At 36.2% G+C, this 144,179-nt stretch overlaps 6 protein-coding genes, 4 long non-coding RNA genes and 1 pseudogene across 12 annotated transcripts; 6 read left to right on the top strand and 5 right to left on the bottom strand.

Moving 5' to 3' along the window:
• Positions 1–59,566: 59,566 nt before the first annotated feature.
• On the top strand, positions 59,567–70,375 carry LOC121766995 (protein FAR1-RELATED SEQUENCE 5-like). The gene is made up of 4 exons (XM_042163215.1): positions 59,567–59,584; positions 59,667–59,901; positions 68,002–68,764; positions 68,920–70,375. Exons 1-4 carry the CDS (start codon positions 59,567–59,569, stop codon positions 70,373–70,375), a joined length of 2,472 nt encoding a protein of 823 aa, XP_042019149.1.
• An 11,684-nt stretch (positions 70,376–82,059) lies between these two features.
• Positions 82,060–87,515, bottom strand: LOC121766994 (protein FAR1-RELATED SEQUENCE 5-like). Its single transcript, XM_042163214.1, has 4 exons — positions 87,432–87,515; positions 84,264–84,397; positions 83,671–84,138; positions 82,060–83,515 (listed from the first exon to the last, which is right to left on the bottom strand). The coding sequence occupies exons 1-4, from the start codon at positions 87,513–87,515 to the stop codon at positions 82,060–82,062; spliced, it is 2,142 nt and encodes a 713-aa protein (XP_042019148.1).
• A 442-nt stretch (positions 87,516–87,957) lies between these two features.
• Positions 87,958–88,675, top strand: LOC121767875 (norbelladine synthase-like). Its single transcript, XM_042164207.1, has 2 exons — positions 87,958–88,203; positions 88,277–88,675. The coding sequence occupies exons 1-2, from the start codon at positions 88,020–88,022 to the stop codon at positions 88,573–88,575; spliced, it is 483 nt and encodes a 160-aa protein (XP_042020141.1). The 5' UTR covers positions 87,958–88,019; the 3' UTR covers positions 88,576–88,675.
• A 6,715-nt stretch (positions 88,676–95,390) lies between these two features.
• On the top strand, positions 95,391–117,012 carry LOC121768982 ((+)-pulegone reductase-like). Its single transcript, XM_042165620.1, has 5 exons — positions 95,391–95,746; positions 96,147–96,324; positions 96,612–96,778; positions 116,053–116,135; positions 116,480–117,012. Exons 1-5 carry the CDS (start codon positions 95,522–95,524, stop codon positions 116,859–116,861), a joined length of 1,035 nt encoding a protein of 344 aa, XP_042021554.1. The 5' UTR covers positions 95,391–95,521; the 3' UTR covers positions 116,862–117,012.
• Positions 97,006–97,872, top strand: LOC121768984. The gene is made up of 2 exons (XR_006043458.1): positions 97,006–97,242; positions 97,340–97,872. It is a non-coding gene; the product is annotated as an uncharacterized LOC121768984 (long non-coding RNA).
• On the bottom strand, positions 101,514–104,494 carry LOC121768985. Its single transcript, XR_006043459.1, has 4 exons — positions 104,472–104,494; positions 103,486–103,659; positions 102,260–102,327; positions 101,514–101,941 (listed from the first exon to the last, which is right to left on the bottom strand). It is a non-coding gene; the product is annotated as an uncharacterized LOC121768985 (long non-coding RNA).
• Positions 117,013–119,033: 2,021 nt separating the features above from the next.
• LOC121768983 lies at positions 119,034–120,384 on the bottom strand (annotated as a pseudogene).
• Positions 120,385–125,750: 5,366 nt separating this feature from the next.
• LOC121767971 lies at positions 125,751–127,814 on the bottom strand. The gene is made up of 3 exons (XR_006043252.1): positions 127,660–127,814; positions 126,505–126,578; positions 125,751–125,985 (listed from the first exon to the last, which is right to left on the bottom strand). It is a non-coding gene; the product is annotated as an uncharacterized LOC121767971 (long non-coding RNA).
• A 5,514-nt stretch (positions 127,815–133,328) lies between these two features.
• On the top strand, positions 133,329–133,971 carry LOC121767697 (norbelladine synthase-like). The gene is made up of 2 exons (XM_042164023.1): positions 133,329–133,725; positions 133,818–133,971. Exons 1-2 carry the CDS (start codon positions 133,542–133,544, stop codon positions 133,949–133,951), a joined length of 318 nt encoding a protein of 105 aa, XP_042019957.1. The 5' UTR covers positions 133,329–133,541; the 3' UTR covers positions 133,952–133,971.
• Positions 133,972–134,053: 82 nt separating this feature from the next.
• Positions 134,054–135,831, bottom strand: LOC121767698. 3 transcript variants are annotated; one of them, XR_006043179.1, is made up of 3 exons: positions 135,677–135,831; positions 135,269–135,332; positions 134,054–134,806 (listed from the first exon to the last, which is right to left on the bottom strand). It is a non-coding gene; the product is annotated as an uncharacterized LOC121767698 (long non-coding RNA). The 3 variants fall into 3 exon arrangements; XR_006043178.1 differs by having other exon boundaries at positions 135,716–135,831; XR_006043180.1 differs by lacking the exon at positions 135,269–135,332.
• Positions 135,832–139,104: 3,273 nt separating this feature from the next.
• On the top strand, positions 139,105–139,854 carry LOC121767676 (norbelladine synthase-like). Its single transcript, XM_042164004.1, has 2 exons — positions 139,105–139,351; positions 139,432–139,854. Exons 1-2 carry the CDS (start codon positions 139,168–139,170, stop codon positions 139,728–139,730), a joined length of 483 nt encoding a protein of 160 aa, XP_042019938.1. The 5' UTR covers positions 139,105–139,167; the 3' UTR covers positions 139,731–139,854.
• Positions 139,855–144,179: the final 4,325 nt, after the last annotated feature.

The raw sequence follows: 144,179 nt of genomic DNA, 5'->3' as shown, positions 1-144,179 counted from the left end.
TAGGGCTCTCTTTTATCCTATTTTTCTTTTATTTGAAACTTATGATAGGTTATGAGGTAAAAATTTTCTGACATCGTTGGTTGTCAAATAGGTGTGTGTTACGTGTTGAGTTTATCTATCAATCCTTGTCAGTAGACGTCGGAAACATTAGTTTTTCCATTGAACTAAATTGAGTTGAACCTATGTATGATTTTGGGTATGAACTGACTATCTTAGTGCATTAATCCATGAATCTTAATTGGTCAAATTGTTGTTGAAAATGAATAATATATCTTATTTAGTGACAAAAATAAATTTATTAGAATTTATAATGGCCATTTGATATATTTTGGAAAATTGATTGGAATATTGAAGTGAAAGATTTTTTTTTGAGTAAGGAATTGAATATGGTAATGACTAATAACTAAGTGTGATTATGTGAGTGGATTAACCATAGAAATGAGACTAGAATTGATGATTGAAGCATATTCTAACGATTGCAAATAATTGAGATTAAAGAAATTTAGTTGATAAGGTTAATGAGTTTTATTTATAAGATTTGGTAAAAGAAATATGATTTAGAATGACTATGGATGTTAAACTAAATTTGAGGATTTACTAAGTAAGATTAGTAATTACAGAGTATAAAGTAACTAGTGGAAATAGTAACTTAGAATTTGATTAAGGGAATAAAAGACATGAAACACACATGGAATGGATAGATAAAATGAGTAGTCTATGGAATGCATTTAATTGATCTTGAAATTTATCTGTGATTATTAATATTTTTAAATTAGTATTAAGTTGACGAACATAAAACTGTGAATAGTAATAGAATATTTGGTGATTTTTTTTATTGGAGGATTTAAATAGGAGTAATTACTGCAATCTATATATATATATACCTATATATAATGGGGTGTGCTAGGGTCCTTACAGCATCTTAGTGTAAAACACAACACAAATCACAACCCTTGGATCATTAGATTGGATGATTGTGATTAGTTACATTATCATACTAAAAATCTACATTATTAGCCGAGGTACATTAGACTAGAAATTTACATTATTAGACTAAAACTGTACATTTTTAAACAAAATGCTACATTATTAGCCGAGGTACATTATTAGGCTAAAAATCTACATTATTAGATGACACGTGGCATTAATCTAACCGTTAGATCACAAAACCAATGGATTGCATGTGTTTTGTGTTTCACTTATACTTAGCTTTTGGATATGAATACATCCCTATAATATATATATATATATATATATATATATATATATATATATATAGGGATATATGTGAATGTAAATACAAAATATGGGGTGTTACAACAATTGATCTATGTCAGTAGGTGAAATAATTCTGCGACATGTTCTACCATCACACTAATAAAAATGTCCAAACATCTATGTCAATAATAATTCCGTTGGTGGATAACTTCGACCTGAGCTCGATTAGGATGGTTCTGTCAGGGGCGGTGCTGCTTGGGAACGAGCTGGAAGTCGCAGACGGTTTTGGACAGGTGAAAAGTAAAAAATAACTTATATTCCTTACTTCACTTTTCATGTCCTTAGGAACATCACGTGGAGAAGGCGCAAGCAATCGTCGATTCTTTGGAGAATCAGATCGGTAATTCTAAACCGTAGGAATTCATGTTTTAGGTTTTAATTCCTTTTACATGAATTATGTGCGTTCTTGAATGCAATTCTGTGTTCACCATGTAGTTAATTAATCTCATAATCGGTCAAATAGATCCGTAGATCTGATTTATTTGTGAATGCATGACTTCCGCTGTGCAAGGGGCTCCGAACCCCAGCAATTGGTATCAGAGCCAATTTTTTGCTCTGATTATGTGGATTAATTTCATATTATATGAATTGCTTGAACACATGTGTTTCTTTGTTCGGTTCGTATTTTATTGGTTATATAATTGTTCGAATACGAATAACAAAGAACAGTATAAGCGACGAAGGGCTGACGAATTTTTTTATCAATTTGATCGATGGAATCCAATTCCAATCTATAATGATTACATGGTGTTAATTGAATTGTTCATGTTTTTTGACGTGATTTACATATTGTAATCATTACTTTTCAAATTGTGATTACGTGAATATGTTTGTTTTCAATTAACTATGTTTGTCAAATCGGTGCATTAACTGTACGTGAATTGGAAATTGGAGTTTTCCACGTCGTTGCTGTTACATGAATTGCGGGATATACCCAACGAATTCGATTCGAAATCGTGGTTGTCTACTCGGGATATGCGGGGATAACCGCAAGAGATCAGGCAGGTGTAGGACAAAGTCAGCGTTGAAATAGACTGCCCAGGTGGTCCGATCAGCGGCTCATAGACAGCAATGGGTGGAGACGAGCAGCAGCGGCTGCGGGCTCAGTGGGAGTGCAGCGATGCTGAATTAGGGTAATTTTCCCTATCCGCGACGCTCGCACGGGTGGAACCCGCACGACATCGCATCGGCTCGTCTCGTGACTTCGCGTTCCAAACTTTGATTAGGGTTTCCAAATCCTTGGATTCATTTTTGAAAATAATTCAAGATATAATTTAGAATAAGTTTTGAATATATCAATTTAATTGGATGGTCTAAAATTTAATTTTTTAATTAAATTATGGATTAGTTAGATATTTATCCTTATTTTATGGATTTGGATATATTTAATTATATCTAGATAAAACCTAGATAAATTTGAATAATATTAATTTATTTTCTTTTGTCTTATGGATTTATATAAATTAATTTTATGAAAATGAATCCTAGATATACTATATAAATAATTAATTAAATTTGAATTTTATCCTTATTTTATGGATTTAGATATATTTAATTATATCAAGAGAAATCCTAAATAAATTTGGATGAATAATTAAATTTATTTCTGTCATATGGATTTAGATAGATTTTATTCTATCTTGTTGAATCCTTGATTGACTAAGATAAATATTAATTAACTTTATCCATATCTTGTAGATATTGATAGATCTATATCTATCTAGAATATATCTTAGTAGATTTGGATAATTAAAATCCATGTTTATCTTTATCTTGTGGATATTTATAGAATTAATTCTATTTAGAAAATATCCTAGTAGATTTAGATAATTAAATGTATCTCTATCTTATAGATATTGATAGATTTATATCTATCTAGAATATATCTTAGAAGATTTAGATAATTGTTAATCCAGTATTGTAATTATCTTTTGGATTTAAGATAGATTTAGTTCTATCTAGTTAAATCCTAGTCGAATTAATTAATATTAATTCTAGTTTATCCTAATTTATGGATATAAATAGATTTATTTCTATTTAGAAAATATCCTAGATAAATTTGGATAAAGATAATACAAGATAATCCTAATCTAATTGGATTTTGATAAAGTTAATTTTATCTAGAATAAATCCTAATAGATATGATGTATTCTAGTTTCTTATTCTAAATAATTTAAGATTTTCTTAAATCTTAGAGTGATTGGATTTTATCTTATGGATTTGGATAGATTTGTTTCTATCCTGAAATATCCTAGTACGATTTTGATAATGATAATCCAAGATCAGTCTTATCTTGAATTTAAGGATTTGATTTTATTCTTATAAAATCTAGAATAATCCCAAAAAGGATTTAGATAGATTCAACCCTATCTAGATAAATCCTAAATTAATTTGGATAACCATTATCCAAATAAATCGTATCAAATCCGAAATTCCTATTTTAGATAAGATAAGGAATTAATTAATTAATTAAATCTCCCTAGATTTATTAAAAAATTTCAATAATTATCCAGTAAGATTAATTATCATATTATTAAATGGATTTATCTGTTTATTTGGTGATTATCTGTTTTAAGTGGATTGTCTGTCTCATCTACTTATGTGATAATTATGCAAAAACCATGTTTAAAATGACTAAGCGATAATTACAACAGTGCGTTGTATATGGTCTCCATAAATTGGTCTATATATATGAAGCAGTTTCTAATATTATCGCGACCCACCTTAGTAGAAGCAAAAATCCTACGAAATAGCAAGTTCATAAGATTAGACTTCTTTATAGTAGGTTGCTTAAACTAGAAGCTTGTTTCTAATATTATCGCGACCCACCCTAGTGGGAGCCATAATCCTACGAATGGGATGAAATTACTATCCCAAGTCAATTCATCATAAAAGAACCGCAAATTCCTAGGAACATTGAAAAAACAGAACCATCCCAAATTATTGAGGAACCTGATGGTACTATAATTATCAAATTTGACAAGATAAATTCTTTCTCAAATCTCAGAAATAATAGGAGTTTTAATTATGAAAGTAGTAGAGCCTCCTGCTCTGACATACCAAGTACCTCACAAAGGAATTGGACTTTCAAAACCCCTATACCACAATCAAACCCTGTTGTTGAAGAAAATGTAGGTGACCCATACTCACCAACTAGAAGTACTATGGTTATTACTCTCGATAAAGAATTTAAACCTGATTGGGATTATTTAAATGAAGAATTAAACAATCCTGTTTACAAAGAAAAAGAAAAATGGTTTAATAAATTAGATTCAGAAATTAAAACCAAAATCAAAGATGAATGGATGAAAGAAATGGGAAGAATAAAATCAAATTTTCTTTTCTATGACTTTGTTTCAATATTTCTCTCTTCAGAAGGATGGTTTGACTGTTTCAAGAAACCAACCATTGAAGTTAATACTAGCCTTATCAAAAATGGTATTCTTCAAAAAATAATGAAAATTTTTCAGCTGTTCACCCTCCTCTTCAATCTTTAATAATTCAAACCTATAAAGGAGAAATTATTGCTGATCCTTTTAAACATACTAATAAAACTGATGAAAAAACCCCTGTGGAAAAAGGAGACTTACGTGGTCTTATTCAGCAAAATAATTATTCAAATCAAATCCTTTTTACTATTGCAAATCAGTTAGATACTATTTTTGCAAAAGATACTCCACCTATAAAACAAAGTATTTTGTATGATACTTCTAAACCCTTTTTCAAAAGTAATGAGACTATAGAAAGTAAAAACTTTACCTTTAATACAAAAACTGATAAACTACTTTAAAAAATTGTTAAAAATTTAGGTGAATCAAGTAATTCAAAAACTAATGTTATTCATGAAAATCATACTTCCAGCACTGAACAATCGAGTGATTCTTCCTCTGAAAAAGAAGATAATTTCGTTGAAAAAGTTGAAGAAGTCTTTAAGGAATCAGAGTCTTCCCCTTTAAAGATAAACAAAATTTTCAAAGGGAAAAGATTTAATAGTAATAAACCTTATTATAATAGACCTTCACCAGCAGATATGTTGTTTGAAGAAAGAGGACAATTTCATAAATCCAGTTATGATGGAACCTCAATTACAGAATGGAATATTGATGGAAAACCGGAGTATGAAATTCTTAATACTCTTCAAGAAATGGGAATGGCAAAAATGGCATATAGATATGCTGGAATTTCTGAAAAAAAAAGCTTGTGTCCTTCTTGTTAATGGCTTTACGGGCCAACTTAAAAATTGGTGGGATAATGCTTTGAGTCTAGAAAGCAAAGAAGAAATACTTAATCATATCATTAATATTGAGGATCAGGATGGAGAAATACAAGAAGCGAGCGATGCTTGTGATTTTCTTGTTGTCACCATTTCAATGTATTTTGTGGGAAACCCTAGAGAAGAATACAATAGTACTTCTATGGATGTTTTCATAACTCATGTTCTTAAAAGAAATGATTGTAATCAAGCTTTCTGGAAAGAAAGATTCATTGCAGGATTACCCAAACTTTTTGGTGAAAGAATAATTCAAAAACTCAAAGATGATATTAATTCTGAAAATATCCCCTTTGAAAATATAACTTTCGGGCAGTTATTTGCTTTTGTCAAAAAAGAAGGGCTAGCCCTCTGTATGGAAACAAAAATACAAAATAAATATAGAAAAGACAAACAAAAAGCGAAAAATGAATTAGGATGTTTTTCTGAAATGTTTGGAATTGAAAAAATTGAAGCCCCTTCTTCAAAAATCAAAAGGAAGTCCAGAAAATTCAAAAATGATTCACAGAGGCAGAATAATCATAAGCCTTACCGAAATAGAGATAATTTTAGAAAAACAAAACCCATAAGAAAATTTAAACCAAATAATGATAGGAATGAAACAAAATGTGGTTATTGCAAGAAAACAGGTCATACTGAAGATCAATGTTGGAAGAAAAAGAAAAGAAACATTAGATCCATTTCTAAGCAAATTAATAACCTCTTAAGAGAAAAAAATAATTCATCTAATTCAGAAAGTGAGTCAGAGATTGAAGAAATTCAAAATACCTCGGAAAGTAGTAATTATCATAGTAGTGTTGAAAATGAAAAAGATATTTGTAAAACTTGTATCCATGTCATTTCTAAAGAAAAGAAAGAGGCTATTCTTGATCTAGTCCAACAAATTCCGGAAAGTGAAGTTAGAGATGAATATCTTAATAAGTTAAAAGATTTAATCCTTGATGAACCTTCTACTTCTAAAAAGGTTAATATCAAAGAACAATTCAGTCTTAATAAACGTTGGGATAAATATCCCTATCAAAGTATATCAAAACAAATAACTACTAGAGATCTACAGAGTGAAATTAATAATCTCAAGAAACAAATTAATAAAGAATTTTTTGAATTAAAAGAAAATAATTTTGAATTAGAAACAAGGCTTTCTATCATGGAACATAATACAGAAGTTAATAATTGGGAAAATCCTGACCAAAATTCTGAACCAGGAAATAATTCGGTAGGGGTTATCCAAGAAATTAATTATCAAAAATGGCATATTAACATAACACTTGTTGTTAACAACTTCAAAACCAATATGATGGCTCTAGTTGACTTAGGAGCTGACCATAATATTATTAGAGAAGGTGTTGTGCCTACCAAATATTGTGATAAAACCAAAGAAAAGCTTTTTACAGCCAATAATAACCCTTTAAGAATCAGATTCAAACTCTCCAAGGCACATATTTGTAATAACGGATATTGTTTCAGAAATATCCTCACAATTGTTGAAGATATTACTTATAACATGATTTTAGGAACACCTTTCCTAACTCAAATTTATCCCTTCTCTGTTAGTGATAATGGCATTATCACTAAGATTCAAGAAAAAGAAATTTTATTCAAATTTATTTCCCCTATTAAGAAGCAAGAAATTCTTAATCTTCAAAGAAATTCGATTTTTAGACAAATTAATAATATTACCCAAAAACAAAAACAAATGGGATTCCTGAAAGAAGAATTACCTTTCCAAAGAATTGAAGATCAACTCAAAACTCCTAAATATATTTCTAAAATTAAAGAGGTAGAAAATAATTTTGTCAAAAAAGTCTGCAATGATGTTCCTAATGCCTTTTGGGGAGGAAAACATCATGTTATTGAATTACCCTATGAAGAGGATTTTTGTGAAAATAAAATCCCTACGAAATGAAGACCCATTCAAATGAACCAAGAACTTCTAGAAGTCTGTAAAAAAGAAATTAAAGACTTATTAGAAAAAAAACTAATAAGACCTTCAAATTCTCCCTGGAGCTGCTCAGCTTTTTATGTTATGTGTAACATCCCAAATTTTTGTGACCTTTATTTAATATTCGAAGTTTGGAAATTTCATTTATGAAATTTAATTTGTTGCTACGTGATTGAGTTTGAGTATGTGGAATAAATCATCATGGGGAAATTGGAATGAAGTGCTAGTTATATTTTAATGTGGGGAATCAATTTAAATAAAATCAGGCATCTTGTTCTAGCAAAAAAAAAAGTGGCAATTGTCGGCCCCTCCAATTATTGGGAATTTTATTCTTTCTTGGATTCAATTACTTGTTTTGGGATATTCATCCAAATTAAATCCAATTAAATCTTGCCACATTTTATTCCCTCACCCCAATTGAATTATTTCCTTGTGGCTAATTAAGCCAATTTTCGGCCCCCTATTTGTAGAGGAGAATATATTTGCTTCCTATTTTGTGAAATTCCTTTTATTCTATATCAAATTAATACCTAAGCCAAATTAATTGGGGATGTGAATATTTTCCTTCTATTGTGTCTCCATCCCACACGTTTTGGCTTAATTTATTTGTGGAAAACTTATTTAATTATTGCCTATTTTATGAGAGTCTTTTCCTATAAAGAAATTACCAAATTTAAATCCTATTCTATTTAATTGAGGATTTAAATAATTTCCTTGTGCACACCATCAAGATTTTCGCCCCTCCCTCATTATTTCCTACTTGGAGATTTAATTTATTTTGTTCCCTTATTTATGGAATATTCATTGTTTTATTTCCTAAATTGTGAATCTATTTCTCTCCAAGTAAATACCAAATAAATTCCTTATTAAATTTCTAGCCATAATTTTCGAAATACTTGCCTTCCTTTTAATTGTGGGATTTTATTTATTGGCCTGTATTTTATTCCTCCACAATTAATTAATTAATTAATTTATGGGATTATACCTAGGACTATATAATCACCTAAACTAAACCCTAGCCCCCATCTCCCTCATAAATTTCGTGCATCTCCTCTCCCTCTCCATATTCTCTCGAAAAATCCTCTATTCATCCTTGTTCTTGCATCCATTGAAGTTTATTTTCAAGAGTCTCTGACGAATCGCCTCCATTCTTGTTTCTACCGTTTGTTTTCGTGATTTGAGAAGGTATAATTAAGTTTTCTCCTCATCTCTTTCATTGAAACTTTATTCTTGAATCCTACATGCATATAGAGGGTGTAGGATTGATAGATCGCAAAATTTATCGGTGGGAAAGTGTGATAGCATAAGAACTTTGATGGTTATGTGTTTTTGATTGAATTCATGTGAAGTTGGATTGGAATATTTGGTGAATGATGTGAGTCTATGTGCAAACATGTTTATGAGAAACTTATGTTCTCGCCAAGAATGTTTCGTTTTCTGTTTGACCGACCAAATGACCTCTGATTGATGTGATTCTTAAACTATATGAAAATTTGAAGTGTCTTCTGAGTCGTGTAAAAGTTTCAGCCTTTTTGGGCATTGGATAAATTTATGGTGAATTTTTCAAATGAACTGCGTAGTGCTGTAAAAAATTTTATGTTCCGAACAGAGAATTTAGTATTTGATATGGCAGACTAAATGACGTGATTTCAGTGTGAAAATTTGTATGGATGAACTTGAATGTGTCTTCTGTGTTGTGACCAAAATTTAGCTTCATATGAGGTCGGGTGAATTTATAGTGATTTTTACAAAACGGTCGCACAGTTCTGCCAGTTTTCTGCCTTGTTAAAATGACTCTTATTTTCAAGTTTAAAAGTATTATATGATGCATGTATGTCCAAGGAACGTGTTTAATGATGTGATCACGTGTGATAAGTTGAAATATATTATGGTGTGTCTTTCCATCTTTGTGACGTATGTTGGGGTTGGGTAATTGAGAAAAACGATGAGAGAGAAATGATAGGACATGCATAGTAATGTGTTTTTGGTGAAAGGCTGACTTGTATTGTCATTTACAAGGATGATTGTGTATTCGTGAACTCGGCGAACGAGAGTTGCCATAAGTTGGGTTGTGAATTGTTAAGCGAACGAGGTGGGCTTTCTTTTCAAACCTCTTTATTTTCCGAAAATACTATGTGGTGTTATAAGGGTGGTTTAACTGTTATGTCATGCCAAAATGTTTTAGTTTATGAGATTGTTGCCTGATGCCTAGTTCGTCTGAGCTTGCTCCGTTAGGCTATATGGTTGTGATGTGAAACGAATTCGGGTCTGAGTAGGGCTGCAAACCCTATCAGGCTGTGTACACTGGTGGGATCGTGAGCCGTCCTTGCTAGTCGGCCGGTCTCGTGGGTGAATAGTGTGGCCACACTTTCGTCGCACTGTGATTGATGATTGTGATTGATGGATTGATGTGAAAGTGGGGAGATAAATTGTCTGGCCAGACTTGAATTATTTTTGTGTTCTCGTGATATTTTCTTACTACTTAAAACTCGAGATCACTGGTATGGATGACATAACTATTATAAAATGTTTTCGGCATGAGCCCATTGAGTACAACAAGTACTCAGCTCTGCATATTATTTTTCTTATGTGCAGGTTGAGCGGGATGTTGCGGTGGATGTTGAGCTGGCCTAAGAACTAGGATACGTTGTGTCTTCATACATAGACGTTATCCTTGACTCTCTTTTTAAACCTTATTTTTCGCTGCTATATTTTGAACTATGTCTCAAGACTATAATCTTTTTCGAATCGTGTTTGAACATGTATGGTTGTGTATGGTTTTAACCAAGTAACTACGTTGTCTTTTGAAAATGATGTTTTCCGTGAATTAAATTAAATGTTTTACTTTAGAAGTTAATTGGTTTTCTTTAAGTTTATTTTCTCCGCTGCTTCTTTTAAAAATAATTTTCATAAGTCATTTCTAATCAATAGTTAAATTATAATCTTAAACTTCTTTAAACTAAATTGTTTTTTTTTAGTTAATTAAGTTTTCATTTAAAATGTTATCCATGCATGCCGGTCACGATCGCCGCGTTTGTGGTACCCCTAGTATGGGCGGTCGTGACAGAGTGGTCAGAGCTTTGTTCTTTCGCTCTGGTCCGAGAGTCTTCTTTCACCTTAAGTCTACATTAGTGAACCCTTATTGACTAGAAGTGTCACGAAGGCTCAACATCCACGCATCACGCTCAACCAAGGAAAGTGAGGTATGTTTTAAGTTGTTGATGAAATATGAGAACGATGTATAAGATTGATGATATGATATGGATAGTTGGGGCAAAAGAATGCATGAGCAAGTAATTACGTGATGATGTGATTTTCATGATTGAAATTCGTGAATAAATGATGTGATGACATAAAGAAGTTGAACGTGAGCATGATTGGCATGATGATCTAAACACGTGTATTATGTGAAAACAATATCGTGATAGTATGAATATGTGGAATATGAGCATGAATTGACAATATGATTTAAGCACGTGTTGTATGTACGAACATGATATTGGTATGGTATGAGTATGTGAGACATGAGCAAGATTGACATGATGACCTAAGTATATGTTATGTGTGTGTAAGTGATATGATGAAAGCATGTGAGCATAGGATGATGGAGTGTTTTACACGAAAGATGAAGATTGATGAGTTGTTTTGTGAATGTTGTAATTTTTTTTAAAAAAAAAAACGAGTCATTTAAAAATGTTTGTTTCAAACACATATGTGAAGTGCATGAGTGTTTTGTTCGGAATAAAAATGTGTTATGAGTTTTGAAAAATTTGCATGGTTTGATATGTAGAAAAAAAAGGAAAAAGGATTTTGTGGTTGATGTTTTGCAATATTAATGACTAGTTGTTCTAGTGGAGTTTGATTGAAGAAAAATGTTTGTGTTGTGGAAAGTTGCTGGAAATTTTTGTGAAAGAAAAAAATATATCTTTGAACATTTAATGAAAACATGTTAGTTCTTTCTTTTGGGAAAATTAATTGATCAATAGAAAATGTTGTGTTTATGTATTGTTCAAAATAAAATAATAAAAAATTACCTTTTCGATTGGAAAATTTAGCCATGGAAGTGTGATGTTATATATGTTATGAGGTGTGAAGTATGATACGTTATTCTATGGAGTGTTTTATGCGAGTGATGAAAGTTGATGCGAAAGTACGTTTTAGTCTGAGTCAAAACTTTTACCTTAAAATTGAGATGTGGAAAAAAAAAATTTTGGAATGTGTGAAAGTGTAAAGAAATATTGTTTCAAAAGTTTTGAATAGAATTGTGAAGTTCGAAAGTGTTTTGCTATGGGATGTGAAAATGTTGTGTGTTTATCTTGGGGTATGAATGACGTAAATTGTGGTAGATGATGATCAATGAGATGTTGAATTGTGTTGTGAACTTAGAGTACCTAGAATATAAGCCTAGTTGACCGTGCAAATCGTAGTTCTAACTTGAAAACCTAACTATTGCTTCTCTGAGCAATGAAACGTACGAGAATATGAAAGTTAAGGCAAACCCTTAAGTCAAGGTGTGAGACAAGAAGAGCTGAAGCTAAGTGATATTTCCATGCAACGACGAGCGGTCATACTCGTGATTTAAATTAGTATAGTGTAATCTTGCGTAAGTGACAACACGATGGAGATGATCTTCATACCCTGCTAAGGAGCACGAGGATGATAACAATGTCCTACGAGGATAGGCATTATGACATGCAAAGAATTTTATGAAGATGTGGTTTCCGACTATCATTATTAGTGGCGATGACATGAAGAATCCCAGCGTGGAATCCACGGTTCTTAGAGCGATGTTACCAGTCTTGGCTTGCGAAAGATGAACGAGGGAGTGCGACTTTAATAGCTAGAACAAACTATTTTAATCAACAGCTCTTACTTGGATTCTAAGAAGTTATTTTTCAGGACCTTTCAAATAACCGTGGACCCTTGTCTACTTGACAGCTTGTTTCGTTCACCCCTTGCAAGTGATGCATATTATTTCTTTTCCTCCATTGAGTCTTAACTCACTTTCAGTTCTTGGAAAGTGGTGTTGCCTTCATAACTTTGGACACTTGGATTGATTGTAGTCTTCTATGACTTATTATTTATACGCACAATATTTTGACTTTGTGTGCCTTTGCTATTGAACTTCATTCCTAAAGCTGCTTGCAGTTATGTCATTCAATATAATCACGTTTCGCAGACATTTTTTTTCCTATGGGATATTCTTCCTTGAACTTTTGTTCAGCTTTTCATTTTGTAACCATGTCTTTGTCAAGTTCTTTCTTACAGAGTGAAATTCTTTTTGGTTCAGTTCCACTATATGTATCCTTTTCATAATAGAACCTTCCTTTCTACAAAACGAAGTTAAGACCTACATTTTATACCTTGCCTTAACAAACTTAATCCACTTGATTTTTTTTCAAAAAGCCCCTTTGACTTTGGTTGCCTTCACAAACTTATGAACCCATTGATGTTATTCTATCAATCCATATTATGATTTTCGTTGAACCATGATCAGTACCGCCTTGTGACAAATGCCTACATTTCTCAATCCTTTAAGTCATTATCCATTGATGTGTGGACTTTTCAAATTTGGTCGGACAACTGAATTATCTTTTGGTAGTCAACTATGAGAATTGACATTTATTTGATTTCATCCCATATTCATGACCTATCTTATATTCTTTCATGCTCCGTGGGGATGATCATAACCAATTGTTACAATTCGAAATCGGTTCATATCCAAGTTAAGATTGTTTGATTAAAGTTTGCATTCTTGATACATATTCTGAGTTCTTGATGCAACATTGCAAGGAGAGGAAAATTTCTTTTTGAGCCCTGGCGACAAGCCGACTATCTTGTAGGAGATTTCTTTGAACCGACGAACCTACATAATCTCCGCATTGCAAGCAACCACGATGATAAGAAAAGGGCGTCCGGTGTATCTTGTGTACCTGGACGGAGAGGAGAATGAGGATTTGAGAGTGGAAGATGTGGCGTCGTACGAGATTTTCCCGATGTGTTTCCCGAAGCTTTGCTTGGACCGCCACCCGACAGACAATTAGAATTCACCATTGTTTTGGAACCAAGGTTTGCACCAGTATCGAAGGCGCCATACCGAATGGCCCCTAAAGAGTTGGCAGAATTTAAGATTCAGTTGCAAGAACTGTTAGACTTGGGTTTCATTCGACCTAGTGTGACACCGTGGGGAGCGTCAGTGTTGTTCGTTAAGAAAAATGATGGAACGATGAGGATGTGCATCGACTATCGTGAGCTCAACAAGATGACATTGAAGAATAAGTACCCACTGTCGAGGATTGATGATTTGTTTGACCAACTTCGAGGAGCGGACGTATTTTTCGAAAATGGACTTGAGGTCGGGATATCATCAACTAAAGGTCCGACGAGAGGATGTGCCTAAGACTACTTTTCGCACTCGTTATGGCCATTATGAATTCGTCGGAATGCCATTTGGGATGACTAACGCCCCAGCCGTCTTCATGGACTTGGTGAACCGAGTTTTCCACGAGTATCTCGACAAGTTTGTGTTAGTTTTCATCGATGATTTTTTAGTATACTCGAAGAACTAGGAGGAACATGGACGGCATCTGCAAACTGTGTTGGAAACGTTACGAAAGGAGAAACTTTATGCCAAGTTTAGTAAGTGTGAGTTTTGGTTGACTCGAGTGAACTTTCTTGGTCATATTGTGACAGCAAATGGGATTCAAGTAGACCCAGCAAAGGTTGAGGCCGTGCAGAATTGGAAATCACCGAAAACACCGAGTGAAATCCACAGTTTCTTGGGATTGGTGGGATATTATCGACGTTTCATCGAGGGATTCTCTAAGATTGCGAGACCGATGACGCAACTGCTAAAGAAAGGAATCAAAGTGGTTTGGACGCCAGAGTGCGAGGCGAGTTTCCAACTGTTGAAAGAGAAATTGACTACAACACCAGTCCTAGCGGTACCAGAGCCCGACAAGGACTTCGCCATCTATACGGATGCGTCGAAGGTGGGACTAGGATGCGTGTTAATGCAAGATGGGAAAGTAATAGCATATGCTTCCCGACAGTTGAGACCGAATGAATTGAATTTTCCGATTCATGATTTGGAGTGAGCAGCAATGGTGCATGCACTGAAAATTTGGAGACATCATCTCTATGGAGTGAGATGCGAAAGATATACGGATCACAAGAGACTCAAGTATTTCTTCGAACAAAAGGAGCCAAACATGCGACAGTGACATTGGTTAGAGATCGTGAAAGATTATGACTGTGGTATTCACTATCATCCGGGCAAGGCTAACGTAGTAGCCGATGCTTTGAGTAGGAAGAACCAACCGCAATTGGCTTATTTCCTAACGCAAGAGGAAGCATTGATTCGCGAATTCGACAGAAAGAGTTTGGAGATAGTGAAAGCGCCCGAGATAGTAGGAGGAAGAATAGCGACGCTAGTGATTGATCCAAATTTGAGAACCAAGCTCATAGAAGCCCAACGACATGATGAAAAGTTGGAAGAATTACGTGTGAAGGTGAGAGCCGAGAAGCTTGACCATTACCGTGAGGAGGCGGATAATGCTTCGACGTACGATGGACGATTGTGTGTGCCGAGCGATGAGGCGCTAAAATATGAGATTTTGAGTGAAGCGCACGACACGCCTTACAGTGCTCACCCCGGAAGCATGAAGATGTATCGAGACTTGAAGCATCGATTTTGGTGGAATGGAATGAAAGGGGACATAGCGTCGTATGTGGAACGATGTCTAGCATGCCAACAAGTGAAGTCCTTACACCAACGGCCATATGGGAAGTTACAACCGCTTGAAATTCCCGAATGGAAGTGGGAGCATCTAGCTATGGATTTCGTGACGGGTTTGCCAAAGTCACAGAAGGGCAACACTGCGATTTGGGTGATCATCGATCGACTTACTAAAATCGCACACTTCTTACCGATTAAGGTTACTTATGGCGCGGACAAGTTAGCTAAGCTCTACGGGAACGAGATTGTGCGATTGCATGGAGTGCCAAAGACCATTGAGTCCGACCGCGATACGAAGTTCACATCAAAGTTTTGGATGAGTTTGCAATGAGAATTGGGCACACAACTGAACTTAAGCACTGCTTATCACCCGCAATCGGATGGGCAGTCAGAGAGGACGATTCAAATGCTTGAGGATATGCTACCGTTGTCTTAGATCGAAGGGAAAGTTGGGAAACCATTCTACCGTTGGTTGAAATCGCCTACAACAATAGCTACCAAGCGACGATCGATATGGCTCCGTATGAAGCCTTGTATGGCAGGAAGTGTCAATCCCCACTCTTTTGGGATGAAGTTGGCAAGAGAAAGATGTTAGGACCCGACACTATAAGGGAAATGACCGAAATTGTGCACCAAATTCGCTCAAGGATCAAGGAAGCTCAAGATAGACAGAAGTCGTATGCTGACGTGCGTCGAACGGAAATCAAATTCGACGTTGGTGACAAAGTGTTCTTAAAAGAATTCCCGACGAAAGGAGTTGTGAGATTTGGAGTGAAGGGAAAGTTGAAACCGCGTTTTGTAGGGCCGTACGAGATTGTAGATGAAGTAGGTCCTGTAGCGTACCGTTTGGTGTTACCTCCCAGTTTTGGGAATGTGCACAACGTGTTCCATGTGTCGCAGTTGCGCATGTACGTGTTCGACCCCAAGCATGTGATTCATCAAGAGGAAGTGATCCTAACCCCCGACATGAACTACGAGGAAAGGCCCGAGGCAATCCTAGATCGGAAGGTGCAAGAGTTTCGAAACAAGTCGATAGCATCCGTGAAAGTATTGTGGAAACACCATGGTCCCGAGGAAGCCACATGGGAGTTAGAAGATAGAATGAAATAAAAATACCCCGAGTTCTTTATGTGAGACGGTCAAAATTTCGGGGTGAAATTTCTGTTAAGAGGGGAAGGATATTACATCCCAAAATTTTGTGACCTTTATTTAATATTCGTCGTTTGGAAATTTCTTTTATGAAATTTAACTTGTTGCTACGTGATTGAGTTTGAGTATGTGGAATAAATCATCATGGGGAAATTGGAATGAAGTGCTAGTTATATTTTAATGTGGGGAATCAATTTAAATAAAATCAGGCATCTTGTTCTAGCCAAAAAAAGTGGCAATTGTCGGCCCCTCCAATTATTGGGAATTTTATTCTTTCTTGGATTTAATTACTTGTTTTGGGATATTCATCCAAATTAAATCCAATTGAATCTTGCCACATTTTATTCCCTCACCCCAATTGAATTAAGAGTTGAATTATTTCCTTGTGGCTAATTAAGCCAATTTTCGGCCCCCTATTTGTAGAGGAGAATATGTTTGCTTCCTATTTTGTGAAATTCCTTTTATTCTATATTAAATTAATACCTAAGCCAAATTAATTGGGGATGTGAATATTTTCCTTCTATTGTGTCTCCATCCCACATGTTTTGGCTTAATTTCCTTCTATATTAAATTAATACCTAAGCCAAATTTAATTGTTGTCTATTTTATGAGAGTCATTTCCTATAAAGAAATTACCAAATTTAAATCCTATTCTATTTAATTGAGGATTTAAATAATTTCCTTGTACACACCATCAAGATTTTCGCCCCTCCCTCATTATTTCCTACTTGGAGATTTAATTTATTTTGTTCCCTTGTTTATGGAATATTCATTGTTTTATTTCCTAAATTGTGAATCTATTTCTCTCCAAGTAAATACCAAATAAATTCCTTATTAAATTCTAGCCATAATTTTCGAAATACTTGACTTCCTTTTAATTGTGGGATTTTATTTATTGGCCTCTATTTTATTCCTCCACAATTAATTAATTAATTAATTAATGGAATTATACCTAGGACTACATAATCACCTAAACTAAACCCTAGCCCCCATCTCCCTCATAAATTTCGTGCATCTCCTCTCCCTCTCCATATTCTCTCGAAAAATCCTCTATTCATCCTTGTTCTTGCATCCATTGAAGTTTATTTTCAAGAGTCTCCGACGAATCGCCTCCATTTTTGTTTCTACCGTTTGTTTTCGTGATTCGAGAAGGTATAATTAAGTTTTCTCCTCATCTCTTTCATTGAAACTTTATTCTTGAATCCTACATGCATATAGAGGGTGTAGGATTGATAGATCGCAAAATTTATCGGTGGGAAAGTGTGATAGCACAAGAACTTTGATGGTTATTTGTTTTTGATTGAATTCATGTGAAGTTGGATTGGAATATTTGGTGAATGATGTGAGTCTATGTGCAAACATGTTTATGAGAAACTTGTGTTCTCGCCAAGAATGTTTCGTTTTCTGTTTGACCAACCAAATGACCTCTGATTGATGTGATTCTTAAACTATATGAAAATTTGAAGTGTCTTCTGAGTCGTGTAAAAGTTTCAGCCTTTTTAGGCATTGGATACATTTATGGTGAATTTTTCAAATGAACTGCGCAGTGCTGTCAGAAATTTTATATTCCGACCAGAGAGTTTAGTATTTGATATGGCTGACTAAATGACGTGATTTAAGTGTGAAAATTTGTATAGATGAACTTGAATGTGTCTTCTGTGTTGTGACCAAAATTTAGCTTCATATGAGGTCGGGTGAATTTATAGTGATTTTTACAAACGGTCGCACAGTTCTGCCAGTTTTCTGCCTTGTTAAAATGACTCTTATTTTCAAGTTTAAAAGTATTATATGATGCATGTATGTCCAAGGAACGTGTTTAATGATGTGATCACGTGTGATAAGTTGAAATATATTACGGTGTGTCTTTCCATCTTTGTGACGTATGTTGGGGTTGGGTAATTGAGAAAAACGATGAGAGAGAAACGATAGGACATGCATAGTAATGTGTTTTTGGTGGAAGGCTGACTTGTATTGTCATTTACAAGGGTGATTGTGTATTCGTGAACTCGGGGAACGAGAGTTGCCATAAGTTGGGTTGTGAATTGTTAAGCGAACGAGGTGGGCTTTCTTTTCAAACCTCTTTATTTTCCGAAAATACTATGTGGTGTTATAAGGGTGGTTTAACTGTTATGTCATGCCAAAATGTTTTAGTTTATGAGATTGTTGCCTGAAGCCTAGTTCGTCTGAGCTTACTCCGTTAGGCTATATGGTTGTGATGTGAAACGAATTCGGGTCTGAGTAGGGCCGCAAACCCTATCAGGCTGTGTACACTGGTGGGATCATGAGCCGTCCTTGCTAGTCGGCCGATCTCGTGGGCGAATAGTGTGGCCACACTTTCGTCACTGGTATGGATGACATAACTATTATAAAATGTTTTCGGCATGAGCCCATTGAGTACAACAAGTACTCAGCCCTGCATATTATTTTTCTTATGTGCAGGTTGAGCGGGATGTTGCGGTGGATGTTGAGCTGGCCTAAGAACTAGGATACATTGTGTCTTCATACATAGACGTTATCCTTGACTCTCTTTTTAAACCTTATTTTCCGCTGCTATATTTTGAACTATGTCTCAAGACTATAATCTTTTTCGAATCGTGTTTGAACATGTATGGTTGTGTTAGGTTTTAACCAAGTAACTACGTTGTCTTTTGAAAATGATGTTTTCCGTGAATTAAATTAAATGTTTTACTTTAGAAGTTAATTGGTTTTCTTTAAGTTTATTTTCTCCGCTGCTTCTTTTAAAAATAGTTTTCATAAGTCATTTCTAATCAATAGTTAAATTATAATCTTAAACTTCTTTAAACTAAATTGTTTTTTTTTAGTTAATTAAGTTTTCATTTAAAATGTTATCCATGCATGCCGGTCACGATCGCCGCGTTCGTGGTACCCCTAGTATGGGCAGTCGTGACATTATGAAACCAGCTGAACTTGAAAGATCTTGACCAGCATGAGAAGCATTTGGAAATTTTCTTGAAAACCATTGAGAAAAATGGATTAGTTATCTCTACTCCAAAAATGAAACTCTTCCAAACTAATATTAGGTTCTTAGGTCATGAGATTGACAAGGGAACTTTTAGACCCATCAGTAGGTCTATATCCTTAGGTCTATATCCTTCACAGACAAATTTCCTGATGAAATTAAAGAAAAAAATCAATTACAAAGATTTTTAGGATGCTTGAATTACATCTTAGATTTCTTTCCTAACCTTAGAGAAACCTGTAAGCCTCTCTATCAAAGACTTAGGATAAATCCTTCAAACTGGACAGAAGATCATACTAATATTGTCAAAACAATAAAACAACAGGTCAAAACCCTACCTTGCCTAGGTATTCCAAATTCAAAAGCTTTCATGATTATTGAAACTGATGCCTCTAACATAGGCTATGGAGTTATATTAAAACAAAAATTGGATTCAAAGGAACAATTAATAAGATACCATTCTGGTATTTGGAATAATGCACAAATGAATTATTCCGTTATTAAAAAGGAAATCTTATCCATTGTCTTATGCATTCAAAAGTTCCAAGATGACCTTTATAATAAAAAATTTTAAATTAGGATTGATTGCAAATCTGCAAAAGAAGTTCTTACCAAAGATGTGCAAAACATCGTTTCAAAACAGATATTTGCCAGATGGCAAGCTATCTTATCCGTCTTTGATTTTGAAATTGAGTTTATTAAAGGTGAAAACAATTCTCTACCAGATTTTCTAACTAGAGAATTTTTACAAGGTCGTAATGACGGACTCTAGGACCTCCAAGAAACAAAGTGTCAAAGACTATGAAGTCTTCCCTTCAAATGTGAAATCAAAAGCCCTGGTTTCATCCTCAGCTCCTATCACTCCTCAAAAATCCCAAAAACACAATCAAAGACACCTTTCCAATCAAATTTCCCTTAATAGATTCTCTCCACTTCAAAATATCCCAGAAATTCCTTATAACACTGTTCTCACTTCAAACATTCCAAAACCCACTAATATTCAAATCCCAAACACCCCTGATGAATGTAAGTATTTTCCCAAGGACTTGCATGAAGATTGCGGGACAACCCCCTTTTCGGATTTTCCAGCAAAACCCTCTCAAATCGATTTCATAAGAAACCGTTTTCCTGATCCTTCCCAACTCTGGGAATCTGATGATTATTCAAAAGATCAAAAGTATTATGAGTTTATTCTTATTGACTCTGACTCAGTGGAAATAACTCATAATTACAATAGATCTAAGGAGATTGAATTTTCAAAATGTATCATCAAAAGAGTCCATACTACATCCACTTTTGGAGGACTCAATGAATTCAAAACTTTTAACCACCCAGCTCAGGGGTACAATTATATCGATTATAAGAATGCTTCGTTCAGAGCTTTCTTATTCAGATATTATAACCACTCATGGTTTATTTCCTTCCACCACAGTTGTGAAAAACAATTCCCAGTCTGGTTTCCAGATTGGTGGAGAAAATTGGGATCAACAATTCAAATCCTTCCTTCGGAAGTTCAAAAAGGTTTCCATGCCTTTGCAGAATACTCTACCATAAAAAACTTTCAAAAATTCATTATGTTCCATGCGGAATTAAAAGTCCCTTGGATCCTTGCTTGGGATTTCAATTTTGAAAAACTGTATTCAGATCCTACCCCTTACTCTTTGACTAGGGTCTACAAAGTCAAATGGTGGGCTAAGTTCCAAAATCATATCGGAGCTGAACCTGCAGTCAAACAATTCTTTACCACTGGTGAAAAAGTGGTTTTTCAAAGAGAAAAGAAAGAAAAGAACAAGGCAGAAAATTTAAAGAAAGCTAGCAATTCAGGACCAAGATCTGATAGCTTTTTCGACAATCTCCCAGAACATTTCAAAAAAGATTTCTTTGAGCTCATGGCTCAAAAATCTGTTTCTTCAAAATCAAGGTCTGAGAAATCTGTTTCTTCTGATCCTATTGGGGGTCAAGACCCCTTCGACTTTTGATGTCAGGATTCTTTAGGAAAAAGGTGACGAAAGAATATGTCAAGAACCTTACTGAAGAAATCAAAAGAGTCACAGATGAAGCTGACTATTATCTTAATGAGGCAAAAGAAATTCTTAATATTCCGGGAGAGATAGATTATCATTATCTCAGCTGGGTCATTAATAGACTTCACAGTCGAAATCAAAGCCTCAAAAATTTGAAGAGAACTCTCAATATCATTCTCATAATTACTGCAGCTTGAAGATGAAGCCTCTTTGTATGTTAGAATATGCTAAAGAAGCTAGATGGTTACAAGAAGCAGTCAGAAGGGAAAAAGAAAGCCTCCAGATCATGTATGAACTCAGAGGCCAGAGAAGTCGTCACTCTGATTATTATTATGATGATGAGGAATATAGGCACTGCCAATATATCAAAAGATGTGAGAGAAAACTCAGAATTCTCAGCATCGTTCTTGCAGCATGATGTAGCTTTTCAAAAGAATTTTTCAAAGGTCAAGAATGACGGCCACTTTTCTGCTTCCAATAATGTAATAGTGAATAGTGAATACTGACTTTTTGTAATAGTATTTGTACTATGTAAATTACGTCACTGCTTACGTTTATGTAAATTACTGTACACCTTTTGCCAGGGTTGTTGGCTACAAATAAAGGGTTTCAGATTGAGATGAAGACACCGAGTTCTGATCTCAGACTCATTGCTCTTCTCCCTCATTCCCTCTGAAACCTTTCAAAGTTTTAATCCAAAGTGAGTTTTCAAATTAATTTCTTTCTTCAGTTACTTTAATACTGCTCTCTTTCATTATGTTTATTCAAACTGTTTCTGTGCATATTCTTCATATGTTCTTTCTTCATATGTCCTTTAATAACGGAATAATCCATCATAATAATTCACTCATAAATACTATGATTCTAACCAATACGTTATTACACAACACGGCTTTGGCCAATACGTGTTCTAACAACAAGGTTTCAATCATATCAAAATACAACCTGGGTCAAGATGGTATCAGAGCCATTTTGTTGGCGGTAATGGATGTTATAAGATTGATGAATTTGACTGTCTTAATATTCAAAACTGAGATGATGAGATTATCCTTAGGATTAAACTTAATCAAAGGAACGTTGGAATTCAGGTTTGGTAAGCTTGTACGACAGTTCAACTTCTTAAACAATGAATGATAAAGTATTTATGGTACTTAAACATAAGGCCAAGAAAATACTTAGTAATTGTTCAAACTGATTTTGTCAAACTCAAGTGACTATCGAGATTTTAAACAGCTTACTTGTTAAATAGCTTGAAAGTCAGGTAAGTCTGGTTGATGCACAAAATGTTAGAATCTTTTCGTCGGTCAAGGGATTCAGAATACTTATAGAGGTGCGACATAGAGAGACTAGCAAGTCTTAGTGGTTTATACCATAGAAGACGAGCAATGTGTTAAGATCAGTAGTGGGAGTTAAATCCTAGTTGACTACTCCAAGCATTCTTCTAAAGAATGGGATAGTCATATAAGAAGATATCGAAGTCTCTTCAAGACAAGTTCGATAAGTGAACAGTTTTACTCAATAACACCTTATCATTAATGGGATATACGTTAGAAAACAACGAGTTATACCTTAAAGAAACTACCATAACATCAGTACCTTCTACAACACACGAGTTGTGGACTGGAGGCAAGTCTAGTCCAGCACATCTCAAGGTGTGGAGTTATTCCAACACATGTTTTGGAAAAGGTATCCAAGTAATTGGAGTTGTGTACTGAGGTATGTTTTAAGGTTGTCCCAAATGATAGAAAAGGTACATGTTCTATAATCTTCACGGCAAGATATGTGTTTGTTTACACGAATACTAGATTCTTTGATGAAGATTATGAGGAGAACTACAAGCCTAACAAACATGATAATTCTCAAGATAATGAGAATATCTATTTTCCATCTTAACCAAGAAGTCTTACCATTAGAAACTTATGCACTAAGAAAATCAACGTTGTACCTAAGATTGTAAGAGTCGTGTCGTAGTGGGAGCGTTCTTTGCAAACATAATAAGTTCATGGGTCTAAAAGAGTTTTAAGACTCAGTCTTAGATCAACTTGAACATAATCCCTTGTAACTACAAGGACACAATGACTTATTCAAATAATCATTCTTGATAAGATGATAGATTATGAATAACAATCTTAAATAGACCAGAATGTTTGCAAGACTTGCGATACTACCCATAGACTATTTCAAGTCAGTGGGAGCTAGTGGACCTGCAAGTGTAAGCATGGATCTCAAAAGGCTAGAATAATGGCAAAGGGTTTATACCCAGAGAGAATTATATTCCCGTCTGTCATTTTTTCCTAAGTCGATCTGTATATTGTCTATTGTAACCTACATAAATTAGGATGTATGTACTATGATTGTCAAGATAGTTTTCTTTAAGTAGATGTCTTGAGGAGATCATCTGCATGGAACATCTTAATGGTTATGTAATATAGGGCAAGAAAGTTGAAAGTTGCACTATATTTGGTATTTTTGGTACTCTACGACGATGACATCTATAAAATTGATAAACAACTAAGAGGGTTATCTAGCGTAGGAAACTGGTCGTCTACCCAGTTTAAGGATGATGGATTTAAGATAATCTAGTTACATTCTAAGCATTTATGTCATCAGATTGCTAGAAAAAGAATGTTATGTTTCTTAAAGAATCCTACATCTACACAATACTTAGACACTTTAGCATTGAAAATTCCAAGAAAAGGTTTTACTTTTCTAGATGGAATTATCTTGTCTCTAGTAAGTGTTTTACGACACTGATGAGATCAAGAGGAATGAGACAAGTTCCGTAATTGGAAGTCCTAATTATGCTATGATGTGTATTAAGTTAGATATTAGCTTTGCCTTTGGCATAGAAGCTTGATATCATATTAACCATGGCCAAGGACATTGGATTGGTAAAGAATATACTATAGTACTTGAAAAAGACTAAACGGTATGCTCTAGTTTATCAGACATCCATGTTATGTCCTTTAGGTTACATCGACTCGATTTTATAATTGATCGGTGATCGAGTCATCCTCTGACTATGTGTTCACTTTAGGAGATGAATACTGAGACATGAAGGAGTGTTGATCAAATCATAGACTCCATCATGAAAATTACAAGTGTGGTTTCATCGGAAACTACTAAGGTAGTTGTTCATCTCAGTAACTTCCTAATAGCTTGACCGTGATTCTGAGTATGTGAATGAGTATTATATTTTGTTATAATTACTCTAGTCATATGTCTAACTCGAGGGAAACACGATCTGATAAAGCTAAGCAATCACATAGAATGAAGTATGAAATTAATTAAGAGCTTCACTCCATCTTATTATCTCGTTCTCTTTTTACCGTCGTATCCTTTATTTTAGCTCAAATTTGCAACATTTCTCACAAAACAAACCGTCAAACAAAACCCAAATAGATAAACTAAGTGTAATTATTGGACATGTAAATGCCACATTGATACTCAAAATTGACCAAATAAAGGCCTAACATAATGCAAAAACCGAGCGTATTAAAAGTATGACTCCCATTATTAATATTTTTCAATTCACTTTCCTATTAACCTTTTTAAAATTCGTGGCGGATAAGTGTGACTTTTATAGCTAACGTAGGGAGCAGGATTTTTCTCTTGTGGCGCTTTTTCAAGATTTCATAGTTATAGTTGATAAATATGTAGATTCATATTGATTGTTGTTATTAAAAGCATGGAAAAAGAGAAAATGAAATACAGAGATATATAGTAGGAGGATAGAAATTTATTTTAGCAACATGAAAGTAAAACACGCAGTCCCAAGTTAATAGTAGATCAATTGTCATTGTTGCGGCTATAGTTGACCAATTGTCATTGTTGCGGAGCAAATACTTAGCACAAAGTAGCATGAGGCCAGTGAATGGTTTAATGGAAGCGATTTCAACATTAGCTGCAGCTTCTTCTTTGAGCTCGTACTCGATAGTAGATCGAGTTATACACTGCTTCTCGTTTCCCTCCACCTCTATCACATTGAATCTCATACGATACACCGTGAACCCTAGATCCAGAAATCCACCTTCCACAACCTCTGCCTCCTTCACACGCTTCTCGTTATCCACCACCATGATTCTCCTTGAACGACTTCATTCCCCCTCCCCTCCCATCCCCGCTCAATTAATCAATTAAATTAATTAGGATAATTACATAAATATAGCGGAAGTTGATTGAACTGAATGTGGATGGTACCTGGACGGAAAACGACCTCGAGAATGGTTCCGGCGCCGCCGTCCCCTTGGACGACGTCGACCTGGCTGATAAAGTCGGAGTTGGCTTCCTCCGCCACTTTGGGGAGCTGTAGAGTGCCGTAGAGCTTCCACGCTTCAGTTGCCGGTACATCAACCGTCATCTCAGCGGACATTGTCCCGTACATCTTCGATTTCCGGTTGTGGCGGATGTGATGTCTATGCACTACAAAGAGGAGTTGAGATTGAGAGGGTTATTATTTATAAAATAGGGCGTGGTTGAATTGGTAATAGGGGCATTCATTGTGCATTTAACGGCGGCCCCTCTATAGTGTTTGATTTGTTGTTAAATTTTCTATGTGACTCGTTTAATGGGCAAGGGCCCCGTTGAATTAAGGCTGAAAAATGAGTGTTTTATTAACATGAAAAATTCAGGTGATAATAATATGTGGCAACACTATTTCAATCTTAAATTACATAGAATTTACAAATATAGCCCTCGGCCGTAGAAATATAAAAATCATCTTTATTATCTTTTAAAACATCACTTGAAAAGACTAGTTCAAGACATAATTGATATATTTTCATAGGTGAAATAATTATGCGACAAATTCAACCATCACACTAATAAAAATATGAAACATCTATGTCACTAATAATCTGGTGGATAATTTCGACCTGAGCTCGAATAGGATGGTTATGCCGAGGGTGGCTCCGCTGGGGAAGGAGCTGGAAGCGGCTATGCTGAGCCGCGTGTCGCATGCGGTTTTGGACAGGTGAAAAGTGAAAAATAACTGATATACCTAACTTCATTTTTCATGTCCTTCAAATGATCATTTAATACCAGAAACACTAAATTCAATTCAATTACTCCCTATATTTGTGTTGAGATTATAAGAATTGTACTACTAATTGATTTACTTTGTTTTACTCTAAATTCAGTGTTAGGAAAATTAGTCGGGTAGGTGGAGGAATGCGAAGTTAGGTCGGATTAATTTGTCATTACTCCTCATTGATGTGATGTATATATATCTAATCGATTCGAATCTTTATCATGGTACCACTTGCATCTAATACTTTGACAATTTTGAATTATAATATAACTAAATTAACTTACGAAAAAATATAGTATGGACAAACAGGCTAGGAAATTTATGTTTATTAGTCAGCCCATGAATTTATTATTTATGTCCAATATCATGAATTCCTTGTGGTCTACCTAACCCACCTAGAATAATGGACAAACGGGCTAGGAAATTTATGTTTATTAGTCGGCCCATGAATTTATTATTTTTTTCCAATATCTTTGAATTTCGCGTGGTCTATCTAACCCACCTAGAATAAAAAAGGATATAAATTATGATAATATTATTATTATTATCATACATGGCTAAGTACATAACTTCTTGTACAAATTTTTAACATGCATGTTACGTGGTAGCAACTGCAGATATTGGCAGACTAAGATGGGAGCATCACTATAAAAAAAAGGGTTAAATAAAATGAAATCAAATTAAGTATGCCATTCTATTGTTCAATAAATAAATGTTGAATTTGTTGAAAATTCGGTGCAATATCTCTCTCTACGAACTGTGCATTTAGTTATATATGCACTACATCAATAGGGAGTAATGACAAGTTAATCCGACTTAACTTCACATTCCTCCACCTACCCAACTAATTTTCCTAACACTGAATTTAGAGTAAAATAAAGTAAATCAATTAGTAGTATAATTCTTATAATCTCTACACAAATATAGAGACTAATTAAATTGAATTTAGTGTTTCCGGTATTAAATGATCATTTAAAGGACATGAAAAATGAAGTGAGGAATATAAGTTATTTTTCACTTTTCACCTGTCCAAAACCGTCTGCGACTTCCAGCTTCTTCCCCAGCGGCACCGCCCCAGACAGAACCATCCTAATCGAGCTCAGGTCGAAGTTATCCACCAACGGAATTATTTTTGACATAGATGTTTCATATTTTTATTAGTGTGATGGTAGAACGTGTCGCAGAATTATTTCACCTACTGACATAGATCAATTGTTGTAACACCCCATATTTTGTATTTACATTCACATACATACATATATTTATTATAGGGATGGGGTCCTCTTCTATTGCTTATAGCATCATAATCCAAAATCAAGACCAAATCTCCACCCTTAGATTTTAAAATGAGTGGATGAGATTAAATCTTACGATTCTCAATAAACAGTAGACAAAATATCAACACAGATTTATTGAGATTTTACATGTATTATATTGATATTTTACATGCAATATATTGATATTTTATATGCATTATATTGAGATTTTTTTATGTATTTGTTGATAAAAAATATGCTTATCAACATATACGAAAACTAAAACAAAAATCATCAAATTTCATCATCCGAACGTCGTCGGAACATATGCAAGTGAGATCTTGCAACGCCCCACTCTCTGAACCCTAATTTTCGAACCATAAAATTTTTGCATTAAATGCTTTTAATGCCGTGAAGTATGTGGATTAAATGATGAGTGAATTAATTGCATGAATTCTTTGTGACCTAATTGCAATTTGGAGTTGAGATTTGGTTTGAATAGTCAAATCCACTGAGTATATGACGTGGCAGTTGAATAGTCACTACTATTGAAGAAATGACGTGGCCGTTGTATGGTCAATATCGTTGAATATGTGACGTGACCGTGTGAATTATGATGCGGGGTGAAATATATTGTGGTGAATTATTTCCTAAGGGCGAGTGAGATTAAATTTGTTCATTAATAAATATCATACATATTTTTCTTGGAATTTTCGACCACTATAATTTATGGGAAAGGAAATCTATTTACTTGGATTTAATTATTTGCTTGGGATATTCATCCAAATTAAATCCAAAGTCCGATTATTCTCCATTTCCTCCATGAAACTTTTGACCCCTATGCTTATACTATGGATATTTCGAAAATCTCCTATTTATGGGAGAAGGAATTATTTTATTATATTATTTGATCCCTTATTTATTCCCTTGCAAGAATAAATATAAATATCCTAGCAAATCTTACCATATCTAAGGAGATCTTGTCATATCCTATTTAAATTAGGATTTGAATTTAATTCCTTGTGGGAGAGGAATAAAAATCGCCTACTTCCCTATTTTAATAGTGGAAATTTTTATTTTTATTCTGCTACGTGATATTTTATTCTACTTTGTGATATTCCAAGTAAATTCCAAGTTAATTCATATGTTGATTAAACAACGTAGAATTCGAAATCCCTTATTTCTCTACCAGAATTAACGCCACTTTCTCTCTCCCATATCTTCCCAAATCTTTATTTAATTAATTATGGGAATATATTCTTGCACTCTATAAATAATAGAGAAAACCTCACCCTAACCCCCACTAAATACACGCCTACTTCTCTCCCTTACTCCACTGTCCACTCTCCCTCTCACTCTCAATTTTTCTTCTACTTTTCTCCAAGAATTCTTCATTCTTTGCAAAGAATTGAAGTTGAAACTCAAGAATTGTTGAAGAATCAAGGCTAATACATTGTTCTACCGTTCATTTCTATCAAGAAAAGGTATTTTTGATCTATCTTTTTTCGTCTAACCGATTAATTGGTGTTCTTGAACCCTCATGCATATAGATCGAGCGAAAAGGGGAAACAATTGGTGAATTAGAAGTGTTGTGCGTGTGTGTGTGCCGCGCGTGTGTGCGTGTGTGTGCGTGTGATATGTGTTGTGTGAAGAACACTCATGCGTGACCATGTTTTGATGATAGATCTGGTGTTGTAGTATGAATAAATTGATATGAAGAGCATGTCTTGATTGTGATTACTAATATAAAACAAATCAATGGGAAAAGGGAAACGTATGGGGACATGCATGATTTTGAGTCGTTAATCGAGACTGATTTGTGATACATACTCCCTCCGTCCCGCACTACTCGCACTTATTTCCTTTTTGGCCGTCCCAAGTTACTTGCACTCTTTCCATTTTTAGTAAAAATTTCACCTACAGCCGTCATTTTTTACTTTCCTATACACTCATTCCTTAATCTCCGAGCCGAAAAGGAAATGAGCGAGTAGCCCGGGACGGAGGGAGTATTATTTAAATGTGATAACTCGCGCTCAAAGCGTGATAGCAAAGGTAAGAAAGTACTTGAGATCTAAGCAGTCGAGGTGGGCTTTCTTTTAAAATAAGGACAACGCCCTAAATCTTTATCGTTGAGAATGAAATTTGTGTTTATCATGCCGTGATTTGTTTTGTCGTGCCTATCCGTTGTGGCCTTGCCACTATTATTAAATCGAATTCGGATCCTCGTAGGGCAGCAAACCCTACTTGGATTAGTGTACACCAATGTTAGACCGTGTGTCAGCGTACGGGTTGGCCGGTCTAGTGACCTGGTTTGCGGCCGCATTCCTTGTCATGTAGAATGAGCTCCACAGTGGCTGCATACTAATTTGCTCTTGTCTTCTTCCTTTCGGTAGCTAGGATTTCTCGTTGGTTGGTGGTGTTGTGATGTGGGTGCTCGATTTCTGTCGAATACGGTGAGGCCTACTCCGATTCCAGATTCCTTGGTTTCTGGGTTGAGTAACTTCTCGTTGACAGACTCTCGTCTGACTAGTCCGTATGCCTTCCTTGCTGTCGGAATTGGATCCATATTTAGGATCTCTCTCTTGATTTTGTCGTATTTGTGGTCATCTAATGCCCATACGAACTGGTACAATCTGTGCCTCTATGTGTTTTGGTTGTATTTTTGCTGGACGGAGTGTCCATCGGGTTTGGATCCCTGGTGTCGATTGAAATCCAGAGATCTTTAAGTTTTTGGCATAGACTCTCCAGTGATAAGTCTTCTTGTTTGATGTTGTATGCTTGTCTGTGCAGGTCTGAAACTAGAATTGGTCGGCGCCGCTTCCATACGTTGTGGTCATACTATCCCACAAGTCGTAGGCCGTTTCGTATTGGGAGACCTCATTGACGAGGCTGGCGTCGATGTTGTTTATGATCCAGTTGAAGCAGCAATCATCATGCTGTTGCCATCGGTTGTAGTTTGGTTCTGTTGGTGGGGGAGGATCTGTAACTCCAGTTATGTCAGATGCCAGACATTTCCCACAGATCCCCCTTCTCATCAGTTTCGCCCATAAGGGATAGTTATCCCCGTTGAGTTTTTCTGCCAGGCGCACCTCGCCTAGTGATTCAACAGATGAAGGCTGCTGGTTTGGGTTTTTCTGAGACATACTCAGTCTCATGAATTCAGCGAATTGTTCGGTTGAAAGGGTTAAGGGTTACGGGTTGGTTACTCAGTCTCTGGATCGTTAAAAAATATCAACTGATGACAAAATAGTAGTAATAGAAAATGTCAACACAATATCAACACAGCATCAACCGTTGAGACTATGTTGACATTTTCTGTTGCTACTATTTTTTCATCTATTGACATTTTCTAACGGTCCAGATCACCATTTAGGGTTTTTACAATATTTAAAGTTTGTATTTGATTACATTTCTAAGCTTATAGCCCCATCGTTTGAGACATTAATTAATGATATAGAGAGAGATTGAAAGGGTCATGTCGTCTTATAAATAAGTTTATAGCCCTCGTGTGACACATTAATTAATTAGAGAGAGTGAGATTGAAACGGCCATGTCGTCGTATTCGCTGTCATGCGTGTCGCCTGTTGTGGCCAAAGCCCATGAGAAAATACACAACTCATGTTCTTACTTTCATTATAGAGTATTATTTTCTCAGCCCATAAAAATGAGTTAAGTTGGATTGTCCCACACATGTACTTCAGTGCAATAGTTATATTTGTGGCGATCCTATTACATGAATAGCCTCAGGGACACCTGTTACAATTTTCACAAGTCCTTGCTAATTAATGGTAAGAAAAGGGGTTTGAATATGGGGGTTGTTCTTATTTTATTGGAGGAGGCTCAAAATCTCGTGCTAAAGAGCGTGGAGCTCCGAGTCCTCTTCAAGGCATAATACTGTTTAATTCGATGCAAAGCGAACAACCTTACCAAAGCTTCACATGCCGCGAATCCTCTTGAAAGAGAGGGGAGCCTTCGAACGCGGACGCCGCGAGCAAACATATTAATGATGAAGAAGTTTGTTCCTAATTGTTCCAAGGCAACTAGAAAAGAGATTCTTTAACCAGAAAGAATTCGGTACAGATGTAGGATACCTATCCAGAAGTTTTCGAATTTCGTGTAATAAGCTTTTCATGTTTAGCAACCCCAGTTAAAAAATAATCGCAAAAATCCCAACCCAACCACTTTGTTTCTTTTTGTCCAAGTCACTTCTTTTTTGAGAAGCTACAAATTAATCTAGTTACTAATCTATTTCGAAGGTGACTTACTTTTTTTGTCCCAATTAAGATTACTCTTACTAAAAATAGAAACATTTTTATCTTTACTTTATTTACTATTGTACTCCCTCCGTCCCTCTATAGCTGAGTCGTATTCCTTTTTGGGTTGTCAAATTGTAGCTGAGTCGTTTCCTTTTTTGGCAAAAAAGCGACAACTTTTCTTCTCTCTTACTTTACTCTCTCTTACTCTATTCTCTCTTCATCTCTCTACCCCTTTCCTTTTCTACTTTATTATTCATTTACTTACCTCACCTAACACAACTTTTCTTAAATCCCGAGCCGAAAATAAATGTCTCTACTACAGAGGAACGGAGGGAATATTTTACTCTCTCCCCAATTAATAAACAAAATAAAGCTGCATAAACCTGTACTGCTCAATAAAGAGGTCATATTTCTTGAAACGGAGGAAATATAAACTAATTCAGTTTTTGCAAAACCCCAACGACGATGGTCGAAGGTAAGAATCATAAACATAAAAGCGCAATAATTCTCTTGTTTCTCCTTCATTTTTGGTCGAAGGTAAGAATCATAAACATAAAAGCGCAATATAATTAAGTGAAATTTGTTGCATGCATGACTATACTATATGCTACCATACATGCAGGCAACAACTTAAGTAGTGAAGAGTTAATAAGCCATGCTAGATCAATAATTGGTGCATGCGACATCTTAAGTAAAATGCTGAGGTGGCGGTGTGACGTGGTGGGAGTGACGTGGAAAGGGTGTGAACACGTGATAAGTAGAGGTGACGTGGAGAAGAAGTGGAAAAGACGCGCGAGATGCATGACGAGCAAAGTATAAAAGAGAGAAGTCACAGCCATTTCATGTGTTGTTGAATGATGAGTGTTGTTGTGCTTAGATCGTGGATCTAGAGCGTTTATCTTACTTTCTTACGCATTATTGTTGTAATCGTTCCGACTGAACTTCGATCAATACATTTCTCTTATTCGATCATTATTGTGTTGCTTATTGCATGTGAATTCGCTGAAGTATTGGTGGACTTGTGTGTTACGAGCTAAGATAGGGAAATCACGTGGTAAAGTCGTAACAAAATTCCCAAAAACATTCAAAATAATTGTGTTTAACTCAAGTAGTGAATAACAATAAATGTAGTTTTCTTAGTTGTTGTTTTACAATTTTGTACACGATAAAAGTAGGCTGTGGGCTCAGAAATTCCTAATAAATACGAGGCCAGGGTGTTTCGTTTATGAAAGTGGTACTAACAACAAATTTTCAAATAGCCGTCTTCTGTTCCTAGAAGAAAAAGGAGCGAAAAGGGTAGAATAGCAATTGCGGACAGCACCGATGCATTCTTTGCTTCCTCATCTGCCATGTACACATGCTGAAGGCTCGCACGATACTGCCCATCCTGTTGCATTACATACTAATCAAATCAAATCCATCACCAGAGACACACAGAGAGAGAGGGAGAGAGAGATTTACTTCATCGGCCGGGCTTTGTAAAGAAGAAAGGCCAATTTTATTTCTACATATTGAGATTATGTTTTGCCCCCACACAGAGAAACCAGAAACCCCGTCGTTGTATCCTCTGAATACTCTCTGTTCCGCGCTCCAATTCCTATCAACATACATTAGCTATACCCCTAAGCAAACAACATCTTACTGTAAGCAACACAATTACTTAAGCTCAAGGATTACCTTCTCAAATCCCATATTCGAGAACTAGAAACAAGCTGATAATCTGCAGTTGCAGCCAACTGCAACAATTCAAAATCTCATGTCAAAACACTATTATCTTTTAAGCATTTGGATACTCATACCTGTCCATACCTCTGTCACATATCCATCATGAGCCTGCCAAGAAGAAATAATCTTTCCACTTCTGAAGTCAAACAACCTACATTGCCCAGTGCTGGACGCAGCCGCAATCCACGACGGAAATGCCATACTTTCCTCGGGAGACATTCTATTAGAGTTAGACGAGCAAATGGATGATATAAGGGGAGGGAAACCAGAATCAACAGATTCACTCCTCCATAGATGAAGTTTCTGACCTTGATTGACATCAATGAATCTGTGCCCAAAATAGTCAATTAGATAAGAATGTGGTGGATACAACGTGAATTTGTGGTCAAATTATTCAAGTACCTTAGAGATCCATTTCCAGTACCCACAATAAGTCTATCACTGAACCCCAGAAAGTCCATAGTAGTGTAAGAATTCCCGTGAAAAGCACTACTTAGCATTCCACTTGGTAATGGATTAAAATGAAGCATGTTATCTTCATATCTTTCTGCCAATTGTGTCGAGGATGCCAAAGACCGTTCAGAGAACATGGAAATCAGTCTTCCAGTCTGTCCATTCCATATATGTACTATTCCATCACAAGAAGCTACACGTCCAAAGGATGCCAAATCAAAAATGTCATTTACAACCTGTCAAAGGAATCAGGCAGTAACAGAGGCATAAGAATTTCCAGCTAGCAAGTGTCTTTTTAGGATTCACATGGGTCACCAAAGCTAAAGGAGTTTATTAGATGAAGCAACTCTGTAACAGACCATGCAAATGTCAACCATCATTCCAACCATTATGCATTAAATAATGTGTAGAATCTTAAGCAAAATTCACAACAAAGAACATACCCTACCAAGAATAGTTAATATTAACTCTACAGGTAAACGACAATGCAATCCAAAATAGACATATGACAATTTTACACATAATTTGACAACAGAACCATCTGGAAAAAGGAAGCAGGATAAACAGAAAATGCACACACCATATCTCATCCAGGCAGAGAAAATTGGAACTAGATGGAATCTGGGAGCATGTAGTTCAATTGTCTTTTATAAACCGGTTACTGTGGAAAGGATGCAAATTTTCAATAGTTCAGGGTTTAGGGATTGGTTGTGTTTACTTCAAAATAATTTACACTACAGATTTCAGGTTATTTATTTTAAAGGCTTGAATAAGGAAAAGAAAGTAGAAAGGGAAACTTGTGAATACACAGATTGAAGAAGTTAATGCTGCATTCATGTTGCATAATGGTTGACCTCTTAGTTGTTGTCTAGATATCAAGTTATAACACAAAAAAGTAACTGTTAAAATTCCTAATATCTTGTCCCTTATCGACTTGGTAACGATCCTAGCTCCTGTATATAAGTATGGATAACCCTCTCCCTTATAAGGCCTTTTAAGGGGTGAGTGGCTCATTTCTAATAGAATATCGCAAAATAGATATGATAACAACGAAGAAGAGGTTGAACGAAATATAAACAAATAATATAATAAAAGATATATACTCCTCGAAAAGGCCAAAAAAAATAGCTGAACCAAACCTTATTTCTGAATAATGCAAAACTAGGGAACAAAGCCTTATAAGACTATAAAAGATTGCAATTGAATAAATCTCTAAAAGATAAATACTAGGCTCCTGGTCAAACAGAGACGCGAAAACAAAAAAAATGTCTAAGTTATAAACTTAGCATAAAAATTAATGGCATCTAAATAACTCATAAATTAGTAAGATTCATATCAGTATCATTACTCCTGCTGTCGAAACAGCGTTGCCTCAAGGCTGCAGTGAAAACTGACTGAAGAGGCTCATGCTTGGTAGCATGAATCAATGTTTATATCCATTGAAACTTCAAAAGAGCAAGGAACAAAAACTGCACAATGAGCCAAAGCCCCTTGGGCGTGGGCAGTTGGATGGAAGACAATGGATAGAATGGAGGTAGCGACAATGTCTATGGTTGGGGTAGTGGTTGTGGCACAGTGAGGCACAATTGCACCAAAACTAACCACGATTGCGGCAGGCTGTGGCGACAAGATCTAAGGTGTTGTCCCAAATTGTGGTGGTGATGGTTGAGGAGGGTTGGACTGCAGGGGTGCTAGCGCAATGTCAGGAGATGGAACCACAAGTAATGGAATTTCCCGCGCTGAGGTGGTAGTGGTGGTGGTGGCGGAGGGCATGACTGCAAAAGAGTGGCTAGTTCACTTTTTGCATTGTAAGTTGAAATCTCTATGGGAAAAGACATGGGCAGGGGCTACTTTCGCAAGCAATGGTGGGGCGGATGGTTAGACCATGTGGCAAGGTGCCACTGCATGCGCTTGCATATAGTGAGCACCATCTGGATGTCTCCCCGCACGTCTGCGTACAGATCCTCAATCGTCTTCTCTGATCCGTCAATGTTCTACCTCATGCAAGGTACATACTACATACTCCCTCCCGCAAGGTATGTTCACCACACCATTTGACACAGAGTGATAGGTGGGCTTACCATAAGCATTCACTAATATCTCATCATACGAAGCATGTTGTATAAGTGACACAATAACAAGGAAGAAGACATGGAACGAAAAAAATAAGATCAATATAGTAAAGGTTAAATACTCCTCCTGTGACTAAGAGACCATCCTCCGAAAAAGCCACAGTAAAAATAGTTGAACCAAACTTTAATTCTGAGCAAAGCCCTATTGTAGAGACTCTATAAAGGAGTTCAACTTCAATAAAACTATAAAGATATATACTAGTCTCCTAATCAAACAAAGACTCCTAATCCAAATAAAGCTCTAAGAGATAAACTTATCTTTAACAAACTAATGACATCTGAAAAACTAATAAACTATTAAGATGCATATCGGTATCACTGACACAAACCTCATCATGACCATTATAGCTTGACATGCAGTCCACCCTTGACAAATCCCACTTCTGAATATTTCCCTTGAATCCTGGCCCAACTCCTGCTGTGAAAACAGTATACTCATTCTGACAAACAACAAAAGATCTCAGAGCTCCATGATGTGCACGAACAGATTGTACGATAGATGCTCTGATTTTCCATGGAAGTTCAACCTTCAGACCTCCAGCACGAGTTGCAAAATCAAGCCCATTCCAATTAGATGCAGGACTAGGAAACCAATACCAAGGTTCCTGCACTCCTAAACTTGAAGTTGTTCCAATCCTCTCAGCCGGACTCTGGTACAACTCATACATACTTTTACTCGGTGTGATGGTTTTGGTACTCTTTTTACCATGTGATTGTGGTCTTGACCATCCAACCCCATTGAGTAAGAGTTTAGCAGATGTATTTTCTGATGCTGAGCCCTTCTGAGAGAGTCTTCTACCACTTGGGATATCTGGAACACTTCGATAGGAATCCCCTGCACATTCCCACTGAAATACAAAGGTCTAAGTGCAAATAACAGAAGTTGATTTAGTAGCATTAGTTATTCAAAATCTGGCACTGTTTGTTGAAGAATTACCATACTGGTTTAGTGGTTAGTTGCTCTACTTTGAACAAATAGATTACTATAAGTTAAAATTCCCTCTTCAGCTTGGGCACACAGTATTTTCGGGCAATGGCTAAAAATTTAGATTATATTATAGTATACGAACAAAAGTAGTAAGAAAAAAATATCATACCCTCCAATTATGATGTCGTAAAAGGAACTGCCTAATGAGCAACCATGTAGCACAGCACTGGCGGAGTCTCTCTATTCCTAGTAGAGAAGCAAATTGAGGATTTAAAAGTAACCTGCCGAGAGTCACTTTCTTATACTTGTATCTAAGCTTACGCATCGGCATCTTTAATCAACAATTTATTAGAAGGAGACAGAGACTCACACCAAGTCCATTCGATTTTCAATGCAATCTTCCTCACCCACTTTCACTTTAGACCCTGACATGTTCCCAGTCAAATTAACAGAATATGTGTTCTTCTGAGAAAAAGCAAACTCGTCGAATAACTCCTTTAGTTTTGGCAGAACATACAATGCAGTTGAATCTGGGCCAATCTGCTGGAAGACTCTGATAAGACACTTGGTAGCATTCTGCCAAACAAAGTAATCAGTAGGCACATTGTTTGAAAATGCTAAACTTTCAATACCTACCACTAATACAGAGAGCAATGCCACAGGTCATAAACTGGATCTGCTGGACTGATATCATGTTATGATTATGAAAAATTTGCTGAATAACTCAAATACTCCCTCCATCCCATAAAAATAGACACTCTTTCCATTTTGGTCCGTCCTATCCACTTCTATTTTTGGTAACTTCTCTCTCTCTTATGAGGTGGATCCCATTCTTCACTAACATACTCCAATAACTTTTCCTTTCTATCTCTCTCATACTTTACCAATTATGCATTAAAATCCGTGCCATTCCAAATGTCTCTATTTTAATGGGACGGAGGGAGTACAAGATTCAGTGATAATAATAAGATTGAGACAATAATAAGATTCTTAATTTAAGACAATGACAATAATAAGATTAAGACCTTCCAAACTAATTCATGCAAAAGAAGGAAATCAAGTACTCCTTCTGTCCACAATTACTTGTCTCATATTTCCTTTTTGGTCAGTCCACAAATACACGTCTCATTTATCTTTAACTAAATTTGGTAAATGGACTCCACATTCAACTCATATTTAATTATAAAACTAATATATAAAAGTATGACCCACATTCCAGTAATTTTATCCAATCACTTTTCTTTACATTTCTTAAAACCCGAGCTAGCGGAGATAGCATTACTTATGTAATTGTTACTATTAGTTTGTTAGAGATAAGCTTATATCCTAGAGTTAAATAGCAGTATTTAGCTTTTAGTTTTATTGAAGTTGGAGTCTTTTATCTAGGTGTTATAGATAAGGCTTTGCTATGTACTTTTGCGGTGTTCAGAAATGAAGTTTAGTTCAACTACTTATGTTGTGGCCTTTTTAGAGGATGGCGTCTTAGTCATAGGGGGAGTATTTATCTATTATTTTATTTATATTTGTTTATTTTCTACTCTCTTCGTCCCACTACAAGTGATGGATTTCTTTTAGACACGGGAATTAAAAAAATTGATATGTATTGAGTTAAAGTGGAGAGAGTAAAGTATAAGAGAGGAAAAAGTAACATTAACCCCCTGGTCCAGGAATATCTTGAGACTGAATTAATGCCGGAACAGATGGACAATTCAGAGTTAAGTCACTCTATTGACAGAGAGGTAGCAGGTTGGTGTGAAGCCATGCACACTCTTGAGTTAACAGATGAGGAACTGGCCGAAGTGATTGTAAAGTTTTGTAAGAGTCTGGATTATCCCAGGCCAAGGGAATCAGCCCAAGTAGCTAGTGTGGAAAATGCTCTGAGGTCCGAAGGATTGATGATAGAAGCGATAGAAAAGAATCCCTAGCCCCAGGAAACAAGTACACCCAAGAAAGAATTGAAGACCCTCCCACCGGGCCTCAAGTATGCATATCTGGAGGAGAACGAGACGTTCCCAGTAATTTTGAACAGCAACTTGACCTAAGAGCAGGAAGGAAGATTATTGGAAGTGATCCGTCCTGATCTTTGCATACATCACATTAGGCTGGAGGAAGGTGCGAAAGCCCGCAGGGATTTACAGAGGAAGTTATATCCGAATATAAGAGAAGTGGTCTTGAAAGAGGTGTTGAAATAACTGTCCCTGGGAATCATCGATTCGATCCCAGATAGCGAGTGGGTGAACCCAGTCCACATGGTGTCGAAGAAATCAGGAATACAAGTGGTGAAGAATGAAAAGAATGAGCTTGTGCCTACAAGGCTTGTAACAGGTTGGAGGATGTGTATTGACTACAGGAAGTTGAATAAGGCTACCCAAAAAGATCACTTCCCGTTACCCTTCATTGACCAGATGCTTGAGAGGCTAGCAGGTAAGCAATTCTTCTGTTTTTTGGACGATTACAACGGATACTTCCAAATTTACGTGGACCCGGAAGATCAAGAGAGGACTACATTTACGTACCCCTTTGGGACGTACGCATATAGGAGGATGCCGTTTATACTGTGCAATGCGCCAGACACTTTTCAACGATGCATGATGAGCATCTTTTCAGACCTGCTGGTAGACATGCACAAACCGAACCGGCCCGGCTGTTAACCGCCGGTTCGGGCCCGCTGGTTCATGAACCGGAACCGGCGGTTTGAACCGGCAGGCGGTTTCACGGTTCAGGCGGGCCGGTTCAGGGTAGGGGATACCTTGAACCGTGAACCGGCAGTTCAAAACCGGCTGTTCAACCGGTATTTAAAAAAAATTATTTATAAAAATTGATTTTTTATATTTAAAAACAATTTTTACAAATAAATGAATACAAGAAATTCATAATAGCCCACATATATCAGATGGGCTTGCGAATTTATGAAACCATTCTTGGTTGTTTCTCTTTTATAGAGACATCCTTGAATGTTTTATGTTTCACTTTCGATGTGGGACAAAAACATTCTTGGTTGTTTCTCTTTTATAGAGACATCCTTGAATGTTTTATGTTTCACTTTCGATGTGGGACAAAAACATTCTTGGTAGTTTCTCTTTTATAGAGACATCCTTGAATGTTTTATGTTTCACTTTTGATGTGGGACAAAAACATACCTGGTTGTTTCTCTTTTATAGAGACATCCTTGAATGTTTTATGTTTCACTTTCGATGTCGGACAAAATATGTTGAAATATTTTCTTTTATAACTACATGTTTAGAGCATTCATTCATCTTTTTCCAATGTGGGATACAAAACTTTCTTTTGTCTTCTACTTTTTTTTCATATTTTGTATGATATATATAAACAAAATTATTATTCAAATATACTCTTGATTGATAAAAATAAAGAATTATTGAGAAATATAATTTGTATATAGAAAATATTTATTTGTATAATAATTATTGTTAGGTTTATACAATTTGTATAAGAATAATTCTTTTAATGTGTATAATATTATTTATTAGTTAACATATACATAAATTTATAAAAATAAGCAAATCATTAATGACAAAGAACTAATGAATAATAGTTTATGTAATAATATTTGTTGGTAAATTATAATAATAGAAGATAGAGTATTAATATAGGACGAAGAATGATGAATACATTTTATTTACAAAAATTAATAAACACTACTTAAAGTTAAACCTATTGATTTTTAAAATATCAATACTTAATATATTTTATTTAAAAAAAATTAATAAACACTACTTAAAGTTAAACCTTTTGATTTTTAAAATATCAATACTTAATATTGGACTTGAGCATTTAAATTGGAAGAGAGTGTATTGGATTATTCTTTTTTATAGTTACACATTCTTGGATGTGTAACTCTTTCTTTCAATGAGGGATAAAAGTAATTATTTATAAATATATGATAGATCGTCCATCATTTTTCGTCTATATTAATACTCTATCTTCTATTATTATTAATTAAAAACAAATATTATTACATAAACTATTATTCATTAGTTATTTATCATTAATGATTTGCTTATGTTTATAAATTTATGTATATGTTAACTAATAAATAATATTATACACATTAAAAGAATAATTCTTATACAAATTGTATAAACCTAACAATAATTATATACAAATAAATATTTTCTATATACAAATTATATTTCTCAATAATTCTTTATTTTTATCAATCAAGAATATATTTGAATAATGATTTTGTTTATATATATCATACAAAACATGAAAAAAAGTAGAAGACAAAAGAAAGTTTTGTATCCCACATTGGAAAAAGATGAATCAATGCTCTAAACATGTAGCTATAAAAGAAAATACTTCAACATATTTTGTTCCACATCGAAAGTGAAACATAAAACATTCAAGGATGTCTCTATAAAAGAGAAACAACCAATTATGTTTTTGTCCCACATCGAAAGTGAAACATAAACCATTCAAGGATATCTTTATAAAAGAGAAATAACCAAGAATGTTTTTATCCCACATCGAAAGTGAAACATAAAACATTCAAGGATGTCTCTATAAAAGAGAAACAACCAAGAATGTTTCTGTCCCACATCGAAAGTGAAACATAAAACATTCAAGGATGTCTCTATAAAAATCCAAGCCCCTTGGCCTAGCGGTAAAGGGTGCTGGATACCGCGTCCATCCTGGAGGTCTCGAGTTCGAACCCTGGGTGGTGTAATTTGTCTTTCCTCCTTGTTATAGGAGTTGATTTGTAATTTCCTCCTTCATATATATGATATAAATATATGAAATTAATTTTTTAAAAAAAAAAAAAAGAATGTCTCTATAAAAGAGAAACAACCAAGAATGTTTCTGTCCCACATCAAAAGTGAAACATAAAACATTCAAGGATATCTCTATAAAAGAGAAACTACCAAGAATGTTTTTGTCCCACATCGAAAGTGAAATATAAAACATTCAAGGATGTCTCTATAAAAGAGAAACAACCAAGAATGGTTTCATAAATTCGCAAGCCCATCAAATATATATGGGCTTTTATGAATTTCTTGTATTCATTAATTTGTAAAAATTGTTTTTGAATATATAAAACAATTTTTATAAATATATTTTTTTAAAATATCGGTTGAACCGCCGGTTCAGGCAAAAAACCAGCGGTTTTGAACCGCCTCGTGAACCGGCGGTTTTTTGAACCGGAACCGGAACCACCGGGGACCCTTGGCGGGCCGGTTTCGGTTCATGCATATGATGAACCGTGAACCGCCGGTTCATGAACCGGAACCGGCGGTTCCGAACCGTTGTGCATGCCTACCTGCTGGAAGTGTGCATCGAGGTGTTCATGGACGATTTTACCGTATATGGGAATTCCTTCGACTCTTGCCTGGCCAACCTAGATCTAGTGTTGAGAAGGTGCCAAGATAAGAATCTGGTCCTCAATTTTGAAAAGTGCCACTTCATGGTGCCAGAGGGGATTGTCCTGGGTCACGTAGTCTCAGAAAGTGGAATTCATGTGGATAAAGCAAAGGTGGACAATATTTCAAAGCTTCCCCACCCGACGAATCAGAAAGAAGTGAGGGGATTCCTAGGTCATGCAGGTTTCTACAGACGGTTTATCAGAGATTTCGCAAAAATCGCACAGCCACTTACCCGCCTCCTGCAAAATGAGGTGGACTTCGGCTTCGACGAAGCTTGCCAAAAGGCTTTCCAAGTCTTAAAGGATAAGCTCGTGTCTGCCCCATCATCAGAGCGCCTGACTGGAGTCATCCTTTCAAAGTTATATATGATGCAAGTGACTTTGCGGTCGGAGCGATACTGGGTCAGAGGATTGATGGAAAGCGCTATGTGATCTTCTACGCCTCCAAGACACTCAACCAGGCCCAGAAGAACTACGATACAACGGAGAAGGAAATGTTAGCTGTCGTGTACTCGTTTGAAAAAATTCCGGCCATACTTACTAGGGTCGAAGGTGATAGTTTTTACCGACCACGCAGCTATCAAGTACCTATTGCCAAAGAAGGAGTCCAAGCCCATGTTGATCCGATGGGTACTACTCTTACAGGAATTTGACTGGGAGGTAAGAGACAAGAAGGGAACAGAGAAAAAGGTGGTTGATCATCTGAGCCGGATTTTTCAAGGAGATACAGAGGAAGCTATACCAGATGCATTCCCCGAGGAGCATCTCTACTATACAGGAGAATCCTCCAGACCCATTGAATGGGAAAGAGTGATGGCTGTAACTGGCCCAGGAGACTCGGATAGAGGGGAGTCCCACCTAAATACAGAGCCTTGGTTCGCCGACCTGACAAATTACTTAGTCACGGGAGAGGTACCCAGTTCGCAGGACGTTTCCCGGGCCCAGAACATGAAAATCAAGAGCGAGGTCAAATACTATTTTTGGGACGATCCCTACTTATGGAAGATGGGTTCAGATCAAGTGATAAGGAGATGTCTCCCGAGTGGGAACAGAGAGATGTACTTAACCACTGTCACGCATTGGCATGTGGAGGCCACTTTGGGCCAAGGAAGACGACAAGGAAGATTTTAGACAGTGGATTTTACTGGCCCACGCTGAACAAGGATTCCTTCGAATTATGTCAAAGTTGTGAGAGATGCTAGCAAACTGGGGCAATTTCGAAAAGGGATGAGATGCCCCAGGTCCAGTGATTGTCTGCGAGATCTTCGACGTCTGGGGAATGGACTTCATGGGTCTATTCCCATCTTCTTACACAAATTCATACATCTTGGTGGCCGTAGATTATGTCTCAAAATGGATAGAAGCCAAGGCGACCACATCTTGTGAATCAAAGGAAGTGGCAAAGTTTCTAAAGGCTAACACTTTCAACAGGTATGGCGTGCCCCGAGCTATCATATCAGACCAGGGAACGCACTTTTGTAACCGGACTATCGAAGCTTTGATGAGGAAGTATGGAGTTCACCATAGGCTGTCTACTCCTTACCATCCCCAGTCAAATGGCCAAGCAGAAATCTCCAACCGAGAGATAAAAGGCATACTGGAAAAAACAGTTAACGCGTCAAGGAAAGATTGGAGTAAACGGTTGGATGATGCGCTCTGGGCCTACAGGACTGCATTCAAAACGCCGATTGGGATGTCGCCTTACAGGCTGGTGTTCGGAAAAATGTGCCATTTGCCCGTCGGAGTAGAGCATAGAGCATATTGGGCAGTCAAGGAGATAAACATGAAACCCCAGGCCTGTGAAGAAGAGAGGAAGTTGCAATTACAAGAGCTGGAGGAATTGAGACTTGAGTCATATGATGCTGCAATGTGGTATAAGGAGAAAACGAAGCCGTGGCATGACAAAAATCTTCGCGTCAAGGAATTGCAGGTGGGTCAGAAGGTGCTCCTTTTCCAGTCCAGGCTCAAGCTGATGTCGGGCAAACTAAAATCCAAATGGATTGGACCTTACACAATCGTCGGCCTTCGAGCAAATGGAGCTGTTGAGATACAGGGAAGCGCTTCTAACTCTATTCATTTCCTTGTTAATGGTCATAGAGTGAAAGTCTTTAGGGATAGTTCGGAATTGTGTGTAGTGGAAGAAGTTCCACTACGCGCATCCCCCACTATTGCCTAAGCAGTGAAGTGATTTGAGTGTTCTTAGTGAATTCCTGGGTCAGGTAAATGGGAGTGTAATTTTAATCTATGCACTGAACCAAGGAATCCTAAGAATACTCAGACATGAGTTGTAAATAAGTTGAATACGTTTTCAAAAGTAAAAAAAAAACAAAGGGAAAAATTCTAATCACCAAAAATATTTTTGAAACACGAAGTGCCTCAGGAAAATCACTTTTTCATATCCAAATTTCTCCTGACCTGGGAACTTGGTGTTTTACCTTTTAAATCTCCTAAGTGTGGTGTTGTGAGATAATATTTTACACATTGAAAAGTAATCATATTACTCCCTCCGTTTCAGTATAGTTGAGGCGAAACTTTTCGGCATGGAGTTTTAGAAAGTAATGTTGGATGTGTTAAATAAATAGATAAAAAAGTAAGAGAGAGGAAAAGGTAGAGAGAATAATGTATAAAGTGAATAAAGTAGAGAGAATAAAGTAAGAGAGAGTAAAGTAAGAAAGAGAAAAAAGTTACCATATAAGGAAATGACTCAACTATGAAGAAACTTCCCGAAATGATAAAATGACTCAACTATAGTGAAACGGAGGGAATACTATTCTATTCATGTAAAAGAAAAAATAGAAAAAATATTATCCCTTGATAGTAATAGTTTGAGAAATTATTAGTGAGACTTTTTTCTTATTTTATAAAGATATATATATATATATATATATATATGGTCTTGCTAGGTTGAGATTTTTTAGCTTAATTGAAAATTGAGATGCATTTTCAGCCACTCATTCACAATTTTCGCGCGATGTCAATTATGCAGACATTATGTCAACTAGGGGGCATAATTGTCATTTTCGCGCGATGTCAACTACGCAGACATTATATCAACTACGATGTCAACAACAAACGTTATTTATGTCAACTATGATGTCAACAACAAATGTTATTTAAGTCAACTGTTATGTCAACATCAACATTTTACAAATAATTAATGTCAACAACAAATATTTTCATGTCAACGACCTATATTATTTATGTCAACAATAACAACAACGTTTTACATATAATATATGTAGATACATGTAGTTGACATTATATGGGGTCTTGTTAGGTTGAGATTTTTTAGCTTATTTGAAAATTGAGATGCATTTTCAGTCACTCATTCACAAATTTCGCGCGATTTCAACTATGCAGACATTATGTCAACTAGGGGGCATAATTGTCATTTTTACGCGATGTCAACTACGCAGGCATTATGTCAACTACGATGTCAACATCAAACGTTATTTATGTCAACTATGATGTCAACAACAAACGTTATTTATGTCAACTGTTATGTCAACAACAACATTTTACCAATAATTAATGTCAACAACAAATATTTTCATGTCAACGACCTATATTATTTATGTCAACAACAACAACACATAATGGGTGGCGATAATATTAGAAACTAGCTTCATAAATTGACAAACCAATCGATGGAGACCATATACAACGCACTTGTTGTAATTATCGCTTAGATATTTTATACTCCCTCCGTCCCTGAAAATTTATCACCTATTTCCTTTTTCGTCCGTCCCTAAAAATTTGTCACCTTTCACTTTTACCATTTTTGGTAGTGGACCCTACATTCCACTAACTCATTCACACTCACATTTTATTATAAAACTAATATATAAAAGTAGGACTCACATGCCACCAACTTTTTCAACTCACTTTCTATTATATTTCTTAAAACCCGTGCCGGGTCAAATGGTGATGAATTTTGGGGGACGGAGGGAGTATGATTTTTGCATTATTATCACATAAGTAGATAAAACAGATAATCCACTTAAAAAGATAAACACCAAATAAACAGATAATTCCATTTATTGCATGGCATTTAAACACATTGGATAATTAACAACAATTATTTAATCTAGTCAAGGGAGATTCAATTAAATAATTAACTTTTATCTTGGATAGTAATTATCCAAATTCATTTAGGATATATCAAGGTAGAGTTAACTATCTAAATGCATTTAGGATTATTCTAGATTTTATTTCGATAAAATCAAATCCTACAATTCAAGATAACGTTATTTATATCGTACTCGGATACTACTAGATAGAAACAATTCCATCATAATCCATTAGATAAAACTAAAATCCTATCAACCAAGATTTATATCAATCTCAATTCTATTTAGAATAGACAACTAGAATATATCAAACATTACTTAGGATTTTCTAGATAAATAAATTTATCTAAATCCAATTAAATAAGGATTTTCTTATATATTAATTAATATCCTAATCTATCTAGGATATAAGTCCAAAAGATAAGGATAACTTGGATTAATAGTTATTCTAATCCATCTAGGATTTGTCTTAATAGAATTAAATCTACTCAAATCCATAGGAAAACAATAAATTAATATTAATATTAATCATAATCCATCTAGGATTTAACTTGGAATACATCCATATAAATCCATAGATTTAGATAATATTATATTATCAATATTCTAATTCATCTGGAACTCACATATGAATAAATCCTTATAAATTCATAGGATAAGAATAAAATAATATTATCATTATCTAAATCCAACTAGGATTCGTCTAGGAATAAATACATTAAATCCATATGATAAAAATTAGATTATTACTTTCCAAATATTACTAGGATTCATCTAGGAGTAAAATCCATATATATCCATAAAATAAGGAAAGAATCTAATTAATCCATGATTTAATTTACAATTAAATCTCATATAATATATAAAATCCACAAAATATATATTCAAATCTTATTTCCAAATTAATCTTGAATTGTTTCCAAAATTAATTCCAGGGATTTGAAACCCTAATCAATTTTGGAAAGAGAATTGACGGAACGAGGCCAAGCGACGTAGAACTCGAGTCTGGGAAACTGCCCGCGAAAGGCTCCCACTCGAATCACAGCCGCTGCTCTCCGTAGCCGCCGGCGCCGCTCATGGCAGACCGCCGTCCTCGGCTGCTGGAGTGCGTTATCGTCGGATCGCTGGCGCTGCACTGCGGGATACCGACGCTGCCGTCTCTGCGTCGTCGCACCCGCCGCTGCCCGATCACCGCTGCTGCAGCACAGCCACCTTCGCGGTGCTGCTGTTGCCTCGCTGCTCCGTCGCTGCCTCTCCGCCGGCGCGGCTGCGCGATCAGCCGCCTTTGCCGACAGTTTCTGTCACGCTTCGCCTTCGCTGCTGCGATGCTCCCTTCGCAGCGGCTGCTGCGTTGTTGCCTCTCCGCGCTGAACTGCCATCGTGACTGCTGGACATCTCCGACGCTGCGGCGTCGATGTCCCACCGCTGGGGTTGCTGTCTCTGCGTTGCAGCGGCTGCCCCTCGGATTTCCTTTGCGAACGCAGTCGGGTCTCCCACTCAAAAACATTGTGGAGTCGTTGATTCTCCATGTTCAGCCAATAAAGGCAGCCACCATGAATTTCCCTCGTGATCATCATTACAAATTGAATCTCATTCAAATAATTTAATTCAAAAGGTACTGAAATAAAATTACATATTTGTTTATTCAAACTCACGTGAATTTGATATCAATTGAACCTATGCAATTTTCTTAATGCATTCAAGCAACTCAAATAACATAAAATTAATCCACATCAGAGTCAAAAATTGGCTCTGATACCAATTGTTGGGGTTTTGTGCCCCTTGCACAGCGGAAGAATTGCACAAAACAAATAAATCAGATGAGGATCTATTTGACCGATTATACGATTAATCTATTCACATGTTAAACAGATAATTGCATGCTAGAACGAAAATAATTCATGCTTCAAGAAAGTAAATCCTAAACATGAATAATACGGTTTAGAGTTACCGATTTGATTCTCCAAAGAATCGTCGATTGCTTGCGCCTTTTCCACGATGATCTTCCATACTAAACCGCAGATCTTCTGACTGGTTCCCGAACTGTATTTCGATATCAGGGTGGACTGATCTCATCAAAATACTAGGACTCGAATAAAGAAGACAAAAATATTCCTCACGGAGGAGGAGCTGAAAAACTCACGGAGGAGGAAAATTTATGAAAAAAAAAATCGTCCTACACTCTTATTAAGAGTAGACGTGATTTTCATCTCCTTTATTCTCCTATTTATATTAAGTTACATATTGGGCCCAGTTAGGGATCTATGGAAGGTTTTGGATATGGGCTTCCCCAATTAGCTCCAAATCCGAAATTATAAGTAATCCGGGCTTCCTTTCGTTTAATTGTTTATTTCCCGCGCTTAATATAGAAATGTCCATTAATTAATTAGTGTCTGCTATAGACTTAATTAATTAACATCTTTTAATTCCAAGAGTGGACTTAGCAAGAACCATTTATTTATTATTCATGGAATAATTCAATTCCAACTGGCCAGTTTCCGAATAATAAAACCTTGTTCGAGCTCCTCTTGAGGACATTATCAAGCCAGACTCACCAGGCGCGCGATTCAACATAATAGCAATCCTAGCACCGCTCGATATTAATTTCCACTACCCAATATATCAGGATTATTAGGTTGCGAAAAACCAGCACCATTTGATAAGTCAAAGTAGTGCATAATCAATAACGTATTCTCAATGCTAACGTATGTTGATTAAGAAATAGTTGTTTATCAAGACCTAGTCATCCAGTAGATAGTATGAAGACATGTCTTGCTGTGAGATCCGTTCAGTGCTATACTACATCAGTGTCATCTTATTTCAGTAAGGCTAAGAAATATCGGACTGGCATTGCAACCTTTCACAATAGGTAGCTAAAGCCTATCTGGGTTGTGAAATTCTTGTTTTTCTTTGTTCAGAACTGACCGTGTTACCTTAAAGTGGACGACGCCCACAACCGGTCTACTAAAACAAAGACTTAGACTTTGTTTGCTTCTTATGCATTTAAATGTTTATAAAACATCTTATAAATGCACAAGCTAACTCAATGTTATAATATTAGTGATTCTATTCGTGCAAAACTGCTCGAATAATACTGAATCGGGTTAAAAGTGGATTGTAGAGTTTTTCGTGTACAAGCAAGATTTTATTCGTGCCCTTTCGTGCTCGAAACATGCTTTTCAGTATACTAAACCTAAAAGTTTGGTCCGATCATGCTGTACCAGATTTTCTGAAATACAGCCTAGTTGTCACAAAACATCCTACACGGTTGCGATGACTGAAGCCCCAGTTCGGTCATGAGTCTTTTTAACCATAGTATCTAAGTCAAGCCACTCCTAATTCCTCGAAACTCTGCTTCTGCACTAGACAGTGCAACTACCTTTTGTTTCTTGCTCTTCCATGTTACAAGTTTCCCCCCCAACAAAGGTGAAGTATCCTGCAGTTGACTTTCTATCATTTGGATTTCCTGCCCAATCGGCATCAGTGAACCCATGTATCTCCAAGTGCCCATGTTTTTCAAATAACAACCCATGCTCGGCTGTTCCTTTCAAGTAACGCACAATTCTTATCACTGCCTCCCAGTGATCCTCTTGCGGTGCATGCATGAATTGACTGACAACGCCCACTGTATAGGCAATATCTGGCCGTGTGTGTGAAAGATAGATTAGTTTCCCAACCAATCGTTGATATCTCCCCCTGTCAGTAAGTTTCGCTCCCTCAAGTATTTGCAGTCCATGGTTTTGTACCATTGGAGTGTCTGCGGGTTTACAATCTATCATCCCCACTTCTACTAGAAGATCAAGTACTTCCTCTGGTTGATGAAGATTCCTCAGTCAGATCTAAGCACTTCAATTCCCAAGAAATATTTCAAGAGACCTAGATCCTTCATCTCGAATTCGTTGAACAAATTCTTTTGTAATTCACTCATCTCTACATCATCATCTCCTGTAATAATCATGTCGTCAACATAGATGACAAGACATGTAATTTTCCCATTCTTATTCTTGAGGAACAAGGTGTGATCTGAGTTACTCTGCTGGTACCCATATTTCTTCATTACTTCGGTAAATCTGCCAAACCATGCCCTCGGAGATTGCTTCAACCCATAAAGTGTTTTCTTCAATTTGCACACTTCTCCATTTTGAAACTCACTGGTGAACCCCGGAGGTGGAAGCATGAACACGGGCTTTGGGAGCTCTCCATGTAAAAAGGCATTCGTCACATCAAACTGATATAGGGGCCACTCTCTATTTGCAACAATTGAGAGCAAAATTTTCACTGTATTAATCTTCGCCACGGGCGAGAAGGTCTCAGCATAATCTACTCCATAAGTCTGGGTATATACCTTCGCCACAACTCGTGCTTTGTACTGCTCAATCGAGCCATCTGGTCTCCTGATGTGGATCCATGTGATTTAAGATCCATCTCCCAGGGAATTACCCATTTGTGATGCTTGATCTAGATATTTTTGTGAGATTGATTTTTAATTTGACAATAAACACCAAAGATAGCAAAAGATCCAACCACAAAAATTGAATCAAACAAGAAAGGATGGTAGATTAGAGATGGAAAGCATATGTATAATGATGAGATAAAAGAGCTACAACCATAGGACCTTAACCAAAAGGATGGAGACAACCCTAGGCAACTTTCATTAGCTCTATCACCCCTTGGCTCCACTACTCAATGGATACACTCCATTGATGCATACCTCTACTTGAATCAATCTATGAAATTGAAACAAGCAACCTTCAAGGAAGGAATTGGATACAATCCTCAAAGAGGAAAAACTCACGAATGAGATATCTTAATTCATCAATCAACTCTACTAAGAAAATGAGTTAAAGTCCTATTTATAGTTGAAGGCCAAATTCCAAGAAAAGGCCCACAAAATCTACCCTCCGCGTGAGCCACCCGCCCGGGTGAATTTCGTGAACAAAAGCCACCCGCCCAGGTGGAAACTTGCTGACCTCGCCATGCCTAACAAAAGCCACCCTCCCGGGTGGAATTTAGTGACCAAAAGTCACCCGCCCGGGTGGAACTTTTTATGTGCTGCGCAACTTCTGTAAAATGTCCATAACTCCTCCATCCGGACTCCGATTGGGGCGTGTAAGATATTCACGCGAAGTTCGAAGATGAAGACAATGGTGGCAGTTTCAAAGCTTTTGGACGTCATCTCGACAAGAAGAATACTTATTAAACCCAGCTGCAGGTACGAACTTTGATGCACGGCTTCCATGGTCGTATAATCTCCTTTTGATTGTAAAGACCCATCTGCATCCAACTGCCTTGACTCCTTCGGGTAGCTTTCCTTTTTCCCACGTGTCGTTTTTCATGAGTGCTTTCATTTCTATAAACATTGCTTCCCTCCAGTGTTTTAGACTCATAGCTTCCTCTGCTTTCTGTGGAAAATCCTCCTCCTCATAAAGGGCTCCTTCAAAGGCCCGAGCCATCTTGGTAAAGTTCCCTTGCACAAAATTTGCTACACCGTCTTCCCAATTTTCTCAGGGGAGTACCGCTTCGGGGTAATTCCTCGCGTACTTCTATTCGGGAGTATATATCGGCCAGTGTCACTATCAACAGTATTGTCTTCCTCCGGTGCTTCTGTATCACGAGGCTCAGTGGAAACAACCATATTCTCAGATTCAGGATCAGAGTGTACCTCAGATATTGGTTGAGGAGAATCGGAAGAGAGCGGATGAGAAGGCTCTTGTGGAGAGACGTGCTCGGCGGCAGCGACACCTGTCTCGGTCAGGGTTCACTTGATCTCCCTCCAACTTTTAATTAATCTGATCAAGTGGACTCCCTAGGTATTGATACGCTCGGATTTTACACTGTTTTAAGGCCATTATTTGGTCCGTTTTGAGTGTCAAACTTACAATTCATGTCCATATTTTGTATATTTTATCTATTATGGTGTTTTGACGTGTTTTGTGAGATATGTGCATATTTGAGCCCGAAAAGACAGGAAAAAGTCAAAGTTTGGAATCTGGAGCATTCGAGAAGCCCAGAGGCCCGCTGCAAAGTACACAGCGACCGATACGCATGCAGCGACCTGCTCCGGAGAAAGTTGTGCTGAAAGAAGAACACGCCCAGCGACCGCTGGGGTGTGTACAGCGACTGCTAGGAAGTGTCCTCGAAGCTACTGGAGTCGATGCAGCAATCGCTACCCAAGGGTCAGAGGCTACGGACCATTGTTCAGCGGTCCGCTAGCCAAGGTGCAGCGGTCTGCTGGGAAAAAGCGGCGCACGATTTGACCTACTTTCTCTCCAAGATTTACCAAACTTAGCCAGATTTTTCCATATCTCCTGCTGCTTAAAAATACCTCTATAAATACCCCTTCAAACCTCTTCATTATAATCAACCTTTTTACCTTCAAAGCTTAGAGCATAAAAGTGAGAGAGTTCTTCATTGTGTAAGAGTGTGAAGAAGGATTCAAGAGAAGATCATCAAGGCTACAACATTCAACCTTTGGGTTTTATTGCTTTAGTTCATATGCTTTCTTGTTTTTTCCTTCATTCTATGTCTTTAGCTTATTCCATTAGTGTAACTAAATTCATAGGATTCTAGGGATGTGTTAGTAACGACTTTGGTTATATAATTCCTATTCTATTAATATCCGTTTTTGTTTGTACTTTGTTCTTCCTTAAGTTGTTGCATAATACTACATGTTTGAGTGACACATTCGATGTTGATTTGATATAACTTGCTACATAATCGTGACAGGAGGTTGGCGAGTTAGATCCACTTAATAGACATTACAATTAGCTTCCTTTAAAATGACACTGTTAATTGAGAGTGATGACTTTTCAAGGGTCTTAGGAGCTTTTGGGAGTTGCATATATAGGATTGACAACCCTAGTGTTAGCAGTCTATGCTTGTATCGCATGGGCATAATTTGGGTGACTCGTTCTATCAAAGTATAAACTGTGCTAGGGTATTATAGTTGAAACTTGTATAACCATAACTGTGAACGCACATCCCTGGAATTCTCTTATCTCTCATATTTTACCTCTTTGTTTTTATTCCAAATAGTAGAAGAAGCTTAGTAGAAGATAGCCAATTCGTGATTCTATTCCACGTGTTCGATATCCGGTACTGACCTTTAGCTACACTATATATACTCTGTTTACTGGCAGGTTTATTTAGTGCTAATAAAAAGTGCATCAAGCATTGACAAACTGATCCATTTAAGCGACAACGTTGGCTGTGCACAGTGGAATTTCTTCCACCGTGCGCACTTTCGAGTTTTCCCTAAACGACTTTACCCTATGACCATTAACCATAAAAGGAGCAGAGTTAGGATCACTCCCTTGAAGTTCCACAGCTCCATTCGCTCTCAGGGCGACTATGGTGAAGGGCCCTGTCCACTTAGATTTGAGTTTTCCTGGCATCAACTTCAACCGCGACTGGAATAGCAAAACCTTCTGTCCCACATGCAGCTCCTTCGTCCTCGATTTTTTGTCGTGCCACATTTTTTTTTCCTCCTTGTACCACATTGCTGCGTTGTAGGAGTCCAGTCTGAGCTCCTCTAGTTCGTGTAGCTGGAGCTTTCTCTCCTCAGAGCACGCCTTGGGCTGCATGTTCACCTCCTTTACTGCCCAATAAGCCTTGTGTTCAATGCCCACAGGGAGATGACACATCTTCCCAAAAACCAATCGATAGGGCGACAAGCCAATAGGACTTTTGTATGCTGTTCGGTAAGCCCACAAGGCATCTTCCAGCCTCTTGCTCCAGTCCTTCCTCGAAGGTCCCACTGTCATTTCGTGGATGCTCTTAATCTCCCTATTCGAAATCTCAGGTTATCCATTGCTTTGAGGATGGTATGGGGTGGATAGGCGGTGATTCACTCCATATTTCTTCATCAGGGCCTCTATCGTGCTCTTAATCTCCCTATTCGAAATCTCAGGTTATCCATTGCCTTGATCTGAGATGATGGCTCTCGGGATGCCATACCTGCAGAAGATGTTAGACTTTAAAAATTTTGATACCTCTTGTGCTTCGCAGGTCACTGTTGCTTTGGCTTCCACCCACTTGGACAAGTAGTCCATCGCGACTAGGATATATGAGTTCCCATAAGATGGGGGAAAGGGCCCCATGAAATCCATGCCCTATATGTCGAATATCTCGCAGACCACTATGGGCATCTGTGGCATTTCATCTCTTGCCGAAATTCCTCCAGTCAGTTGGCATCAGCTACATTTCTTGCAGAACTCATAGGCATCCTTGTGTAGGTCAGGCCAGTAGAATCCATGAAAAGCTAGATACTTTACATAGGAAACTGTTTTGTGTAGTTTTTACTTTGCTAAATCAAGTCCTTCAGGTCCAGGGGATTCACTAGATCACAGGGTCTAGGAACTCAAGGAACCGTCAGAGTCTGGTTGTTGGACACATAATTTCCCTCTTCAGAAACCCTCAACCCGCTATACTATTGGTTAGTACAGGGAAGTAGGGATCGATCCCACAGAGACAAATGCGTTGGAATGCATTTAGAGGACTCTGGTAAGGTTTGGCTGCTACCACGCAACTTGGGGTTGAGATATTAAATATTAGACTTGGGAACCGCAAAAAACTTAACCTAACAGCTAGACCTCTGAAACAGAAAACACGAATGCATATCTTGACGAAACTTGCTTTAACAACTGACAAATATCAACTATGAAACTTCCTTGACCAGGCAACAGATTTCCCTAAAATAGCTCAACAGAAATGAAGCATTCAGTGGGGACCATTTTCCCAAAACAGAAGGTACGGCAGAAAAGCTGCAAGGTGGTGGTTATCACATATCAGATTCTAACTACCAGCGATTGTTACCCCTTTCATCAAGAAAACCATAGACATGAAACAGAGCAATAAACTAGATCGGAACAGAGCTTACCAAATCAGACTTCATACATTACGATTGAACAAAAAGTAAACAGATCTACGATTACTAGGTCTTATAAACTGAAAGCAGCGAAAACTCATCCATAATCATGCAAAACACATCACCCCTATTTCAGATTCAACCTCCAATCAACAATCCACTCTAGATCCAATCAATCAACCTTCCAAGAACTCAAATTCGACTCCATTCACAACGATTAACGTAAATCAGCAACCAACATCAGAACCCAAATCAAACATAAAATAGAAATCTACATAGATGTGTGAATCGGAGTTCAACAAAAACAAGTCGCCGCGCTTTCGGCTAGGAAAATCGCAGCGAGGTAAAGTAAAACAGCGGAAAGTAAATTGTATCTTTGCCTCACGTAGAGACGGTGTTACACAACCCAAACAGCTAACCAAAACACCCAGAATTGCCCATGATTATGCCAAGTGTGTGTGGAGTGAACTATGCTTGAAAATGGAGCTAAAAAGACTAGAATTGGAAGTGGCCTCTTTCTTCAAAGGGGTTGTCCCTTTACATAGGCGCGGATCCCTAGGCATTTTTTCTTCATAATTCCTTTTCCGCCCCTTGATCTTTCTGAAATTGCTTCTTTCTCCACTTTAGTTTATCTCACCAACAACTGTTTTGTTGTCTTCCTCGGTCTGGTGAATTACTGGCGATTTCTACTCCTTTTCCTCCATTTCCTCTGCCCTTGGTAAATTACACGTTCCTCCTGGGATGGGCAGATTTTGCACACACCTGAACTTACAAAGACTCGTTAGATCACAGAATTTGTAGAATTTAACCCCATAACATATGCATGAAATTGGCCGAAATGACCAATCCACTATCGAGCACTTTCCTTGCTGTCTTTTTGGGGCCGAAATGACCACCACAGGCCAAAGAGTGACAATGATTGAGTATATCTTCCTGGTCCCACTCTGGAATACACCTCCTGATAACTTGATCTACCCCCATCTTCCACAGATATGGGTCATCCCAGAAATAATACTTCGCCTCACTCTTGATCTTCAATTTCTCGGCTCTCGTTATCTCTGCTGTAGAGGGAAATTCTCCGGTCACCAAATAATTAGCTATATCAGCAAACCAGGGCTCGGCTCGTCTCCTGCTTACTTCATTAAGAAAGGCAACTGGATCAGCTGCGTCCATTACGTCCTCCCAGCTGATCAAGACATTTGATGATTGGGTGAAGTATAGGTGTTTCTCTGGAAACGCGTCTGGAACTTCCTCTTTATCTTCCCCTTGGCTTATTCTGCTTAAATGATCAGCAACTCGATTTTCTGTTCCAGCCTTATCCTTTGCTTCCCAATGGAATTCTTGCAACAACAACACCCAACGGGTCAATATGGGCTTTGACTCCTTCTTTGCCAGCAGGTATTTGATGGCTGCATGGTCATTGTACACTATGACTTTGAAGCCCAATAGATACGGCCAGAACATTTCAAAAGAGTACACAATGGTTAGCATTTCCTTTTCTATCGTGTCGTAGTTTTTCTGCGCTTGGTTCAACGTCTTCGAGGCGTAGAAGATCACATAACACTTCCCTTCTATCCTCTGGCCCAACACTGCGCCGACTCTGAAATCACTCGCGTCGCACATTACCTCAAAAGGGTAATTCCAATCTGGCGCTCTTATGATAGGAGCCGAGACGAGACGGTCCTTCAAGAGTTGGAAAGCCTGCTTGCACTTCTCATCAAAGATGAACTCGACATCATTTTTTAGGAGATGAGTTAGTGGTTGTGCGATCTTGGCAAAGTCCTTTATGAACCTCCTGTAGAAACCCGCGAGGCCTAGAATTCCACGTATCTCCTTCTGATTTGTAGGGAACGGTAAATTTGAGATGACATCCACCTTTGCCTTATCAACCTGTATTCCCCTCTCAGACACAACATGGCCTAGCACTATCCCCTCGGGTACCATGAAATGGCCCTTCTCAAAATTCAGAACCAAATTCTTCTCTTGGCAACGCCTCAACACCAGATCCAAATTAAAAAGACAAAAGAATCCCCATACACGGTGAAGTCATCCATAAAATATTTAATGCATACCTCCAATAGATCAGAGAATATGCTTAGCATGCATCTTTGAAACGTCCCTGGTGCATTGCACAGCCCAAATGGCATCCTCCGGTATGCATATGTTCCGAAGGGACATGTGAAAGTCATTTTCTCTTGGTCCTCCGGGTCTACATAAATTTGAAAGTAGCCACTATACCCGTCAAGGAAACAGATATACTGCTTACCAGCCAACCTTTCGAGCATCTGATCAATGAAGGGTAGTGGGAAATGATCTTTCCTTGTGGCTTAGATCAGCTTCCTGTAGTCAATGCACATCCTCCAACCGGTTACCAGTCTCGTCGGCACCAACTCATTTTTGTCATTTTTCACCACTTGAATTTTCGACGTCTTTGGTACCATATGGACCAGATTAACCCATTTGCTGTCAGGAATAGAGTAAATGATCCCCAGGGCTAGTAGCTTCAGCACTTCCTTAAGCACCTCCTCCCTAATGTTGGGGTTCAACTTCCTCTGATTTTCTCTGTGGGCCTTGGCACCTTCTTCGAGGCAAATGTGGTGCATACACAAGTCTGGGCTGATCCCCACCAAATCTGACAATGTCCACCCAATGGCCTTTTGATTCTTCATTAACACTCCCTGCTACTCCTCTTCTTGCTCCTTAGTTAGTCGACTGTTGATGATTACAGGGAACGTCTCGTCATCTCCCAGAGAATCATCAGCACCATCACCAACTCTTGCCCTCTTGGACCCTATGCATAAGTAGATAAAATATGTAAGATTAAAATGGACTACTGAATAATAAAAATTTTATAATTATGTTCAAAGTGCATAATGTTACAGGTATAATGTAAATAAACAACTATTAGAAGGCCCATCATGTTTACATTATTGCTTTTATTAGTATACATTATTGCCTAAGATATGTTTTAACATACTGAGTGGTCGTAATAATGTAAAGTTTAGCACAACAATGTTTACAAAAAAACTATACATTATTATCGGTAGCCTAGTGCATAATGTATCCGTCAGATGTAACAGAGATCATGCCAAAAAATACAAACACAAGCCTTAATATGTTACATTATTCAAAGTTCAAGATCTCAAGTCTTAACAGAGACACAAAGTTTACCATCTTCGGTGTTAGAATTGGTCTTGAAGGGTCGCCCTCTTTTGACCACGCTCTTCCCTTTTTCCATCTGTTAGAACTGACTGAATTTTTTTTTATAAATGATAACATTAGAATTCAACAAAAAAACCCTAAACCAATCAAACAAACAAGCAACCAATCCTCAGTTATGCTGAAAAATGTAATGTAAACCAACAATTCAACGGATTACAATTCCAAAAAAAAAACCTAGGATTGAATAATCCAAGTAATGTAAACCTATGGTCGATTAATCTCAGTAATGTAAACATAGGGTCGAAGTAACGTAAACCAAAGATCCAATCTTTGTTTTAAATCAGTCGAATTAATCACCTCAAAACTATAAACTTCCAATTTTGTAATGGGCTTTGGGTCGAGTCTACCGCCGCCGCCATCGTCACTTCGATTGTCAAGGCCAGGTTCGATTTTCCCGACACCTCCGTTGCCGTGGAAAAGGAATCACCTAGGTGGAGATTTGAGAGTGAGGGAATGTACTGATAACAAGAAGACTAGGGTTGAATGTGTGGAGATTTTTAGTGTATTACGTTTTCATCGATTCGTCTTCTTCGGAGTGAGAAACTAAGAGTGAGGGAAATGTGGGAGGTTGGTTGAAATTAATTGGCGCTTATTTCAGAGCATCCATTTTTGAAAATCGTCTGAATTAGTATTTGTTCCAAATATACCCCTATAATGTAATTCGGAACTCATAATAATGTAACACAGATAAGGAGTGAGAAATAGTGGATTAAAGTTGTCACATCGTAGCTTTTGATAAAGCTATGTGTTGAAAGTGTAGGGAGTAATTGACTAAGTTAATTATCCCACATTGGAGATGAGACACTTCTTTAAGTGTGTATTTATGAAGTGTATTTACTACACTTATAAATTATAGTGGACTAAGATGGGTGAAAGAGCGCGCGTGAGCCGAGCCGCACCCGTGCCCTTGCCCTTGGACTTGGATCCTGGCAATTGGTCTTTGGGTGGTCTTTGGCTTGGTCTAGGGGCTGGTCGCTGGATCCAGACATAATGTTTTGGACCACCTCCGCCTGGAGCAGCAGCTTGATCAACAGCCTGACTGCGCCTTGATCAACTTGCTTCAAGTCAGTCCACTTGTGACGGTTGAACAAGGGCGTGTACAACGTCTAGATTCAAAGTCGATCTCTCCAGCTTTCAAATTCGTAACGGCCGGCGGTTACAGCCCCGCCATGATGAGCCATGATGACAGTCATCAAGACTGTGTTGACCCCCGCAGTGGAACTAGGACTATAAATAGGCTAGTCATTCCTTGCATATTATATCATCGAATACTAAGGATCATACCTGATCAGGATCATTAGCATACACACAAGCATCATTCTCTCTGCATAGTCTTCTTTTCGAAGCTCTGCCCTCGCCTCTATCCAGTTCGCCTGAGCTCTGTTGATTGTGATGCTTCTTCATCAGAGACGCAAGTCGTTTTATCTTTGGGGACGACGCGCCAAACCGAGAGCACTAGCGGGGCGTATCTCGTCTTGCGGAAAGAGGGCTTTCCTCGACTCGGCTAAGTTTAATTTCTTGTTTATAGTTTCGATTACATTGTAATTTCAGTTTTTAGTTCTTCCTTCTTTTGGGTTGTATTACGCCCGGTATTGTTTATCTCTTGTAATCACAGAATAACCAATTAGGTTTACGACGAAACCTAGAAATCGATCACTGATCCAATTTGAGTACCTCTACAGGATAAACCTCAACAGAAAACTGAAGAGTAACGGCAGCAAGTGATTGAGTTCAGTGGTTTCTCATATAAAATTATTGACTCTAGAGATATAGTAATATGGAGAAGACAAAATTGTTCCAAGCACCGACAGATTTGTTGTTAATTTTATATGATCAAAAAAAATAAATTCTGAAAAACCTTTTATTTATTTGCTCTTTTTCTACCAACTTTGGGGACTCCCTTGTAGCGCAATCTTAGTCATAACGCACGCTTAGTCATAATAGGTAGATTTTTGTTTGAAGAAGACTATTTTATTTGACTTTATGGCTTTACCACCCTTTATCTCTGTTCAAATTGAATTGACAGGGCTGTGTTACTATTGCCATATTTCAATTCCATAAAATTGGGATAGAGATTAGCATAAATAAGCGGGGAATCGGATGAACCAGAAGCGTGGGGAACAAAAAAATATAGGAGGCATTATTTGTTTTGTCTTCCTAGTACACAAGAAGATTATAGGATGGAGGGAGTACTACTTTTCAGTTTACAAGTACTGCAGCATATTGTTTCTTAAATGGCTCAGAGTCCCTCAAAGAGCTATCAGGATACATCATCGTTCATGTGCCTCAACTCTAGAACAACAGCTTCCTACCTACACGTAAATTTTGACACGCAGTTAGAATAACAGACGATGCCATGGAGAGGACGCTGATTTTTTCAAAAAATCTAACCAATGTTAAAGCCTAGAGTAGAATTTGATTACAAAGCAGCTTTATAAGCATGAAACATCAGCTAGTGAATCGTGAAACCTTTTTCTCACATCAGCTTGGATTTGGTGATTGAGAGTTTCAGCAGATCCAATCCTCATTTGCAGATTAGTATTTGGGCATGGGACCTGATCAAAACGAGAGATACTTTTACTATGAATCTGGTTGTACCTACCACAATATGAATCAATGCAATCAAGACTGCCTGCCAGATAAGAAATACTCCTAGTAGTATGATGTACTATATTGAAAGGTGGTTTCAAACAAATGCTATTTGGAAATTGGAAGATATCAACCTTGTCACCAGGGAAAAGTTTTATGTACTGATTAAGTTTTATATACCAAGAGAACTGCTTCAAATCAACATTATAAACATTATTATCAGAGCAAAAGATTGAACTTGTCAAAAGAAGACGTATACCTTCTGATGACATAAGTTAATCCAACGTGATACAAATATTCGACAAACTCTCTTTTTGCAAACCAAGGATAATCAATGCACCATCATCTCAGACGAGGATTTGACATGATACAATAAAAGAATGTTGAGATTTGGCCTATTCAACTAACATAACCTTTGAATTATCGATTGAAGCAATAGACACATCACTTTGCACGTTATCAAGACATTTTTGTTACGTCTGCTCCTGACTTTAGTTAGTAAGTTGGCATGATTAACGACAGGAAGCTGTGCTTGCTCACTTGCTTCTTTTTGTGTATCAGCACTGGAAGAATTCTCTGAATTTCTTAGTAAATGTTGACTACATTTCTTACTTGTATCCATTCATTTCTTCCCAGTAGAGGCATTTCTTTTGGGAATAGAGAATAAAGTACTAGGAAAAAGATTAAGTAAACTAAAGTAAGAAAGAATGAAATGTGCTTCTTTTACCAAAAAAAAGATTTGACTCGGCAACCCAAAAAGGAATACAACTTAGCTACAAAGGGATGGAAGGAGAGGGAAAAAGAGTCAAAATATTAACATCGGTAAAAAATTTAAAAAACACCTATGGTTTCAGAGTTTGATTGGAAATAACACAAGTTTCAGCTCTTTAGAACAATATAAGAGGTAAGAAATTTTGAAGATCGGATTTCTGGAACACTATCATCAATATTCAGCTATTATTTATGCAGAAGAGGAAAAAGTGAGTGTTAGATAAGTTACCATCTTCATCTCCTGACAAATCAGCCAGTGTTTGTGCTGGAGCATCATCTAAACAGGAATAACTATCCCTTAAGATGAAGACCAAATAATGAGATCTCTAACCTCTTGAAAACCACAAGGCAACATGTCCATAATTAACACACCGTTTGGTTTGGTCTGTGCATTGATCAACCAGTACACAAGATTCTCTTATATTACATACCCCCCAAAAAAATAACTAAACTTGTTAATAAACTGGTTCTAAACTATACGTATATATTTGTTCCAACAACATCCAAGCCTTATTTGCAAAAATTTGGAAAGGGGCAAATACTCCATGGCCACATTTGCAGAGTGAGTGATAATTCAGAGATGAACGATACTTGTGTACTGGTAACCTCTTCATGAAAGTTGTTTCTCAGTGCTCCAAACTCCTTTTCCACTACATTCTTCCAAGAGACGCTCACTATTATTGCATGTATATGATTCTGAAACATAGATCATGCAACAGTTTTTTTTACCGCGGCGGTGGGAGAGGGCTTGTCCACTATCGTGGACACTCTAATAAGATAGCAAGAAACTTATTACTCCCTCCTCCGTCCCACAAGAATATACATTCTTTCCTTTTTAGTCTGTCCCACAAGAATATGCACTTTTTAAATTTGGAAACTCTTTTCTCTCTGATGAGTTTTCACAAACATTTATCTTAACAAAAAACTGCTCACCACTTCCCAATAGCAAATTTGACAGCCCTATTTTGTTTGTAATCTGTTCAGCTAGCTAATAGAATTAAAGTAGTCTCATCAAATTGCTGTAATGATCAGTCATCATAGCAATCAACCCATCTGAAGAAGCAGTTCCATGCGGAAGAGATAAGTATGCTTGAGATTGGAGAGCTCAGAATTGTTACAAAAATGTGTTATTGAAGCACAGGCCTCCATGGCATCATCTATGAATTTCTTGGGTGTCAATTTTTTACTAATTTATAAATTGGTATCAAATAGTCCAGTCCAGTTTGGTCTAACATAGCCCCTGTACTGATAATGTAGTTCTGTAACAGTGTAGAGAAAGTGGACCAACTGAAATTTTCAACTAAATAGCAAGTGATCCTTCATCGGTGAATATCTGATGTAAATCAAATAATGTTTATTCTACTCTAAGATTTCTCCTATTTTTTATATTAAAATCATCTTTCAATTAATCATTAAAGTTTGATTATTATATTTTAGTTGATAGATGTACATGTGGAGTGAAAGCATACAATGAGCCAAACCGGACCAGGGGTCTGATTCAAACTGCTCGTTGCCTATCAAGACAATGTCAAAATTCTTTTATCCTACCACCGTTATCTTTGCCTTTGAAATAGCTTCGCGTGGGTACCTTGTACTCTTCAATCGGAACCCGGATGAAGAAGTTATGGCCATTTGATGAAGGCTGCACGGAGCAGCGCGAACCTGGCGAAAACGCCCGACCCGGCCATTTTTGAACCAACAAAACGCCAGGTCCAGTAGAAACTCTCGGGTTGGCACCATTTCGCCCGGGTCGGGCGTTTTCTCGGAAACAGCCTAATTTTAGTTTACAAATAGGTTTCTGGAGCAGTTTTTGAGAATATTCAGACACCCTTGGACGAGAAATAGAGAGGAAAAGAGAGAAAGAAAGGAGGAAGAAGAGAAGGAAGAAATTCCGGCCAACATTCCAACGATCCGTCTCCAAATTCCAATTCCACTCAATGAGAGCTTGCTTCCTATGGTTTTTATTGCAAAATCTACCATGTGTTTAGGCTAAAACTCTCAATGCTGCTCTAAGTTGTAATTTAGGATGTTATGGATGTTTCTAAACCTTTGAATCATTTGTTTTTGATACCTACAATATGCTTGATGTTTATACACTATGTTTTTTTCTCTAATAATGTAGTGTTGTTCTTTCCTATGCTATTATCTCTTTAACATAGTTTGGGAGTGTTTGATTGTTGGTATGCTATTGAATTAGAATTGTTCAGAGGACAATTTGAGAGTGGATTAAGTACGTGATCATAGTAGATGAGTATTTCTCCTGCGCTTCTGTAGGAGTTTGTAGTCGTTGAAAATTAGTTCATAGGTTGTGTATTTAGCTAATTAACTACTCATCGTGTACATGGTCAGTGTATGTGATTAGGTTGATGTTTTAATCACTGCATAAGTTTCTTTGTTAGAGGTATAGAACAATACAAATATATTGCGCAACTTGGAGTGGCATTTATTTTTTCCATTTGAAAAAGTCTTTCTCTAGTTAATCTGCACTTTACTTTGTCAACAACTTTCAAATTAAAAAATTCAATCTTTGTATGTTTTTATATGCTTTTAAGTATAAACAATTTTTCACCTCCATGTGAATCAACACTTGAAATACTACTACGACGTTGTAATATTGCAGTATTGTAGTATTATTAGAGTTAATTAGTTAAACTTGATATCTTGTGTGAACTGGTCTAGATACTCTAAAAATACGCATCAAGTTTTGGCGCCGTTGTCGGGGAGACAATAGGTTGTTTACTACCTAGTTGTTTTATTTTATTTGATCTTTTGTTTTTGTTTTGTTTAGGTATTTATTTCGTGTTCTTGGGGGTGATAGCCATCTACCACGTCCGGACTTGAAGACGAAGGAGTGTATTTTTTAAATATCAAGAACTATATCTACAATTAATTACCTAAATTTAAATATTAAGAACAAAATCATTCTTTTGTTGAAAATTTGAAAAAAAAAGTGCAGAGTATAGAAATGATTTGATGCCAAAAGATTAAAACATTTTTAAAGTAATAATTTTTTTTAATAAACTAAAACTTACTATATCACTATAAATGGATGTACGGCCCAACTGAATCACATAAAAGATTTGTAAATAAACGCATAGGGGGACAAATGAGGTTTTTTTTAAACTTATCTTCAATTACAGTCAGAATAGAGGATGACCTAGATCCATATTAAAATTAGAAATAGAAATTTTGAGAATCCGAGAATATATTACCCTCATCATTATTCATAATGAACAACAAAGAAGACTATAAAATAAAAAATTATATTATCAAAGAAGAAGGATTATATGAATGAAAACACAATATTTTTTTTGTGATCAAAACTATAACAAATGTGGTATCTATTTATAGAGGATGAAAAACTACGAATTTTGGTATAATTTTTATAATTTATTAAAATAATATACAAAAGATATATAAATTTTTTAAAAAATATTTATCAACCAATGAGATTATACCATTTGGTACGTTGATTTGTTTACTGGCCATTGGTTTACGGAGTATCATTTTATTACTCACATCAATCACACTACTTCACGTTTTTAAATGTGTATTATCAAATGTATAATGGTGTTTTGTTCAATGACAACCTATCATATTATGCATCTTGCATTAAATTTTATTATACATGCTAAAAGATTTATACAATATACTCTACAAATTTTCATGAAAGTGGGTGGAAAAATAAAAATTCCTACTTCTTGGCTTTTATATATGTATAGATGTATAGATTAGAGAACATGTCATTCTCATGGATGATGAATATATTTAAAACAAAAAGAAATTATAATATAGAAGAAAGATTATATGTAGAGAAAATAGAGATTTTTTTTGTGAATAGAACTATAGCAAATGTGATCTCAATTTGTAGAGGATGAAAACCTATGAATTTTGGTATAACTTTTACATATATTTAATTTAATATATAAAGATATTTGAGTAATAGATAAAATATTTATTGACCAATGGGACTGTTACAAATGGCATAGTATTATTGGTCATTAAAATAAATGAGAGAGAAACCATTTGATCTTATTTTTACCCAATGGTTAAAAGGAGAGTGATTTGACTAATTGACAACCATTTATTCTCTATATCAAATCAATCATATATTAATATTGTATATTATAGGCTAATACAATTTTATAATATACTTCTCAATATTTCATGAAAGTGGGCGGGAAAAACAACTTTTTGAGGACTTGGCTTTTATATAGTATAAATAAAGTAAAAATGATTTTCTAAATAACATTAGTTATTCGATTTTTATATTATAGCCATCCCACTCTAAGTAACACATTTTCTTTTTTGTAATGTCCCACAGACGAAATATATCTTAGCATAATAGCATGCACTACTCTCGAAACAACGAATATATATATATATATATAGGGATGTATTCATTTCCTTTTCTCATATTTCATCCTTTTTCCTTTTTAATCTCAACCTTTAATTCCAGCAATCTTGTGGCTTAAAAAAATCGCTGATTCCATTTAATTATTATCAATTAAAAATCGATTAAGGGCAGATTTGGTAGATAATATTGTGTTAGTTATGGAAATTCCATGATTCTCTCCTTTGCAAATATTACGGTTTATTTTCTTCTCTCACGTCGAAGAAGGCAGAGAAGCGTCAGACGTATATGATTCTGCATTACTATTTTTTTGGAAGGTTTCAATTATCACAAATCTAAATCCTATTGTTAATCAGTCGTTGGTAGTCGAGTTTGATCTTAAGCAATGGAAGAAGGTAAATCATGAATTAGCATGTTTTTTTAATGTTGCAGATCTTTCTGTAGAAGTGGTAGCAGTTTGATTATTTGATTTTTAATCAACAATTAAATTGTGTTTTGTGTTGCCATGGTATAACATTATTGCTTTCTGTGAGAACTTTCTCCATGGATTCGCTAGCGGCATATGTAGGGTATTAGGTTGAGACGAAGCATATAATGCACGTATTGACGATGTATAATGCACTTAGGTTTCTATATAATGCATAATTCGTGAGAGGCAATGTTTCGGGTAAAAAAGATTTCGTCTGGATTGCGCGGTGTGGTGCACGTTGCTTGTTTCCCCTAAGGGTTTAATAAGCCTAGGGGGTAGGGTGTCGTATGTACAAGTTGTATTAGTTTGATTAATTGATTTTTAATCAACAATAAAATCGTGTTTTTTGTTGACGTGGTATAACATTACTGCTTGCTGTGAGAAATTTCTCCAAGGATTCGCGGGCGGCATATGTAGGGTATTAGGTTGAGACTCGGCATATAATGCACGTATTGACGACGTATGATGCACTTAGATATCTATATAATGCATAATTAGTGAGCGAGATTGTTTCGGGTAAAAAAGATAGGGTCGTCTGGTTTGCGATTTGTGGCGCACCTTGCTTGTTTCCCCTAAGGGTTTAATAAGCCTAGGGGGTAGGGTAGTATGTAGGGGTAGGTTTTAATCAACAATTAAATCGTGTTTTGTGTTGACATTGTATAACATTACTGATTGCTTTGGGAATTTTCTCCATGGCTTCGCTAGCGGCATATGTAGGGTATTAGGTTCAGACGAAGCATATAATGCACGTATTGACGATGTATAATGCACTTAGGTTTCTATATAATGCATAATTCGTGAGAGGCAATGTTTCGGGTAAAAAAGATTTCGTCTGGATTGCGCGGTGTGGTGCACGTTGCTTGTTTCCCCTAAGGGTTTAATAAGCCTAGGGGGTAGGGTGTAGTATGTAAAAAACAACATTTTTAATACATATACCACAACATGTACTCCGTAACAACGTTTTTATTAGTATGTGTTATACGTATGCATAAATCACGTGTTTGTCTATCTGAATAATTTGACATATTGAAATCGTGAAAATCGTGCATTACTTGTCAGCATATTATATTGCAAAGTTGTTATATTATGCTGACCCCTTTTTTCCAATTATGTACAGTGGTTGTTGTACCTGAATGTCCTCCCTCGATGAAGCCTGTTGTAGGTCAGAAATTCCAGTCATTAGATTTCGCTTTTGCTTTCTACGACATATATGCCCGGGCAGTTGGCTTTGATACGCGCAAACAAGCTATGAGGAAGGTTGATGATGTCACCACGTGGTATCAAGTTGTATGCAATAGGGAAGGACGGAAGAAGGGTGAAGAGGATGACCAGTTGAATGCCCGTTCTGGTTTCACAATCAAGCGTAGGAAGTTATCTAAGCGGTGTGGTTGTACAGCTAATATATCCTTCAGGTTTTTCTCGGAAGATTGCTCGTCAGGATACATAATTCAGGAGTTCAATGAGATTCATAACCATCATATGGTTGAGACGGAACAGCAGAAATTCATGTCAAGTAATCGCAAGTTGGATGATGTACATCACAAATTTATACTAGACTGTTCCAGGGCGAATATAGGACCCACGCTTACATTTAAGGTATTGAAGGAGATTCTTGGTGGGTTTGACCTGGCTGGTTGCACTGTGGGGGATATCAGGAATGCCTCACGGGACATAAAAGCATATGCACAAGGAGTTGATGTACAAATGGTGTTGGATGACATGGCTAGGAAGAAGGAGATGACCGAGGCTTTCACCTATCAGTACGAAGTTAACGAATTTGACCAGTTGGTTGTTTTGTTTTGGTGCGATGGTGTGATGAAGAGAAATTACCACATGTTTGGTGACATTGTGTCCTTCGACTCCACATACAACACAAATAGGTACAAAACTAAATAATGTGTTGTTTATGTTATATTCTATTAATGTATTGTATATTGTATGCATTATTTGTTTGATGTTACTGCATTATGTACTGCCGTAAGTTGCATTATTATACGATTATGCTTATGACGACCGGTTGTTGTCATGTCCGCAGGTACTGTATGATATTCACTCCTTTCACTGGAAAGGATAATCATGGTAGTCCTGTGACATTTGCGGCCGGGTTGGTGTGCAGCGAGAAAACAGGGGCATTTGCTCGGCTGTTCAGACATTTTATAGATTGTATGGGTGTAGCACCCAGGATGATTGTGACCGATCAAGATTTGGGTATGCGATCAGCGATTGAAGAAGTCCTCGTCGGCACGCGTCACCGTTGGTGTATGTGGCATATAATGCATAAATTGGCAGTCAAGGTACCAAACAGATTATTGCGGGACGACGATTTCAAAAAGGAGTTTAACGCTTGTGTTTGGTCGGACCTATTAGAGCCGGAGGAATTCGAGGAGGAGTGGAATAGATTGGTTGAACATCATCAGCTGGAGGACATCGACTGGTTCAACACACTGTATGTATATATGAGGTACTGGATACCGGCGTACTTTAGGGATTTTCCTACGGGTTCGATGATTAGGACTACGTCCGTATCTGAATCAGAGAACAGTTTCTACAAAAATTATCTGAAGCCCCGAGCAAACATAGCTGAATTCTACCTGAGTTTCAACCACGCCATAGAATTCCAGCGGAATAGTAGAACAGCTTTGGACTACCACGATGCCACGTCCATACCCATACTCGCAACTACTCTGCCGTTCGAGAAACATGCTTCTACATTGTTTACCGACAGTATGTTCAGGAAAATACAAGAAGAAATAGTCGAAGGTAATGACAGATGTCGTGTGCTGAGTTTTATGTCAGGAGAAACTGCTGACACATACAAGCTTGGTGAAAGCAAGCGCAATGCATATTTTGTTCATCATGACAAGACGGATGATTCTTACTCGTGCGAATGCAAGCTTTTTGGTCGCCATGGTTATTTGTGCAGTCATATTTTCTTCCTATGTCGGAACAATGAGGTGAAAAAAATCCCGGAGAAATATTGTGAAAGCAGATGGATGAAGACGCCCTTAGCCAAGGCTGTACACGGGGAGTTTCAGGAACGCTTGCTTACTCACTCATCCGCTGACGATAGGCAAACTGTGTCAAAGAAGGCGATTTCGATGTTTTATGGGTTTCTTAGACAGTTTGAGACCGATATCGGCGCATTACGTGCATTTGTAGCTGGCGTCGAAGAACTTGGCAACTCACTTCAAACTGGTAATCCGGTAACCTCAGTCGCTGGGAAGAGGCGTATGGTTGAAGAGTTTTACGGAATGGCAAGGCCTAAAACTGTTGCAGTACATCCTCCCGATGTTGTGAAGACGAAGGGTCACGCCAGCAGCTCGGCGAGCCGTCTGATTTCAAAGAGAGACAAGGCTATAAAGGATGCGACTAGGCCTCTTAGACGGTGTAAGGGTTGCGATGAGATGGGTCATCACGACTCTAGGAATTGTCCTGTGCTTAAAGAGATGAGGATGGAGAAGGATGCTGGCAAGGGGAAAAATCCAGCTTGAATCATATCTTTAAAAAAATTCCTGCATTTGTTGTTCCTTTGGTCGATTCTTTATTTTTAGTAGGATGGTTGTAATAGAATCTCTTGGTTTACTTGGTTTGGGTGAAAAATATGTCGGTTTATTAGATGGTTAAACATCTGTCCCTAACACTTTTCATGAGCATTATTTTAACTCAATCGTTGAAGGCCTAATACATTATACGGTTTCCATTAACAATTACAAAACATATATACACATTCTAGGAGTACTAAATATACGTTCTACTATATCAGGTATGCAATCAACAAATGCATTATTTATTGTTGCAATTGCATTAGACATAACGATTGTTGCATTAATTGTGTAATATACACAAACAACGTTTGTGTATGCATAATATAATACGAATACTTACAGTATATGCAGACATGATGCACATACAATGGAGGCCTACTATGTATTTGTTGCAAATTATTAGGTGTGTAATAAACGAATGCATTATTTAGTTGAGGCGCTAGCATTACGCCCAACGATTGTTGCATTATCCATGTAAAATAAGCAAAGAAAGTTTCGTAATGCATAATATATTACGAATACTTATGTTAGGAGCAGATATTATATACAAATATAAATGCGTACTACATACATGGATTAATATGTATTAGGTGTATAAAAAAATGCATTATTTAGTGTTGCCATTGCATTGCGCACAGGAATTAGTGCATTATTTGGCATCTGTAAAGCATTACGACAGTTAAACGACCACCTATTTTGAACAAAACAAAATTATAAACACGACAAAGGACATAATACACCAAGTACACAAAAAGTATTTTCATCCGTCTGATTAAAAGGAATGCACATACGGTTCTGATGAGTGCTCACAAGATAAAATTCAAAAAGACTTTCTCAAAAACATTGGTAAGTGTATTGAAGGTTGTAATAATATCTAAAATGCTAAGTCTTCCAACAAATACCAGAGAGTCACGCACTACAAACCATAATTTTCTACCCAGCATTCGAAATTGAAATTTGCAGGTTTTTCTTTCCAGAACTTGTTTGCATTTTTTTGGTTTGCGGCACCGCGGACATTGTGAGCACAAGTCAGTAACGCCCTTGCGAACTTGATTCGAAACATTTCAATACTTTTGTTTCCCTTCGCTGTGAGCCCACATTCCCAGTCTTTCTCCTTCTCTCCAAAGTAGGTTTCCAAGTGGCGCATGACATACACACCATTTTCACATATGGACAGGTTGTTCCGCCACGGCATTGCAACTACATGTGTTGTGCACTTTCGTATCACATCAGCCAGTCTGGAGTCGTTGCACTTATCTATTGCGTCAGCCATGAATTTTCGCTAAAACAAAAACATACATAATTTTACCGCATCACCAAAATATGTTTTAATGCATAAAAGGAAAAAAAATAGAGTGGTCACATATCATACCAGCAAAGATGGTGTGTCCCCATATTTGTCGCCGAACGATGCGTGCGACTCTGTGAGGGTGTGGTCAATAATGTTGATCTTGCCATCCGGCACATCGAACAGGCCACATATTGATGTATCTTCCCCCAAATTGGGAAGAAGATCTACACGACGAAGTTAACAATAAATGTTATTGTAAGATGTCCTAAACAATTGATTCTCATACAAATAAGTTTATATTCACACTAACCAGATCGTGTTTCTCCCATTTGCTGTATCCTGCTGCTAGTGCCTCCTCAAAAAGAATGGTCCAAAAAGACGCAAATCTCCTTTCTTCATCCCACTCTTCAGGGCTATCTATCAGCGATGGTGCCTACAATCGTTGTCGGTACTTCAGGTACTTATGTTGCAGAGTAATATTCATTTCGTAAATAGATAAAATAATAGATTCACTCACGCATGGCCTTGTCGAAAAGAAGAGTCTGGACGCTGTATATGGTGCCTTGAGCTTCTCCATATTGTTCAAATATGAGCACCAAGTGTCCACGATGACCGGGCTGACAGGTTTAAATGGTGCCAGTGAAAGGAACTCGGACTTCACTGTTTGTTTGTAGGAGTCTTCGTAAACAATTGCATCCCTGCATATCAATATAAAATGCCACGTTAATAATTGCCTACATAAGCACTATCAAATCCAAATAATGAAGCTAAAATCCCAGTAGGTTTATTACTGTTTTCAAAGAATACCAAACCTAATGTAGAATAAACTTCTATTACTGTATGATTACATAATGCACAATGAGAATTTCATAATGCGAAGTTTAGAAATTAATACATGAAATACAAAAAAACAATCAGTAAAGAGAATCACCCTCTTCACACATCAAATGCAACACAAATAATACACACCTGATCGATTTATGTGTCTCCGCTGTGCTCAGAACCCAGAAATATAGTTCCTTGTCATTGCCGTTAGCCTTGGCTGTAAGCCTTACAGCACGCTCGTTGAAAGGAGATCGCATAGCAGGACTAGCTTTCCTTAAACGTGCCGTTTCAACGTTTAAATCCTGCTGCAAATATACAATACACATACAACAATTAGGCAAAATCCTTAAAAGATGTTATCTATTATTTTGTTACCGATCGGATGGCCTCCTTAGCCTTGTTGACCTTCTCCTTTCCTTTTACACGTCCAGCCGCGATTTTCAATGGCACGTCGGAACTAATACCACCCGTCCCAGCCTCAGAAATTACTATCCCCTTCTCCTTTGACAGGGGCGGTCTCTGCGAATGCAAGGTTACAATACAATTCATAAGATAATTAGACATACTGCATAATGCCTAAGATACTCAATATAATGCACCAAACATAATAAATAATGCATATAATGCATAAGATACTCAATATAATGCATGAAACATAATAAATAATGCACATACTGCAATGTATAATGCACATTATATCTGACCTAACAACGTTAGATTAGTACAAACCTTTGTCACTGCAGGTTGTTTCTCCTGTCCACGCTTCAAAGCCATTTCCTTTGTCAGGCCTGATCTGTTATCTTCCTTTCCCTATGTTTTCAAGTCAATCAGATATGTGTCTTTACAAGTTCACATAAAAATGTTATGATATACAATACATTAAATTAAATCAAACCTTGACTCTCCCATCGGGACATGACATATCTGATATTACCTTAACACATTTTTGTTTTGTTGTTGTCACCACCTCTTTACCACCTTCTCTAACTCTTCCAGTTTCGTCACCCGACGAACCCACCTTAGCATTTCCACCTTTCGTAATCTCCCTTCGCTCGTGTACCGTCTCCCCTACTCCACCAGTCTCCTGCGCAATACAACAATCATTTAAATGTTGTCAAAATAACAAAAATTATGTGCGCGAATAACTAATTTGGATACTTACGGCACCAACCACCTCCATGTGTGTTGTTGCAACTGAGGTGTGCACATATGCTGGGACTCCAAGTCCGGCAACATCACCTAATGGAGCAGACATTGTCGCGCCTCCTTGACACACTTCATTTAACGGCCGATCCACATCCGGTGCAACACTTGCTTGGCCATCAGGTTTGGGGGTTGTCCTCCAGCGCTTACACATGCCTCGGGGGTTGGCTGTGTGGCAAACGGGTCGGGGCAGTCAAATCCATCTAAAACAAAAGATGGCCGTGTAAAGCTTTTTGTAATGGACTTTTTTTTGTCGTAGGCTGCCATCATTTTCTCCATCTCAGCAATCCATTCCTGACTGTACTCCTCCTCATCCTCTCTTGCTTGGGTCAAGGGTGTTGTTATTTCGTCATCTCCAACCTCCTCTTCCTCAGGAATCCCCAACAATTTTCTGCCAATTTGACTTCCCACACGGATGCAACCATCGTCAAGTAGCTCGAGAGGGATACTGATGAAATCATCAACCCACATAGAGATAGCGTGGGCCATCAACGCGCTAGAACCAACAAACTTGTCTCTTAGGCACCTTGCTCTGTGGAGTCCCGTAGAGGACCCTTCTCCCGCAGCCATAGTTGCTCGCCTCTGCATTTCCTCTTCCGCTACCAATCTGTCCTTGTCTACACGTGGCTCTAATCTCCCAGTACCAAACTGGTCGCGTTCTAGATCCTCACGTTGCTTTAGGGAATCGGCTGTCCACCCTTTCATCGTAGGCCAGGTTCGTACTACGCGTCGCCGGATGTGGACCACGCGGTCCACATAGCAGCACTGGAAAAATTATGCAAAAAATAAGGGTTATTGATCAATAATGCAAACTACATTACAAATAATGCATTATGTGACACATTATAATGCAGCATCTGATGATAAATATATAGCATCTCTTTTTTATTAGAAACCTACCACCAGGCAGTGTATTGGCCCGGAGAACAATGGAGACTGTCCGCTAGCCCAGCTCGGGTAAGTGGCCTCAAGGACCGACAACACGTAGCCACACCAATTAAGATTTCTGATATCCGCTACATTGTCGACAAAATGTAAAATCTTCGGCTTGCAGTGGCCGTCAAAAGGAGTTTCTACCAAAGCATTTTCAAGTAGGAACATGAATAGCTTCTTGAATTCATCTCCACCATCCACATCGGCCATCATCATCTGTGCAATATCTTTTGGGGTCATCTTAAATGGTCCCTTCTGGCACCTCTCTGCCAGTAGGTCATTAAATGTGAAGTTTGACTGCTTGCCCGTTGATGGCCTTGATATGACTTGTGGACCACGAGGGAACCCCAACGTTAGGTGGACATCCTCTTCGTCAAGAGTAAGGTATTCACCGCCTGTAAGTTGAATCTGGCAGCGGGCAAGATTTAAGGACCTCAATACCCAATATGCAAGATACGGAGGGATTTCCTTAATGTCGAAATCAAGGACTGCCCCAAATCCAATTTCTGTAACAGCCCTCTTCTGTCTGGGATTCAGCTGTTTCAAGCATTCAATGAATTCAGAAGGGGTTCTGCGGCAGTATAGTCGATCCTGTTTTCGCCCCGTAGGTTGTTTAGGCTCTCCTTGACTTCCAGAGGTCCCAGGTCCTATCTCAGCTAACCTCTCCCTAAATCTTTTAGCAATGGCCACTGGAATAATGTCGTCGACAACACTGTCTATGTCGACTCTAAGCTGGTTATCTGAAATGGACCAAAAAACACATCATGAACTGAATTTGATTACTGATTAATATGTAAAGCAGAATATATGATGCTGAAGTCGCAATAATTAATAAATTAAACTTAAACACCACAGATAACACCATTAATACATATACCACAACATATGATGCGTATGACACAATAATTAGTGTATAATACTTAACAACGACAGCTATGACTGTAAATAATGCTTCAAATACTTACTACAATGCAAATATCACGTTATATAATGCACAGAATAAAGTGAATAATGCACATAAATTTACAGGTTAACTTTATGCATAAATCATAGAGGACACATAATGCACAGAATGGCCTACAAAAATGCACAGAGTAATCTTAGCCATATTGCATACAATGAACCAAATAATTCTTACTGTCAATCCATATTGTAAAGAATCTATATTCAATCGTCAATCTGAATCCTCTGTAACAATACAGACAACACACCTTTTCAACAGCAATATAATGCATAGATATTGATACATAATGCACGATATGCCCAAACAAATGCACACAGTAATGTTAAATATCTTATTCTCTAGCACGGTTAACACAAGCAACACACAGACCTGGGACCATTATTATACACAATAAACTAAACTGATACTGAAAAACACAAGATGCGACGGCAATCTACCTGCATCATGTGAGGCTTGCGAGCGCGGACGTCCTCTTTTAGGCATTTTGAACCCGGCATAAAACAGAAATATAAGAGACCTAAATCCATCCCCATTTAACACAACACAATATCTACATCAGGATAATCAGTTACAACCAATTGTCGAACCGTTATTGTGTTGTGTTAAATGGGGATGGATTTAGGTCTCTTATATTTCTGTTTTATGCCGGGTTCAAAATGCCTAAAAGAGGACGTCCGCGCTCGCAAGCCTCACATGATGCAGGTAGATTGCCGTCGCATCTTGTGTTTTTCAGTATCAGTTTAGTTTATTGTGTATAATAATGGTCCCAGGTCTGTGTGTTGCTTGTGTTAACCGTGCTAGAGAATAAGATATTTAACATTACTGTGTGCATTTTTTTGGGCATATCGTGCATTATGTATCAATATCTATGCATTATATTGCTGTTGAAAAGGTGTGTTGTCTGTATTGTTACAGAGGATTCAGATTGACGATTGAATATAGATTCTTTACAATATGGATTGACAGTAAGAATTATTTGGTTCATTGTATGCAATATGGCTAAGATTACTCTGTGCATTTTTGTAGGCCATTCTGTGCATTATGTGTCCTCTATGATTTATGCATAAAGTTAACCTGTAAATTTATGTGCATTATTTACTTTATTCTGTGCATTATGTAATGTGATATTTGCATTGTAGTAAGTATTTGAAGCATTATTTACGGTCATAGCTATCGTTGTTAAGTATTATACACTAATTATTGTGTCATACGCATCATATGTTGGGGTATATGTATTAATGGTGTTATCTGTGGTGTTTAAGTTTAATTTATTAATTATTGCGACTTCAGCATCATATATTCTGCTTTACATATTAATCAGTAATCAAATTCAGTTCATGATGTGTTTTTTGGTCCATTTCAGATAACCAGCTTAGAGTCGACATAGACAGTGTTGTCGACGACATTATTCCAGTGGCCCTTGCTAAAAGATTTAGGGAGAGGTTAGCCGAGATAGGACCTGGGACCTCTGGTAGTCAAGGAGAGCCTAAAAAACCTACGGGGTGAAAACAGGATCGACTATACTGCCGCAGAACCCCTTCTGAATTCATTGAATGCTTGAAACAGTTGAATCCCAGACAGAAGAGGGCTGTTACAGAAATTGGATTTGGGGCAGTCCTTGATTTCGACATTAAGGAAATCCCTTCGTATCTTGCATATTGGGTATTGAGGTCCTTAAATCTTGCCCGCTGCCAGATTCAACTTACAGGCGGTGAATAGCTTACTCTTGACGAAGAGGATGTCCACCTAACGTTGGGGTTCCCTCGTGGTCCACAAGTCATATCAAGGCCATCAACGGGCAAGCAGTCAAACTTCACATTTAATGACCTACTGGCAGAGAGGTGCCAGAAGGGACGATTTAAGATGACCCCAAAAGATATTGCACAGATGATGATGGCTGATGTGGATGGTGGAGATGAATTCAAGAAGCTATTCATGTTCCTACTTGAAAATGCTTTGGTAGAAACTCCTTCTGACGGCCACTGCAAGCCGAAGATTTTACATTTTGTCGACAATGTAGCGGATATCAGAAATCTTAATTGGTGTGGCTACGTGTTGTCGGTCCTTGAGGCCACTTACCCGAACTGGGCTAGCGGACAGTCTCCATTGTTCTCCGGGCCAATACACTGCCTGGTGGTAGGTTTCTAATAAAAAAGAGATGCTATATATTTATCATCAGATGCTGCATTATAATGTGTCACATAATGCATTATTTGTAATGTAGTTTGCATTATTGATCAATAACCCTTATTTTTTGCATAATTTTTCCAGTGCTGCTATGTGGACCGAGTGGTCCACATCCGGCGACGCGTAGTACGAACCTGGCCTACGATGAAAGGGTGGACAGCCGATTCCCTAAAGCAACGTGAGGATCTAGAACGCGACCAGTTTGGTACTGGGAGATTAGAGCCACGTGTAGACAAGGACAGATTGGTAGCGGAAGAGGAAATGCAGAGGCGAGCAACTATGGCTGCGGGAGAAGGGTCCTCTACGGGACTCCACAGAGCAAGGCGCCTGAGAGACAAGTTTGTTGGTTCTAGCGCGTTGATGGCCCACGCTATCTCTATGTGGGTTGATGATTTCATCAGTATCCCTCTCGAGCTACTTGACGATGGTTGCATCCGTGTGGGAAGTCAAATTGGCAGAAAATTGTTGGGGATTCCTGAGGAAGAGGAGGTTGGAGATGACGAAATAACAACACCCTTGACCCAAGCAAGAGAGGATGAGGAGGAGTACAGTCAGGAATGGATTGCTGAGATGGAGAAAATGATGGCAGCCTACGACAAAAAAAAGTCCATTACAAAAAGCTTTACACGGCCATCTTTTGTTTTAGATGGATTTGACTGCCCCGACCCGTTTGCCACACAGCCAACCCCCGAGGCATGTGTAAGCGCTGGAGGAGTACAACCTCCCAAACCTGATGGCCAAGCAAGTGTTGCACCGGATGTGGATCGGCCGTTAAATGAAGTGTGTCAAGGAGGCGCGACAATGTCTGCTCCATTAGGTGATGTTGCCGGACTTGGAGTCCCAGCATATGTGCACACCTCAGTTGCAGCAACACACATGGAGGTGGTTGGTGCCGTAAGTATCCAAATTATTTATTCGCGCACATAATTTTTGTTATTTTGACAACATTTAAATGATTGTTGTATTGCGCAGGAGACTGGTGGAGTAGGGGAGACGGTACACGAGCGAAGGGAGATTACGAAAGGTGGAAATGCTAAGGTGGGTTCGTCGGGTGACGAAACTGGAAGAGTTAGAGAAGGTGGTAAAGAGGTGGTGACAACAACAAAACAAAAATGTGTTAAGGTAATATCAAATATGTCATGTCCCGATGGGAGAGTCAAGGTTTGATTTAATTTAATGTATTGTATATCATAACATTTTTATGTGAACTTGTAAAGACACGTATCTGATTGACTTGAAAATATAGGGAAAGGAAGATAACAGATCAGGCCTGACAAAGGAAATGGCTTTGAAGCGTGGACAGGAGAAACAACCTGCAGTGACAAAGGTTTGTACTAATCTAACGTTGTTAGGTCAGATATAATGTGCATTATACATTGCAGTATGTGCATTATTTATTATGTTTCATGCATTATATTGAGTATCTTATGCATTATATGCATTATTTATTATGTTTGGTGCATTATATTGAGTATCTTAGGCATTATGCAATATGTCTAATTATCTTATGAATTGTATTGTAACCTTGCATTCGCAGAGACCGCCCCTGTCAAAGGAGAAGGGGATAGTAATTTCTGAGGCTGGGACGGGTGGTATTAGTTCCGACGTGCCATTGAAAATCGCGGCTGGACGTGTAAAAGGAAAGGAGAAGGTCAACAAGGCTAAGGAGGCCATCCGATCGGTAACAAAATAATAGATAACATCTTTTAAGGATTTTGCCTAATTGTTGTATGTGTATTGTATATTTGCAGCAGGATTTAAACGTTGAAACGGCACGTTTAAGGAAAGCTAGTCCTGCTATGCGATCTCCTTTCAACGAGCGTGCTGTAAGGCTTACAGCCAAGGCTAACGGCAATGACAAGGAACTATATTTCTGGGTTCTGAGCACAGCGGAGACGCATAAATCGATCAGGTGTGTATTATTTGTGTTGCATTTGATGTGTGAAGAGGGTGATTCTCTTTACTGATTGTTTTTTTGTATTTCATGTATTAATTTCTAAACTTCGCATTATGAAATTCTCATTGTGCATTATGTAATCATACAGTAATAGAAGTTTATTCTACATCAGGTTTGGTATTCTTTGAAAACAGTAATAAACCTACTGGGATTTTAGCTTCATTATTTGGATTTGATAGTTCTTATGTAGGCAATTATTAACGTGGCATTTTATATTGATATGCAGGGATGCAATTGTTTACGAAGACTCCTACAAACAAACAGTGAAGTCCGAGTTCCTTTCACTGGCACCATTTAAACCTGTCAGCCCGGTCATCGTGGACACTTGGTGCTCATATTTGAACAATATGGAGAAGCACAAGGCACCATATACAGCGTCCAGACTCTTCTTTTCGACAAGGCCATGCGTGAGTGAATCTATTATTTTATCTATTTACGAAATGAATATTACTCTGCAACATAAGTACCTGAAGTACCGACAACGATTGTAGGCACCATCACTGATAGATAGCCCTGAAGAGTGGGATGAAGAAAGGAGATTTGCGTCTTTTTGGACCATTCTTTTTGAGGAGGCACTAGCAGCAGGATACAGCAAATGGGAGAAACACGATCTGGTTAGTGTGAATATAAACTTATTTGTATGAGAATCAATTGTTTAGGACATCTTACAATAACATTTATTGTTAACTTCGTCGTGTAGATCTTCTTCCCAATTTGGGGGAAGATACATCAATATGTGGTCTGTTTCGATGTGCCGGATGGCAAGATCAACATTATTGACCACACCCTCACAGAGTCGCACGCATCGTTCGGCGACAAATATGGGGACACACCATCTTTGCTGGTATGATATGTGACCACTCTATTTTTTTTCCTTTTATGCATTAAAACATATTTTGGTGATGCGGTAAAATTATGTATGTTTTTGTTTTAGCGGAAATTCATGGCTGACGCAATAGATAAGTGCAACGACTCCAGACTGGCTGATGTGATACGAAAGTGCACAACACATGTAGTTGCAATGCCGTGGCGGAACAACCTGTCCATATGTGAGAATGGTGTGTATGTCATGCGCCACTTGGAAACCTACTTTGGAGAGAAGGAGAAAGACTGGGAATGCGGGCTCACAGCGAAGGGAAACAAAAGTATTGAAATGTTTCGAATCAAGTTCGCAAGGGCGTTACTGACTTGTGCTCACAATGTCCGCGGTGCCGCAAACCAAAAAAATGCAAACAAGTTCTGGAAAGAAAAACCTGCAAATTTCAATTTCGAATGCTGGGTAGAAAATTATGGTTTGTAGTGCGGGACTCTCTGGTATTTGTTGGAAGACTTAGCATTTTAGATATTATTACAACCTTCAATACACTTACCAATGTTTTTGAGAAAGTCTTTTTGAATTTTATCTTGTGAGCACTCATCAGAACCGTATGTGCATTCCTTTTAATCAGACGGATGAAAATACTTTTTGTGTACTTGGTGTATTATGTCCTTTGTCGTGTTTGTAATTTTGTTTTGTTCAAAATAGGTGGTCGTTTAACTGTCGTAATGCTTTACAGATGCCAAATAATGCACTAATTCTTGTGCGCAATGCAATGGCAACACTAAATAATGCATTTTTTTATACACCTAATACATATTAATCCATGTATGTAGTACGCATTTATATTTGTATATAATATCTGCTCCTAACATAAGTATTCGTAATATATTATGCATTACGAAACTTTCTTTGCGTATTTTACATGGATAATGCAACAATCGTTGGGCGTAATGCTAGCGCCTCAACTAAATAATGCATTCGTTTATTGCACACCTAATAATTTGCAACAAATACATAGTAGGCCTCCATTGTATGTGCATCATGTCTGCATATACTGTAAGTATTCGTATTATATTATGCATACACAAACGTTGTTTGTGTATATTACACAATTAATGCAACAATCGTTATGTCTAATGCAATTGCAACAATAAATAATGCATTTGTTGATTGCATACCTGATATAGTAGAACGTATATTTAGTACTCCTAGAATGTGTATATATGTTTTATAATTGTTAATGGAAACCGTATAATGTATTTGGCCTTCAATGCTTGAGTTAAAATAATGCTCACGAAAAGTGTTAGGGACAGATGTTTAACCATCTAATAAACCGACATATTTTTCACCCAAACCAAGTAAACCAAGAGATTCTATTACAACCATCCTACTAAAAATAAAGAATCGACCAAAGGAACAACAAATGCAGGAATTTTTTTAAAGATATGATTCAAGCTGGATTTTTCCCCTTGCCAGCATCCTTCTCCATCCTCATCTCTTTAAGCACAGGACAATTCCTAGAGTCGTGATGACCCATCTCATCGCAACCCTTACACCGTCTAAGAGGCCTAGTCGCATCCTTTATAGCCTTGTCTCTCTTTGAAATCAGACGGCTCGCCGAGCTGCTGGCGTGACCCTTCATCTTCACAACATCGGGAGGATGTACTGCAACAGTTTCAGGCCTTGCCATTCCGTAAAACTCTTCAACCATACGCCTCTTCTCAGCGACTGAGGTTACCGGATTACCAGTTTGAAGTGAGTTGCCAAGTTCTTCGACGCCAGCTACAAATGCACGTAATGCGCCGATGTCGGTCTCAAACTGTCTAAGAAACCCATAAAACATCGAAATCGCCTTCTTTGACACAGTTTGCCTATCGTCAGCGGATGAGTGAGTAAGCAAGCGTTCCTGAAACTCCCCGTGTACAGCCTTGGCTAAGGGCGTCTTCATCCATCTGCTTTCACAATATTTCTCCGGGATTTTTTTCACCTCATTGTTCCGAAATAGGAAGAAAATATGACTGCACAAATAACCATGGCGACTAAAAAGCTTGCATTCGCACGAGTAAGAATCATCCGTCTTGTCATGACGAACAAAATATGCATTGCGCTTGCTATCGCCAAGCTTGTATGTGTCAGCAGTTTCTCCTGACATAAAACTCAGCACACGACATCTGTCATTACCTTCGACTATTTCTTCTTGTATTTTCCTGAACATACTGTCGGTAAACAATGTAGAAGCATGTTTCTCGAACGGCAGAGTAGTTGCGAGTATGGGTATGGACGTGGCATCGTGGTAGTCCAAAGCTGTTCTACTATTTCGTTGGAATTCTATGGCGTGGTTGAAACTCAGGTAGAATTCAGCTATGTTTGCTCGGGGCTTCAGATAATTTTTGTAGAAACTGTTCTCTGGTTCAGATATGGACGTAGTCCTAATCATCGAACCCATAGGAAAATCCCTAAAGTACGCCGGTATCCAGTACCTCCTATATGCATACAGTGTGTTGAACCAGTCGATGTCCTCCAGCTGATGATGTTCAACCAATCTATTCCACTCCTCCTCGAATTCCTCCGGCTCTAATAGGTCCGACCAAACACAAGCGTTAAACTCCTTTTTGAAATCGTCGTCCCGCAATAATCTGTTTGGTACCTTGACTGCCAATTTATGCATTATATGCCACTTACACCAACGGTGACGCGTGCCGACGAGGACTTCTTCAATCGCTGATCGCATACCCAAATCATGATCGGTCACAATCATCCTAGGTGCTACACCCATACAATCTATAAAATGTCTGAACAGCCAAGCAAATGCCCCTGTTTTCTCGCTGCACACCAACCCGGCCGCAAATGTCACAGGACTACCATGATTATCCTTTCCAGTGAAAGGAGTGAATATCATACAGTACCTGCGGACATGACAACAACCGGTCGTCATAAGCATAATCGTATAATAATGCAACTTACGGCAGTACATAATGCAGTAACATCAAACAAATAATGCATACAATATACAATACATTAATAGAATATAACATAAACAACACATTATTTAGTTTTGTACCTATTTGTGTTGTATGTGGAGTCGAAGGACACAATGTCACCAAACATGTGGTAATTTCTCTTCATCACACCATCGCACCAAAACAAAACAACCAACTGGTCAAATTCGTTAACTTCGTAGTGATAGGTGAAAGCCTCGGACATCTCCTTCTTCCTAGCCATGTCATCCAACACCATTTGTACATCAACTCCTTGTGCATATGCTTTTATGTCCCGTGAGGCATTCCTGATATCCCCCACAGTGCAACCAGCCAGGTCAAACCCACCAAGAATCTCCTTCAATACCTTAAATGTAAGCGTGGGTCCTATATTCGCCCTGGAACAGTCTAGTATAAATTTGTGATGCACATCATCCAACTTGCGATTACTTGACATGAATTTCTGTTGTTCCGTCTCAACCATATGATGGTTATGAATCTCATTGAACTCCTGAATTATGTATCCTGACGAGCAATCTTCCGAGAAAAACCTGAAGGATATATTAGCTGCACAACCACACCGCTTAGATAACTTCCTACGCTTGATTGTGAAACCAGAACGGGCATTCAACTGGTCATCCTCTTCACCCTTCTTCCGTCCTTCCCTATTGCATACAACTTGTACCACGTGGTGACATCATCAACCTTCCTCATAGCTTGTTTGCGCGTATCAAAGCCAACTGCCCGGGCATATATGTCGTAGAAAGCAATAGCGGAATCCAATGACTGGAATTTCTGACCTACAACAGGCTTCATCGAGGGAGGACATTCAGGTACAACAACCAATGTACATAATTGGAAAAAAGGGGTCAGCTTAATATAACAACTTTGCAATATAATATGCTGACAAGTAATGCACGATTTTCACGATTTCAATATGTCAAATTATTCAGATAGACAAACACGTGATTTATGCATACGTATAACACATACTAATAAAAACGTTGTTACGGAGTACATGTTGTGGTATATGTATTAAAAATGTTGTTTTTTACATACTACACCCTACCCCCTAGGCTTATTAAACCCTTAGGGGAAACAAGCAACGTGCACCACACCGCGCAATCCAGACGAAATCTTTTTTACCCGAAACATTGCCTCTCACGAATTATGCATTATATAGAAACCTAAGTGCATTATACATTGTCAATACGTGCATTATATGCTTCGTCTCAACCTAATACCCTACATATGCCGCTAGCGAAGCCATGGAGAAAATTCCCAAAGCAATCAATAATGTTATACAATGTCAACACAAAACACGATTTAATTGTTGATTAAAACCTACCCCCTACATACTACACCCTACCCCCTAGGCTTATTAAACCCTTAGGGGAAACAAGCAATGTGCGCTACAAATCGCAAACCAGACGACCCTATCTTTTTTACCCGAAACAATCTCGCTCACTAATTATGCATTATATAGACATCTAAGTGCATCATACGTCGTCAATACGTGCATTATATGCCGAGTCTCAACCTAATACCCTACATATGCCGCCCGCGAATCCTTGGAGAAATTTCTCACAGCAAGCAGTAATGTTATACCACGTCAACAAAAAACATGATTTTATTGTTGATTAAAAATCAATTAATCAAACTAATACAACTTGTACATACGACACCCTACCCCCTAGGCTTATTAAACCCTTAGGGGAAACAAGCAACGTGCACCACACCGCGCAATCCAGACGAAATCTTTTTTACCCGAAACATTGCCTCTCACGAATTATGCATTATATAGAAACCTAAGTGCATTATACATCGTCAATACGTGCATTATATGCTTCGTCTCAACCTAATACCCTACATATGCCGCTAGCGAATCCATGGAGAAAGTTCTCACAGAAAGCAATAATGTTATACCATGGCAACACAAAACACAATTTAATTGTTGATTAAAAATCAAATAATCAAACTGCTACCACTTCTACAGAAAGATCCGCAACATTAAAAAAACATGCTAATTCATGATTTACCTTCTTCCATTGCTTAAGATCAAACTCTGACTACCAACGACTGATTAACAATAGGATTTAGATTTGTGATAATTGAAACCTTCCAAAAAAATAGTAATGCAGAATCATATACGTCTGACGCTTCTCTGCCTTCTTCGACGTGAGAGAAGAAAATAAACCGTAATATTTGCAAAGGAGAGAATCATGGAATTTCCATAACTAACACAATATTATCTACCAAATCTGCCCTTAATCGATTTTTAATTGATAATAATTAAATGGAATCAGCGATTTTTTTAAGCCACAAGATTGCTGGAATTAAAGGTTGAGATTAAAAAGGAAAAAGGAGGAAATATGAGAAAAGGAAATGAATACATCCCTATATATATATATATATATATATATATATATATATGAATGTAAATACAAAATATGGGGTGTTACAACAATTGATCTATGTCAGTAGGTGAAATAATTCTGCGACACGTTCTACCATCACACTAATAAAAATGTGAAACATCTATGTCAATAATAATTCCGTTGGTGGATAACTTCGACCTGAGCTCGATTAGGATGGTTCTGTCAGGGGCGGTGCTGCTGGGGAACGAGCTGGAAGTCGCAGACAGTTTTGTACAGGTGAAAAGTGAAAAATAACTTATATTCCTTACTACATTTTTCATGTCCTTTAAATGATCATTTAATACCGGAAACACTAAATTCAATTTAATTAGTCCCTATATTTGTGTAGAGATTATAAGAATTATACAACTAATTGATTAACTTTATTTTACTCTAAATTCAGTGTTAGGAAAATTAGTTGGGTAGGTGGAGGAATGTGAAGTTAAGTCGGATTAACTTGTCATTACTCCCTATTGATGTATTGCATATATAACTAATCGATTTGAATCCTTATTATGGTACCACTTGCATCTAATACTTTGTCAATTTTGATTTATAATATAACTAAATGCACGGTTCCTAGAGAGAGATATTGCACCGAATTTTCAACAAATTCAACATTTATTTATTGAACAATAGAATGGCATACTTAATTTTATTTCATTTTATTTAACCCTTTTTTTTATAGTGATGCTCCCGTCTTTGTCGGTTAATTTCAATAAATTGTTTAATTAATTATAGAATGATTGCCAGTCTCTGCAGTTGCTACCACGTAACATGCATGTTAAAAATTTGTACACGAAGTTATGTACTTAGCCATGTATCATAATAATAATATTATCATAATTTATATCCTTTTTTATTCTAGGTGGGTTAGATAGACCACAAGGAATTCAAAGATATTAGACAAAAATAATAAATTCATGGGCCGACTAATAAACATAAACTTCCTAGCCCGTTTGTCCATTATTCTAGGTGGGTTAGATAGACCTCAGGGAATTCATGTTATCGGAAAAAAATAATAAAGTCATGGGCTGAATAATAAACATAAATTTCCTAGCCTGTTTGTCCATACTATATTTTTTCGTAAGTAATATTTAGTTATATTATAATCCAAAATTGTCATAGTATTAGATGCAAGTGGTACCATGATAAAGATTCAAATCGATTAGATATATATGCATCACATCAATGAGGAGTAATGACAAATTAATCCGACCTAACTTCACGTTCCTCCACGTACCCAACTAATTTTCCTAACACTGAATTTAGAGTAAAACAAAGTAAATCAATTAGTAGTATAATTCTTATAATCTCAACACAAATATAGGGAGTAATTAAATTGAATTTAGTGTTTCTGGTATTAAATGATCATTTGAAGGACATGAAAATGAAGTTAGGTATATCAGTTATTTTTCACTTTTCACCTGTCCAAAAACCGCATGCGACACGCGGCTGAGCAGAGCTGCTTCCAGCTCCTTCCCCGGCGGCGCCGCCCCTAGCATAACCATCCTGATCGACCTTAGGTCGAAGTTATCCACCAGCGGAATTATTAGTAACATAGATGTTTCATATTTTTATTAGTGTGATGGTTGAATTTGTAGCAGAATTATTTCACCTATGAAACATAAATCAATTATGTCTTCAACTAGTCTTTTCAAGTGATGTTTCAAAACTAATAAAGATGATTTTTATATTTCTACGGCCGAGGGCTATATTAGTAAATTCTATGTAATTTAAAGTTGAAATAGTGTTGCACATATTATTATCACTGAATTTTTCATGATAATAAAACAGTCATTTTCAGCCATAATTCAACGGGCCATTTCCCATTAAACGAGTCACACAGAAAATTTAACCAACAAATCAAACACTATATTGGGCCGTTAAATGCTCTATGAATGCCCCTATTTACCAATTCAACCACACCCTTATTTTATAAATAATAACCCTCTCAATCTCAACTCCTCTTTGTAGTGCATAGACATCACATCTGCCGCAACCAGAAATCGAAGATGTACAGAACAATGTCCGCTGAGATGACGGTTGATGTACCGGCAACCGAAGCGTGGAAGCTCTACGGCACTCTACAGCTCCCCAAAGTGGCAGAGAAAGCCAACTCCGACTTTATCAGCCGGGTCGACGTCGTCCAAGGGGACGGCGGCGCCGGAACCATTCTCGAGGCCGTTTTCCGTCCAGGTACCATCCACATTCAGTTCAATCAACTTCCGCTAGATTTATGTAATTATTAATTAATTGATTAATTGAGCAGGGATGGGAGGGGGAATGAAGTCGTTCAAGGAGAAATTCGTGGTGGTGGATAACGAGAAGCGTGTGAAGGAGGCAGAGGTTGTGGAAGGAGGATTTCTGGATCTAGGGTTCACGCTGTATCGTATGAGATTCAATGTGATAGAGGTGGAGGGAAACGAGAAGCAGTGTATAACTCGATCTACGATCGAGGACGATCTCAAAGAAGAAGCTGCGGCTAATGTTGAAATCGCTTCCATTAAACCATACATTGGCCTCATGCTGCTCTGTGCTAAGTATTTGCTCCGCAACAATGACAATTGATCAACTATAGCCGCAACAATGACAATTGATCTACTATTAATTTGGGACTGCGTGTTTTACTTTCATGTTTGCTAAAATAAATTTCTATCCTCCTACTATATATCTCTGTATTTCATTTTCTCTTTTCCATGCTTTTAATAAAAACAATCAATATGAATCTACATATTTTATCAACTCATAACTATGAAATCTTGAAAAAGCTGCCACAAGAAAATTCTACTCCCTACGTTAGCTATTGAAAGTCACACTTTATCCACCACGAATTTTTAAAAATGTTAATAGAAAGTGAATTGAAAATATTAACGAAATGGGAGTCATACTCTTTGATATGCTCGGTTTTTGCACTATTTTAGGGCCTTTATTTGGTCCATTTTGAGTATCAATGTTGCATTACATGTCCAATAATTATATATTTTATCTATTTTGGTATTTTGACGTGTTTTGTGAGAAATGTGCAAATTTGAGCCTAAAAAGATAGCTAAAACTCGAAGATGAAAATCTGGAGCATTCGACCCGCCCAGCGGACCGCTGGCGGCCAACGATTGTTGAACAAATAGCAGTCCGCTTCAAAAAAGTTGTGCTGAAAAGACTAGTTCACGACATAATTGTAACACCCCAAATCAGGGTTTAGTTGGAAAATTCCTTTCTACCTAAATTTGTCAATTTAGGCTGAAATTTTTTTAATTTGTGCACAACACTGAATGTTATTTTATATAGAATTGGGGTTACACAAGTATCACGTCAGTAAGATTGAGCAAGAAAATAGAATTAAATCGGAAATTATATAGCGTATACAATAGAAGGGAGAAATGGTCATTTTGCATAAAAGATGCTATGTATATTTTTATCTCCAAAACTCTTCGAGAGGCACAATTTTTTTAGGTTTGTAATTTTTTTTACTACAATAAAGACAATTATATATGGAATCATCTAGAAAGAATATGAATGATCAAAATAGTGTCATTTGTCATTTACTATTCATAATTAATTAAATAATGTGGCTCTTGCTGTAAAATCAAATATAGCTACTAGCCTACTATTCACCCCACTTTGGAGAATCAACCGATTAGTAATCAAAGGAGGAAGAAGAAGTTGCAATCTATGAAAGTTTCACTTAATTTGTGTTGACGCTTTGAACCAGTCGAACCAACGTATGGTTATCAAGGTAGGGCTCTCTTTTATCCTATTTTTCTTTTATTTGAAACTTATGATAGGTTATGAGGTAAAAATTTTCTGACATCGTTGGTTGTCAAATAAGGTGTGTGTTACGTTTTGAGTTTATCTATCAATCCTTGTCCGTAGACGTCGGAATCATTAGTTTTTCCATTGAACTAAATTGAGTTGAACCTATGTATGATTTTGGGTATGAACTGACTATCTTAGTGCATTAATCCATGAATCTTAATTGGTCAAATTGTTGTTGAAAATGAATAATATATCTTATTTAGTGACCAAAATAAATTTATTAGAATTTATAATGGCCATTTGATATATTTTGGAAAATTGATTGGAATATTGAAGTGAAAGATTTTTTTTTTGAGTAAGGAATTGAATATGGTAATGACTAATAACTAAGTGTGATTATGTGAGTGGATTAACCATAGAAATGAGACTAGAATTGATGATTGAAGCATATTCTAACGATTGCAAATAATTGAGATTAAAGAAATTTAGTTGATAAGGTTAATGAGTTTTATTTATAAGATTTGGTAAAAGAAATATGATTTAGAATGACTATGAATGTTAAACTAAATTTGAGGATTTACTAAGTAAGATTAGTAATTACGGAGTATAAAGTAACTAGTGGAAATAGTAACTTAGAATTTGATTAAGGGAATAAAAGACATGAAACACACATGGAATGGATAGATAAAATGAGTAGTCTATGGAATGCATTTAATTGATCTTGAAATTTATCTGTGATTATTAATATTTTTAAATTAGTATTAAGTTGACGAACATAAAACTGTGAATAGTAATAGAATATTTGGTGATTTTTTTTATTGGAGGATTTAAATAGGAGTAATTACTGCAATCTATATATATATATACCTATATATAATGGGGTGTGCTAGGGTCCTTACAGCATCTTAGTGTAAAACACAACACAAATCACAACCCTTGGATCATTAGATTGGATGATTGTGATTAGTTACATTATCATACTAAAAATCTACATTATTAGCCGAGGTACATTAGACTAGAAATTTACATTATTAGACTAAAACTGTACATTTTTAAACAAAATGCTACATTATTAGCCGAGGTACATTATTAGGCTAAAAATCTACATTATTAGATGACACGTGGCATTAATCTAACCGTTAGATCACAAAACCAATGGATTCCATGTGTTTTGTGTTTCACTTATACTTAGCTTTTGGATATGAATACATCCCTATAATATATATATATATATATATAGGGATATATGTGAATGTAAATACAAAATATGGGGTGTTACAACAATTGATCTATGTCAGTAGGTGAAATAATTCTGCGACATGTTCTACCATCACACTAATAAAAATGTCCAAACATCTATGTCAATAATATTTCCGTTGGTGGATAACTTCGACCTGAGCTCGATTAGGATGGTTCTGTCAGGGGCGGTGCTGCTTGGGAACGAGCTGGAAGTCGCAGACGGTTTTGGACAGGTGAAAAGTAAAAAATAACTTATATTCCTTACTTCACTTTTCATGTCCTTTAAATGATCATTTAATACCGGAAACACTAAATTCAATTTAATTAGTCCCTATATTTGTGTAGAGATTATAAGAATTATACAACTAATTGATTAACTTTATTTTACTCTAAATTCAGTGTTACGAAAATTAGTTGGGTAGGTGGAGGAATGTGAAGTTAAGTCGGATTAACTTGTCATTACTCCCTATTGATGTATTGCATATATAACTAATCGATTTGAATCCTTATTATGGTACCACTTGCATCTAATACTTTGTCAATTTTGATTTATAATATAACTAAATGCACGGTTCCTAGAGAGAGATATTGCACCGAATTTTCAACAAATTCAACATTTATTTATTGAACAATAGAATGGCATACTTAATTTTATTTCATTTTATTTAACCCTTTTTTTATAGTGATGCTCCCGTCTTTGTCGGGTAATTTTAATAAATTGTTTAATTAATCATAGAATGACTGCCAATCTCTGCAGTTGCTACCACGTAACATGCATGTTAAAAATTTGTACACAAAGTTATGTACTTAGCCATGTATGATAATAATAATATTATCATAATTTATATCCTTTTTTATTCTAGGTGGGTTAGATAGACCACGAGGAATTCAAAGATATGAGAGAAAAATAATAAATTCATGGGCCGACTAATAAACATAAACTTCCTAGCCCGTTTGTCCATTATTATAGGTGGGTTAGATAGACCACAGGGAATTCATGTTATTGGAAAAAAATAAAAAATTAATGGGCTGAATAATAAAAATAAATTTCCTAGCCTGTTTGTCCATACTATAATTTTTCGTAAGTAATATTTAGTTATATTATAATCCAAAATTGTCAAAGTATTAGATGCAAGTGGTACCATGATAAAGATTCGAATCGATTAGATATATATGCATCACATCAATGAGGAGTAATGACAAATTAATTCGACCTATTTTCACATTCCTCCACCTACCCAACTAATTTTCCTAACACTGAATTTAGAGTAAAACAAAGTAAATCAATTAGTAGTATAATTCTTATAATCTCAACGCAAATATAGGGAGTAATTAAATTGAATTTAGTGTTTCTGGTATTAAATGATTATTTGAAGGACATGAAAAATGAAGTTAGGTATAGCAGTTATTTTTCACTTTTCACCTGTCCAAAAACCGCATGCGACACGCGGCTGAGCAGAGCCGCTTCCAGCTCCTTCCCCAGCGGCGCCGCCCCTAGCATAACCATCCTGATCGACCTTAGGTCGAAGTTATCCACCAGCGGAATTATTAGTAACATAGATGTTTCATATTTTTATTAGTGTGATGGTTGAATTTGTCGCAGAATTATTTCACCTAGGAAACATAAATCAATTATGTCGTTAACTAGTCTTTTCAAGTGATGTTTCAAAACTAATAAAGATGATTTTTATATTTCTACGGCCGAGGGCTATATTTTATTTATTTATGTGGCTAGCCAGGGCCATATGGGCTATATGTATATATATATCTTTGGATTGGACCGGCCCAACCCGACCCAATATCTTGTTGGCCCATAATCTATATGGTCAGATCAGTTAATTATATGTAAAAGAAATTAATTAATTTTGTCACTTTATATATATACCTCTTTATGGCTTCATTCAGGTACGATTCTTCATTGTAGTTGAATGCATCATCAAACCCCAATATGTTCTTCAAAAGGTCAACCTTGAACAAAGTAATATATATAAATAAATTAACTCTAAAAAATATAAAGTAATTACAGCCCCAAAAAGAAAATTGCTGCTTCAGTATGAAGATAATTGCTGAGGTTATTTTTATTAATATTTTTTATTAAAGATAATGCTTATTGAATATTTTAAACCTTGAATTAGAGTTGACTTTTGACTGTATGGTTATTTATGTTAATTATTACTATTATGTTCCATATTTATTTAAGCACCAACAAATTATGCAAATTCAAATTGAAAAAAGAAGTTGGTGAATGGATTTTTATAAATTAATTTAAAAGAGTAATTAAAAGACATTATGTTGTGATCCTGCGCTTCCAACGACATAACACCTAAATAGCTTAGCAAATTGGCCAACAAGCTAACCTACAACTCCTGATGCAGCCGATATAAAGACGAGTTCACCCTTTTTTGGAGAGCAAATCTCGTAAAATCCAACATATGCAGTGATATCGGCCATACCTTCACAAAATGATCGTCAAAAAATGTAGTGATAGACGCAGAAAATTTCATTTAAAGATTATTACTTAAGTCTAATACTTTTGTTAGCGATGCGTGTATGATGTGGTTATGTGTTATTATTGTTAACATTTTAAAACACGTATTTCACAATTGATTTATTCTGATTTTGCTTCCGATTAAGATTTTGAGTTTAAAATGGTTTGATATAATTCTATAACCATAATTCAACCAATTAATTATTTAACTATAAAATTTAACATTATTTTGGTTGATGTCACATTTAATAGTTAAAATGCAAAATCAAATCGAATCAGTAATTTGGTTGTAAAATCAGAACAAATTAATAGTTTGATCGTTTACATGTGAATTTAATAGTTTGGTTGCAAAATAGAACAAATTAATAGTTTGATAATTTACATATGAATTGTAAAGTCTGTATGCAAAAACTATATTTTGATGAAAATTTATAAATTTATAGGCAAATTATCCTACAATAATATGCACTGACACGATACATACGGCGGCTAATTTGACAAACAAATTTACCAAGAATTCCAGTGTAATAGGAGAGAGGCACATCCATAGAAGGGATTTTTAATAAATGTGATGTATATTAAATTCAACCCTACTTATATTTTTCTTTTGTTTCTTGAACTTTGTTTATAGTTTGCCGTTTTTATATATTAAATTAAGTGAAAGATATGGATTAAAATCCCACTAGTCACGAATAAATATATTATTTTCATACGGTTAATTTTTACCGTGAATTATCCAAGTTTATACATTCAAAATATTATTCTCGATTCTCACATAAAATGTGATTTTCACATTAATCCATGAACACAGATAAAGTGATGTAATTATGTTATGACTATGAAAAAAAATACACTAGAACATTTAGTGTCTTAATACCTTCATGAATAACTTTATAGCGCCTAAATTAACACTTTATTAAGCCATAACGTGTAGTTTCTTCATAGCCTCCAATAAATATAGTATAAATTCTCAATTGATCCTTGATTAACACTCTCCTTTTCATTAGCCGTTGCATATCTGCTATTCTTTCTACATCGTTGGGTCGAAGACTTGAAGCACAACGACAGAAGCTTGATTCTGGCGGTATTCATTGGCCGGCGGTGGGGCGGTCGGCCCCCCTCGACCCCAATCGCCGTTCATTCCTAGATCTGGTTATATGTCTTGGCCATATTAAAATACTAATTTTGTTAATAATTAATGGTTAATTAATCTCATTTTGACTTTATGAATGAGTTAAATATGGATTGACTTGATTAACATGTTAAATATGAATTGAACTATATAGGTTAGGACCAGAAGCGAGGACACTTAATTGATATGATACTTCCTCCTTCCGCAAAATGTTGTCCATGTTTGATTCGGCACGTGTTTTGAGAAATGTAAAGAAAAGTGAGTGAAAGAAGTTAGTGGAATGTAGGTCCCATATTTACATATTGAATTTATAATAGAATGTGAGTGTAATGAGTCAGTGGAATATGAGAACCATTTACCAAAAAAGTAAAATAATAGCAAAGTGGACAACATTTCACGGACGGACCAAAATGGAAAAACTGGAAAACGTTTCATGGACGGAGGGAGTAATAAATAATTAATGAATAAAGGGTAAAGTAAGATAGAGAATAATGTAGACTCTCTTCTACGTTATTCTCTCTCTTACTTTATCATATGTCCACTTTAGTTATTTATTATCATTTACAAAAACCATATGAGTATGTGATAAGTTAATTAAAAATATGATTGAGGGTATTTTCATCCAAAAAACTTGAAAATAGTAAAAAAGTACTTCGACTGATATTAACTCACGGTTGACGGACCTGAAGTTATATTTTTAAAGTTCACTGATCTAAAATAATATTAAAAAAAAGACGTCCCTCCATAGAAAATTAGAGCTCCCTATGATTCTCACCTAGCAGAGGCGCCGCTACTACACACAACCCAAAACTTCTACTCCATTAGCCAAGAGCTTTTCTAGGGATTTTCAGATATAAAACAATGAAGCTGAACACCAGAATTCCACCAGAATCAACGGCAAAATGGGTGAGGAAATTAGCAACAAGCAAGTGATACTCAGCAACTATGTCAAAACATCTGTGAAAGAATCCGATTTGTCGCTGAGAACTTCCAAAATTCAGCTCAAAATTCCCAGCGGTTGCGACGGCGCCGTTTTGGTGAAGAATCTCTACTTGTCCATCGATCCTTTTATTCTTGCCCTCATGAAGAATCAGGAGCTCGATTTACCTTCTTTCACGCTGGATTCTGTAAGTTTAGTTTTTTTAAGTGAAATTTTTCTTGTTGAAATTAATTTTTCTTCTGGTTGGAATAGAATTTGTTATACATGTCTTGATTTAAATTGGGGCCCTTAATTTTTATTTTATTAAAAAAATACACTTATAATACAATATTGTGTAGATGATCTCATTGGAATATAACAGTAGTATTTTTTTCATTTGATGAATAGTTTGAGATTTCGGGGAGAAAATTATAAACTGTATCTTTCTATTGATAAAATGTTTGTTATGTCTTTTTGATGTTTCTGCAGAGGTCTTGTTTGATGAATAGTTTGAGATTTTGGGGAAAGAAATAAAAAATGTTATCTTTCCATTGATGCAATGTTGGTTGCATCTTTTTTTGTGTTTGTTGACCTTTTTCTGGTGACAGCCTATTTATGGATTTGGAGTGTCGAAAGTACTGGATTCGTCTCATCCAAATTTCAAGACGGGCGAGCTAGTTTGGGGGTTTACTGGCTGGGAGGAGTATAGCCTTATTAAAGATCCAGACCAATTGTTTAAGGTTCAAGATAAAGATTTGCCCCTCTCTTATTTTATAGGGATTCTTGGTGAGTTTCTCGAGCCCCTTGTGATTATCGACTTCAAATTTCACGCATGATTCCTGCTTCCTAGTGCTATTTGTCTGACTAGAACTAGTTGTTTGTGATTCTGCAGAAGTTATGTATGCAGTTAAACTGTTAACGAAAACGAGTTGTTGATGAACTATATCTGCTTGAATTAATAGATTGGGAAATGCTGGATTTGTAGCGTTTATCTTGATAGTTTCTGAAAAAAAACAGTAGGAGATGTACTAACTTGAGACTGAAAATCAACGTGTTTCGCGTTATCATTTTAGGCATGCCTGGCATGACAGCTTATGTTGGTTTTTTCAAGTTTTGCTCTCCCAAAAAGGGGGAAACTGTGTATGTCTCTGCTGCATCCGGAGCTGTTGGTCAGCTCGTTGGTCAGTTTGCAAAGATCGCAGGGTGTTACGTTGTTGGGAGTGCGGGGAGCAAAGAAAAGGTCAGAATCTAATGGCTTATCGAAAACTTATTAGATTGTTGGCTAGATTGGTTGTCGATTTATGTGATATTTTTCTTCTGTGGCAAGTTTATGTTTCACATTTGATGAACAAGTCGGCTTTTGCATTGATGAAGGTCGATCTCTTGAAGAACAAATTCAGGTTTGACGAAGCATTCAACTAAAAAGAAGAGCAAGACTATAATGCAGCGTTGAAGAGGTTCTATCATTGCTATAAAAATGTGTATACTTGATTAACATTGAAGAATAGTTAGTAATTTAACACACAATACACATATTTGTGTTCTTATATAACAAAAGAATCCTTTTGTATTCAACACAAATTTCATAAAAACTAGCAAAAAACCGCGAAGTTTGGTAAATCAGCTGAGAAAACCACCAAGTATGGATCAGTTCACAATCATCCCACGACTGTGGATAACAAATCCAAATATATAATTTTTTTGGTTAGTTTTTTGAAAGAATTTGACCAAATTTTATAGTTTTTCCGGCAATTTATCGTTATGTAGATAATACTCACAAATTTGTGTTGTTGTTAATTAGGTACTTCCCCGATGGCATCGACATCTACTTTGACAACGTGGGAGGGAAGATGCTCGAAGCGGTGCTAAACAGCATGAGACTCAACGGCCGTGTTGCGCTTTGTGGGATGATCTCCCAATACAACAGCCTTGAGCAGCCCGAAGGCGTCCACAACTTGATTAACGCATTAGTAAAACGGGTCCATATGGAAGGATTTTTCACTAGCGACCACTACCATCTCTACCCCAAGTTCCTGGAGATGGTTGTGCCTCTAATCAAGGAAGAGAAGATCACATACGTCGAAGACATAGCCGAAGGCATTGAAAGCGCGCCTGGGGCTCTCTTTGGCTTATACTCCGGTCGCAACGTAGGGAAGCTGTTGGTGGTGGTTTCTCGTGAGTAATTCTGTTTTTACCATCGGAAACAATGAATGACTTAAATAAGGTTATAATCATGAATTATAAATATATGATCATGAATTTGATGTATTGTTATTAATTTAAACAGGTAGCACCTCCAATCCTCCATTTCTTATTTATCTCTTCCCTTCACTATTCATGGCTCTCATTATTTCATTTTCTATTTAATATATTTATTATAAAACTTAGTCAAAATACGAGATTTCTGAATTTTAACTTCCATAGACGTCTCTGGTAGGGATGTCAATCGGGTCGGCCCAGCGGGGTTTCAGGCCAACCTTGCCCGAGTTATGGGTCACTCAGGTGCGGGCTAATCAAGTAGTGGTTTTTTTCAGGTTATAGAAGTTAAACCCTAACCCTAAAAACTCGGGTTTCGGGCTAGCCCAACGGGTTAATCGGTTTCTACCGATAAATTTAACATGTGATCAATCAAATAATATTGAAAATTAGTTATATTTATTAAATGTAAAACATTTAATAATATTGAATTTGAGATACTTAAATTCAAACATAAACACGATTAAATACTACGGAGATTTATGCAAAATAAAACATAAATATCAAGAAATTTCAAAGCATATTTTAGAATTTTAAATGTTTTTCTTAGTGAATTTGAAGTTTCCAATTTATTTTATCTATTATTATATTAATAAAATTTAGTATATAATTTATATATTTAATATAAAATTGAAAGTTATTTTTTTTAGTTATCTATATTATAAAATAATCAATGAAGTGTTGAATTAGGAGTCAAACAAATCGGGCCAACCCTAATTTTACCCCCGGTGAAGCGCAGTTATATTGACTCTTTTGCCCCCCGGTGAGGTCCGTGTTTCCCTTTTCCTTCACCAAAAAGGCACCGTTGGGAATATTCTGTTTGATTTATGAGGTTTTCAGAATCAAATTTAATTCCTTTATCAAACCCTTCACGTAGTCTTTTGATACAATCTGCGTGTTTCCCTCCATTTTTCATTATGTGTTTTGTTTTGTTTATATTCTAAATTGAAGTGATCTTGACATATAATATCATGAAACTTTCCAAATATTAGTTTTTCCCAAGAACATTAAAAATAGTCTAAAGTATCACAAACTTTACATTTTATTATTATTTCACAACTCAGCACAAATATGATATTTTAGAAAAAATCTTATTATACGTGGGCAACCGTGAAGTGTTTATAATATTTTAGATATACGTTGAAAAGCTACGTTGAAAATCACAATGATTTAGAAAGTGCCAAGTAAGATAAAAAATGCTCGGAAGTTGGTTGGATATGGTGATTGACCTGCCATGGGAAATAGTAGTACTAACAAACAAATTAAGTGTAAAGTTTGTTATATTTTAGACCATTTTTTAAGTTATTGGGAAATACTAAATCTTGGCCTAATTTTGATGATTTTAGAGACCGATATCCCTTTATTAAATAATATGTGTTGGAAAAAAATTGCTTCATGTTATGTGTTTAAAATTTGGAAGTGCAATAAATTGAAAGGAATAATTTTCTTTAACCAAGCGTGAAATACGTTTATTTTTAGATGTGTGGGGATGGTCCGAGGAGTACTATAAAATTGACCATGCTTGTGAAAAATAAATGTTGGATTTATAGCAGTAGACCTTGAATAACAAAATGACTGCGTAGGAGTAATACTAATATAATACTAGTACAATAAATATCAATAATTGATCAACCATTGCCGGCGGATTCAAAATATAATTTGGATAGGAAATTTGTGTTCTCAACTTATCTTAGAGTACTTTAATGAGAGATAAAATTTTGATTCATAATCATAATGTTAGTTTAAAAATACATAATACATCATTAAGGGACGTCGTTGAAGTCTTTTTGACACATGTTCCTCGATAAGAATGCAGCATATAACGTTTAGAAAAGTGCGATATTTTAGTTTAATTTAAGCCCATATAATGGTGGTTGAAAGATGATAAAACTATACTATTATACAAAATTTCAACATGGAAATATTAATATTAAAATATTATAATTCAAGAATAATAAATTATTGTGTATCTAACAACATCTCCTGCTGTGACTGAATGCAAAGTATGAGATCGAAATGTGAACTATTCAGTGGCATTACTTTCACTCAAATTCAAAAGTTCTATCCCTTTGACTAGTGTATTCAAGCGTCGATTTCTCTTGACTAGGTCATCGAGAATATTTTTTAATGAATTAAACAATTTTAAGCAAAGAAAATTTCATTGTTGCCATCGATTTATTCTTCAAAGAAGAAAAAAGAAGTTTCATCTCTTTGTTTCTAGTTTCTAACATGTATAAAAATGGTAATTCTTTATTGAAGCTAACACAAATTATTTTAGATATAAATTAATACACAATTCAATCCTCACCGTCCATTAAATCAAGATCGATAGGACCAAATTGATCAATCACGAGCCACAAGAACAACTTGCTTTCCCACTTTGCGACCAGAAAAGTGTCCAACCAAAGCAGCTGGCGCAGCCTCAATTCCTTCAACAATGAAGTAGTCGAAGACGACGAATCCTTGCATTCGGATTTTCTTTACGATCACATACATCAAGTTGTGTGTCGCGTTTGGCTCCTCCTCGTCATACTGCGAGATCGTCTTGCAGGCGGTGTTGCGACCGTGGGGTCTAATGTTCGGGAGCACCGAATCGAGCATTTTGCCTCCTACATTTTCGAAATATATGTCAATCCATTCGGGGAAGTACCTAAATAGTTGTGATTAATTTCATACACTTATTAGAGATAACAAAGTACGGGTCGGGGTTGTGCTCATTAGACCGAATGGGAAATTTTGATCATAAATATATGTTTTTTGTTTATTTATGTGACTAGCTAGGGCCATATGGGCTACATGTATATATATCTTTGGATTGGACCGGCCCGACCCGACCCAATATCTTGTGAAATACTAAATCTTGGCCTAATTTCGATGATTTTAGAGACCGATATCCCTTTATTAAATAATATGTGTTGGAAAAAAATTGCTTCATGTTATGTGTTGAAAATTTGGAAGTGCAATAAATTGAAAGGAATAATTTTCTTTAACCAAGCGTGAAATACGTTTATTTTTAGATGTGTGGGGATGGTCCGAGGAGTACTATAAAATTGACCATGCTTGTGAAAAATAAATGTTGGATTTATAGCAGTAGACCTTGAATAACAAAATGACTGCGTAGGAGTAATACTAATATAATACTAGTACAATAAATATCAATAATTAATCAACCATTGCCGGCGGATTCAAAATATAATTTGGATAGGAAATTTGTGTTCTCAACTTATCTTAGAGTACTTTAATGAGAGATAAAATTTTGATTCATAATCATAATGTTAGTTTAAAAATACATAATACATCATTAAGGGACGTCGTTGAAGTCTTTTTGACACATGTTCCTCGATAAGAATGCAGCATATAACGTTTAGAAAAGTGCGATATTTTAGTTTAATTTAAGCCCATATAATGGTGGTTGAAAGATGATAAAACTATACTATTATACAAAATTTCAACATGGAAATATTAATATTAAAATATTATAATTCAAGAATAATAAATTATTGTGTATCTAACAACATCTCCTGCTGTGACTGAATGCAAAGTATGAGATCGAAATGTGAACTATTCAGTGGCATTACTTTCACTCAAATTCAAAAGTTCTATCCCTTTGACTAGTGTATTCAAGCGTCGATTTCTCTTGACTAGGTCATCGAGAATATTTTTTAATGAATTAAACAATTTTAAGCAAAGAAAATTTCATTGTTGCCATCGATTTATTCTTCAAAGAAGAAAAAAGAAGTTTCATCTCTTTGTTTCTAGTTTCTAACATGTATAAAAATGGTAATTCTTTATTGAAGCTAACACAAATTATTTTAGATATAAATTAATACACAATTCAATCCTCACCGTCCATTAAATCAAGATCGATAGGACCAAATTGATCAATCACGAGCCACAAGAACAACTTGCTTTCCCACTTTGCGACCAGAAAAGTGTCCAACCAAAGCAGCTGGCGCAGCCTCAATTCCTTCAACAATGAAGTAGTCGAAGACGACGAATCCTTGCATTCGGATTTTCTTTACGATCACATACATCAAGTTGTGTGTCGCGTTTGGCTCCTCCTCGTCATACTGCGAGATCGTCCTGCAGGCGGTGTTGCGACCGTGGGGTCTAATGTTCGGGAGCACCGAATCGAGCATTTTGCCTCCTACATTTTCGAAATATATGTCAATCCATTCGGGGAAGTACCTAAATAGTTGTGATTAATTTCATACACTTATTAGAGATAACAAAGTACGGGTCGGGGTTGTGCTCATTAGACCGAATGGGAAATTTTGATCATAAATATATGTTTTTTGTTTATTTATGTGACTAGCTAGGGCCATATGGGCTACATGTATATATATCTTTGGATTGGACCGGCCCGACCCGACCCAATATCTTGTTGGCCCATAATCTATATGGTCAGATCAGTTAATTATATATGTAAAAGAAATTAATTAATTTTGTCACTTTATATATATACCTCTTTATGGCTTCATTCAGGTACGATTCTTCATTGTAGTTGAATGCATCATCAAACCCCAATATGTTCTGCAAAAGGTCAACCTTGAACAAAGTAATACATATAAATAAATTAACTCTAAAAAATATAAAGTAATTACAGCCCCAAAAAGAAAATTGCTGCTTCAGTATTAAGATAATTGCTGAGGTTATTTTTATTAATATTTTTTATTAAAGATAATTCTTATTGAATATTTTAAACCTTGAATTAGAGTTGACTTTTGACTGTATGGTTATTTATGTTAATTATTACTATTATATTCCATATTCATTTAATCACCAACAAATTATGCAAATTCAAATTGAAAAAGAAGTTGGTGAATGGATTTTTATAAATTAATTTAAAAGAATAATTAAAAGACATTATGTTGTGATCCTGCGCTTCCAATGACATAACAGCTAAATAGCTTAGCAAATTGGCCAACAAGCTAACCTACAACTCCTGATGCAGCCGATATAAAGACGAGTTCACCCTTTTTTGGAGAGCAAATCTCGTAAAATCCAACATATGCAGTGATACCGGCCATACCTTCACAAAATGATCGTCAAAAAATGCAGTGATAGACGCAGAAAATTTCATTTAAAGATTATTACTTAATTCTAATACTTTTGTTAGCGATGCGTGTATGATGTGGTTATGTGTTATTATTGTTAACATTTTAAAACATGTATTTCACAATTGATTTATTCTAATTTTGCTTCCGATTAAGATTTTGAGTTTAAAATGGTTTGATATAATTCTATAACCATAATTCAACCAATGAATTATTTAACTATAAAATTTAACATTATTTTGGTTGATGTCAGATTTAATAGTTAAAATGCAAAATCAAATCGAATCAGTAGTTTGGTTGCAAAATCAGAACAAATTAATAGTTTGATCGTTTACATGTGAATTTAATAGTTTGGTTGCAAAATAGAACAAATTAATAGTTTGATAATTTACATATGAATTGTAAAGTCTGTATGCAAATACGGTTGATCGCGACTAGGGGAGGATGAAAGAAAAATACGGTTGATCGCGACTCGGGTCTAGAGTGGAAAGAAAAATTGCTCTGATACCACTCTGTCACGACCGCATTTTCTAAGGATAGAAAATACGGTTGATCGCGACTAGGGGAGGATGAAAGAAGCGGGTAAGAAAGGGGAAACTGTGGCACAACTGAAGCTTGAACCGAAATAACTCACATAGTATATATCAGAGTGCACGATAAAAACAGTGCAAACTCGACTTTTGCACTGCAGTGGAAGAGTCAAGAGCAGATAACGTTGTGTATGGAGACACGTCGCATCCGAGTACTATTCTATTGAAGGATCTTCATCGTCTATGCTCAACATCGCCCGCCGTCATCACTGCTCAACCTGTACATTTTTAAAACATATGCAGGGCTGAGTACTTGGTGTACTCAGTGGACACGTGCCGAAATATATTTTCATAACAACTGATTTTGTCAAGCCACTCTTTGAGTGAACTCGGGGTTTTAGGAAAAGTCCGAGAACACTAAACATTTTTCTTTTCCTTTTTCAAAAGCGATCTTTCGATCTATTTTCCTGGAACATATGCCGTATCTGACAAACCCGATTTCACTATCTCTTGTTCATTCATCAATCCATTCATCATTCATCGTTCCTTTCATCAATTATCATATCTTAACATTCAAGTGCCGGGGAAATGGTTACCTCCCACGGTCACCCACCAATCAATTCCATTCAAGTGCCGGGGAAGTGGTTACCTCCCACGGTCACCCGTCAATCCATTCCATTCAAGTGCCGGGGAAGTGGTTACCTCCCACAGTCACCCATCAATCCATTCCATTCATCGTTGCAGTCAGATAGGCATAGTTCCAAAACAAAATATGGCTTGACATAACCTTTTCAACTTTATTTTTTTTCATAACACATTTTTGAAATGTAAATCATTTTTCTGTCATCAAAAGCCGTACACATAACTTTCAAACTCAACAATAGCTACACTTCATAAGCACTCGTAAAGCAACACCTAACGACATATAATAACACCAAGCAAATAACACTTATCATAATACTTCACATTAAATAGCAAGCTCGCACTTAACATCATGTCTTAATTAGAAAGCACATATAAATACTTTTCATAAAAACTGTAAACATACTTTAAAGAGAAAGTCTTAAAAATACTCAGATCGAAAGCCCACCTCGTTTGCTTAAACAATTCAATATCCACTTAAGGCAAACCCTCGTTCCTTGTGCTCACGTACACACAATAACCCTTCCATCAATTCACATTATCATGCATGTCCTATCGTTCCTTTTATCATTCTCTTAAATTACCCATCCCAACATTCATCAACATAAGGAAAACATGCCATAATATTTCTCAACGTCCCACACATAATCACTTTATAGGATACATTCCTAAAAAATACATGCATCATATAATTCACTCAACTTGGCAACAAGTGATATTTCCACATAACCACGAATCTGGCAGAACTGCGCAGTTGGTTTGTAAAATCACCAAAAATCCATCCGACCTTATATGAAGCTAAAATTTGGTCACAACACAGTAGACACAGTCAAGTTCATCCAGTTAAAATTTCACACCGAAATCATATCATTTGGTCAGTCAAAACAACAATACAACCCTCCGGTCGGAACATAAAAATTCTGGCAGTACTGCGCGGTTCGATTGAAAAATTTACCAAAACTTCATCCGATGTTCAATGAGGTTGAAATTTTCACAACACATAGAAGACACTTTAAATTACATACAGTCAAAAATTCACGTCAAGATAATGCCAGTTGGTCGGTCAAATAGAAAACGAAACTTTCTGGGCGAGAATACAAGTTTCTGGCAGAATTGCGCAGTCAACTTCAAAAATTTGTTAAATATTAATCTTTCGTCAAAAAGGTCTAAAATTCACACAAAACACAGATAACACCTTGAAGTTTACTCAGTTAAAATTTCGTGTCAAAATTAGATCTTTTGATTGGTCAAACACACGTCGGAATCCACTGTCTGAACACCAAAGTTTTCAGGCTTCAAAATTTCGAGATCAGGGTTTCTTCCTCATTCATCCAAACACAAATTTTCATGCTTCCAACACACAATCATGCTTCAAAAGGTTCTCACAGTCATGTTCTCATATATTCACACATCATTCACCAATGATTCATTCAAACTTCACACATATTCATTCAAAATCGCATATTCCCAATTGTTCTCATACAAACACAAATTTCCACCGATTAATTATGCGATCTAAGATTCCTACACTCACTATATGCATGAAGGAATCAAGAACAAGGTTTCAATGGAGAAGATGAGGAAAAGATTCAATTATACCTTCTTGAATCGAAAACCAAGCGGTAGAAGCAAAGATTGATGCGATTCGTCGGGAACTCTTGATAATCAAACTCCAATGGATGCAAGAACAAGGATTGGAAGAAATTTTGGAGAGGATGAAGAGGGGGCGAAAATCTTGATGGTAGCTCTTTGTTGGTGAAGTAAAAGAATTTGGAGTGGATGGAAGTTATATATAGAGAGACAAAAGAGAAACAAAAGCTTGGAATGAAAATTACATTTTTCACAAAAGACAAAAACTCCCATCTTGTCATTTCGAAACGACGACTAATAAATGCGGCCGTCGTTTGGAAAACGTGAAATTTCGTTTGGAGTTGAACCGTCGTTCGTAGAACGCGAACCGTCGTTTGGAAAACGTGCTTGATGTGATGCGGTTCTTGTCAAACTTTTCGTCTTGATTTGATGTCGAAAGTGGATTTGACACGTGGTCTATCTTTTCGTGTAGGTATCGGGAGTAAAAAAAATGTGGTGATCGAGCAAGACCCGGAGGACGGAAGATGGTTGTCCCGGGGCTGCCCGGCACTCGGCACGGCTGCCCGGCGCGAGTCCGTCCCGGCACGACTCTTGTGATGTCTGAAATCATGTTCTTATTTTATTCTAGCATCGAACTCGTTGTAAAAACACTTTTGGACTTTTATTTGTAGAAAGAACCTCTCAACTAGCTATTAGTTCTTCAATGCTAAAAAGAACTTCATTCAGCTGACGACATGATACTTACTTTAAACATATCACTCGATCACAACGCGAGGTAAAAGAGATTAGATACGAATAACAACACTAAAGAGTTGATTTTCCACAAGTTAGAAAAAAAAGTGGGTGTTACATTCTTTCCCCCTTGAAAAAAATTCGTCCCGAAATTTGCTTACATCCTTCGAATAAAAATATTTCTCCATGAACTTGTAATCCAATTTCCAAGCAACTTCCTCGTATCGCTTAATAATTAATAACTATGGCTGAAATTTTAACACCTCGTGTTCTTGGTTATATCGATGCCTCTAGTTGGTGTATCACTTTTACGCATGTCTGATTATAGAAACTTATTCCCCCGTGTGCATTCGAAAAGCTCAACCTCACCCTTTCCTCCAAGTCTAGTATCGAGAACTCAAAAATTAATCAAGCAGTCTTACTTGGATATGAACTGATTTCGAAATTGTAGCAACACTGCTGAAAGTGTCTTAATCAAAAAGGCTGCAGAATTAATCAAGAAAACAAGAACAACATTTCTAGCTCGACTCTTCTTAATCTCATCCCCAACTTGAGAAAATTGGTTTGAAAACGAAGCAAGAGCTAAGTTCCATTAGACTCAACATCTCCATTGAGAATTACGTGGTTTAAAAGGTTTTAGGTAAACTCATAGAGCTTGAGAATCACTTCTTGTAAGAGCTTGAAAGAACATGTAATAGGATGACACTTAATTATATCTCAATTTCCATTGTAGGCTGCCAAAAAAAATTTGTTCAATTGTCTGATCAAATTTGAAAGATCCAAATGCCAATAACTTATCATTCAAAATGTCAAAGCCTGAAATGATAAGTCGTAGGAGGATTTAGAAACGTAGGCAATTTCCATTAAGCAACATGGATCATGGTTCAACAATATCACCATATAGAATAATGAATTCACCTCAATGGATTCACGAGTTTGTTAAAGACAACTCAAAGTGAATGAAACTTTTCAGAAAAGCAACTAGATCAAACCCGCTACAGAAGAAGAGAACATGATAGCCTTAATTTGGTGTTGCATAAAGAAAATGACTGAGCATGAAACAATATACGTTGTGAAACTGAGCTAACAATAATTTCACCTCAACAAGAAAGAACTTGCCACAGACAGAGTTACGGAATAAAAAGGTGGACAAAAGTTCCAAGAAGAATATTCCATCCTTTGAAGAAACATGCATGGGAGATGTGATCATACTGAAGGTCATAACTGCAAACAACTTTAGGAATGAAGTTCGATGACGAAAACTCATAAGGTCAAAATTTGTCCTTACGAAAGATGGATCAAAGAAGACTACTAATCAAGATATCCAAAGTTACGAAGGCAAGCTCCAACGTTCAAGAACTGAAAGTGAGTCATGACTCGATATAGGAAAAGAAATAATGGGCATTACTTGCGAATTATGAGTCGAACAAGGTCTTAAATAGACAAGGGCTCACCATTAATTGAAAGGTTCCAAAAAAAAAATTCTTATAATCCAAGTAAGTACTGTTGATTAAAATCATTCATTCTAGCTACGAAGGTCACACTCTCTCGTTCATCCTTCTGAGGCTGAACATGGTAACATCGTTCTAAGAAACCGTGGATTCCAAGTTGACATTCATCACGTCATTACAACAAAGTAATTGTAGTCAGTCAAAAGCCATATCTTCATAATATTCTTGCATATTATAACAATCATTCTCTTAAAACATTTTAATCATCCGTGTGCTTCTCTGCCTCCAATAAAGGTCGTCTCCATCGTGTCGCCACTTTTAATGAAATTACGCGAGATAATGCTATATTGATTTGCATCGCGAGTATGATCTCTTGTCATTGCATAGCTACATCACTTAGCATCAGCTCTTCTTGTTTCGGTCCTTTTTTTTTTTGAAGCTTCATTTCGTCTTCTCTATCATTATCTTCTTGAAATCTTCCTCGTATTTCTTTCGTCCTTATCATTCACGAAAAACGATAGAAAATAGTAAAATGGTTCACACACTAAGCTTGCTTCAACGTTCCGCGCCATTCCAAAGAATAGAAAAAGTTTCATGGTTCACCGGCCTCCATTCGCACTCTCGATCTCCTTGTCTCGTATCTTGGTAATCTAGGAATTTCGCCCCTCTTCCCTTTCTCGTTCGTTTTCATCGCTCGGGAAAGCGATAGATAAATTTTCAACTTACAACTATGGTTCGGCACATTCCATCTAGCTTAGTCTTAGGCACTCTAAGTTCACAACACATTTCACCACCTCATAGATCAACAACTATCACATTTAAAGTCATTCAAACTTAGAATATCAACTTTCATCTTTCATGTAAAAACAAACAATCCATCGTCCCTCATCAAAACTCGTTCTTTTCTCAAACATTAGCAAATACTCTTCTCAACTCGAAATCAATCCCTCACAGAAAGATTCTACTTCCTCCTTCGTATAAAAATTTTCTCCTCTTTCTTTCTCAAAAATTTTCTCATCGTCCTTTCTCCGAAACTTTCTCATAAAAATTTTCACATAAAAAAAAATATTACCTCTTTCTTGGTTGAGCGTGGCGAAGTGGGATGTTGAGCCTTCCAAATTTAATCTTATTTTAGTCTAGCGAATCGAATCTAGACTAAGAATGAAAAAGACTCTCGGGTCTAGAGCGGAAAGAAAAATTGCTCTGATACCACTCTGTCACGACCGCATTTTCTAAGGATAGAAAATACGGTTGATCGCGACTAGGGGAGGATGAAAGAAGCGGGGCAGAAAGGGGAAACTGTGGCACAACTGAAGCTTGAACCGAAATAACTCACATAGTATATATCAGAGTGCACGATAAAAAAGTGCAAACTCGACTTTTGCACTGCAGTGGAAGAGTCAAGAGCAGATAACGTTGTGTATGGAGACACGTCGCATCCGAGTACTATTCTATTGAAGGATCTTCATCGTCTATGCTCAACATCGCCCGCCGTCATCACTGCTCAACCTGCACATTTTTAAAACATATGCAGGGCTGAGTACTTGGTGTACTCAGTGGACACGTGCCGAAATATATTTTCATAACAACTAATTTTGTCAAGCCACTCTTTGAGTGAACTCGGGGTTTTAGGAAAAGTCCGAGAACACTAAACATTTTTCTTTTCCTTTTTCAAAAGCGATCTTTCGATCTATTTTCCTGGAACATATGCCGTATCTGACAAACCCGATTTCACTATCTCTTGTTCATTCATCAATCCATTCATCATTCATCGTTCCTTTCATTAATTATCATATCTTAACATTCAAGTGTCGGGGAAATGGTTACCTCCCACGGTCACCCATCAATCAATTCCATTAAAGTGCCGGGGAAGTGGTTACCTCCCACGGTCACCCGTCAATCCATTCCATTCAAGTGCCGGGGAAGTGGTTACCTCCCACGGTCACCCATCAATCTATTCCATTCATTGTTGTAGTCAGATAGGCATAGTTCCAAAACAAAATATGGCTTGACATAACCTTTTCAACTTTATTTTTTTTTCATAACACATTTTTGAAATGTAAATCATTTTTCTATCATCAAAAGCCGTACACATAACTTTCAAACTCAACAAAAGCTACACTTCATAAGCACTCGTAAAGCAACATCTAACGACATATAATAACACCAAGCAAATAACACTTATCATAATACTTCACATTAAATAGCAAGATCGCACTTAACATCATATCTTAAGTAGAAAGCACATATAAATACTTTTCATAAAAACTGTAAACATACTTTAAAGAGAGTCTTAAAAATACTCAGTTCGAAAGCCCACCTCGTTTGCTTAAACAATTCAATATTCACTTAAGGCAAACCTTCGTTCCTTGTGCTCACGTACACACAATAACCCTTGCCAAACCACAATACAAATCAGCCTTCCATCAATTCACATTATCATGCATGTCCTATCGTTCCTTTTATCATTCTCTTAAATTACCCATCCCAACATTCATCAACATAAGGAAAACATGCCATAATATTTCTCAACGTGCCACACATAATCACGTCATAGGATACATTCCTAAAAAATACATGCATCATATAATTCACTCAACTTGGCAACAAGTGATATTTCCACATAACCACGAATCTGGCAGAACTGCGCAGTTGGTTTGTAAAATCACCAAAAATCCATCCGACCTTATATGAAGCTAAAATTTGGTCACAACACAGTAGACACAGTCAAGTTCATCCAGTTAAAATTTCACACCGAAATCATATCATTTGGTCAGTCAAAACAACAATACAACCCTCCGGTCGGAACATAAAAATTCTGGCAGTACTGCGCGGTTCGATTGAAAAATTTACCAAAACTTCATCCGATGTTCAATGAGGTTGAAATTTTCACAACACATAGAAGACACTTTAAATTACATACAGTCAAAAATTCACGTCAAGATAAGGCCATTTGGTCGGTCAAATAGAAAACGAAACTTTCTGGGCGAGAATATAAGTTTCTGGCAGAATTGCGCAGTCAACTTCAAAAATTTGTTAAATATTAATCTTTCGTCAAAAATATCTAAAATTCACACAAAACACAGATAACACCTTGAAGTTTACTCAGTTAAAATTTCGTGTCAAAATTAGATCTTTTGATTGGTCAAACACACGTCGGAATCCACTGTCTGAACACCAAAGTTTTCAGGCATCAAAATTTCGAGATCAGGGTTTCTTCCTCATTCATCCAAACACAAATTTTCATGCTTCCAACACACAATCATGCTTCAAAAGGTTCTCACAGTCATGTTCTCATATATTCACACATCATTCACTAATGATTCATTCAAACTTCACACATATTCATTCAAAATCGCATATTCCCAATTGTTCTCATACAAACACAAATTTCCACCGATTAATTATGCGATCTAAGATTCCTACACTCACTATATGCATGAAGGAATCAAGAACAAGGTTTCAATGGAGAAGATGAGGAAAAGATTCAATTATACCTTCTTGAATCGAAAACCAAGCGGTAGAAGCAAAGATTGATGCGATTCGTCGGGAACTCTTGAAAATCAAACTCCAATGGATGCAAGAACAAGGATTGGAAGAAATTTTGGAGAGGATGAAGAGGGGGCGAAAATCTTGATGGTAGCTCTTTGTTGGTGAAGTAAAAGAATTTGGAGTGGATGGAAGTTATATACAGAGAGACAAAAGAGAAACAAAAGCATGGAATGAAAATTACATTTTTCACAAAAGACAAAAACTCCCAACTTGTCATTTCGAAACGAAGACTAATAAATGCGGCCGTCGTTTGGAAAACGTGAAATTTCATTTGGAGTTGAACCGTGGTTCGTAGACCGCGAACCGTCGTTTGGAAAACGTGAAATTTCGTTTGGAGTTGAACCGTGGTTCGTAGAATGCGAACCGTCGTTTGGAAAACGTGAAATTTCGTTTGGAGTTGAACCGTCGTTCGTAGAACGCGAACCATCGTTTGGAAAACGTGCTTGATGTGATGCGGTTCTTGTCAAACTTTTCGTCTTAATTTGATGTCGAAAGTGGATTTGACACATGGTCCATCCTTTCGTGTAGGTATCGGGAGTAAAAAAAATGTGGTGATCGAGCAAGACCCGGAGGACGGAAGATGGCTGTCCCGGGGCTGCCCGGCACTCGGCACGGCTGCCCGGCGCGAGTCCGTCCCGGCACGACTCTTGTGATGTCCGAAATCGTGTTCTTATTTTATTCTAGCATCGAACTCGTTGTAAAAACGCTTTTGGACTTTTATTTGTAGAAAGAACCTCTCAACTGGCTATTAGTTCTTCAATGCTAAAAGAACTTCATTCAGCTGACGACATGATACTTACTTTAAACATATCACTCGATCACAACGCGAGGTAAAAGAGATTAGATACGAATAACAACACTAAAGAGTTAATTTTCCACAAGTTAGAAAAAAAAAGTGGGTGTTACATACATAGAAGGGATTTATAATAAATGTGATGTATATTAAATTCAACCCGGCCTACTTATATTTTTCTTTTGTTTCTTGAACTTTGTTTATAGTTTGGCGTATTTATATATTAAATTAAGTGAAAGATATGCATTAAAATCCCACTAGTCACGAATAAATATACTCCCTCTGTCCCGCTTTAGCAGTCCCGGTTGATCAATTTCGGGTGTCCCGCTTTAGGAGTCCCGGTTGAACTCGGTGCATAAAAATTGATGTCCACTACATCAATTTATTTATTACATCATTTAAAAGTGGGACCCAACATCCACTACATCATTTATTTATTACACACTTAAAAGCAAAAAAGTAAAAAAAGTTGTTTAAAAGTGGGACCCAACCTCCACTACATCATTTGTTTATTACACACTTAAATACCCCTTAAAACATGTGCCCGAATCAACCGGGACTGCTAAAGCGGGACGGAGGGAGTATTATTTTCATACGGTTAATTTTTACCGTGAATTATCCAAGTTTATAAATTCAAAATATTATTCTCGATTCTCACATAAAATGTGATTTTCACATTAATCCATGAACACAGATAAAGTGATGTAATTATGTTATGACTATGAAAAAAAATACACTAGAACATTTAGTGTCTTAATACCTTCATAAATAACTTTATAGCGCCTAAATTAACACTTTATTAAGCCATGACGTGTAGTTTCTTCATAGCCTCCAATAAATATAGTATAAATTCTCAATTGATCCTTGATTAACACTCTCCTTTTCATTAGCCGTTGCATATCTGCTATTCTTTCTACATCGTTGGGTCGAAGACTTGAAGCACAACGACAGAAGCTTGATTCTGGCCGTATTCATGGGCCGGCGGTGGGGTCGGTCGGCCCCCCTCGACCCCAATCGCCGTTCATTCCTAGATCTTGTTATATGTCTTGGCCATATTAAAATACTAATTTTGTTAATAATTAATGGTTAATTAATCTCATTTTGACTTGATGAATGAGTTAAATATGGATTGACTTGATTAACATGTTAAATATGAATTGAAATATATAGGTTAGGACCAGAAGCGAAGACACTTAATTGATTATTATTCTATAGGACAAAATATGTTTTTTTAATATACGAGCCTAATTTAGGACTTTTAAATACAAGTACTCTACTAATTATTAATGTATAGGATAAAATATGTTTTTTAATATACGAGCCTAATTTTAGACTTTAAAATAAAAGTACTCTACCTAATTGACAAAATCTATTAATGTATAGGACAAAATATGTTTTTTTAATATACGAGCCTAATTTTGGACTTTAAAATACAAGTACTCTACTAATTGTTAATGTATAGGATAAAAATGTTTTTGTTAATATAGGAGCCTAATTTTAGACTTTAAAATACAAGTACTCTATCTAATTGACAAAATTTATTAATGTATAGGACAAAATATATTCTTTTAATATACAAGCCTAATTTTAGACTTTAAAATACAAGTACTCTACCTAATTGACAAAATCTTTAAACTGTGGATCAAAATATCTTTTTAAATAAATGTGCGAGACAAAATTTAAACTTTAGTCAAACTAAATAAATAATAAGTCTAATATTGTGTCGCATTTTTACGAAAAATTGAAAGTATTGAAACAACTTTACAAATGTTGTGCTTGAATTAGTCAAATGTAGTGAACTTAATACCTAATGACCTATAAATACAATAAATTTTGCCAGCCATAACCTAAAGTCATAAAAGAAAATACAAACTGAGACTCGTTCAGTTTTCCTTATATGGGCTGGTGGGCCCACGTAATTGGATCTTTTTTCAAGTGTTCAGTGTTGGAGAATTGCGGCTGGTTAGGGGCTTTAGGTGTTAATATTTGTTTTTTAATTAAATGGTTGCTGAAGAAAATACCCCCGCCTATTATTGAGAAGAAGGAATATTTTTTTAGTCCACGAACTTTGTCAATGTATCATTTTAGATCCGTGAACTTTAAAAATATCATTTGAAGTCTGTCAACTATGAGTTAATATTAATCGAAATATTTTTTTACTATTTTCAAATTTTTTGGATGAAAATACCCTCAATACCGGGTACATATTTTTAATAAACTTATCACATACCCATATTTTTTTATACATATTTTTACTACTCCCTCCGTCCCTGAAATTTTGTCACATTTCATTTTCTGCACTCGTTTTGAACAAATGATACTTCCTCCGTCCGCAAAATGTTGTCCATGTTTGACTCGGCACTTGTTTTGAGAAATGTAAAGAAAAGTGAGTGAAAGAAGTTAGTGGAATGTAGGTCCATATTTATATATTGAATTTATAATAGAATGTGAGTGTAATGAGTTAGTGGAATATGAGAACCATTTACCAAAAAAGTAAAATAATAGCAAAGCGGACAACATCACGGACGGGCCAAAATGGAAAAACTGGAAAACGTTTCACGGACGGAGGGAGTAATAAATAATTAATGAAGAAAGGGTAAAGTAAGATAGAGAATAATGTAGATAAGACTCTCTTCTATGTTATTCTCTCTCTTACTTTATCATATATCCACTTTAGCTATTTATTATCATTTACAAAAACCATATGAGTATGTGATAGGTTAATTAAAAATATGATTGAGGGTATTTTCATCCAAAAAACTTGAAAATAGTAAAAAAGTGATATTAACTCACAGTTGACGGACCTCATATTATATTTTTAAAGTTCACGGATCTAAAATAATATAAAAAAAAGATGTCCCTCCATAGAATATTAGAGCTCCCTATGATTCTCACCTAGCAGAGGCGCCGCTAGTACACACAACCTCAAACTTCTACTCCATTAGCCAAGAGCTTTTCTAGGGATTTTCAGAAATAAAACAATGAAGCTGATCACCAGAATTCTACCAGAATTAACGGTAAAATTGGTGAGGAAATTAGCAACAAGCAAGTGATACTCAACAACTATGTCAAAACATCTATGAAAGAATCCGATATGTCGCTGAGAACTTCCAAAATTCAGATCAAAATTCCCAGCTGTTGCGACGACGCCGTTTTGGTGAAGAATCTCTACTTATCCATCGATCCTTTTATTCTTGGCCTCATGAAGAATCAGGAACTCGATTCAGCTTCTTTCACGCTGGATTCTGTAAGTTTAGTTTTTATTCTGTAAGTTTAGTTTTTTTAAGTTAAATTTTTCTTGTTGAAATTAATTTTTCTTCTGGTTGGAATAGAATTTGTTATACATGTCTTGATTTAAATTGGGGCCCTTAATTTTTTATTTTATTAAAAAAATAGACTTATAATACAATATTGTGTAGATGATCTCATTGGAATATAACAGTAGTATTTTTTCGTTTGATGAATAGTTTGAGATTTTGGGGAGAAAAATATAAACTGTATCTTTCTATTGATAAAATGTTTGCTATGTCTTTTTGATGTTTCTGCAGAGGTCTTGTTTGATGAATAGTTTGAGATTTTGGGGAAAGAAATAAAAAATATTATCTTTCCATTGATGCAATGTTGGTTGCATCTTTTTTGTGTTTGTTGACCTTTTTCTGGTGACAGCCTATTTATGGATTTGGAGAGTCGAAAGTACTGGATTCGTCTCATCCAATTTCAAGACGGGCGAGCTAGTTTGGGGGTTTACTGGCTGGGAGGAGTATAGCCTTATTAAAGGTCAGAATCTAATGGCTTATCGAAAACTTATTAGATTGTTGGCTAGATTGGTTGTCGATTTATGTGCTATTTTTCTTCTGTGGCAAGTTTATGTTTCACATTAGATGAACAAGTCAGCTTTTGCATTGATGAAGGTCGATCTCTTGAAGAACAAATTCGGGTTTGACGAAGCATTCAACTACAAAGAAGAGCAAGACTATAATGCAGCGTTGAAGAGGTTCTATCATTGCTATAAAAATGTGTATACTTATTTAACATTGAAGAATAGTTAGTAATTTAACACACAATACACATATTTATGTTCTTATATAACAAAAGAATCCTTTTGTATTCAATACAAATTTCATAAAAACTAGCAAAAAACCGCGAAGTTTGGTAAATCAGCTGAGAAAACCACCAAGTATGGATCAGTTCACAATCATCCCACGACTGTGGATAACAAATCCAAATATATAATTTTTTTGGTTAGTTTTTTGATAGAATTTGACCAAATTTTATAGTTTTTTCGGCAATTTATCGTTATGTAGATAATACTCACAAATTTGTGTTGTTGTTAATTAGGTACTTCCCCGATGGCATCGACATCTACTTTGACAACGTGGGAGGGAAGATGCTCGAAGCGGTGCTAAACAACATGAGACTCAACGGCCGTGTTGCACTTTGTGGGATGATCTCCCAATACAACAGCCTTGAGCAGCCCGAAGGCGTCCACAACTTGATTAACGCAATAGTAAAATGGGTCCGTATGGAAGGATTTTTCACTAGCGACCATTACCATCTCTACCCCAAGTTCCTGGAGATGGTTGTGCTTCTAATCAAGGAAGAGAAGATCACATACGTCGAAGACATAGCCGAAGGCATTGGAAGCGCGCTTGGGGCTCTCTTTAGCTTATACTCCGGTCGCAACGTAGGGAAGCTGTTGGTGGTGGTTGCTCGTGAGTAATTCTGTTTTTACCATCGGAAACAAGGAAGGACTTAAATAAGGCTATAATCATGAATTATAAATATATGAACATGAATTTGATGTATTGTTATTAATTTAAACAGGTAGCACCTCCAATCCTCCATTTCTTATTTATCTCTTCCCTTCACTATTCATGGCTCTCATTATTTCATTTTCTATTTAATATATTTATTATAAAACTTAGTCAAAATACGAGATTTATGAATTTTAACTTCCATAGACGTCTCTGGTAGGGATGTCAATCGGGTCGGCCCAGCGGGTTTCAGGCCAACCTTGCCCGAGTTATGGGTCACTCAGGTGCGGGCTAATCAAGTAGTGGTTTTTTTCAGGTTATAGAAGTTCAACCCTAACCCTAAAAACTCGGGTTTCGGGCTAGCCCAACGGGTTAATCGGTTTGCTACCGATAAATTTAACATGTGATCAATCAAATAATGTTGAAAATTAGTTATATTTATAAAATGTAAATCATTTAATAATATTGAATTTGAGATATATGCTTAAATTCAAACATAAACACGATTAAATACTATTGAGATTTATGCAAAATAAAACATAAACATCAAGAAATTTCAAAGCATATTTAAGAATTTTAAATGTTCTTCTTAGTGAATTTGAAGTTTCCAATTTATTTTATCTATTATTATATTAATAAAATTTAGTATATAATTTATATATTTAATATAAAGTTGAAAGTTATTTTTTTTAGTTATCTATATTATAAAATAATCAATGAAGTGTTGAATTAGGAGTCAAACAAATCGGGCCAACCCTAATTTACCCCCCGGTGAAGCGCAATTATATTGACTCTTTTGCCCCCCGGCGAGGTCCGTGTTTTCCCTTTTCCTTCACCAAAAAGGCACCGTTGGGAATATTCCGTTTGATTTATGAGGTTTTCAGAATCAAATCTGATTCCTTTATCAAACCCTTCACGTAGTCTTTCGATACAATCTGCGTGTTTCCCTCCATTTTTCATTATGTGTTTTGTTTTGTTTATATTCTAAATTGAATTATCTTGACATATAATATCATGAAACTTTCCAAGTATTAGTTTATCCCAAGAGCATTAAAAATAGTCTAAATTATCACAAACCTTACATTTTATTGTTATTTCACAACTCAGCACAAATATGATATTTTCAGAAAAAATCTTATTATACGTGGGCAACTGTGAAGTGTTTATAATATTTTAGATATACGTTGAAAAGCTACGTTGAAAATCACAATGATTTAGTAAGTGCCAAGTAAGATAAAAAATGCGCGGAAGTTGGTTGGATATGGTGATTGACCTGCCATGGGAAATAGTAGTACTAACAAACAAATTAAGTGTAAAGTTTGTGATATTTTAGACCATTTTTTAAGTTATTGGGAAATACTAAATCTTGGCCTAATTTTGATGATTTTGGAGACCGATATCCCTTTATAAAACAATATGTGTTGGAAAAAAATTGCTTCATGTTATGTGTTGAAAATTTGGAAGTGCAATAAATTGAAAGGAATAATTTTCTTTAACCAAGCGTGAAATACGTTTATTTTTAGATGTGTGGGGATGGTCCGAGGAGTACTATAAAATTGACCATGCTTGTGTAAAATAAATGTTGGATTTATAGCAGCAGACCTTTAATAACAAAATGACTGCGTAGGAGTAATACTAATATAATACTAGTACAATAAATATCAATAATTGATCAACCATTGCCGGCGGATTCAAAATATAATTTGGATAGGAAATTTGTGTTCTCAACTTATCTTAGAGTACTTTAATGAGAGATAAAATTTGGATTCATAATCATAATGTTAGTTTAAAAATACATATTACATCATTAAGGGACGTCGTTGAAGTCTTTTCGACACATGTTCCTCGATAACAATGCAACATATAACGTTTAGAAGACTGCGATATTTTAGTTTAATTTAAGCCCATATAATGGTGGTTGAAAGATGATAAAACTATACTATTATACAAAATTTCAACATGGAAATATTAATATTATAATATTATAATTCAAGAATAATAAATTATTATGTATCTAACAACATCTCCTGCTGTGACTGAATACAAAGTATGAGATCGAAATGTGAACTATTCAGTGGCATTACTTTCACTCAAATTCAAATGTTCTATCCCTTTGACTAGTGTATTCAAGCGTCGATTTCTCTTGACTAGGTCATAGAGAATTTTTTTTATTGAATTAAACAATTTTAAGCAAAGAAAATTTCATTGTTGCCTTCGATTTATTCTACAAAGAAGTTTCTAACATGTATAAAAATGGTAATTCTTTATTGAAGCTTACACAAATTATTTTAGATATAAATTAATACACAAATCAATCCTCACCGTCCATTAAATCAAGATCGATAGGACCAACTTGATCAATCACGAGCCACAAGAACAAATTGCTTTCCCACATTGCGACCAGAAAAGTGTCCAACCAAAGCAGCTGGCGCAGCCTCAATTCCTTCAACAATGAAGTAGTAGAAGACGATGAATCCTTGCATTCGGATTTTCTTTACGATCACATACATCAAGTTGTGTGTCGCGTCTGGCTCCTCCTCGTCATACTGCGAAATCGTCCCGCAGGCGGTGATGCGACCGTGGGGTCTAATGTTCGGTAGCACCAAATCGAGAATTTTGCCTCCTATAGTTTCGAAATATATGTCGATCCATTCGGGGAAGTACCTAAATAGTTGTGATTAATTTCATACACTTATTAGAGTAACAAAGTACGGGCCGGGGTTGTGCTCATTAGACCGAAAGAGAAATTTTGATCATAAATATATGTTTTTTTGTTTATTTATGTGGCTAGCCAGGGCCATATGGGCTATATGTATATATATATCTTTGGATTGGACCGGCCCGATCCGACCCAATATCTTGTTGGCCCATAATCTATATGGTCAGATCAGTTAATTATATATGTAAAAGAAATTAATTAATTTTGTCACTTTATATATATACCTCTTTATGGCTTCATTCAGGTACGATTCTTCATTGTAGTTGAATGCATCATCAAACCCCAATATGTTCTTCAAAAGGTCAACCTTGAACAAAGTAATATATATAAATAAATTAACTTTAAAAAATATAAAGTAATTACAGCCCCAGTATGAAGATAATTGCTGAGGTTATTTTTATTAATATTTTTTATTAAAGATAATGCTTATTGAATATTTTAAACCTTGAATTAGAGTTGACTTTTGACTGTATGGTTATTTATGTTAATTATTACTATTATATTCCATATACATTTAATCACCAACAAATTATGCAAATTCCAATTGAAAAAAGAAGTTGGTGAATGGATTTTTATAAATTAATTTAAAAGAATAATTAAAAGACATTATGTTGTGATCCTGCGCTTCCAATGACATAACACCTAAATAGCTTAGCAAATTGGCCAACAAGCTAACCTACAACTCCTGATGCAGTCGATATAAAGACGAGTTCAACCTTTTTTGGAGAGCAAATCTCGTAAAATCCAACATATGCAGTGATACCGGCCATACCTTCACAAAATGATCGTCAAAATATGCAGTGATAGACGCAGAAAATTTCATTTAAAGATTATTACTTAAGTCTAATACTTTTGTTAGCGATGCGTGTATGATGTGGTTATATGTTATTATTGTTAACATTTTAAAACACGTAATTCACAATTGATTTATTCTGATTTTGCTTCCGATTAAGATTTTGAGTTTAAAATGGTTTGATATAATTCTATAACCATAATTCAACCAATGAATAATTTAACAATAAAATTTAACATTAATTTGGTTGATGTCACATTTAATAGTTAAAATGCAAAATCAAATCGAATCAATAGCCTCCAATAAATATAGTATAAATTCTCAATTGATCCTTGATTAACACTCTCCTTTTCATTAGCCGTTGCATATCTGCTATTCTTTCTACATCATTGGGTCGAAGACTTGAAGCACAACGACATAAGCTTGATTCTGGCCGTATTCATGGGCCGGCGGTGGGGTCGGTCGGCCCCCCTCGACCCCAATCGCCGTTCATTCCTAGATATGGTTATATGTCTTGGCCATATTAAAATACTAATTTTGTAAATAACTAATGGTTAATTAATCTCATTTTGACTTGATGAATGAGTTAAATATGGATTGACTTGATTAACATGTTAAATATGAATTGAAATATATAGGTTAGGACCAGAAGCGAAGACACTTAATTGATTATTATTGTATAGGACAAAATATGTTTTTTTTAATATACGAGCCTAATTTTGGACTTTAAAATACAAGTACTCTACTAATTATTAATGTATAGGATAAAATATGTTTTTTAATAAACGAGCCTAATTTTAGACTTTAAAATAAAAGTACTCTACCTAATTGACAAAATCTATTAATGTATAGGACAAAATATGTTTTTTTAATATACGAGCGTAATTTTGGACTTTAAAATACAAGTTCTCTACTAATTATTAATGTATAGGATAAAAATGTTTTTTTAATATAGGAGCCTAATTTTAGACTTTAAAATACAAGTACTCTATCTAATTGACAAAATTTATTAATGTATAGGACAAAATATGTTTTTTTAATATACAAGCCTAATTTTAGACTTTAAAATACAAGTACTCTACCTAATGGACAAAATCTTTAAACAGTGGATCAAAATATCTTTTTAAATAAATATGCGAGACAAAATTTAAACTTTAGTCAAACTAAATAAATAATAAGTCTAATATTGTGTCGCATTTTTACGAAAAATTGAAAGTATTGAAAACAACTTTACAAATGTTGTGAGTGAATTAGTCAAATGTAGTGAACTTAATGCCTAATGACCTATAAATACAATAAATTTTGCCAGCCATAACCTAAAGCCATAAAAGAAAATACAAACTGAGACTCGTTCAGTTTCCCTTATATGGCCTGGTGGGCCCACGTAATTGGATCTTTTTTTCAAGTGTTCAGTGTTGGAGAATTCCGCAGGTGGATAACTTTGACCTGAGCTCGATTAGGATGGTTCTGTCAGGGGCGGCGCCACTGGGGAAGGATCTGGAAGTCGCAGACGGTTTTGGACAGGTGAAAAGTGAAAAATAACTTATATACCTAACTTCATTTTTCATGTCCTTTAAATGATCATTTAATACCGGAAACACTATATTCAATTTAATTGCTCCCTATATTTGTGTAGAGATTATAAGAATCATACAACTAATTGATTTACTTTATTATACACTAAATTCAGTGTTAGGAAAATTAGTTGGGTATGTGGAGGAATGTGAAGTTACGTCGAATTAATTTGACATTACTCCTTATTGATGTATTGCATATATAACTAATCGATTTAAATCCTTATTATGGTACCACTTGCATCTAATACTTTGTCAATTTTGATTTATAATATAACTAAATGCACGGTTCCTAGAGAGATATTGAACCAAATTTTCAACAAATTCAACATTTATTTATTGAACAATAGAATGGCATACTAAATTTGATTTCATTTTATTTAACCCTTTTTTTTATAGTCCGATAATTTCAATAAATTGTTTAATTAATTATAGAATGACTGTCAATGTCTGCAGTTGCTACCACATAACATGCATGTTAAAAATTTGTACACGAAGTTATGTACTTAGCCATGTATCATAATAATAATATTATCATAATTTATATCCTTTTTTATTCTAGGTGGGTTAGATAGACCACAAGGAATTCAAAGATATTAGACAAAAATAATAAATTCATGGGCTGACTAATAAACATAAATTTCCTACCCCGTTTGTCCATTATTCTAGGTGGGTTAGATAGACCACAAGGAATTCATGATATTGGACAAAAATAATAAATTCATGGGCTGACTAATAAACATAAATTTCCTTGCATGTTTGTCCATACTATATTTTTTCATAAGTAATATTTAGTTATATTATAATTCAAAATTGACAAAGTATTAGATGCAAATTGTACCATGATAAATATTCGAATCGATTAAATATATATGCATCACATCAATAAGGAGTAATGACAAATTAATCCGACCTAACTTCACATTCCTCCACCTACCCAACTAATTTTCCTAACACTGAATTTAGAGTAAAATAAAGTAAATCAATTAGTAGTATAATTCTTATAATCTCAACACAAATATAGGGAGTAATTGAATTGAATTTAGTGTTTATGGTATTAAATAATCATTTGAAGGACATGAAAATTGAAGTTAAGTATATTAGTTATTTTTCACTTTTCACCTGTCCAAAAACCACATGCGACACACGGCTGAGCAGAGCCGCTTCCAGCTCCTTCCTAGCGGCGCCGCCCCTGGCATAACCATCCTAATCGAGCTCAGGTCGAAGTTATCCACCAGTGGAATTATTAGTGACGTAGATGTTTCATATTTTTATTAGTGTGATGGTTGAATTTGTCGTATAATTATTTCACCTACTGACATAGATCAATTTTGTCTTGAACTAGTCATTTCAAGTGATGTTTCAAAGCTAATAAAGATGATTTTTATATTTCTACCGTTGTGGGCTCTATTAGTAAATTATATGTAATTTAAGATTGAAATAGTGTTGCATATATTAATATCACTGAATTTTTCATGATAATAAAACAGTCATTTCCAGCCTTAATTCAACGGGCCCTTGCCCATTAAACGAGTCACAGAGAAAATTTAACCAACAAATCAAATTCTACATTGGGCTATTAAATGCACTATGAATGCCCCTATTTACCAATTCAACCACACCCTTATTTTATAAATAATAACCCTCTCAATCTCAACTCATCTTTGTAGTGCATAGACATCTCATCCGCCACAATCAGAAATCCAAGATGTACGGAACAATGTTCGCTGAGATGACGGTTGACGTACCGGCAACCGAAGCATGACCTAAAAAATGCTTAATTATGACCTTCCGTGTTTTTGGTTAATTATTAACCATTAGATCATCTAATCCTAGAGCTAAGATTTGGGCTGCATTTCTGGATTTAAACACATACTTATTTTGATCATCTCCCTATATATATATATATATATATATATATATATATATATATAGGGTTTTGATCCATGCAAAAGCATTCTTAATACAAAAATGCAGAACCAAGCATACAAAAGTCATTTTTAGGTCATTGTAAGCTTATTTTTACGTCATAATAGTAAGGATGACATAAAATGGTCTTAACATGACCTCAAATCCAAAGTTTATAATATGACCTAAAACTGCTTTACAATGACCCTCCGTGTTTTTGTTTAATTATTGACCATTTGATTGTCAAATCTCATGGCCAGGATTTGGTCTGGATTTTATATTGAGATCAAGTTTTGTATTGATCATTTTCCTATATATATATATATATATATATATAGGGTTTTGATCCATGCAAAACCATTCTTAATACAAAAATGCAGAACCAAGCATACAAAAGTCATTTTTAGGTCATTGTAAGCTTATTTTTACGTCATTATAGTAAGGATGACATGAAATGATCTTAACATGACCTCAAACCCAAAGTTTATAATATGACCTAAAACTGCTTTACAATGACCCTCCGTGTTTTTGTTTAATTATTGACCATTGGATTGTCAAATCTCATGGTCAGGATTTGGTCTGGATTTTGTATTGAGATCAAGTTTTGTATTGATCATATTCCTATATATATATATATATATATGTGAATGTAAATACAAAATATGGGGTGTTTCAACAATTGATCTATGTCAGTAGGTGAAATAATTCTGCGACACGTTCTACCATCACACTAATAAAAATATGAAACATCTATGTCAATAATAATTCCGTTGGTGGATAACTTCGACCTGAACTCGATTAGGATGGTTCTGTCAGGGGCGGTGCTGCTGGGGAACGAGCTGGAAGTCGCAGACGGTTTTGGACAGGTGAAAAGTGAAAAATAACTTATATTCCTTACTTCATTTTTCATGTCCTTTAAATGATCATTTAATACCGGAAACACTAAATTCAATTTAATTAGTCCTTATATTTGTGTAGAGATTATAAGAATTATACTACTAATTGATTAACTTTATTTTACTCTAAATTCAGTGTTAGGAAAATTGGTTGGGTAGGTGGAGGAATGTGAAGTTAAGTCGGATTAACTTGTCATTACAACCTATTGATGTATTGCATATATAACTAATCGATTTGAATCCTTATTATGGTACCACTTGCATCTAATACTTTGTCAATTTTGATTTATAATATAACTAAATACACGGTTCCTAGAGAGAGATATTGCACCGAATTTTCAACAAATTCAACATTTATTTATTGAACAATAGAATGGCATACTTAATTTGATTTCATTTTATTTAACCTTTTTTTTATGTGATGCTCCCGTCTTTGTCGGGTAATTTCAATAAATTATTTAATTAATTATAGAATGACTGCCAATCTCTGCAGTTGCTTCCACATAACATGCATGTTAAAAATTTGTACACGAAGTTATGTACTTAACCATGTATGATAATAATAATATTATCATAATTTATATCCTTTTTTATTCTAGGCGGGTTAGATAGACCACTAGGAATTCAAAGATATTAGACAAAAATAATAAATTCATGGGCCGAAATACCTTTTAATGTTATTAGAGTTTCGAAAGTTGTGCAATTCATCACTCCTTTCATTCTAGGGTGTGAGCCCTTTTTAACTCTATCAAGCATACATTTAGTTCCATTTATAAATATTCCACTTTTAAAAGTAGAAAAATACAAGTCTGAATATTCTTTATGTCACGGCCGCCCTTACTAAGGATAGCAAGGACGGGGAAATCGCGACTAAGGGAGGGACTAAGAAGCGGGGAAGAAATGGGGGACGCAAAAAAAAATGGACGTTTAAGGCAAAAGTCAATTAATTTCCACAAGAACAAATGTTTAGACCACAAAACGTTTTAGTTTTTAAAGTAAGTAGCGGAATTCAAAATATCTAAGTGTTTTACACAGGCAAAACCATACGACGTAAAGTAAATTCTTATGACATCAGTTTCAATAAATAGCAGCGGAAAAGAGTTATCAAAAGAGAGTCATAGGATGGCGCCTATGTATGAAGACACAACGCATCCAATTTTCCTATGCCTACTCAACATCCATTGCCACATCCCGCTCAACCTGCACATAAGGAAAACATATGCAGGGCTGAGTATTTGATATACTCAGTGAACACGTGCCAAAGTATTTTATATAAGTTATGTCATCCATACCATAGTGAACTCGAGTTTTACGTTTATTTAAAAGAAAATATCACGAGTATCACCAAAACATTTTCATACACTGGCCAGTCAAACAATCTCCCCACTTTCTCATCACAAACCAACAATCACATCATCATCCACAGTGCGACGAAAGTGTGGCCACACTATTCGCCCACGAGACCGGCCGACTAGCTAAGACGGCTCCCGATCCCACCAGTGTACACATTTTCATAGGGTTTGCGACACTACTCAGACCCGAATTCGTTTCACACAAAGCCATATAGCCTAACGGAGTAACCTTAGACGAACTAGGCATCAGGCACACAATCTCAACATCAAAACTGTCCATGGCATGACATAACACTTTAAACCACCCTTATAGCTCCACAATCATACTTTAGAAAAATAAAAGAGTTTTCAGTTAAAGAAAGCCCACCTCGCTTGCTTAGATATCACAAAACACAATACAATGTAACTCTCGCTCCTAGTGCTCACGTACGCACGACAACCCTTATCAACAACACAATAAAATCAGCCCTTCATCACAACCATTATCATGCATGCCCTAACGTTCCTTTCATCGTCTCTTTAATTTTTACCCATCCCAAACGTTTATCAATACAAGGAAACACACCATAGCATGCATCAACAAACAACACATCACTTCATCATAGAATGAGTTCCTTAACACATATGCATCATGTATATCCTTCAAGACTTAACAACAAAGATTATTTTTGTAAGATAGAAATCTGGCAGAACAGCGCAATCATTTTCTAAAAATTATTAAAAATTCATCCGACCTCCGTTGGGGCTGAAATTTTACCAAAATAAAGTAGACACATCAAATATCATACAGTTAAAATTTCACATCAAACTCACATCTTTAGCTCGGTCAAATCAAACTTATCATGGGGAAAAGTACACGTTTAGCATTGATGAGGCTATGAAAAAGCCTTTAGATGTTGAGAATTTGCATGCTATCGATGTAATTAACCCCTTGGTCCAGGAATATCTTGAGACTGACCAGTCAACTTCAACTTCAAACAACTTCAACTTCAAAAAACGAAACTTACTAGACGAGAATACAAATTCTGGCAGAACTGCGCAGTCAACTTCAAATATTCATTAAAAATTCATTTTTTGTCCAAAACGGCTGAATTTTTCACACAACACAGAAAACATCTTGAAATTTACTTAGTTAAAAATTTGCACCAAAATACGAACGTTTGGTCGGTCAAACACACGTCGGAACTTACTGCCCGAACACCACAGTTTTCATGCTTCACAATTTCGAATTAGGGTTTCTCAAATATTCATCTAAACACATATATTCATGCTTCTAACACATAATCATGATTCAAAAAGATTTCATAATCATATTCTCATATATTCACGTAGCATTTACCACAAATCATCCGCAAATTCATTCATATACAACCATAAACGCATACACACATCTTTTCTCGTGCAATCAAACAATTCCCCCCGATTAAAACTTAGATCTACGATCTCTACACTCACTATATGCATGAATGAATCAAAATCAAGGATCCAATGGAAGGGATGAGGAAAAGTGAATCAAATATACCTTTCTTGATCAAAACGAACGGTAGAAACAAAGATTGATGCGATTCTTCGGTGAAACTTGAAGTTTCAACTCCAATTGTTGCAAGAACAAGGATGAATGGAGGATTTTTGGAGAGAATGAAGTGAGGGAGGAGAGAGGCGTGTGAGGAGAGAATGAGGGAGAGGGAGGCGTGTGAAAATAGTGGCTAGGGTTAGGGTTTAGTCTATTTTATGTACTAGGTTTAATTCACACCCAATTAAAATAATTAAATTGTGGAAGGAATAAATAAAACCCCACAATATGGAGCAAATAAAAATAGGCGTGTGAATGTGGGAGGATTTTGAAATTTGCTGATTTAATTAGCAAGGAAAAATAGAAATACTTACTTGGAGAGGAATATATTCACAACTTAGGAAATAAAATAGTGGGTATTTCACAATTAAGGGAACAAAATAATTTAAATCTCCAAGTAGGAAAAATAAAGGAGGGGGCGTGTATTTTGAAGGCATGGAAGGAATAATATTTAAATCCTCAATTAAATGGGAATAGGATTTAAATTTGGTAATTTTTTTTATAGGAAAAGACTCCCATAAAATAGGTAACAAATAAATAAATTTCCACAAGGAAAATAGAAGCATATGGGGCGTGTGGGATGGAGACAAAATAGAAGGAAAATATTCACATCCCCAATTTATTAGGCATAGATATTAATTTGACATTTATTTGAATAAAAAAAATAAAAGGATTCCACAACAATAGGAAACAAATACAATTTCTCCACAAATAGGGAAGGGGCGAAAATTTGGCTTTAATTTCCACAATGAAATATGTCAAATATCAATTTAATTAGGGTTTGGAAATAAAATGTGGTATGATTTAATTGGATTTAAAATAAAAGAAGGGAATCAATAAGACACCAATTAAATCAAAAGAAATAATTCATCCTCCTATTGAATAGGGGATTTTTCGAAAACTCCCGAAAGAAATAGGCTAGGGTTCGAATTTCATGTAACACAATTTAGGGATAATTTGGTTTGGATTTAATTTGGATAAATATCCCAAAACAATTAACTAAATCCAAGAAGAGAATATTAATTCCAATAATTGAAGGGGCCGAAAATATCCCATTAAATTGGCTAGAATAAAAATGCATGGTCTCACTTAATTAATTCCCCACATTGAAAAATATAAAAATATACAACACTTCATTCCACATCACTCATGGCAATTATTTCACATAATCAACTCAATCACATAAAAACCAATAAATTTCACAAAAGAAGTTTTCACTTGACATCCGCATTAAAAAAAATAAAAGTCACAAAATTTTTGGGATGCTACATCCTACACCTCTTAACAGAAATTTCGTCCCGAAATTTGATCATCTCACATAAACAACTCGGGGTACTTTTCTTTCATTCTATCTTCTAGTTCCCACGTGGCTTCCTCGGAGCCATGGTGTTTCCACAACACTTTCACGGATGCTATCGACTTGTTTCGCAACTCTCGTACCTTTCGATCTAGGATTGCTTCGGGTCTCTCTTCGTAGCTCATGTCGGGGGTCAGGATCACTTCCTCTTGATGAATCACGTGCTTGGGGTCGAACACCTACTTCATCGATAATCTGGTACGGCCCTATAAAACGCGGTTTCAACTTGCCCTACACTCCAAATCTCACAACTCCTCTCGTCGGGGATACTTTCAAAAATACTTTGTCACCAACATCGAATTTGATTTCTGTTCGACGCACGTCAGCATACGACTTCTGCCTATCTTGCGCTTCCTTGATTCTCGCATGGATTTGATGCACGATTTCAGTCATTTCTTTGATGGCGTCGGGTCTTAACATCTTCCTCTCGCCAACTTCATCCCAGTAGAGTGGGGATCAACACTTCCTGCCATACAAGGCTTCATACGGCGCCATATCGATCGTCGCTTGATAGCTATTGTTGTAGGCGAATTCGGCCAACGGTAGAACAGTTTCCCAACTTTCTCCTCGATCTAGGACAACGGCTCGCAGCATGTCCTCAAGCATTTGGATCATCGGTCGTCCTCTCCGATTGTCCGTCGGATTGCGGGTGATAAGCCGTGCTAGAGTTTAACTTCGTGCCTAGTTCCCGTTGCAAACTCATCCAAAATTTCGACGTGAACTTCGTATCGCGATCAGATACAATGGTCTTTGGCACTCCATGCAGACGTACAATCTCGCTCACGTAGATCTTAGCTAACTTGTCCGATCCATAGGTAATCCTAATCGGTAAGAAGTGCGCGCTTTTAGTAAGTCGGTCGATGATAACCCAAATCGCAGTGTTGCCCTTTTGTGACTTTGGCAAACCCGTCACGAAGTCCATGGCTATGTGTTCCCACTTCTATTCGGGAATCTCGAGCGGTTGTAGTTTCCCATACGGCCTTTGGTGTAAGGCTTTCACTTGTTGACAAGCTAGGCATCGCTCTACAAACGATGCTACGTCTCTTTCATTCCGTTCCACCAAAAACGTTGCTTCAAGTCTTGATACATCTTTGTGCTTCCAGGGTGAGCTGTATAAGGTGTGTCGTGTGCTTCACTCCAATCTCGTCCTTTAGTACCTCGTCGTTCGGCACACACAAACGTCCATCGAACGTCAAAGCATTGTCCGCCTCTTCACGAAAATGGTCATGTTTCTCGGTTCTCACTTTCACACGTGTCTCTTCCAATTTCTCATCACGTCACTGCGCTTCTATGATCTTGGTTCGTAAGTCTGGCTCGATCACTAGCATCGCTATTCTTCCTCCTACTGTCTCGGGAGCTTTTACTACTTCCAAGTGCATCCTCTCGAACTCACGTATCAACGTTTCTTCTTGAGTTAGTAACAAAGCCAATTGAGGCTGGTTCTTCCTACTCAAAGCATCTGCGACTACGTTCGCTTTGCCCGGATGATATTGAATACCACAATCATAGTCTTTTACGATCTCTAACCAACGTCGCTGTCGCATGTTTAGCTTCTTCTGCTCAAAGAAGTACTTGAGACTCTTATGATCCGTATAAATCTCACATCTCACTCCATAGAGATGGTGTCTCCAAATCTTTAGCGCGTGCACTACAGCTGCTAACTCCAGATCATGAGTCGGAAAATTCAGTTCGTTCGGTCTCAACTGTCGGGAAGCATATGCTATCACTTTCCCATCCTGCATCAACATGCATCCTAGTCCTACTTTCGACGCGTCAGTATAGACAGCGAAGTCCTTGTCAGGTTCTGGTACCGCTAGGACAGGTGCTGTAGTCAATTTCTCTTTTAACAGTTGGAAACTCGCCTCGCATTCCGGCGTCCATACCACCTTGATTCCTTTCTTTAACAGTTGCGTCATCGGTCTCGCAATCTTAGAGAATCCCTCTATGAAACGTCGGTAGTATCCTGCCAATCCCAAGAAACTACGGATTTCACTCGGCGTTTTCGGCGACTTCCAATTCTGTACAGCCTTGACCTTTGCGGGGTCTACTTGAATCCCAAAAAGCTTCTGTAGAATGAGTTCCTTAACACATATGCATCATGTATATCCTTCAAGACTTAACAACAAAGATTATTTTTGTAAGATAGAAATCTGGCAGAACAGCGCAATCATTTTGTAAAAATTATTAAACATTCATCCGACCTCCGTTGGGGCTGAAATTTTCCAAAAATACATTAGACACATCAAATATCATACAGTTAAAATTTCACATCAAACTCACATCTTTAGGTCGGTCAAATCAAAAACGAAACTTACTAGACGAGAATACAAATTCTGGCAGAACTGCGCAGTCAAATTCAAAAATTCATTAAAAATTCATTTTTCGTCCAAAACGGCTGAAATTTTCACACAACACAGAAAACACCTTGAAATTTACCCAGTTAAAAATTTGCACCAAAATACGAACGTTTAGTTGGTCAAACACACGTCAGAATCTACTGCCCGAACACCACAGTTTTCATGCTTCACAATTTTGAATTAGGGTTTCTCAAATATTCATCTAAACACATATATTCATGCTTCTAACACATATATTCATGCTTCTAACACATAATCATGATTCAAAAAGATTTCATAATCATATTCTCATATATTCACATAGCATTTACCACAAATCATCCGCAAATTCATTCATATACAACCATAAACGCATACACACATCTTTTCTTGTGCAATCAAACAATTCCCCCCGATTAAAACTTAGATCTACGATCTCTACACTCACTATATGCATGAATGAATCAAAATCAAGGTTCCAATGGAAGGGATGAGGAAAAGTGAAATAAATATACATTTCTTGATCAAAACGAACGGTAGAAACAAAGATTGATGCGATTCTTTGGTGAACCTTGAAGTTTCAACTCCAATTGATGCAAGAACAAGGATGAATGGAGGATTTTTGGAGAGAATGAAGAGAGGGAGGAGAGAGGCGTGTGAGGAGAGAATGAGGGAGAAGGAGGCGTGTGAAAATAGTGGCTAGGGTTAGGGTTTAGTCTATTTTATGTACTAGGTTTAATTCACACCCAATTAAAATAATTAAATTGTGGAAGGAATAAAATAAAATCCCACAATATGGAGCAAATAAAAATTGTTTAATTAATTATAGTGATGCTAGGGTTAGGGTTTAGTCTATTTTTTTTATAGTGATGCTCCCGTCTTTGTCGGTTAATTTCAATAAATTATTTAATTAATTATAGAATGACTGCCAATCTCTGCAGTTGCTACCACGTAATATGCATGTTATAAATTTGTACACGAAGTTATGTACTTAGCCATGTATGATAATAATAATATTATCATAATTTATATCCTCTTTTTATTCTAGGTGGGTTAGATAGACCACGAGGAATTCAAAGATATTAGACAAAAATAATAAATTCATGGGCCGACTAATAAACATAAACTTCCTAGCCCGTTTGTCCATTATTCTAGGTGGGTTAGATAGACCACAGGGGATTCATGTTATTGGAAAAAAAATAATAAATTCATGGGCTGACTAATAAACATAAATTTCCTAGCCTGTTTGTCCATACTATATTTTTTCGTAAGTAATATTTAGTTATATTATAATCCAAAATTGTCAAAGTATTAGATGCAAGTGGTACCATGATAAAGATTCCAATCGATTAGATATATATACATCACATCAATGAGGAGTAATGACAAATTAATACGACCTAACTTCACATTCCTCCACCTACCCAACTGATTTTCCTAACACTGAATTTAGAGTAAAATAAAGTGAATCAATTAGTATTATAATTCTTATAATCTCAACACAAATATAGGGAGTAATTAAATTGAATTTAGTGTTTCTGGTATTAAATGATCATTTGAAGGACATGAAAAATGAAGTTAGGTATATCAGTTATTTTTCACTTTTCACTTGTCCAAAAACCGCATGCGACCATACTAATCGAGCTCAGGTCGAAGTTATCCACCAACGGAATTATTAGTGACATAAATGTTTCATATATTTATTAGTGTGATGGTTGAATTTGTCGAAGAATTATTTCACCTATGAAACATAAATCAATTATGTCTTGAACTAGTCTTTTCAAGTGATGTTTCATAGATAATAAAGATGATTTTTATATTTCTACGACCGAGGGCTATATTTGTAAATTCTATGTAATTTAAGATTGAAATAGTGTTGCACATATTATTATCACTGAATTTATCATGATAATAAAGCAGTCATTTTCAGCCTTAATTCAACGGGCCCTTGCCCATTAAACGAGTTACACAGAAAATTTAACCAACAAATCAAACACTATATTGGGCCGTTAAATGCACTATGAATGTCCCTATTTACCAATTCAACCACACCCTTATTTTATAAATAATAACCCTCTCAATCTCAATTCCTCTTTGTAGTGCATAGACATCACATCCGCCACAACCGGAAATCGAAGATGTACGGAACAATGTCCGCTGAGATGACGGTTGATGTACCGGCAACCGAAGCGCGGAAGCTCTACGGCACACTACAGCTCCCCAAAGTGGCGGAGGAAGCCAACTCCGACTTTATCAGCCTGGTCGACGTCGTCCAAGGGGACGGAGGCGCCGGAACCATTCTCGAAGTCTTTTTCCATCCAGGTACCATCCACATCCAGTTCAATCAACTTCCGCTAGATTTATGTAATTATCCTAATTAATTTAATTGATTAATTGATCATGGATGGGAGGAGGAATGGAGTCGTTCAAGGAGAAATTCATGGTGGTGGATAACGAGAAGCGTGTGAAGGTGGCAGAGGTTGTGGACGGTGGATTTCTGGATCTAGGGTTCACGATGTATCGTATCAGATTCAATGTGATAGACTAACTACTTGATTAAACCACGGAACAGTAAATCATTTTAACATTCATTATAACTAGGCACATGGAACAATATTTAAAAGCGAGAAATTAAACTGCGACAGTGAACTTGAAGATCCGAAAACAAAAGAACTTTGATTCCAGAATAGATCTCGTCCAAAACGAAAACTAGCTACGAAATTTAAAGAACATAAAGCTAGTAAAGACCGAGCGATTCTTGGTCGGAAACTGGAAACTGCGCCGGACAGAACTGAAGCCTCTATCGCACTGAATCACTTACGCTTCACTAACTGAAATTCTAAACTAAGCTAGCTAAGAACTGGAATGAAAGTTAACTAAACTAAGCTAAAACTAAGAACTAACTAGAAAGCGAATAAAGGATTCTCTATTGTGGTGTCGCAGCCTCTATTTATAGGCACGCCGCAGCGATCCTCCAGCAGGGATAACAACCTTGTCGGCGAATATTCGCTTTCTTCCAGGACCGCGCGTCTCTTTGGTCGACACGTATTCCTCCCTCTAGAAGACAGTGGTCCCTTCATAGCAGGATGGTGTCCTTTGTATCGGCACGTGTCCTCTTCTCTTTGCCAATGGTCCCCGCCTAACTGCTTGATCACTCCCCTTCATCAATCTCCCTGATTTCTTGGACTTTTGCGTCCTTTGTGCCGACTTGAGTTTAGCCTTGATGCCTTGGTCAAGCTGCATTCCTGCACTTTTAACTGTTGTTTTCCGCAATAAACAGATCAAGTGGCGTACTTTTTACCCTTTAAACCGATGCATGAAATGAGCCATATAAGAGTTTCAAGACATTCACAACATTTTAATTAAGTTGCTCAACACCGCCAACCGCTGGTCGCCGCTCAACCTGCACATAGGGAAAACACATACAAGGCTGAGTTAGTACTCAGTGGACTTATGCCGAAAACAGTTTATCAAAGTATTATTTATCATGCCATTTTCAAGTGTCAATCGGGGTTTTATCTTTAGAAAGGCCCGAAGCACCAAAATATTTCCTTCGTTCAAAAGTCACGGTCGCGCAACCATTTTTCTCATCGACGTTTACCATATCCTCATTCTACATGACAAGGAATGCGGCCGCAAACCAGGTCACTAGACCGGCCAACCCGTACGCTGACACACGGTCTAACATTGGTGTACACTAATCCAAGTAGGGTTTGCTGCCCTACGAGGATCCGAATTCGATTTAATAATAGTGGCAAGGCCACAACGGATAGGCACGACAAAACAAATCACGGCATGATAAAACAGATTTCATTCTCAACGATAAAGATTTAGGACGTTGTCCTTATTTTAAAAGAAAGCCCACCTCGACTGCTTAGATCTCAAGTACTTTCTTCCCTTTGCTATCATGCTTTGAGCGCGATTATCACCTTTAAATAATATGTATCACAAATCAGTCTCGATTAACGACTCAAAATCATGCATATCCCCAAACGTTTCCCTTTTCCCATTGATTTGTTTTATATTAATATTCACAATCAAGACATGCTCTTCATATCAATTTATTCATACTACAACACCAGATCTATCATCAAAACATGGTCACGCATGAGTGTTCTTCACACAACACACATCACACGCACACACACGCACACACGCGCGGCATACACACATGCACAACACTTCTAATTCACCAATTGTTTCCCTTTTCGCTCGATCTATATGCATGAGGGTTCAAGAACACCAATTAATCGGTTAGATAGATCAAAAAAACCTTTTCTTGATAGAAACGAATGGTAGAACAAAGTATTACCCTTGATTCTTCAACAATTCTTGAGTTTCAACTTCAATTCTTTGCAAAGAATGAAGAATTCTTGGAGAAAAGTAGAAGAAAAATTGAGAGTGAGAGGGAGAGTGAAGAGTGGAGTGAGGGAGAGAAGTAGGCGTGTATTTAGTGGGGGCTAGGGTTAGGTTTTCTCTCTTATTTATAGAGTGCAAGAATATATTCCCATAATTAATTAAATAAAGATTTGGGAAGATATGGGAGAGAGAAAGTAGCGTTAATTCTGGTAGAGAAATAAGGGATTTCGAATTCTACGTTGTTTAATCAGCATATGAATTAATTTGGAATTTACTTGGAATATCACAAAGTAGAATAAAATATCACGGAGCAGAATAAAAATAAAAATTTCCACTATTAAAATACGGAAGTAGGCGATTTTTATTCCTCTCCCACAAGGAATTAAATTCAAATCCTAATTTAAATAGGATATGGCAAGATCTCCTTAGATATGGTAAGATTTCCTAGGATATTTATATTTATTCATGGAAGGGAATAAATAAGGGATCAAATAATATAATAAAATAATTCCTTCTCCCATAAATAGGAGATTTTCGAAATCTCCATAGTATAAGCATAGGGGTCGAAAATTTCTTGGAGGAAATGGAGAATAATCGGACTTTGGATTTAATTTGGATGAATATCCCAAGCAAATAATTAAATCCAAGAAAATAGAATTCCTTTCCATAAATCATAGTGGTCGAAAATTCCAAGAAAAATATGTATGATATTTATTGATGAACGAATTTAATCTCACTCGCCCTTAGGAAATAATTCACCACAATATATTTCACCCCGCATCATAATTCACACGGTCACGTCACATATTCAACGATATTGACCATTCAACGACCACGTCATTTCTTCAATAGTATTGACTAATCAACTGCCACGTCATATACTCAACGGATTTGACTATTCAAACCAAATCTCAACTCCAAATCGCAATTAGGTCACAAAGAATTCATGCAATTAATTCACTCATCATTTAATCCACATACTTCACGGCATTAAAAGCATTTAATGCAAAAATTTTATGGTTCGAAAATTAGGGTTCAGAGAGTGGGGCGTTACAAGATCTCACTTGCATATGTTCCGACGATGTTCAGATGATGAAATTTTATGATTTTTGTTTCAGTTTTCGTATATGTTGATAAGCATATTTTTTATCAACAAATACATAAAAAAATCTCAATATAATGCATATAAAATCTCAATATATTGCATGTAAAATTTCAATATAATACATGTGAAATCTCAGTAAAACTGTGTTGATATTTTGTCTACTATTTATTGAGAATCGTAAGATTTAATCTCATGCACTCATGTTAAAATCTAAGGGTAGAGATTTGGTCTTGATTTTGGATTATGATGCTATAAGCAATAGAAGAGGACCCCATCTCTATAATAAATATATGTATGTATGTGAATGTAAATACAAAATAGGGGGTGTTACAACAATTGATCTATGTCAGTAGGTGAAATAATTCTGCGACACGTTCTACCATTACACTAATAAAAATATGAAACATCTATGTCAAAAATAATTCCGTTGGTGGATAACTTCGACCTGAGCTCGATTAGGATGGTTCTGTCTGGGGCGGTGCCGCTGGGGAAGAAGCTGGAAGTCGCAGACGGTTTTGGACAGGTTAAAAGTGAAAAATAACTTATATTCCTCACTTCATTTTTCACGTCCTTTAAATGATCATTTAATACCGGAAACACTAAATTCAATTTAATTAGTCCCTATATTTGTGTAGAGATTATAAGAATTATACTGCTAATTGATTTACTTTATTTTACTCTAAATTCAGTGTTAGGAAAATTAGTTGGGTAGGTGGAGGAATGTGAAGTTAAGTCGGATTAACTTGTCATTACTCCCTATTGATGTATTGCATATATAACTAATCGATTTGAATCCTTATTATGGTACCACTTGCATCTAATACTTTGTCAATTTTGATTTATAATATAACTAAATGCACGGTTCCTAGAGAGAGAAATTGCACCGAATTTTCAACAAATTCAACATTTATTTATTGAACAATAGAATGGCATACTTAATTTGATTTCATTTTATTTAACCCCTTTTTTTATAGTGATGATCCCATCTTAGTCTGATAATTTCAATAAATTGTGTAATTAATTATAGAATGGCTGCAAATATCTGCAGTTGCTACCACGTAACATGCATGTTAAAAATTTGTACAAGAAGTTATGTACTTAGCCATGTATGATAATAATAATAATATTATCATAATTTATATACTTTTTTATTCTAGGTGGGTTAGATAGACCACGAGGAATTCAAAGATATTAGATAAAAATAATAAATTCCTGGGCCGACTAATAAACATAAATTTCCTAGCCCGTTTGTCCATTATTCTAGGTGGGTTAGGTAGACCACAAGGAATTCATGATATTGGACATAAATAATAAATTCATGGGCTGACTAATAAACATAAATTTCCTAGCCTGTTTGTCCATACTATATTTTTTTGTAAGTTATATTTAGTTATATTATAATTCAAAATTGTCAAAGTATTAGATGCAAGTGGTACCATGATAAAGATTCGAATCGATTAGATATATATACATCACATCAATGAGGAGTAATGACAAATTAATCCGACCTAACTTCACATTCCTCCACCTACCCGACTAATTTTCCTAATATTGAATTTAGAGTAAAACAAAGTAAATCAATTAGTAGTACAATTCTTATAATCTCAACACAAATATAGGGAGTAATTAAATTGAATTTAGTGTTTCTGGTATTAAATGATCATTTGAAGGACATGAAAAATGAAGTTAGGCATATCAGTTATTTATCACTTTTCACCTGTCCAAAAACCGCATGCGACACGCGGCTCAGCATAGCCGCTTCCAGCTCCTTCCCCAGCGGCGCCGCCCCCGGCATAACCATCCTAATCGAGCTCAGGTCGAAGTTATCCACCAGATTACTAGTGACATAGATATTTCATATTTTTATTAGTGTGATGGTTGAATTTGTCGCATAATTATTTCACCTATGAAAATATATCAATTATGTCTTGAACTAGTCTTTTCAAGTGATGTTTAAAAGCTAATAAAGATGATTTTTATATTTCTACGGCCGAGGGCTATATTTGTAAATTCTATGTTATTTAAGATTGAAATAGTGTTGCACATATTATTATCACTGAATTTTTCATGATAATAAAGCAGTCATTTTCAGCCTTAATTCAACGGGCCCTTGCCCATTAAACGAGTCACACAGAAAATTTAACCAACAAATCAAACACTATATTGGGCCGTTAAATGCACTATGAATGCCCCTATTTACCAATTCAACCACGCCCTTATTTTATAAATAATAACACTCTCAATCTCAACTTCTCTCTGTAGTGCATAGACATCACATCCGCCACAACCGGAAATTGAAGATGTACGGAACAATGTCCGCTGAGATGACGGTTGATGTACCGGCAACTGAAGCGTGGAAGCTCTACGGCACTCTACAGCTCCCCAAAGTGGCGGAGGAAGCCAACTCCGACTTTATCAGCCGGGTCGACGTCGTCCAAGGGGACGGCGGCGCCGGAACCATTCTCGAGGTCGTTTTCCGTCCAGGTACCATCCACATTCAGTTCAATCAACTTCCGCTAGATTTATGTAATTATCCTACTTAATTTAATTGATTAATTTAGCAGGGATGGGAGGGGGAATGAAGTCGTTCAAGGAGAAATTCATGGTGGTGGATAACGAGAAGCGTGTGAAGGAGGCAGAGGTTGTGGAAGGTGGATTTCTGGATCTAGGGTTCACGTTGTATCGTATGAGATTCAATGTGATAGAGGTGGAGGGAAACGAGAAGCAGTGTATAACTCGATCTACGATCGAGTACGAGCTCAAAGAAGAAGCTGTAGCGAATGTTGAAATCGCTTCCATTAAACCATTCACTGGCCTCATGCTACTCTGCGCTAAGTATTTGCTCCGCAACAATGACAATTGATCAACTATAGCTGCAACAATGACAATTGATCTACTATTACCTTGGGACTGCGTGTTTTACTTTCATGTTTGCTAAAATAAATTTCTATCCTCCTGCTATATAGAGGTATTTCATTTTCTCTTTTTCCATACTTTTAATAACAACAATCAATATGAATCTACATATTTTATCAACTCATAACTATGAAATCTTGAAAAAGCTGCCACAAGAAAATCCTACTCCTTACGTTAGCTATTAAAAGTCACACTTTATCCGCCACGAGTTTTAAAAAATGTTAATAGAAAGTGAATTGAAAATATTAATGAAATGGGAGTCATACTTTTTGATACGCTCGGTTTTTGCACTATTTTAGGGCCTTTATTTGGTCCATTTTGAGTATCAATGTTGCATTACGTGTCCAATAATTACATATTTTATCTATTTTGGTATTTTGACGTGTTTTGTGAGAAATGTGCAAATTTGAGCCTAAAAAGATAGCTAAAACTCGAAGATGAAAATATGGAGCATTCGACCCAGCGGACCGCTGGCGGCCAACGATTGTTGAACAAATAGCAGTCCGCTTCGAAAAAGTTGTGCTGAAAAGACTAGTTCAAGACATAATTGTAACACTCCAAATCAGGGTTTAGTTGGAAAATTCCTTTCTACACAAATTTGTCAATTTAGGCTGAAATTCTAATAATTTGTGCACAACAATGAATGTTATTTTATATAGAATTGGGGTTACACATGTATCACGTCAGTAAGATTGAGCAAGAAAATAGAATTAAATCAGAAATTATATAGCGTATACAATAGAAGGGAGAAATTGACATTTTGCATAAAAGATGCTATGTATATTTTTATCTCCAAAACTCTTCGAGAGGCACGATTTTTTTAGGTTTGTAAATTTTTTCTACTACAATCAAGACAATTATACATGGAATCATCTAGAAGGAATATGAATGATCAAAATAGTGCCATTTGTCATTTACTATTCGTAATTAATTAAATAATGTGGCTCTTGCTATAAAATCAAATATAGCTACTAGCCTACTATTCACCCACTTTGGAGAATCAACCGATTAGTAATCAAAGGAGGAAGAAGAAGTTGCAATCTATGAAAGTTTCACTTAATTTCTGTTGACGCTTTGAACCAGTCGAACCAACGTATGGTTATCAAGGTAGGGCTCTCTTTTATCCTATTTTCCTTTTATTTGAAACTTATGATAGGTTATGAGGTAAAAATTTTCCGACCTCGTTGGTTGTCAAATAAGGTGTGTGTTACGTTTTGAGTTTATCTATCAATCCTTGTCCGTAGACGTCGGAAACATAAGTTTTTCCATTGAACTAAATTGAGTTGAACCTATGTATGATTTTGGGTATGAACTGACTATCTTAGTGCATTAATCCATGAATCTTAATTGGTCAAATTGTTGTTGAAAATGAATATTATATCTTATTTAGTGACTAAAATAAATTTATTAGTATTTATAATGGTCATTTGATATATTTTGGAAAATTGATTGGAATATTGAAGTGAAAGATGTTTTTTTGAGTAAGGAATTGAATATGGTAATGACTAATAACTAAGTGTGATTATATGAGTGGATTAACCATAGAAATGAGACTAGAATTGATGATTGAAGCATATTCTAACGATTGCAAATAATTGAGATTAAAGAAATTTAGTTGATAAGGTTAATGAGTTTTATTTATAAGATTTGGTAAAAGAAATATGATTTAGAATGACTATCGATGTTAAACTAAATTTGAGGATTTACTAGGTAAGATTAGTAATTATGGAGTATAAAGTAACTAGTGGAAATAGTAACTTAGAATTTGATTAAGGGAATAAAAGACTTGAAACAAACATGGAATGGATAGATAAAATGAGTAGTATATGGAATGCATTTAATTGATCTTGAAATTTATCTGTGATTATTAATATTTTTAAATTAGTATTAAGTTGACCATAAAACTGTGAATAGTAATAGAATATTTGGTGATTTTTTTTATTGGAGGATTTAATTAGGAGTAATTACTTCAATCTATATAAATATATTGTTAGGGTTTGTATATTAGAAATCACCTTTCGAGTGATTGAATACTGTAAAACTCTAATTATTCTTTTCCAAGTAATGCAACAGATTATTTTTGTGGGCTGCGCTCAATTTAAGGTACGCGGTCAGTTCTGAACAAAGAAAAATAATAATTTCATAACCTAGATAGGCCTAGACTACCTATCGTGAAATGTTGCAATGTAAGTCCGATTATTTCTAAGCCTTATTGAAATAAGATGACGTTGGTGTAGTATAGCACTGAATGGATCAAACAGCAAGACGAGTCTTTATGCTATCTACTGAAAGATGAGGTCTTGATAAATAATTTCTTAATCAATGTACGTTGGCATTGAGCATACGATATTGAGTATCTACTACTTTGACTTACCAAAGGTGCGGATTTTTCGTCACCCAACGATCCAGGTATATTGGGTAGTGGTGATCATTATCTAGCGGTGCTAGGATTGCTATTATGTTGAATCGTGCGCGAGGAGAGTCTCGTTTGATAATATCCACAAAAGGAGCTCGAAACGAGGTTTTATTATTCGGAACCTAGCTAGTTGGAGTTTAATTACTCTATGAATAATAAATTAGAGTTTCTTGCTAAGTCCACTCTTGGAGATTAAAAATATGTTAATTAATTAAGCCCATAGCAAACATTAATTAATTAATGGATGTTTCTATTTTAAGAGCGGGAAATGAATTAAACAAATTAAAGGAAACCCGGAATACTTGTAATTTCGGATTTGGAAAGGCAGTGCAATATTACTTCTGTAGTGGTTGCTCGTAATATTCCAATATAAGCTTGAATTAAATTATGGGTTCAATTTAATTAGTAAAAAGCTAATTGGATGAGGCCATGTCCAAATTCTTCCTTAAATACCTGACTGGGCCCAATATGCGACTTAATATAAATAGGAGAATAAAGGAGACAGAAGACAACTTTTTCATTATTGTTTTTACTCAAATTTTCGTCCCCCCTTATCCTAGAGGGAGTCGAAATTTTGCTCTCCTTCCATGAGCAGAATTCTGTCTGTCTTCTTTATTTAAGTCCTAGTATTCTGGTGAGATTTGCCCACACAAATATCAGTTTACAGTCCGGGACACCAGTCAGAAGATCCGAGGTCGAGTACTCAAGATCTTCACGTGGAGAAGAAGCAAGCCATCTTCGATTCTCAAGAGAATCAACGAGGAAATTTGGCTAACTCCGTAGTAAGCATGTTTTAGGAATTATTTGTGCTAAAACATGTTTAAGTTCAAGTTATGAGCATGATACATGTGATAATTACGCGAATAGAATTTATCTAAATAATCTGCTAAGTAGATCAGTTTATGTGGTCCGTTACAAGCGCAACGCTACCGCTGCCAACCCCTTCATATATACCTATATATAATGGGGTGTGCTAGGGTCCTTACGACATCTTAGTGTGAAACACAGCACAAATCACAACCCTTGGATCATTAGATTGGATGATTGTGATTAGTTACATTATCATACTAAAAATCTACATTATTAGCCGAGGTACATTATTAGAATAGAAATTTACATTATTAGACTAAAACTGTACATTTTTAAACAAAATGCTACATTATTAGCCGAGGTACATTATTAGGCTAAAAATCTACATTATTAGATGACACGTGGTATTAATTCTAACCATTAGATCACAAAACCAATGGATTGCATGTGTTTTGTGTTTCACTTATACTTAGCGTTTGGATATGAATACATCCCTATAATGTATATATATATATAAATATATGTATGAGAATGTAAATACAAAATATGGGGTGTTACAACAATTGATCTATGTCAGTAGGTGAAATAATTCTGCGACACGTTCTACCATCACACTAATAAAAATGTGAAACATCTATGTCAATAATAATTCCGTTGGTGGATAACTTCGACCTGAGCAAGATTAGGATGGTTCTGTCAGGGGCGGTGCCGCTGGGGGACGAGCTGGAAGTCGGAGACAGTTTTGGACAGGTGAAAAGTGAAAAATAACTTATATTCCTCACTTCATTTTTCATGTCCTTTAAATGATCATTAATACCGGAAACACTAAATTCAATTTAATTAGTCCCTATATTTGTGTAGAGATTATAAGAATTATACTGATAATTGATTTACTTTATTTGACTCTAAATTCAGTGTTAGGAAAATTAGTTGGGTAGGTGGAGGAATGTGAAGTTAAGTCGGGTTAACTTGTCATTACTCCCTATTGATGTATTGCATATATAACTAATCGATTTGAATCCATATTATGGTACCACTTGCATCTAATACTTTGTCAATTTTGATTTATAATATAACTATATGCACGGTTCCTAGAGAGAGATATTGCACCGAATTTTCAACAAATTCAACATTTATTTATTGAACAATAGAATGGCATACTTAATTTGA

Source organism: Salvia splendens, chromosome 15 (assembly GCF_004379255.2).
Source record: "Salvia splendens isolate huo1 chromosome 15, SspV2, whole genome shotgun sequence".
Taxonomy (NCBI): domain Eukaryota; kingdom Viridiplantae; phylum Streptophyta; class Magnoliopsida; order Lamiales; family Lamiaceae; genus Salvia; species Salvia splendens.
Note: the sequence above shows the minus strand (reverse complement) of the source record. Positions and strands in the feature narration are given on the sequence as shown.

What these genes read in the sequence shown, in the direction of transcription:
- LOC121767676 (XM_042164004.1), top strand. Translation starts at nt 139,168, where the DNA reads ATGTACGGAACAATGTCCGCTGAGATGACGGTTGATGTACCGGCAACT. An exon ending in CGAGGTCGTTTTCCGTCCAG is followed by an intron (nt 139,352 to 139,431) that starts GTACCATCCACA and finishes TTAATTTAGCAG; the next exon opens with GGATGGGAGGGGGAATGAAG.
- LOC121767875 (XM_042164207.1), top strand. Translation starts at nt 88,020, where the DNA reads ATGTACAGAACAATGTCCGCTGAGATGACGGTTGATGTACCGGCAACC. An exon ending in CGAGGCCGTTTTCCGTCCAG is followed by an intron (nt 88,204 to 88,276) that starts GTACCATCCACA and finishes TTAATTGAGCAG; the next exon opens with GGATGGGAGGGGGAATGAAG.
- LOC121767697 (XM_042164023.1), top strand. Translation starts at nt 133,542, where the DNA reads ATGTACGGAACAATGTCCGCTGAGATGACGGTTGATGTACCGGCAACC. An exon ending in CGAAGTCTTTTTCCATCCAG is followed by an intron (nt 133,726 to 133,817) that starts GTACCATCCACA and finishes GGATGGGAGGAG; the next exon opens with GAATGGAGTCGTTCAAGGAG.
- LOC121768982 (XM_042165620.1), top strand. Translation starts at nt 95,522, where the DNA reads ATGGGTGAGGAAATTAGCAACAAGCAAGTGATACTCAGCAACTATGTC. An exon ending in CTTCTTTCACGCTGGATTCT is followed by an intron (nt 95,747 to 96,146) that starts GTAAGTTTAGTT and finishes TTCTGGTGACAG; the next exon opens with CCTATTTATGGATTTGGAGT. An exon ending in GTGCGGGGAGCAAAGAAAAG is followed by an intron (nt 96,779 to 116,052) that starts GTCAGAATCTAA and finishes GCATTGATGAAG; the next exon opens with GTCGATCTCTTGAAGAACAA.
- LOC121766994 (XM_042163214.1), bottom strand. Translation starts at nt 87,515, where the DNA reads ATGGTTATGCTAGGGGCGGCGCCGCCGGGGAAGGAGCTGGAAGCAGCT. An exon ending in CGCATGCGGTTTTTGGACAG is followed by an intron (nt 84,398 to 87,431) that starts GTGAAAAGTGAA and finishes CCCTCGATGAAG; the next exon opens with CCTGTTGTAGGTCAGAAATT. An exon ending in GTCACCACGTGGTACAAGTT is followed by an intron (nt 84,139 to 84,263) that starts GTATGCAATAGG and finishes TATATCCTTCAG; the next exon opens with GTTTTTCTCGGAAGATTGCT.
- LOC121766995 (XM_042163215.1), top strand. An exon ending in TGATGACAGTCATCAAGACT is followed by an intron (nt 59,902 to 68,001) that starts GTGTTGACCCCC and finishes AATTATGTACAG; the next exon opens with TGGTTGTTGTACCTGAATGT. An exon ending in TCCACATACAACACAAATAG is followed by an intron (nt 68,765 to 68,919) that starts GTACAAAACTAA and finishes TCATGTCCGCAG; the next exon opens with GTACTGTATGATATTCACTC.